Source organism: Pongo pygmaeus, chromosome 1 (genome assembly GCF_028885625.2).
Source record: "Pongo pygmaeus isolate AG05252 chromosome 1, NHGRI_mPonPyg2-v2.0_pri, whole genome shotgun sequence".
NCBI classification, from domain to species: Eukaryota; Metazoa; Chordata; class Mammalia; order Primates; family Hominidae; genus Pongo; species Pongo pygmaeus.
The window spans coordinates 83,592,093-83,736,271 of NC_072373.2; the positions used below are offsets into that span (position 1 = coordinate 83,592,093).

At 39.0% G+C, this 144,179-nt stretch overlaps 1 long non-coding RNA gene across 1 annotated transcript; it reads left to right on the forward strand.

Annotated features, from left to right (window-relative positions):
• The first annotated feature begins 20,767 nt into the window (after positions 1-20,767).
• Positions 20,768-63,960, forward strand: LOC129043774 (uncharacterized). Its single transcript, XR_008504522.1, has 3 exons — positions 20,768-21,019; positions 63,582-63,710; positions 63,929-63,960. It is a non-coding gene; the product is annotated as an uncharacterized LOC129043774 (long non-coding RNA).
• The last annotated feature ends 80,219 nt before the right edge of the window (positions 63,961-144,179 follow it).

The following is a 144,179-nucleotide window of genomic DNA, read 5'->3' on the forward strand; positions in this document are numbered from 1 at the left end:
GTGCCTGGTATAGTAGGTATACAATAGTATTTTATGATTTACTGACTGGAAGTATCAGAACTCTCTGGAGAAGCAGACAGACTGAGCACCATGAGTTACTCTTTACACCTAGGTGAAGAAGAATAGACGATACCATCCTATGTGGCCTCCGTCTCTGATAAAGCTCCAACTCTCAGCCTACCTGTGACTCTAAGCTCTAAGTGAGAGAATTTACTTGATAGCTACCAACTTTGACTTCAGATGTTCCTGACCTTGGTTTAGCAAAAACAAATTCTGATCTTTCAAGCACTTAATTTATTTTTGTGGAGCCCAACTAAACCCCAGGTTGACAACTGAACCATCATTTATGTATTCTTTTTTTAATTGATTGTTTAATTTGGCCTCTTAAACTGAATTAGCCTTATCGTAACTATTCAGCACAAGGAGCCTCTGCTTTACGTATACTATGTTGCAGGCCCTGTGTCAAGCCTAAGAGATGGGATATATAGCTCTTACCATCAAGAAACACAAGATTTACAGCAAAGGGAAATATATAAACAGGTAATTTTTAAATATTGTAAAATGTATTGTAATGGCTAAAAATAACAACAAAGTGTAATGTTGGCAAAAGCATTGAAATATACGAACTTATTACAAACACTTAGCATACAAAACAATACTTATAAAAGCTTGGCATCTGCCATTCTGTGTTTCTTGGATGGTATAACAACTCAGTGTTTGCATCCAGGAAAATGGTCCTGAGTACATATCTCAGCAAAATATGAGGAGTAGTAGTATATCATTCCTTTAAATTCCCAGTTCTTTCCCATGTCTGTTGATTTTATCTAAGGTTGAAAAGGGAAGCTGCAAATCCCAGGCTTTCCTTTCATCATATGCTTCTTGCTTGCCAGCATTTGAAGGAGCAATTCTATTATGTGATTTGACTAACCACTGAATTAGGGAGCAGCAGTCATGTTATGTGAAAGCCTACCAGTTCTGTAGAGGCTATAAAATTAATCTAAACAATAAGGTTAAGAATGGGTTGATACCACAAAAAAAGGAAATGTAACTATATGAGATGATAGATATGTTACTTTGCTTAACTATAGTAATTACTTCACTGTATATATATATATTTATCTCAAGATAAGTATATCAAAACATCATGTTGTATACCTTAAATATATACAGTTACAAAGAAAGAATCGGGTGAAAACCCACAGTTTATTGTGGTGTTTGTTATTAGAATGACAATCTCTGAGTTCACTCTAAGCTACATTTTGGAGTCAGGTTCCAGATCTAGATGACTGTTTAGGAGTTGCAACTCCTAAAGAGGAAGGTATAAGATGAGATAATTACATGTAGCAGAAGCCACAGTGGACTCATTTTGTCACTCAGTACAGGATTTCTCAACCTCAGCGATATTGGCAGTCAAGGCCAGCTGATTCTTTGTTGGTGGAGGAGAGGGCTATCCTGTGCATTGCAGGGTATCTGGCAGCATGCCTGGCCTCTACCTTCTTGATGCCAGTAGCATTTGTGAGAACCAAAAATGTCTTCAGACATTTCCAAATGTTTTCTGAGAGGTACAATTTCCCTTGTTTTATAACCGCAAACCTAATATAACATATATATTTTAGTTAAAAGTAAGACAATCTCTTCTTAAGTGACAGGTGGTTGATATCACTGCTTTTGTTTTTGGAATACTTTTGTCTGTAAAACTCTTGAAGGGGATGATATATGTCGAATATTAAGATTTTTTTTTTTTTTTTCAGAAAGCCACATGGATACAGTAGTGAAGGGAATGATTAGTTCTGCCTGGGAGTGATCTGTGAAGAACTTCACAAGAAATGATGTCACTCTTATGAAGTGATTAATACCTTTATCATGGGAGTGGAGTAGTTAGAGTTGGAGTGGGTTCCTGATAAAATAATGCATTTTTCTCCCTCCCGTTCTCTCTCTAACCTCTTGCCTTTCTGCCTTTCACTATGGGGTGACAGAACAAGAAGGCCCTTGCCAGATGTGGGCACCTCAATCTTGGACTTTCCAGCCTCCAGAGCTGAAAAAATAAATTTCTGTCCTTTATAAATTACCTAGTCTTCGGTATTCTGTTATAGCAGCACAAAACACGCTAAGACAGATGATTGCCAGGTGGACAAAGGTAAGAGAAGGAATAGCAATCTTCATAGAAGAAACAGCACAGGTAAATGAATGGCAACATAGAATAGGATATTTATGGACCTTCAAGTAGTCAATATCACTCTCAGTTTACCGAAGGTAGCTCCTTTCTGTGCCTGTTTTCTCAGTGTCTTTACTAATAGTGCCCCCTCCTGCCCCTGTTACTCTCAGAACTGTCCCATTTTAATGATAAGTGATATATGGTTATCTTAGATTTTACGAAACTGGCAAACTCTGCCTTCTTTAGGTGAAATATTTATGGTCACTTCCTTCTTTCTTTTCTTTCTTTCTCTCACTCTTTCTTCAACAAATAAGTATTGAATTCTTGACACCTACTGATCACTGTGATAGGCAGGCAGAGGGAACAAAGCAGTAGAAAAGACATAGTCCCTGTCTTCAAGGAGCTTATACTATAGTGAAAGACTTATAAATAAGCAACTATCACACTAAGATGAGCCCACTGGAATAATTACAAGTTGCTCTGAACTTACTTAGGACTTCACAGAAGGCTTTCTGAAGAGGAATGAGACAGCATTGCTGGTACCTGAAGTGCCAATGGGATACAGTCAGTGGATGAGAGGGTGGGCAGATGACCCAAGATGGAGAAACACCATGTGTAAAAACAGAATTGATAAAGGAAAGGCTCACTGAGGAAGCAACATATATCTTCATGCCCCAAAAGAGGTGAGTGAGGCTGTGAATTAAGAGAGGAGTCAGATGGCCGGGCGCGGTGGCTCACGCCTGTAATCCCAGCACTTTGGGAGGCCGAGGTGGGTGGATCACAAGGTCAGGAGATCGAGACCATCTTGGCTAACACGGTGAAACCCCGTCTCTACTAAAAATACAAAAAAATTAGCCAGGCGTGGTTGCGGGCGCCTGTAGTCCCAGCTACTTGGGAGGTTGAGGCAGGAGAATGGCGTGAACTCGGGAGGCGGAGCTTGGAGCCGAGATCGCGCCACTGCACTCCAGCCTGGGGGACAGAGAGAGACTCCGTCTCAAAAAAAAAAAAAGAAAAAAAAGAGAGGAGTCAGCAGATGGACAAACCAGGTGTGTGAAGGTGTATCCACTGCCTTTACTTTTTAAAGATATTTCAAAGAATACCACCCACCAAGGAACAGCACTATTCTACATTGCTTTTAAAAGTTAATCTCAACTTTTAGTTTTACTTGCAACATAATTTTTATTAGGTTTCTTAAAATTCTTTTTTTTTTTTTACATTTTTAAGACTTTATTTTTACAGAGCAGTTTTAGTTTCACAGCAAAATGGAGAAGTACAGTAGTTCCTCTTTATCCATGGTTTCACTTTCCAAGATTTCGATTACCCAAGAGTGAACTGCAGTCCAAAAATATTTCATGTAATAAGATATTTTGAGAGAGACTACAGTCCTTAGAAATATTAAAACAAACCTTCAATATTATAGGAAAATTCATTGCTTTTAGCAAGTAGATTTATAAATTTAACCTCATAATGATAAGGTACAGACTGAGTATATATTAAACTTAAAATTTGTCATTCTTGTATGTAAGTGTTCACTATCCTTTTCCTTAATTAAATGACAAAGTGTATTTGCTAAAACTGCCTTTTTTTTTCAAAGCACCTGTATCACTAGGCACCCATTCTTACAAGTTTCCTTATTAAATTCCAATTAAGCTTATAGAACTTCTGACTTTGATTGTAATTTCTAGTTAAGACTGAATTAATAGTGATGATAGTGATAATAATAAATGATAAACAGCAACATCTACTATAACAACTATCATTTATTGGATCTTTACTTTGTACCAGGCATTGTTCCAAGCTCTTTTATTAATCTTAACTCATTTAATCCTGACAACAAACCTATGAGGTAGGCATTATTATTATACACTTTTCACACTCATGAAATTGAGGAATAGAAGTTGGTTAAATAACTTGCCATAGGTCACACATACAACCAGCAAGTGGTAGATTGGGGATGCAGTCACAGGTAGTTTGGGTCAGGGCCAGTTCTGCTCACAACTAGTGTTAATGAAGACAGACCTTATAATTTTGTCTTTTTTTTTTTTTTCAAAAATTGGCATGCCTCCTTTCCACCTATGTTTTTATACTTTTACTATACATAGCTTTACAAGCCACAAATTATTGCTTTGTGCATTTTAAACCTATATAAATGCTATATCATAACATGTATAACTCTGCTTCTTGTTTTATTTTCTACCCAAAATGGTGCTTTCAAAATTATTATTAGGAATACCACAGAGTCTTTAAAAATACCATTTTAGCAGCTATTAATATAATACGCTTTTTTTCTTCTTTAACTTGCTGATGAAATAAAGTATATTGTTAGATTCTGTAAAGTTGAAGAATTCTTGTATTCCTGGTTCCTCTGTTGCTTGGTCATTGTATGTTTTATTCTTAATCCTCTGATGACTTCATTTGCTAATATTTTATTAAAATTTTGTGTCTATTTCTTTACATTAAATTCCTCTATAGCCTTTATACTCTATAAGTTGCCTTATCTGGTAGTAAGAATGTACTAGTATTTTTAAAAATTGGGAATTTTTCTATATTCTGAGATAAATAAGATAGAAAGCTATGGTTTTATATTTACTTAGAAGTCACATGAAAACCAATCTGGAAATGGTATCTTTTAATATTTATTTAGTTTTTTTGATTTGGTAATACAGTCACATGGCTCAATGTTTTTAAAAAATATGAATGAACTATCAATATAAAGTGAAAAGTTTCCTTTTCAGCCATCTCTTGGTGTCCCACTGCCATCATCATAGAAAGCCAATGCAGTGTGTGTGTGTCTGTGTGTGTGTGTGTACACTTCCAGAGACTTTTTTATACTTATAGGAACAAGCACACATAGATATCTTCCCATCTACTACCACTTTTACAGAAATAGTTATAGATTATATACAAATTATTCTGAATCCTGTGTTTTCATTTAAAAGTTTAAGCTGTAAAATTTTTTCAGCTGTTCAGTATTTCATCGAATCAATGTCACATTTAGCACTTTCAGGGTGTTTCCCACATTTTAATATTTTAAATATTATTTCAATGAATAACCTTAGACTTATGTAATTTCACATGTGTAAAAATATGAGCTCACGTATATGCTATATGTCTATAAGATAAGTTACAAGGTATGAAATCGCTCTGTCAGAAAGTATATGCCTGTGTAATTTAGGTAGATATTGCCAAGCTGCCTTGTACAGAGGTTGTATACAGTGCTTTTTACATGGTAGCTCTTTAATTACATTACTAATCTCTTTTGTGATTATTAATCTGTTTAGTTTTATATTTTTCTTGGGTCAATTTATTTTCATATTTAATTATTTCTAATATTTAATATAAATAAATGTTATTTATAATATTTAATATTTTTATTTGGGTTGTTATCTATTTACTTTAATTTAAATATATATATTTTGGCAGATAATTGCACTTTTTAATAATTCTTTTAGTTTTTTCAATATCTGAGATAATATACCACTTAAAAATTCCTAATATAAAGAAACAAACAACAGATACTGGGCTCTACTTGAGGGTGGAGAGTGGGATGAAGGAGAGGAGAAGAAAAGATAACTATTGAGTACTGGGCTTAATAACTGGGTGATGAAATAATCTGTACAACAAACCCATGGCATGTGTTTATCTATGTAACAAACCTTCACATGTACCCCAAAACCTAAAATAAAAGTTAAAAAAAATTTAATACTATACTTTTGCCTACTTCTTCTAACACAGGAATTATCTGTTTTACAGTTCTCTTCAAATAATCAACTTTTGGTTTTATTTACACCACAAGTAATTTTGGATTTATGTTTTATGCTAATTTCAGCTTTGTCTTTATTAATTCCCTTCTTTTTGGTTTCCTTTTGGTTTATTTATTGCTTTTGTTCTAATTTTTAAAATTGAACAATTGTTCTTTATTTTTTAAGAGATATTATAGGTATTATAGCTGAGTTTAAAGTTATATCCTGTAGGTTTGGATTTAATATGTTCTTTTTTCATTACTTTCTTTACAAATTAAATTTTTGGTTTTGATTTCTTCTTTGATCCAAGGATCTTTTAGGATTGTGCCCCTTAACTTTCAAACAGAGTAGTTGTTGATTTTTAAAAATGTGTTGAATTTCATCTATTTAACATAAAATTTTTTTAATGCAGTATCTTTTTGTAGGGTACAACTGAATATGTCTATTAAGTTGTATTAGTCAAATATTTTATAATTTTTAGCATTTATCTACTTCTTGTATCAAAATCTGTTAATATATTTACATCTCCTACATCAAATGTGTGTTTATCAATCTATTAATTGATGTATCACTACCCAGTTAGAAATCTAAAAGTTTTATTTTAGATATTTGACCAAGAAAATTTCAAACTAAAAAGGAGAAAATATGGTATTAAACAAAAATTTGTGCAAGCTTGAAAAAGAAAAAAAGATTACAAGAAAAAACAATAAAATAAAATGTATAAAATAATTGATATAAAAATAGAATCAATTTCAATGCATGTATTTGAATGAAATATATACCAACTTACCAACTTAATTCCTTTTATCAAAAGGTAGACAGTAGCCAAGTGCAGTGGCTCAGTCCTGTAATCCCAGCACTTTGGGAGCCTGAGACAGGTAGATCGCTTGAGCTCAGGAGTTTGAGACTGGCCTGGGCAACATGGCGAAACCCCAACTCTACAAAAAAATACAAAAATTTAGCTGGGCGTGGTGACGGGCTTGTAGTCTCAGCTACCAGGGAGGCCGGCGTGGGAGGATCGCTTGAGCCTGGAAGGTCAAGGCTGCAGTGAGCCGAGAGAATATTCAATTGTATGTTTTAAAGAATTCAATTACAATATAGATTTCTTGTTTAAAAAAAAAAACACTAAAAGAGAATGATTTTAATGAGACAGATTGGAAGCAGAGGTACAGGAAAAGATATATCAGGCAAATACAAGCAGATGAATTTTTTTTTTTTTTTTTTTTTTTTTGGAGACAGGGTCTCAGTCTCACTCTGTTGCCCATGCTGGAGTGCAGTGGCTCACTGTAACCTCGAACTCTGGCACTCAAAAGATCATCCCACCTCAGCCTCCTGAGTAGCAAGGACTACAGGTGCACAGTTCCACACTTCCACACCTGGCTTTTTTTTTTGTTGTTAGAGACAGAGTCCTACTATGTTGCCCAGGAAGGTCTTGAACTCCCCATCTCAAGTGATCCTCCTGCCTTGGCCTCTGAAAGTTCTGGGATTACAGGAGCAGATGCTTTTTCAATGTAGCTTATTCGACAGCCTTAGATTTCTGTGCAAAGACTGCACTAAAGAAAAGGGGATTGGGCAGCCACCGTGGCTCACACCTGTAATCCCAGCACTTTGGGAGGCCAAGATGGGAGGATTGCTTGAGCCCAGCAGTTCAAGACCAGCCTGAGCAATATAGTAAGGCCTTGTCTCTACAAAAATTTTAAAAATTAGCTAGGGTGTGGTGGTGTGTACCTGTAGTCCCAGCTACTTGGGAGATGGAGGCAGGAGGATCCCCTGAGCCCAGGAGTTCAAGGCTGCAGAGAGCTATGATCACACTACTGCACTCCAGCCTGAGAGACAGAGCAAGATTTTATCTCAAAAAAAAAAAAAATAAAATAAAACCAAATAATATAAAATAAAACAAAAAAAGAGAAGATCGCCTGGCCACTTTTTACTCAAAAACTGCTCTGAAGACAAGTAGCACCTACATCATCTTGGAGCTTCTTAGAAATTTATTAATAGATTCTCAGGCCCAGCCCGGACCTACTGAGTTAGAAACTGCATGTTTTTCTTTCATTTGTATTTTTATTGAACATGTACAATTATACATATTTCTGGGGTACAGTGTGATGTTTTGATACATGTATTATTGTGTTAATAATCAAATCAGGGTAATTAGCATATTCATCACCACAAACACATATTTTTTCTTTATAGTAGAACATTAAACATATTCTCTTCTAGTTATTTTGAGATATAGATTCCCATATTGTTACTTATAGTTACCCTTCTGTGCAAAAGAACACCAGAACCAATGCTTCCTTTCTAATTGTAACTTTGTACCCATTGACCAACCTCTTCTCATCCCTCCATCCTCCCTACCCTCACTAGTTTCTGGCAGCCACTGTCCTATTTACTACTTCTACGAGATCAACTTATTTAGGTTATACTTATGAGTGATAACATGAGGTATTTGCTTTTCTGTATCTGACCAATGTCATTTAACACAATGTCCTCCAGGGTCATCCATGTTGTTGCAAATGACAGGATTTCATTCTTTTTCGTGGCTTTTATAGGATTTCATTGTGTATATACACCACATTTTCTTTTTTTGTTTGTTTTATTTTACTTTAAGTTCTGGGATACATGTGCAGGATGCACAGGTTTGTTACATAGGTATACATGTGCCATGGTGGTTTGCTGCACCTGTCAACCCGTCATCTAGGTTTTAAGCCCCGCATGCATTAGGTATTTTTCCTAAGGCTCTCCTTCCCCTTGTCCCCAACCCCCCAACAGGCCCCAGTGTGTGATGTTCCCCTCCCTGTGTCCATGTGCTCTCATTGTTCAACTCCCACTTGTGAGTGAGAACATGCAGTGTTTGGTTTTCTGTTCCTGTGTTAGTTTCCTGAGGATGATGGTTTCCATTTTCATCCATGTCCCTGCAAAGGACATGAACTCATTCTTTTTTATGGCTGCATAGTACTCCATGGTGTACATGTGCCACATGTTCTTTATCCAGTCTATCATTGATGAGCATCTGGGTTGGTTCCAAGTCTTTGCTATGGTCAATAGTGCTGGAATAAACATATGTGTGCATGTGTCCTTCTAGTAGAATGATTTATAATCCTTTGAGTATATACCCAGTAATGGGATTGCTGGGTCAAATGGTATTTTTGGTTCTATATCCTTGAGGAATCACCACATTGTCTTCCACAATGGTTGAAGTAATTTACACTCCCAACAACAGTGTAAAAGCATTCCTATTTCTCCACATCCTCGCCAGCATCTACTGTTTCCAGACTTTTATTTTTATTTTTTTTTTATTATACTTTAAGTTTTAGGGTACATGTGCACAACATGCAGGTCTGTTACATATGTATACATGTACCATGTTGGTGTGCTGCACCCATTAACTCGTCATTTAACATTAGGTATATCTCCTAATGCTATCCCTCCCCCCTCCCCCCACCTCCCCCACCCCACACCAGGCCCCAATGTGTGATGTTCCCCTTTGTCTGTTCATGTGTTCTCATTGTTCAATTCCCACCTATGAGTAAGAACATGCGCTGTTTGGTTTTTTGTCCTTGCAAAAGTTTGCTGAGAATGATGGTTTCCAGCTCCATCCATGTCCCTACAAAGGACATGAACTCATCATTTTTTATGGCTGCATAGTATTCCATGGTGTATATGTGCCACATTTTCTTAATCCAGTCTATCACTGATGGACATTTGGGTTGGTTCCAAGTCTTTGCTATTGTGAATAGTGCCGCAATAAACATACATGTGCATGTGTCTTTATAGCAGCATGCTTTATAATCCTTTGGGTATATACCCAGTAATGGGATGGCTGGGTCAAATGGTATTTCTAATTCTAGATCCCTGAGGAATCACCACACTGACTTCCACAATGGTTGAACTAGTTTACAGTCCCACCAACAGTGTAAAAGTGTTCCTATTTCTCCACATCCTCTCCAGCACCTGTTTTTTCCTGACTTTTTAATGATAGCCATTGTAACTGGTGTGAGATGGTATCTCATTGCGGTTTTGATTTGCATTTCTCTGATGGCCAGTGAGGATGAGCATTTTTTCATGGGTCTTTTGGCTGCATAAATGTCTTCTTTTGAGAAGTGTCTGTTTATATCCTTCACCCACCTGTTGATGGGGTATTTTGTTTTTTTCTTGTAAATTTGTTTGAGTTCTTTGTAGATTCTGGATATTAGCCCTTTGTCAGATGAGTAGATTGCAAAAATGTTCCCCCATTCTGTAGGTTGCCTGTTCACTCTGATGGTAGTTTCTTTTGCTGTGCAGAAGCTCTTTAGTTTAATTAGATCCCATTTGTCTATTTTGGCTTTTGTTGCCATTGCTTTTGGTGTTTTAGACATGAAGTCCTTGCCCATGCCTGTCTCCTGAATGGTATTGCCTAGGTTTTCTTCTAGGGTTTTTATGGTTTTAGGTCTAACATGTAAGTCTTTAATCCATCTTGAATTAATTTTTGTATAAGGTGTAAGGAAGGGATCCAGTTTCAGCTTTCTACATATGGCTAGCCAGTTTTCCCAGCACCATTTATTAAACAGGGAATCCTTTCCCCATTTCTTGTTTTTCTCAGGTTTATCAAAGATCAGATAGTTGTAGATATGTGGCATTATTTCTGAGGGCTCTGTTCTGTTCCATTGGTCTATATCTCTGTTTTGGTACCAGTACCACTCTGTTTTGGTTACTGTAGCCTTGTAGAATAGTTTGAAGTCAGGTAGCATGATGCCTCCAGCTTTGTTCTTTTGGCTTAGGATTGACTTGGCAATGTGGGCTCCTTTTTGGTTCCATATGAACTTCAAATAGTTTTTTCCAATTCTGTGAAGAAAGTCATTGGTAGCTTGATGGGAATGGCATTGAATCTACAAATTACCTTGGGCAGTATGGCCATTTTCATGATATTCATTCTTCCTACCCATGAGCATGGAATGTTCTTCCATTTGTTTATATGCTCTTTTATTTCATTGAGCAGTGGTTTGTAGTTCTCCTTGAAGAGGTCTTTCACATCCCTTGTAAGTTGGATTCCTAGGTATTTTATTCTCTTTGAAGCAATTGTGAATGGGAGTTCACTCATGATTTGGCTCTCTGTTTGTCTGTTATTGGTATATAAGAATGCTTGTGACTTTTGCACATTGATTTTGTATCCTGAGACTTTACTGAAGTTGCTTATCAGCTTAAGGAGATTTTGGGCTGAGACGATGGTTTCTAGATATACAATCATGTCATCTGCAAACAGGGACAATTTGACTTCCTCTTTTCCTAATTGAATACACTTTATTTCCTTCTCCTGCTTGATTGCCCTGGCCAGAACTTCCAACACTATGTTGAATAGGAGTGGTGAGAGAGGGCATACCTGTCTTGTGCCAGTTTTCAAAGGTAATGCTTCCAGGATTTGCTCATTCAGTATGATATTGGCTGTGGGTTTGTCATAGATAGCTCTTATTATTTTGAGATACGTCCCATCAATACCTAATTTATTGAGAGTTTTTAGCATGAAGGGCTGTTGAATTTTGTCAAAGGCCTTTTCTGCATCTATTGAGATAATCATGTGGTTTTTGTCTTTGGTTCTGTTTATATGCTAGATTATGTTTATTGATTTGCATATGTTGAACCAGCCTTGCATCCCAGGAATGAAGCCCACTTGATCATGGTGGGTAAGCTTTTTGATGTGCTGCTGGATTTGATTTGCCAGTATTTTATTGAGGATTTTTGCATCGTTGTTCATCAGGGATATTGGTCTAAAATTCTCTTTTTTTTGTTGTGTCTCCAGGGATGGAGGAAGACCTACCAAGCAAATGGAAAACAAAAAAAAAAAGGCAGGGGTTGCAATCCTAGTCTCTGATAACACAGACTTTAAACCAACAAAGATCAAAAGAGACAAGGCCATTACACAATGGTAAAGGGATCAATTCAACAAGAAGAGCTAACTATCCTAAATATATATGCACCCAATACAGGAGCACCCAGATTCATAAAGCAAGTCCTTAGAGACCTACAAAGAGACTTAGATGCCCACACAATAATAATGGGAGACTTTAACACCTCATTGTCAACATTAGACAGATCAATGAGACAGAAAGTCAACAAAGATATCCAGGAATTGAACTCAACTCTGCACCAAGCAGACCTAATAGACATCTACAGGACTCTCCACCCCAAATCAACAGAACATACTTTCTTTTCAGCACCACACCACACTTATTCCAAAATTGACCACATAGTTGGAAGTAACGCACTCCTCAGCAAATATAAAGGAACAGAAATTATAACAAATTGTCTCTCAGACCACAGTGCAATCAAACTAGAACTCACGATTAAGAAACTCACTCAAAACTGCTCAACTACATGGAAACTGAACAACCTGCTCCTGAATGACTACTGGGTACATAACGAAACAAAGGCAGAAATAAAGATGTTCTTTGAAACCAACGAGAACAAAGACACAAGATACCAGAATCTCTGGGACACATTCAAAGCAGTGCATAGAGGGAAATTTATAGCACTAAATGCCCACAAGTGAAAGCAGGAAAGACCTAAAATTGACACCCTAACATCACAGTGAAAAGAACTAGAGAAGCAAAAGCAAACACATTCAAAAGCTAGCAGGAGGCAAGAAATATCTAAGATCAGAGCAGAACTGAAGGAAATAAAGACACAAAAAACCCTTCAAAAGATGAATGAATCCAGGAGCTGTTTTTTTTGAAAAGAGCAACAAAATTGATAGACCACTAGCAAGACTAATAAAGAAGAAAAGAGAGAAGAATCAAATAGACGCAATAAAAAATGATCAAGGGGATATCACCACCGATCCCACAGAAATACAAACTACCATCAGAGAATACTATAAACACCTCTATGCAAATAAACTAGAAAATCTAGAAGAAATGGATAAATTCCTGGACACATACACCCTCCCAAGACTAAACCAGGAAGAAGTTGAATCTCTGAATAGACCAATAACAGGCTCTGAAATTGAGGCAATAATTAATAGCTTACCAACCAAAAAAAGTCCAGGACCAGATGCATTCACAGCTGAATTCTACCAGAGGTACAAGGAGGAGCTGGTACCATTCCTTCTGAAACTATTCCAATCAATAGAAAAAGAGGGAATCCTCCCTAACTCATTTTATGAAGCCAGCATCATCCTGTTTCCAGACTTTTTAATGATCGCCATTCTAACTGGCGTGAGAGGGTATCTCATTGTGGTTTTGGTTTGCATTTCTCTAATGACCAGTGATGATGAGCTTTTTTTCATACGTTTGTTGGCCTCATAAATGTCTTCTTTTGAGAAGTGTCTGTTCATATACTTTGCCCACTTTTTGATGGGGTTGTTTGCTTTTTTGTTGTAAATTTGTTTAAGTTCCTTGTAGATTCTCGATATTAGCCCTTTCTCAGATGGATAGATTGCAAAAACTTTCTCCCATTCTGTAGGTTGTCTGTTCACTCTGATTGTTTCATTTGCTGAACAGAATTTCTTTAGTTTAATTAAATCCCATTTGTCAATTTTGGCTCCTGTTGCAATTGCTTTTGGTGATTCAGTCATGAAGTCTTTGCCCATGCCTATGTCCTGAATGGTATTGCCTAGGTTTTCATCTAGGCTTTTTATGGTTTTAGGTTTTACATATAAGTCTCTAATCCATCTTGAGCTAATTTTTGTATAAGGTGTAAGCAGGGGTCCAGTTTCTGCTTTCTACCTATGGCTAGACAGTTTTCCCAGCACCGTTTATTAAATAGGGACTCTTTACCCCATTGCTTGTTTTTGTCAGGTTTGTCTAAGATCAGATGTTTGTAAATGTGTGGTGTTATTTCTGAGGCTTCTGTTTTGTTCCATTAGTCTATATATCTGTTTTGGTACCAGTATCATGCTGTTTTGGTTACTGTAGCCTTGTAGTATAGTTTGAAGTCAGGTAGCGTGATGACTTTTTGCTTAGTGTTTTTGCTTAGAATGTTCTTTTTGCTTAGGATTGTCTTGGCTATACTGGCTCTTTTTTGGTTCCATATGAAATTTAAGATAGTTTTTTCTTTTTCTTTGAAGAAAGTCAGTGGTAGCTTGATGAGAATAGCATTGAATTTATAAATTACTTTGGGCAGTATGGCCATTTTCATGATATTGATTCTTCCTATCCATGAACATGGAATTTTTTTCCATTTGTTTGTGTCCTCTGTTATTTCCTTGAGCAGCGGTTTGTAGGGTTGTTCTCCATCCATTGTTGGACACTTAGTTTGATTCCATATCTTCGCTATTGTAAATAACACTGCAATAAACAGGAGTGCAGATATCTCTTTGACATACTGATTTAATTTCCTTTCTCACACTGCTAATAAAGACATACCCACAACTGGGTAATTTATAAAGAAAAAGAGGTTTAATGGACTCACAGTTCCACGTGGCTGGGGAGGCCTCATGATCATGGTAGAAGGCAAAAGGCATATCTTACATGGTGGCAGGCAAGAGAGAAATGGGAACCAAGCAAAAGGGGTTTCCCCTTATAAAACCATCAGATCTCATGAGACTTATTCACTACCACGAGAACAGTATGGGAGAAAATGCCCCCCATGACTCAATTATCTATCACCAGGTCCCTCCCACAACAAATAGGAATTATGGGAGCCACAATTCAAGATGAGATTTGGGTGGAGACACAGCCAAATCATATCAGATATATACCCAGTAAAAGGACTGCTGGATTGTATGGTCATTCTATTTTTAATTTTTTAAGGAAACTCCATACTTTTTCCCATAATGGCTGTACTAATTTATATTCACACCCTTCTCTCCACATTCTCACCAATACTTGTTATCTTTTGCTTTTTGATAATAGTCTTTCTAACTGGAGTGAGGTGATATTTCACTGGGGTTTTGATTTGCATTTCCCTGATGATTAGTGATGTTGAACATTTTTTCATATACCTGTTGGCCATTTGTATGTCTTGTTTGGTGAAATGTCTGTTCCTTGAATATTTTGCCCACTTTTTAATAAAATTTTTTGTTTTTATATTATTGAGTTATTTGAGTTCCTTATATATTCTGGATATTAACTCACTGTCAGATGTATAGTTCACAAATATTTTTCCATATGTGGAAATGTAAGATGCCTGCTCCCCATTCACCTTCTGCCATGATTTTAAGCTTCCCAAGCCCTCCCCAGAAGCAGATGCCAGTCCTATACTTCCTGTACAGCCTGCAGAACCATGAGCCGATTAAACCCCTTTTCTTATAAATTGCCCAGTCTCAGGTCTTTATAACAATGTAAGAATGCCTAATACAGGGATTTTTGTGGTTTCATACAAACTTTAGGACTTTTTTCTATTTCTGTTAAAAATATTGTTATTTTAAGAAGGATTGCATTAGTTCTATAGATCACTTTCGACAGTATGGATATTTTGAAAATATTAATTTTTCCAGTTCATGAACATGGAACATTTTTCCATGTATTTGTGTCCTCTTCAATTTCTTTCATCAGTTATTTTATAGCTTTCAGTATAGAGATTTTTACCTCCTTGTTAAATTTATTCCTAGAAAGCTTGGTGTTTTTTGTAGCTCATGTAAATACAATGCTTTTTTTGAATTCTTTTTCAGATAGTTTGCAGTGATTGCTAATGATTTTTTGTGTATTGATTTTGCATCCTAAAGCTTAGCTGAATTTTTTTTAGTTCTAACAGTTTTTTTATGGTGAAATATTTAGGATTTTCTATATAAGATGATATTGTCTGTAAACAGGGACAATTTGACTTCCTTCTCTCTAATGTAAATACTTTTTAAAAATTTATTTATTTATTTTTACCTAATTCTTTGGCTAGGACTTCCAGTTCTATGTTGACTAGAAGGGGCAAAAATTTGCAGGCATCGTTATCTCATTTCAGATATTAGAAGAAAATCTTTCAACTTTTCCCCATTTAGTATGATTTTAGTTATGGATTTGTAATATATGGCTTTCATTGTGTTGAGGTATGTACTTTATATACCTAATTTATTGAGAGTTTTCATCATACAGGGATGTTAAATTTTGTCAAATGCTTTCTCTGTGTCTATTAAAATGACCATATGGCTTTTGTCCCTCTTTGTGTTAATATGATGTATCACATTTATTGATTTGCATATATTAAAACATTCGTGCATTCCTGGGAGAAATCTCAGTTGATCATGGCCTTTTACTGTGCTGCTGAAATGAGTTTGCTATTATCTTGTTGAAAATTTTTGCATCTATGTTCATCAGATATATTGGCCTGTAGTTTTCTCTTTCTGGTTTTGTCCTTGTCTGGTTTTGGTATCAGCGTAATGCTGGCCTTATATAATAATGAATTTGGAAGTATTTTCTTTTCTTCAATTTTTTGAAATGTATGAGAAGAATTGTTATTCTTCCTTAAATATTTGGTAGAATTCAGCAGTGAAGGCATCAGGTCCTGGGATTTTCTTGGATGGGAGACTATATTACTGATTCATCTTTCTCATTATTGATCTGTTACAGATCTTCTATTTCTTCATAATTCAATTTTGGTATGTTGTATGTGTCTGAGAATTTATATGTAACAATTACAAGTACATACACCCAATGTTGGAGTACCCAAATATACAAAACAAATATTATTTTATGTAAAGGGAGAGACAGACTGTGATACAGTAATAGTAGGAGACTTTAGCACCCCACTTTCAGCAATAGACATATCATCCAGACAGAAAATTAACAAAGAATTATCAGATTTAAACTGCACTCTAGCCCAAATGGATCTAACCAACATTTATAGTACATCACATCCAACAGCTGCAAAATACACATTCTTCTCAACTGCACATGAAACTTCTCTGGGATAAATCATACATTCGGCCACAAAACAAGTCTTAACAAACTTAAGAATATAGATATATCAAGTATACTTTCTGATCGCAATAGTATAAAACTAGAAATCAGTAACAGGAGGAACTTCAGAAACGTTACTAATATGTGGAAATTGAACAACATGGTCCTGAATAACCAATGAGTCAATGAAGAAATTAAAAGGAAAATTTAAAAATTTCTTGAGACAAAATTGAAACACAATGTTCCAAAACCTATGGGATACAGCAAATGCAGTTTTAAGAGTGAAGTTTATAGAAATAAATACATACACCAAAAAAAAAAAGTCAAATAAATGACCTAATGTTGTACTTCAAGGAAGCAGAAAAACAAAACAAACTAAATCCAAAATTACTGGAAGGAAGGAAATAAGATCAGGGCAGAAATAAATGAAATAGAGATGTTAAAAAATACAAAAATCAACAAAATTAAGAGTTGATTTTTTGAAAAGATAGAAAAAAATCAACAAACTTTTAGCTACCCTAAGAAAAAGAGAGAAGACTCAAATAAATACAATTAGAGATTAAAAATAAAACAACTGATACCCCCCAGAAATACAAAGGATCATAAAGGAGTATTATGAACAATTATATGCCAACAAATTGGATAACATAGAAGAAACGGATAAATTCCAGAATCTGCATTTTTTTTGCAACAAGACAGTTGTTTTTTATTTTAATTTTCAAATTTTTATGGATACATAGTAGGTATATATATTTATGGGTTATGTGAGATTTTATGATACAGACATGTAATGCATAATAATCACATAAACATAAATGGAGTATTAATCACCTCAAGCATTTATCCTTTTTTTTTTAACTTTTACTTTAAGTTCAGGGGTACATGTGCAGGTTTGTTACATAGGTAAACTTGTGTCATGGGGGTTTGTTGTACAGATGACTTCATCACCCAGGTATTAAGCCTAGTACCCATTAGTTATTTTCCCTGACCCTCTCCCTCCTCCTATCCTCTACCCTCCAACAGGACCCGGTGTTTGTTGTTCCCTCTTATGTGCCCATATGTTCTCATTGTTCAGCTCCCACTTATAAGTGAGAATATGCAGGATTTGATTTTCTGTTCCCGTGTTAGTTTGCTAAGGATAAGGGCCTCTAGCACCATCCATGTCCCTGCAAAGGACATGATCTCATTCTTTTTTATGGCAGCATAGTATTCCATGATGCATATATAACACATTTTCTTTAATCTCTCATTGATGGGCATTTAGGTTGATCTCATGTCTTTGCTATTGTGCATAGTGCTGCAGTGAACATACATGTGCATGTGTCTTTATGGTAGTATGATTTATATTCCTTTGGGTATATACCCAGTAATGGGATTGCTGGCTTGAATGGCATTTCTTTCCTTTTTTTTTTTAATTATACTTTAAGTTCTAGGGTACATGTGCACAACGTGCAGGTTTGTTACATATGTATACATGCTGAATGGCATTTCTTTCTTTAGCTCTTTGAGGAATCACCACACTGTCTTCCACAATGGTGGAACTGATTTACACTCCTACCAACAGTGTATAAGTGTTTCTTTCTCTCTACAACCTCACCAGAATCTGTCATTTTTTGACTTTTTAGTAATAGCCACATAATCTGCATTTTAACAAGATTTCCAATATTAAAGTGTGAGGAGCACTCCCTTTATTGCATTTTTCAGCAAGAGACCTATGGAAGCCATCAGTGAACAGTCAAGGAAAGCAGTTCTGACTAATCTGGATGCCTCTTTTTGTCTCTACTTTCTGTCCTTTCCATTCCACTCAGGAGAGAAACTTGGTTGAAGGTTTTATTGGTTCTTAGGATATTGGGGCACAAAACCTCCGTGCTGCCGAGGTGCCTCAGGCATGGCAAGTAAAGAGTAGGTCCTTTATGCCAGGAAGAGAGATAAGCAAACAGGTGTGTCTGGCTGGAGTAGGTTCAGGTGCCAAACTCAGGTGTCCCAACCAGAAAAACAGTAAGAGAATTGTTGGGACAGGAGCTGGTGTGGGTTGTTTAGCTGAAACCTCTCCTTTGTAAAGTGTTAGCACTCTCAGAACTTCTTCCTCATTTCCTGGCACACAGGACAACCTTCCTCCCACCTGTGTCAATTATGATCTCGTCAGTGTCTCTTATTTTCTTCTCTCACCCAACTGGAATTCTCTTTGGCTACTTCTCTCTCTAGCCAACCCAAGGCTAATAAGAGTTGTCTGCACATATATTTTTAATCATCTTGATATGTTCCTTGGTACTGCTCTGGCTTAAAGTGCACTGGCTATTCCCTCTGTCTGGAATGCTCTTTCAATGATGTGGGCATAGCTGACTCTGACTTCTCAATAAGGCCCACACTGACCACACTATTTAAAATTGCAACTCATGCCTGGTGACCCTAATCCTCTGTAGCAGCTTGCTCTACATTTTCCTCTCCCTAGTATTTATTATCTTCTAACATGCTATGTAATGTACTTATCTGTTATGTTTGTTACTTATTATTTGACTTCCCCTGCCAGACATTGACAATGTTCTCTGCCTATGTTGTTCACAAATGTATCCATAAAGAATAGTGCTTTGTCATGGGTAAATTCTCAATAAATATTTGTTGAAATTGAATTGAAGTGAGTTGAATTGAATTGAGTTTAACTGAACTGGATTTTATTGAATGAAAAGACTGTCACTCTCACATTTTACTTACAGGCACATCCAAAAACTTCTATTTTCTACTGGATCATTTCCATCAGTAGACAAACATGCTTTTATTTCTCTCATCAAAAACAAAAAGCTAAATACATTTGTTGACCTCCATTGTTTTCTGATCAACTCACCTCCCAATTTCTCTGCTCCTGTTTTAGCTAAACTTGAAATAACTGCTGGTGCTCATAGTTGTCTCTAATTCTTCTCTCCTTCTCTCGCCATTGTATTCAGTAGGCTTTTGTTCTCCCCTCTCCACATAAATGACTTTTGTCAAGAGCATCAAGAACATCCTCACTGCTAAGTCTACACCCAGATCCCAGCCATCCTCTTTTTTTTTTTTTTTTTTTCCCACTATCAGCAGTGTTTGTCTCACACCGTTGGTCAATGGCTCCCCTTGGCATACTTTTTTGCACACTTCCAGGACACTACACTTTCCTGACTCTCTTACCTCCTTGTCTGCTTGTTCTCACTCTCCTTGGTTCTGCATTTCCCAGTCTCTAAATGTTGGAGAGCCCCACTGAGAAGCCCTTTGGCCTTCTTCTCACCCCTTGGTGATAGTAACCAGTCTTAAACCAGGCTTTAAGATCTTTCCTATGCTGACGACATCTACACTAATAACTCTCATCCAGTTCTCTGCCATGTGTATGGATTTATATACTAGACCTTTAAATCTGTTATTTCAAACTTAACATGTCAAAACAGAGCTCCTGATCTTCCCTCCCAAAGGAGGAACTGTCTCCAGTCTCAATTCATAAGAAGTCCATCCTAACAGCTGCTCAGGCCAAAGCCTTGGAATTATCCTTAATTCCTGTTTCTCTCATATCTCACATCCAGTCTATCAGCAAATCTTTCCAGCAGTTCCACAAATATGCGGCATCTGACCGCTTCTCAACCCCCACTGCCACTACCCTGCCCAAGCCCCATCTTCTCTCTCCTGAATTAGCACAACAGTCTCATTACTGGGCCTATTGCTTTCACCCTTTGTGAGGGACTAAGTGGCTAAGTTGGCTGGACTTCCTGGGTCAATAGGGACTTCCCTAAGGGGACTTTCCCCCTAAGCCAAAATGAGTCACAGCTGCAAGCTAAGGGATTGAAACTTCAACCAATCATATAGGAAGTTTAAGCTCTAGCTGCAGCCTGATGTTTTTAACCAATCAGGCCCGTCAACCCACAAGCAGATTGAAAATAAGCTAATTATATAGGACAGAAAAAGGAAAAGAGGACGGGTCATAAGGGGACATAAGCATAAGACACCGAAGCCAAAAAAGGGCAACCCTTTCAGGTCCCCTTCCACCGTGTGGAAGCTTTACTTTTGCTTTCATTTTGCTTTCTCTTTTGCTCTAATAAATCTTGCCACCTCACACTCTTTGGGTCCACGGGTTTCTCTAATCGAGCTGTAACACTCGCCACTGCGGCCCACGGCTTCATTCCTTGAAGCCCGTGAGACCACGAACCCTCTGATGGAGAAAAGACCTTCCATTGGGAGAAGACTTCTCGTCTTATTTCCACCTATAATCTCTTCAAAACATAGCAGTCAGAGTTATCTGCTGAACTCACAAGTCACTCATCTGCTCAAAGCCTCCAGGTGGCTTCTCATCTCACAGAGTAAGTCAGGCTGCTTACAGTGGCCCACAAGGAGCTTCACAGTTTAACTGGCTCTCTCACTCTCTCTTGCTCTCTCTCTCTCTCTCTCAATGACCTCACCCTTCACTTCTTCCCCTTGCACACACTGAACATGCCACACCTCAGACATGCCAGGCAAACTCCTGACTCAGGACTTTACCCTTGCTTTTCCCTGGACCTAGGCATCCTCCCCCTAAATATTGCCAATGCACCCTCTCTACCTTCAAGTCTTTGCTCTTTCTCAAATGCCACTTTCCAAGTCCCTTTCTGGCCCCCTGCTCTTTCTGTTTCTTATTACCATTTTTTCTTTCCCATGTCACAATCTCTTCTAATTACATAATTATCTATTTTACTTTATTGTAAACCTCTTTCGCCAGAATCTAGAACAGGGCCTGGCACATGACATAGGCTCAATAAATATTAGTGGTATAGATGAAATTATTAATTCTATGGACCTTCATCCTTCATTGAGAAACAGTGGTTACAGGTAGGGAAGGGGGAAAGAATTGGCTTAAGACCTAAATGATTTACATTTACTCCCTTCAAATGTAAACAACTGCTGGCCATACAAATGTTCTTGGACAAATCTCTTTATCTCTCTGGGCTTCAGTTCTCTTATGTGTATAAATAATGGGTTGAACTAAGTAATCTCCATAAACATTCTTACTTTAGCATTCTTTAATTCCCTAAACCTCTTGTCCCTGCACTGTCTCTGGGTTTTCCTCTCTATCTCTCTCCCTTTTAAATGTTATTTATCCATTCATCAATTCTATAAGCAATAATTGAACATATTCAATGGGCCAATTCCTGGCCTGAGCCCTGAGGATATATGGTTGAATAAAATAAGAATTTCCACTGGGGAGAAGGTAATTGAAGAAAGGCAGCTCATATACTTCAACAAAGTGGTCACTGTTGTCCTATGGAGGCCAGAGCCTTGAGTGTATGTTGGGTGCTCGTGGGAGATGGTGGGGAGGGTGGAAGAGGATGGGGCTGGGCTTCACTCATGGCTGCGTAATGCACAGGAAATCCAGAAGCTGACCCTCTATAATAAAGAAGGCTATTGATTTTAGCAGCTTTCTGGTATCTGAGTTCTGGTTTTGTGGCTGTAGTATTTGTAGTAGTGGCAAAACTCTAGCCCCATCTCTGCTACAAAACATACAGAGAAGATGAGGCTTCTACAAAAGGTTTAGCTCATTACAGTTGGGGTCAACCTGTCTTTCTGGCTTGATGCCTATCTGAGTGAACAAACAAAAAAGATTGCTGGCTGAAGCACTCTCTACCCTGCTCACCTAAGGGCCACCTTAGGACAGCTTCTGCCTGATGTTTGGAGAATTTCCCAGTAAGCTGACTTGAGGCAAGGGGAGGACATGAGAAATGAAAGACAACAAATTAAATGTTGCCCATCCCTTCTGAAACACACAAAGCCTTTGGAACACCCTCCATTTGCAGAAGATTTATTTCTTGAATTATGTATTTAAGGGCCTGAGTCAGTCAATTATCTGCCTTCACAGACCTATCTTGCTGCATAAACAGATTTCCATTGCCTGATGCTGTCCTTAAATGGCAAATAGTAAAACACTGGGAGAAGGTGGCTGACATTGCTCTGTAGGTGTGTCTAAAGAGTCCAGTGTGATCTGATGCATCTCCAGGGGCAAACACAGATGCATGCGAGAAGAGAAGATGCAGAAGGGCTCAGCATGTATGGGAGTGGACCATCACCTCTCACTCCAAATCCTGGAGCTGCTTTCTGCTGTCCTTTCTTTTTATGCCAATGATGTAGCCAACACTGCCTGCATTGTTGTCACATCAGATTTTGGACTCTTGTAGGGATGTTCTAACATACTCCAGTCCTTGCTTTTGTGGCTTTTCCCTCAGTCATCCAGTCAACAAACCTTTACTGTGAGCCTAGTATAGGCTGCTCTCCAGGCATTGCTAGAGGAACAAAGATTAACCTGGCACCATCCAAACCTAACAAACTCAATGCTCTAGTTGGGAGACAAGCATTAAGCAATAATTACAATGCAGTATGTTATAAGCAGTAACAGAAATACGTTTAAGAAATGGAAGTGTCACAAGAAATAAAAATGTATAACTTCAAGAGAGGCAGGAACAGAGAAGATTCTCAAAAGAGATGTTATCTGAGCTAGGTTTCTAAGAATCAATGGAAATTTATCACATGGATAAGAGTCGGAACAACTGAGGAATCTGCACATGCACAGGCACAGAAGTGAGCCGCAGTAGACCCATGTGCAGGGAACCACAGGTCCTTAAAGCATTCTCAGAGTGCAGCGCAAAAGCCAAGGTGCTGAGAGAGGACAGGTTCCCGGGGCCTGCTGGTGAAGGTGGTATTTGTCATAAGGAAGTCTTTTCTTACTGACATGAAGCATCACTGGAGGCTTTCAAACAAGACAGTGCCATGGTCAGGTTGGGGTTTTAGAAATATCACCCTATAAATAGTGGAGAAAAGATCAAGCAGTAAACGTGATCAGAATGAAAGGGGGTAAGTGACAAGTGAAGGTAAGGGCCTGCAAAGATGGAGGCAGCAGACAACACTGGCATTTAGGAGGCAGAGATACAGAGCTCAGGGACTGCTGGATTGCTTGGTTGTGGAAGAAAGGGAGAATGAAGCGACAAGCTGGGTGGCAGGCTCTGATTTGGTGGCTGGCTCAGTGGTGACCCCTCCAACCTCCAGGCCTCTGTTTGGACACATGTGACAACAATGACCACCCTGTTGGAGTGTATGAACTGCCTTTCTTCACTCACATTCGTCTCTCCAGTTCTGAGGTCAGGGGTCTTATCTTATTCAACAAGTGTCCTGCCGTGTGTTTGGCTTACAGAATATGCTCAATTATTGCTTTTAGAATTGATGAATGAATAAAGGAAGTCTAAAAGGGAGAGAGAGAGTAAAACCTGGAGACAGTGCAGGGACATGAAGTTTAGAGAATTAAAGAATGTTAAAGTAAAAACATTCATGGAAATTATTTAGTTCAACCTGGTAATTATACAGATGAAGAAACTGAGGCCCAGAGCACTAAGATATTTGTCCAACGTCACACTCCTGAGATAACAAGACAGAGTAATGGGCAAGTTGGGGATGAAGAGATGATGAATTCCGTTTGGATACCATTACATTTGTGATGCTTGTGGTGGTAAATGCAGATTATCATACCCAATGTGCTGTTGGAATGTGATATTCAAGAGAAGGGTCAAGTCTAGACATACAAATTTGGGATATAGATAATACTAAGACCATACCTCATGAGAATAGGCTGAGTCAGGAGCCAGGAGGGCCACAAGGGGAGCTCTAGTAATCTCAGAGATGGCATAACATGGTAGGAAGCAGCACGCCAAATTGATCGTCCTTCCTGTGCCTCAGTTTCCCCAATCTATTTTCTAAGGTTGTCGTGTGTTATATAAAATGAATGTATATTTATAAGACAGCAGTGCCTGGCATGAACTAAGCTCTAAGTAAGTGTGAAAATGAATATATAAACACCAATATTTGATGGTGGACAGAGGAAAAAGACTCAGAAAATCAGTAAACTAGGTATGACAAGAATGGTAGGAGGAATCAGGCAACTGTGGGAACACCAATGACCAAGGAAGAGAGAGTGTAAACAAGGCAGGAGGAATTATGTGGCAGATACTAAAGAAAGACTAAAATCAGAAAGTGCCTACTGGCTTTGGCAGTTGAAAGTTCACTGGTGATTTTAGAGCCTCCTTGGTGGGTGCTCAGGGGGAGGAGGGGTGGGCTGAAAAGTGAGTTAGGGGCAAGAAGTGGGAGGGCTGATGTGGGCAGTTGGCTCAGGGTGAGGCTGGGCAAAGTGGAGGAACTCTGAGCTGTTGAACTCCATCTAGTGAGGCTCTGCAACAAGTCTCACCTACAACACAGGCCGAGTCTCTTCCCCATCCCAAAGTCATCATCTGTAAAATGAAGGCAAACTTGACCTCCACATTCCTATCAGCTATGATGGCCGAATACTTTTCTTGTTACTAACATATGATGGTGATCAAATTCTTTTTCACTTAGAAATGTACCTGAATCAGCTAGTGGCATTCTTTTTAAAATCTTGTTTTGAGTTTATGGAAACAGATGCTATGAGGGCTGGTTTATTTTTTAATTTACGTAGCGTTTTCAATGTACAATTTTGCATTTGATCCTTAGGCATGCACGTTATTGGTATTGTCACTTTATCTGTGAAGCCGACTTCAAACAACAGGGTAATTTTTCTCAAAGTCACAAGAGAAGTAACCCAAGAATTGAAGCCAGGACTTCTGGCAGGCAAATCCTGTGCTTGAGAGCTGCTGGGAGTACCTGGGGCAGGTGGCACAAAACTACTTAAGAACTGGGCCTCTAAAGAACAATTGTTTTTGTTTATGAAAAATGCCTTTCAGCACAAAATATCATCGATATATTTATCAAAATAATAGGTTTTTCTGCCACATCCTCTTCTCCTGCAGTAGGATATAAGATTTCTCATTTGGAGAAATAGGCTTTTAAAATAAATATTTTGGCTTCTCCTGCAGTGATAGGGTGTTTAACAATATGATCATTTATATTTTATTAGACTGATGTGGCTTTGTATTCACCTAGACAATTTCAAAGCACTTTTGCATACATTATTCATCTGATTCTCCTCGCCACTCTTTGAGAACGGTAAAACAGGAATGACTAATTTCATTTTAGACATAAGAATCTGGTGTTAGAAAGATTACGTGACCAATGCAGGGTCGCTCAGAATTGCTCAGGAACACCATTTAGACACTGAGTTTCCTCATCTCGAAGGTGGAGATAATTCCAAGCTTGGGGAATCATTGTGCAGCTGCCGATCAGATAGGGTCAGTAGGTCTCTAGTCTATAATTGGCACTTGTAAATTAGTGAGCATTAGGAGAAAAAAGTGCCCCACCTCCCTATCCACTCCTCATCTTTATTGTCAGGGTGTTGGTGGTGGTGTCACTGAAACTTAAGGGAAAACTGAAAATAATGCATAAGATGGGAGAGAAAGAGAAAGGAAAGAACAGGAGAAGGAAAACAGAAGAAACCTTAGCAGTAGTTAAACATTTCACAAATCTTTGCTTTGGCTGTTTCCAATGTTTGTGTAAAGTGCTGACTTCATCATTCTGTAAGTGTTTTATGGAATAATATTTAAAAAGCCCTTTGCGTGCCTTCGAAAATAGTGTTAGATAAATATAAAATACTGGGTGCATAAAAGTGGAAGACAACCTCAGATATATAGTCTATGTGTGAAAAGAAATAAAATTACTTTATTCATCAAAAAATAATCACTGTAAAGTGAAGAAAGCAGAATTTTTTTTTTCCCCCCTTGGCAGAGTAACCAGCCTGGTTTTCGTAAGGATTAATGTGGTATAAACATGTTTATCACTAATAAAAGAGTCTATAGAAATACTGCTGCTTTTCTTCAGCATGAGGATGAAACACTGCTAATTTAATCTCAGCAAGAACAATTCATCTGTCTTTGGGGCACAAACTTGTATAGTAAGTAAAAAAATTCTATGATCAAGTAATTTATTTTATCAGGGTGTCAGGTTTAGAGTGTGACCTGATTTAATCTCAGAAAGATATCTTTTTGGATGTGGTTCCAGAATATTCTGGGTATTATCTTTTAAACTAATTAGCACCATAATTTCAAAGGATGACAAAATAAAGAGAAAAGCATGAATATCTTTTCTTAATTTCATTAGTACTAAAATTCTTGCACCAATTTCAAGAAAAGGGTAAGTTTGACTGTAAAATGCCTTACTACAAAACTGAAAGAAAAACATTTATTTATTTTATTTAGCCCAAGAAAATACTTTTGAAAAAGATAAAACGCTATATGTATAAAAAGATCAAATAATGAAAAATTAATAAGTAGTTGAATATTAATATGGTAGGCTGTTTTATAACTATTAAAATTATAAATATGCTGTCCATGAAAAAGCTGGGGAAATGTTTATAATATAATATTTTGAAAAGTGTACAACAAAGCAAAGTGTATTATATACTATTATTATGTCCATGTAAAAACTCTATGTCTATATGGACAAAGCATGGATGGGAACATGAAGAAACAGAAACCATTGGTTGTCAGTATATCAGTCAGGATAAGCTAGGTTATGCTATGGTAACAAACAATACCTATATATCAGTGACTCACAACAAAAGCTCATGCTACGCGATCAGACTCTGCTCATTGTAATCATTTTGGTACCCTGGCTGAAGAAGGTTCCATCTTTACACGTCCTTCCTCAATTGTCTCAATGTTGGCAGAGGAAAGATAAGGTTGGTACTATATCTAAAAGATTGTACATGGAAGTGAAATATGTCACTTCTACTTACATTTATTTGGCCAAAGCAAGTCACATTGGCATGTCAAATCCAAAGTGGGCAGGGAAGCTAAATCCTACTATGGGATCAGAAAGAGAACCAGATATATTTGAATGACACTAACAAGCTCAATAAGATTGATAAAATAATCACTGGCCATCAGAGAAATGCAAATCAAAACCACAATGAGATATCATCTCACACCAGTTAGAATGGCGATCATTAAAAAGTCAGGAAACAACAGGTGCTGGAGAGGATGTGGAGAAATAGGAACACTTTTACACTGTTGGCGGGACTGTAAACTAGTTCAACCATTGTGGAAGTCAGTGTGGCGATTCCTCAGGGATCTAGAACTAGAAATACCATTTGACCCAGCCATCCCATTACTGGCTATATACCCAAAGGACTATAAATCATGCTGCTATAAAGACACATGCACACGTATGTTTATTGTGGCACTATTCACAATAGCAAAGACTTGGAACCAACCCAAATGTCCAACAATGATAGACTGGATTAAGAAAATGTGGCACATATATACCATGGAATACTATGCAGCCATAAAAAATGATGAGTTCATGTCTTTTGTAGGGACATGGATGAAATTGGAAATCATCATTCTCAGTAAACTATCGCAAGGACAAAAAACCAAACACCGCATGTTCTCACTCGTAGGTGGGAATTGAACAGTGAGAACACATGGACACAGGAAGGGGAACATCACACTCTGGGGACTGTTGTGGGGTGGGGGGAGGGGGGAGGGATAGCATTAGGAGATATACCTAATGCTAAATGATGAGTTAATGGGTGCAGCACAGCAGCATGGCATATGTATACATATATAACTAACCTGCATATTGTGCACATGTACCCTAAAACTTAAAGTATAATAATAATAAAATAAAATAAAAAAAGATTGATAAAATTACAGATGCTTTTTCAAATCTTTTATAATGTTAAAATATATTTTTATTATTATTACCTCAGATTCCACTTGTGAGCCAGAAATTGGGACTTGATGATGTATATGATACTAATCTTTCAAAGAAAGGCTTTTAACTGAAAATTCTTTAACATGCATATTCTTTTATTCAAATAGTTTAAATGGATCAAGATGATAAACATTTTCACATTAGGAAATACAGTTTGATTGAAAAATATTTCTGGCTTCACTCATTGTAATATGCAATTTGTAAATTACATTAAGAAAACAACTTGCAAGAAGGCGTTCTGTTATAAATATTTATAAATGTAGTTAGAAAAATACATCTTTTGCCTATGTACAATAGAACAATTTGCTTGCTTCAGCAAGCAATCAGCAATAAAGAAAAAACATGTCACATTGGTAGGGTTTTAAATATTTCAGTTTGTAAACTCCTGAAAAACATCAGTTGAGCATTAATGGAAGACAGTATGATGTACAGCAAAGGACACTGGCTTTGGCATCTGGTAGATTCAAATGCTGAACCACATTTATTACACTACCTGGGGCAATCAGGCTAACTTCCTCCACACAGTTCCCAGCACATAGTAAGCACTCATGTTTGTTTCATAATTCTTCTTTATTTCTATCATTTCTGCATTATGAAAAAAGTTTTCTCTTGGCTTGTAAGATAGTCAAATTATACCTGAATATAAAAACCAAGGGCCGAGTAAGTGTCTGCAATAAGGAGTTTTCTATTTTTTTTTTTTTTTTTTTTTTTAGCATTCCTGAAAACTGCCTTACTGACATTAGAAATTCTATCTAAAATCTGACTTATGGATTTGACCACACACCCCTAAGCCCATAAATTCAGTAATTGCCTGTGGTGAAGGACCCTACTTTTCCCTGTGGCCTCTATTCTCTGGACCATGTCAGCCATCCTCTCCATGGAGGACCGGACTGTGTTCAGTCCTATGAAGGCAAACACAGGATAAGGAAAGGTTTAGGAAAGGCCAGGGAGTATAGTTCCAGGAAAGTAAAAGCGTAGGAGTGTGGGTTCTGAGCTTCTCCAAAGCTAATTGAAAGGACCTAAGAGAAGAGTTCTAGAAAGAAAATGAAGACCTGACTTTTTTCTTTCCCTGTTAGCAATATAAATGGGAGTTTTTATTCCTATATTTTTAAAGAGAATTGCTGAGAATGGCATGTTTTTCCTTCTCTGGCTCCTCAATTACTGTCTGTTCCACAAAATAGATAAAAAGAAAAAGAATGAAGGAGAAATCTCATCCCCAAAATAATTTTAGTACAAGTTCTAAATGGAACCCAGGGCCCTGGAGTGATGCCGATGCTAGCGGCTGATTCTGGACAATCCCGGTTTTGTGCTGTGGGAGAGCCCAGAAAGTGTGTACCAGGATGGGGGAGTCTCTCAGTTTTGTAAAAATTGTTATAAATGAGTTTCCCGCCCTTGATAACATTTTTTAGGCTTTTCGGGCCTTTCTAAATTCTCCAAAAATAATTTTAAAAAAGGAAAGTGTGTCCCTGTTATCGCCTTTAAGCTAAATAAAATTTATCTGGATAAAAAAATTATTTTAAACAAAGTTAGTGAACAGTAATTTTGGTTGTAATTGACGCATTCTTTCATTTAAACTGACTCAATTTTAATGCTCCTTTGGTTCAAGGTGGCTAGCAGTAGCAAAAAGGAAGCCACAAGAATTCATTCCTTTTAACTGTCTTACCTTTTAACACTCAGGTGACCCAGAGAGTTTGGAATTTCCTTGTTGGCATTACAGCTCCCGATGGCTGCATTAACAACAACAGCCAAAGTCACTTTTTCCACATGAAGTGGGAATACGTAATTGTATAGGAATATCTGGTTATCAGTGATATTCACAGAATCTTCAAAGAAAGGAAATGAGAAGGTATGTTATTTGGCAAAGATGACACCAACATTCTCCACAGTGTTACGGTGTTAAAAAGTGGAAGCTATTTCCATGAATTCTTTCACATTGGGTTTGATCATTATTCTGACAGAAATGGATGTTTTGGGAAGGTTGTCGCTAAACTCTCACTGTCATTGAGAGTTTAGAAATCTTCAAAACTGGGGAAGATGGCTCATATTAGTATTTGTCTCACTTCATTTACTTATCCATTTATTCGTTCTGAAAAATGTTATTGAATACTCTTTTTTCCCCTTCTGTTTCTACAGATGTGTTAAAAAATGGTCTCTAGGAAAGATTTGGACTCCAGGGTTCTCCTTTTCCTCCTCCTTTCCTCTTCCTTCACTCTCCCTATATAAGGTTGATCTCATACTAAGAAAAGTAAAAAGCAAGGAAGGCAAAGCTCTGGTCTTCCACTGGAAACGTCTTCACCTGTCTTTCCACTGTAGGGCCTTAAGCACAGCCTGCCTACACTAGCACAAGACAGAGGCACGTATAAAAGCTGGCTCTGGGGACTCATTCTCAGCTCTGATCTAGCATTTATCACAACAACCCCTGGTTCTCTTTGTTCTGAGATATTTAGCTGAATTTCACATAGTGGTGATGATTGGTACACAATCATATAGCATATAGCAAAGTCTCATTTGTCTGGCACTGTCATATTATCAGGATGCTGAGGAAACTTACATTTATACAGTTAAGAAAATACCTCTTTTACTTTTACAGTTTCTTTACTCTTTCACTTTGTTTTGATTAAACTATTTCCAAAATTGATTAAGTTCTTGTCTCGTTGCTTAAACAGTGTGCAACGAACATATCTTAACCTTTTTTATTGCTTATTCTGATCATTAAGCACCTTAATTACTGCTCAAATGCTGTAATGCAGTTTTAATGTCTCCTCCCTGTGTTGTTCATTATTATAGCTCTTGTCACTGAATCTGCAGCCAGAAGTATTTCCCTTCTTACTTGTGGTTCTGGCCTGTCAAACTAGACAACCCATGGTTAGAATTATCTGTAAAATAAGGGCCAATAAATACTGAGTGGTCCTCTTCAACATTGTCTCACTGGTGAAGTACATAAGTCATAATACATGGAAAACTGCTTTATAAGAACTTTCTAAGTTTTTATAATCACATCAACTGAGACAAAGTAGATGCATCCTAAAGGGTATCCTGAATACCTTTTCAGAGGCTTTGGAACATAGTTTGCATGACTGAATCTTTTTTAATATTGAACTTTTAAGTTAAAAAATTTTTAATTGACATGTAATAGTTACATAATTTATGGGGTACATAGTAAAGTTTGGATATATACAAGGTATAGTGATTAGATTAGGATAATTCGCATATCCATTGTCTCAAACATTTGTCATTTCTTTGTGTCAGAAATGTTCAATATACTCCTTGTAGCTATTTGAGACTATATGTTATTATTAACGATAGTCATCCAACAGTGCTATGGAACATTAGAAATGATTACCCCTACCTAGCTGTAATGTTGTATCCTTTAAGAAATTTCTCCCTATTCCCTCACCCCTCTACCCTTCCCAGCCTTTAGTAGCTTCCATTCTACTTTTTACTTGTATGAGATCATACGAGAGATGAGATTATATCTCACTCACATATGAGTGAGAACATGCAGTGTTTAACTTTCCATTCCTGGTTTATTTCATTTAATGTCCTCCAGTTTCATCCATGTTGCCATGAATGACAAGATTTCATTCTTTTTTAGGGTTGAACAGTATTCCATTGTGTATATATGCCCCATTTTCTTTCTTCATTCATCTCTTGTTAGACACTTGGGTTGATTCCGTATCTTGGCTATTGTGAATAGTGCTGCAATAAATGTGGGATGCAGATGTCTCTTTGGCATACTGATTCACATTTATTTGAATAAGTGCCAACTGGAGGGATTGATATATCATATAATAATTCTGTTTGTAGTTTTTTGAGGAACTTCCATACTGTTGTTCATAGTGGCCATACTAGTTTATATTTCCACCAATGGCATATAAGACTTCTCTTTTCTCTGCATCCTCACTAACATTTGTTAATTTGGTTTTTTTAAAAAGTAATAGCCATTTTAACTGGGGTGAGATGATATCTCACTGTGGTTTTGATTTGCATAACCCTGATGACTAGTGATGTTGAACATGTTTTCACATATTAGTTGGCCATTTGTGTGTCTTCTTTTGAGAAATGTCTGTTCAGAGCATTTGCTTATAATTGTATTATTTGCTTTTTTGCTATTGATGTTTGAATTCCTTGTAACTAATTTTAACATTAATTCTTCCAGTTCATGAACATAATATGTTTTCTATTTTTTCAAATCTTCTTCAATTTCTTTCATCAGTGTTTTATAGTGTTTTTGTAGAGCTCTTTTACTTTCTTGATTAATTTTATTCCTAAGAATTTTTTGGTAGTTATTGTAAATCCAGTTGATTTCTTCATTTACTTTTTAGCTAGTTTGTTGTTCATGTGTAGAAATGCTACTGATTTTTAATTCTGCAACCTTACTGAATTCATCTTCTAAGAGTTTTTTGGTAGAATCTTTAAGTTTTGCAGAATTTTACATCCTCCTTTCCAATTTGGATGCCCTTCCTTTCTTTTCTTTTTTTTCTTTTTGAGACAGAGTCTTGCTCTGTTGCCAGGCTGGAGTGCAGTAACGTGATCTCAGATCACTGCAACCTCTGCCTTCTGGGCTCAAGCGAGTCTCCTGCTTCAGTCTCCCAAGTAGCTGGGACTACAGGCACGTGTCACCAAGCCCAGCTAATTTTTCTATTTTTAGTAGAGACGGGGTTTCATCATGTTGGTCAGGATGATCTCAATCTCTTGACCTCAGGATCTGCCCACCTTGGCCTCCGAAAGTGCTGGGATTACAGGTGTGAGCCACCGCACCTGGCCTGATGCCCTTTCTTTCTTTCTCTTGCCTTATTGCACTAGCTAGAACTTCCAGTACTATGTTACATAGTACTGGTGAAAGTAGGCATTCTTGTCTTGACTCAGATTATAGAGGAAAAGCTTTCAGCTTTTCTTTCCACTTTTCCCCATTGAATACAATGTTAGCTGTGGGTTTGTCAGTTTGTGGCCTTTATGGTGTGAGGTACTTTCTTTCTATACCTAATTGCTGGGTTTTCATTATAAAAATATGTCGAATCTCATCAAATGCTTTTTCTGCATCTATTGAGATGATTAAATGGTGTGTCTTTCATTTTGTTAATGTGATATATTACTTTCATTGATTTGTGTATGTTGAATCAACCTCGCATCCCTGGGATAAATCCCACTTGGTCATGGTATATTATAATGTGTTGTTGGATTTGGTTTGCTAGTATTTTGCTTAGAATTTTTGCATCTATGTTTATTGGGGATATTAACCTGTAGTTTTCGTTTTGTTGTTGTTTTGTCTTTGTCTGGTTTTGGTATCAGGCTAATGGCTGATGCTGGCCTTGTAGAATGAGTTTGAAAATATACTCTTTTCTTAAATTTTCTGGAATAGTTTGAGAATTGGTCTTATTTCTTCTTTAAAATTTGGTAGAATTCAGCAGTGAAGCCATCTGGTCTTAGACTTTTTTTTTGTTGGGATACTTTTTATTACTGATTCAATCTTATTACTAATTATTATCCTGTTCAGCCTCTCTGTTTCTTCTTGGTTCAATCTTAGTAGGTTGTATCTGTCTAGGAATTTATCCATTTCCTCTGAGTTTTCAAATTTATTGGCATATAGTTGTTCATAATTGTCTCTAATAATCATTTTTATTTCTGTCATATCAGTTGGGACATTTCCTTTTTCATTTCTGATTTTGTGTCTTCTCTCTTTTTTTCTTAGTCTAACTACTGGTTTTTCAAACTTGTTTATTTTTTCAAAAAAATGACTTTTTGTTTTGTTAATTCTTTCTATTTTATTAGTCTCAATTTCAATTTGTTTACTCTGATCTTTATTATTTCTTTTCTTCTACCAATTTTGTGTTTTCTTTGTTCTTGCTTTTCAGTTCCTTCAGATGCATTGTTAGGTTGGTTGTTTGAAATAATTCTGTTTTTTTTAATGTGGGGATGTATTGCTATAAACTTGCCTTTTAATAGTACTTTTGCTGTGTTGCATAGGGTTTGGTACGTTGTGTTTCTATTTTAATTTGTTTCAAAAAAACTAATTTTTTTCTTAATTTCTTCCTTTACCCACTGGTCGTTCAAGAGGATGCTATTTACTTTCCATGTATTTATATAATTGCAAATGTTTCTCTTGTTATTGATTTCTAGTTATTCCATTATAATCAGATATATACTTGATATAATTTTAATTAAAAAATTTTTAAGATGTATTTTGTGTTTTAACATATAGTCAATCCTGAAGAATGTTCCATGTGCTGATTAAAAGAATGTGTATTCTGCAGCTGTTGGATGAAATGTTCTGTCAATATCTGTTATGCCCGTTTGGTCTATGGGGCAGTTTAAATTCAATGTTTTTATTAATTTTCTGTTTAGATGCTGTGTTCAATGCTGAGAACGGTGTTGAAATTCCCAACTATTATTGTATTAGGATCTAGCTCTCCTTTTAGATCTAACAATATTTGCTTTATATACCTGTGTGATCTGGTGTTGGGTGCAATTATATTTACAATTGTTATATCCGCTTGCTAAATTTGATCTTCTTTATTATTATATAATATCATTCTTTGTCTCTTTTTATAGCTTTTGAGTTACAGTCTGTTTTATCTGATATAAATGTAGCTTCTCCTGCTCATTTTTTTTTTCCATTTCCATAGATTATCTCCCTCCATCCCTTTACTTTTAGTCTATGTGTGTCTATAGGTGAGATAAGTTTCTTGTTAGCAGCATATAATTGGGTCTTTTAAAAAATTCATTCAGCCAGTTCATGTTTTCATTAAGAAATTTAATCTGTTTGCATTCCAGGTAATTATTGATAGGATAGAACTTACTTCTGTCTTTTTATTGATTGTTTTCTGGGTGCTTTATATATTCTTTGTTCCGTACTTTTTTAGTATTATTTATTTTTGAAGTTTGGTGGGTTTTTGTAATGACAATAATTTATTTATTTCTCTTTCTTCTTTGTGTATCAGCTCTACCACTGAGTTTTACAATTTAACATGTTTTTATGATGGGGGCTATTGTCTTTTTACTTCCAGATGTAAGATTCCACTGAACACTAGACTGGTCTAGTGGTCATAAGTGACCTTAGTTTCTTAGTTTTTGTTTGTCTGAGAAAGGCTTTATTTCTCCTCATTTCTGAGGAATAGATTTGCTGGGTATAATATTATTTGTTAACAGGTTTTTTTTGTCTTCAGTACTTTGAATATATCATCCCATTCTCTCCTGGCCTGTAAGGTTTCTGCTGAGGAATCTGCTTTTAGTCTAATGGGGATTCCCTTATATGTGACTTGACACTTTTCTCTTGCTGTTTTTTTAATTTTTTCTCTGTCTTTTGACAATTTGACTATATTTTACCTTGCATAGAACTTGTTTCAGTTGAACCTGTTCGGGATATTTGAGCTTCCTGAATCTGAATGTCCATTTCTCTCCCAAGACTCAGAAAGTTTTCATCTATTTCATTAAATATGTTTTCTAAACCTTTTCCCTTCTCTTCCCCTTCTAGAACCCTCTTAATGTGAATATTTGTTCACTTAATGGTGTTCCATAAACCCTATAGGCATTCTTCACTCTTTGTTTTTTGTCTGCCAAAGGTTATTTTTAAAAACGTATCTTAAAGTTCAGATATTCTTTCTTCTGGTTGGTCTAGTGTGTTGTTGAAACTCTGTATTTTTTACTTCATTAATTGAATTCTTCAGCTCTAAGATTTCTGTTTGATTCTTTTCTATTATATCTATCTCTTTGTTGATTGTTTTCCTGTTTTCATCCAATCGTCTATCTGTATCTCTTGTGTCTCACTGAGTTTCCTTAAGATTATTATTTTACATTATTTTTCTGGCATTTCATATTTCCTTATGATTTGGGTCTCGAGAATTTTTATGTTCCTTTGGAGGTGTTATTTTCCTTGCTTTTCCATGTTTGATGTGTTTCTAAGTCAATTTCTATGCATCTGGTGGAACAGTCACCCCTTCCAATTTTATGGCATAAATTTCATAGGGAAACACTTATTCATATGGCTGGGTCTTGGTGTATCAGTTGGGTGGAGTGTGTTGGTTTTGGTTCTAGGTGGATACAGTAATGTAGTCTCCATGCAGTTTCTTCCGTTATAATGTACACTAATGATGTTTGTGAATGTATCAGTGTCCTAGGCTGCAAAAGTCTGTGGTAGGAGTGATGTGGCTTTGCCAGGGATGGACTTGCCAAGCTGTTTCTCAGGCTAGGGATGCATGTTTGCACAAAATGGGTCAGCCAACTCTGGGTCTAGCTCACTGGGGTTGGAACTACAGGGCTGTAACTGTGGCCAAGGTTTAACTGTGGCCAGGGTTATGGGAATGTGGCTGTAGAGCTGGCTTGGAGGTGTGTTCCCCTGGAGTGGGACTACTTGGCTATTTTTGTGGCTCAGAGTATGACTGGACAGCTGCTCAGCCTGTCTAGGGTTGTGTCTGCCATGGGTAAGTCCACAAGGTTGTTTTTCAGTTCCTGAGCATGAGTGCAAGGCTACAGAGCAGGCCTGGGGTGAGAGTCTTCTAAGGGAAGGCCCACACACCTGTTTCTCAGGCCCTGGGCACTGACATGTGACTGCTTGTACAGCCCAAGGGCATGTTTACTGGCAGCAGACCTGCTGAACTATTTCTCAGGCCCTGGGCATGGGTGTTGGGCTACTGAGCAGGCCTGGAGGCCATGTCTTCTGGGAGTGAGTCCACTGGGATGTTTCTCAAGCCCTAGACATAGGTGCCTGGCTGTCTGGTCAGCCCAGGGGCATGTCAGCTGCTCAGCACCTCAGTGGCTCTTCTACTTGAGGGAGGGCATGCAGTAGTTTGGCTGGCTCAATGGAGGGTTCTCCCTAGGTGAGTCTGCCAGACAACTTCCCTGTCTGGAAGTGCAGGTGAGCAGGGCACACTCCACTAGTGACTCTGGTCTCAAGATGGCTCTATGGTTCCACAGCTTGGTTCACTGGGGGTGGGTGGAAGTGTGGAGTGACACCTTGTGCTCCTGGTCCTGGGCAATGCATCTGTGTGAATTCCTGACAGCTTCCAAAACTGGGCTCTGGGGTTGTGAGGACTGTGGGATTCTACTGTTATAAGCACTGCAGGTGTTTGTGGTGGCAATGAGGGCTGGTGGGGTTTTTCTGATTACCTTTTCTCCACAAGGGGAAGTCCCTCCTGACTCTGAGCTGGTCCAGGTCAGGAAGACAAGGCTATAGAGGCTAGGTGCCTCTACATTGTCCTCTTGGCCTTCCAATCACCACATATGCCCCTCCCCCAACCCTGCTGCACTCCATTGCTCTCCCTTTAACACTCCAGTTGAATCTTAGCTGTTTATTTGTTGCCTTGTTCTTTTTTGTGGAGGTTGTGGGGATGAGCACCAGGCATCTCTAGTCAGCCATCTTGTTGACATCAGTCTTCTCTGAATCTTGAATTTAATTTATTCTCTGCCCAGTTATTCAACATAGATGCTATCAAGGTCTTCTTGATGATATTAAAGCAAATGAAAAGGACTATGTCTATGGGATAGCCTTCATCTCACTCATGGTTCAATATCCAGGTCTCCTGTCTGGTGCTAAGAAATACCTGCAATAAAGTAAGAGTGTGTTCAAAGTGAGGTGCTGCGGGGAGCTGTAGGGCAAGAGAGAGAACTTAGAAGTTGCCCATTTGGAAAAAATAAGCATATCACTATTCAAAGATTGTACAGAACTGGAAAATATGCATGAGTCAGAATTTCTGTCCATCTCTGTATCTTCATCACCTCCTGTTGCTGGCTCTTTGCAACATGCCCTGGGCCTCATTGCTGATTTGGAAATCCTATGAAGTTATTAGCCTGTGAACTGGCAGAAGACATGAAGAAGGGGAACTTCAACTCTTCCGTAAACTTTAGTGTGTGTTCCTCTTTTTAAAAAAGACTTGGAGGCTGGGTGCGGTGGCCCACGCCTGTAATCCCAGCACTTTGGGAGGCCGAGGCGGGCAGATCACGAGGTCAGGAGATCGAGACCATCCTGGCTAACATGGTGAAACCCCATCTCTACTAAAAATACAAAAAATTAGACGGGCGTGCTGGCGGGCGCCTGTAGTCCCAGCTACTCGGGAGGCTGAGGCAGGAGAATGGCGTGAACCCGGGAGGCGGAGCTTGCAGTGAGCGGAGCTGAGATCACGCCACTGCACTCCAGCCTGGGCAACAGAGAGACTCCGTCTCAAAAAAAAAAAAAAAAAAAAAAAAAAAAAAAGACTTGGAAAACTAACACTTTACAATCTTTGGTGGTGTGACTATGTACTTTTCCTGCTAATCTATAGGCTTCACAAGATCAAGTACTTTGTCCTTTACCTGTCTAATCCCCAGCAGTGCCTGGTGCTCCTGGGCTCTCTTACCTTCTTGATCTTCTAAACTCTGCCAGTCTTCAGTCCTTAATTAGCATAACCATTTCCAGGCTGGGGATCCTAAATCTTAAATTTGCAAAGGGCTGGGATCAGCTTCCCTCACTTTTACTTCTCAATTCACTCTCTAGTATCCTCATCCAATTTCAGGCTTAAGCAATTTGCTTCTGTGTGAATGAACCCTAAATAAATATCTCTACACAAACCATTTAAATTAATTCCTTTGCATTTCCTTTGTCAAGTCAGTGATCATTGCTTACATATGTAAAAAGAAAAAAAAGTTGATTATTTCTTTTATTCTTAGGTTGAAATGTAAGCAAATCTAGGAAGGAGATGTCGATTTTAGTACTAGCCTTTTAAGTAATTTCCTGCCTTCCTTTACACTAGCTATTAATGTCTTGGACCCTCAGTTTTCTTGGCTGTAAAATATGGGGGTTGAACTAAATAATTTCTTCAGCAATGCCAAGCTTTAAGATGCTATAATATTTTATTGATTACAGGAATTTAACCTCATTTAATTGGCTCAAAGAACTACTATCAGAATTTCTTTAAAATAATATTGTTTTATTTGTCCTATTATTTTTCAGACTTTTTTTGCTCTTTACATTGGATATTTTTAGTGATAAAATATTGTACACATGCAAACAAGTAAAGAGAATCATACAACAGACACTTGTATCATGTATGATAATGTACCTGGCACACAGTAGGTGAATAATAAGTACTCTTGAAAGAATGATCTGGACCATCAGAGATTAACTACAGTTGCTATAAAATAGCTGTGATTTTCCCAGAATGGCCAGCAGAGGGCAGACTTGCACATTGACAAAACTGACCCTTGGTTTAGGTAAATTACCTTCGTGTCTTAGCTTCCCTGGTACAAATTAATTATTGTGAAATTGTTTAGCACATAGCCAACAGCTGATCTATGTACCCCTTGTTAACTATATTAAATGAACACAACTACTATTCACAAATTGTTCAGAGACTTCAAAGTCAGTGCATTGTCAAATAACAGTTTGGAAAATTTGCAGTATTTAAACCACCTATCTAGATCACTCTAAATCTCCCCAAATCTTCTTTGCCAGTTGTAGCTATATTTCTAAACCTGGTCATTAGGAGTAGCAGAGTGATGGTCTGAATTAATTATCAAAGTTGCTGAATATTTTGTTTCACTAGTTAAGTATTGTAATCTCTCTCTCTCTCTCTCTCGATCTGTTAACAAAATATATATAACCCCCCCATCCCCCCCCCACGCATATCCATTCTTTATGCCCAGAGGAAGCCACTGTTAACAGTTTTTTTAATCTTTCTTGAAATTGCACATGCACATATAACCATAAATATATAGGGTTTTTTTAACCTTAAATGGGATCACAAATGCATGCAGTCCTATAACGTAATTTTTTTTAATAACCATGTAATCATCTACAATATATCTGTGTTAACTAGTAGAGATCTTGGCAGAGAGCAAATGACCTGAATATTTCTGATCTGATTACTAGGAATCCATCTGGCCCAGCCAACACACTTAATCCTTTGTTGTCTCTTGTGTGTAGATATGTGTTTTCAGTGGGAAGCCATAAAAATAACCCCTGAATCTTGGTTATCCTATACTTTGTGCCTCTCCATGCAGGTGGAGGATTACCACAACAACAAGATGCAGCTGTAAGAAAATAGGCTTGCTTTGCAGTGTGACTGAGCACCACAGCCAGATCAGAACCAGAATTTCCAATGCCAGTCATGAGGATTCTCTTTCCCATAAATCCCTCTAAATTTTATATTTCTTGCTGTGGAAATATTTGCCTTTGAATTTCTCAATCTCTATTTAAGGAAAATAAATGGAAAATAATTGTTTAGATTCAAGAAATGCAAAGGTTACTTTAGCTTTTGCATTGCATTTGTGCAGTCTAACAGTAAACCCATTTTATAACTAGAATTTATATATAGTACCATGTTCAACTTCTTTTACTACTGGTCCTTCTGTGTCAGAGATCCATAATCCGTGGGCCATGGACTGGTACTGGTCTGTGGCCTGTTAGGAACTGGGCTGCACAGCAGGAGGTGAGTGGTGGACTAGCAAGCAAAGCTTCATCTGTATTTACAGCCACTGACCATTGCTTGCATTACTGCCTGAGTTTTGCCTCCTGTCAGATCAGTGGTGGCATTGGATTCTCATAGGAGTGCAAACACTATTGTGAACTGCACATGTGAAGGATCTAGGTTGCATGCTCCTTATGAGAATCTAATATCTAATGATCTGTTACTGTCTCCTATCCCTTGAGATGGGATGAACCATCTAGTTTCAGGAAAACAAGCTCAGGGCTCCCACTGATTCTACATGATGGTGAATTGGATAATCATTTCATTATATATTATAATGTAATAATAATAGAAATAAAGTGCACAATAAATGTAATGCATTTGAATCTTCCCAAAATCATCCCCACCCCACCCCACTCTGTGGAAAAATTGTCTTCCACGAAACTGTTCCCTGGTGCCAAAAAGTTTGGAGACCACTGCTCTATGTTACACCAATATTAACTGACACTAACAGAAGTGTTATTTACCAGAGTAAACACATGAAGTTATTTTATATACATTTTCACAGAGCAAGGTCATTTTGGTAATACCCAAATCCATACAGCATACTATGTTTTTTCTATGATTGTCATCATGGACTCTCCAAATTGGAAAATAAGTCCATCTGGTCCAATTTTACATTATATATTAGCAGAGCCTTGCTATGCAAAATTAATCTTCAGACCAGCAGTAGCAGCAGCAGCAGCACCAGGGAACTTAGGCAAAGGCATATTAAATTCAGAGGACCCGCTCCACACGTGTCGAATTGGAATTTTGGGGAGTTGGAACTAACAATCTGATTTAACAAGGACTTTGGGTGATTCTTGCCATACTAAAGTTTGAGAACCATTGATCTATAAACTCCTTATTAGTGATCATTAGTTTCTGCTTAAATATCTCCTTAATTAGGAAATCTACTACTTCACAAAGCAGACCGTTTCATTTTAGAACATCACTTCTTGTTGGAAAATCCCTTCTTATTTAGATCCAAGTCTACCTTCCTGGAGCCTCTATATACTAATTGTTTTGCTCAACAAAGAACACACACAGTGTTGACTCCATCTTTTATATGATGGTGAGTTGTGGTCAAACCCAGCTATCCTGCTCCTCTTCCTCCCTCCATGAGTGTCCTCCTTCCCCAACAAATGTCCCTCTCAGGTTAAAAAACTTTAGTGGTTTTTAAATGTTCACCACGCTGCATTTATCTCTTTAATATTCTTATTGTTCTCCTTTAATGATGTTCCCTTTGTCACCATTCCTTCGAAGTGAAACACTTCAAAGAGCACAATAAAAAATAAATAAATAAAAATTTTTAAAATAAATTTAAAATGAGAACAGAACATAATCCTTTAAGTGTGGTCTGACAACACTTAGAGGGTAAAACAGATAGATACCTCTGTTGAAAAGTAAGTGCCATTATTGGTTTGGGCTTGGACATTCTGTTTATAAGAGGCTTTTTCCTTTATAAAACTGCAATCTCTACAGAAGTCAGGTTTTCTTCTAAAAGGAGTTATTTATTTGGGTTAGTGACTTATTGTTTGACATTGTCAAGATAATTTTAAATTCGTTTTACTTAACCACAGACCATTATAAAGGAGAGGCATTTCCTTTGCTTTGCATAAATCATCCCTCCACCATTAGGATTCCCCAAGATAGGAAAGTTACATACCTGGGAAAAACCACGGTGGTAAATGAGGGTCAGTCTGATGACCACTGCAGCCCATGACTGTGCTGAAGACAGATGACCTTTGCTTCCCCTCAGCCTCACCACAATGTTTCATTGGCCAGTGCAAAAGAAACCGGGACGCTTCCTCATACTGCACATCTTTATCTGAGAACCAAAGGACAAATATGGGTGTCACATGCCAGCTCCTTCTACCTCCTTCTGAAACCAGAGGGCTGGATTGGGACCGTGCTGTTTAGTTCACAGATTTCAGGGAAAGTGAATTCTGAATAATCATTTTTATTAGATCTTCCTATGTGTAAAAATCTTTGGTGAGATTTACAATCTCATTTAAAGTTCTTTCACAATTTTCATGAAAATTGAGTGATGTGTAATAAATAAGTTATTTTTTTCCTTTATAGCTAATGCTTGACTTTTTTTCCTTTGATAATATAGCTTATGAAGCAGATAAATATGCCAATACCCTTGATTTTAAGTCTTTCAAATAAAAGACCACAGGGATAAACTGACACATGAGAGATGGATAAATGTATGGACACATACATGTTCAACAGTTGTTGTTTTGGAGATTATGGCACAGAGTCATCAAATGCTGGCTAACACTAAATTAGATTTCCCTGTGAGGTGGTAAGCAACCTGTTGTGGGAAGTAATCAAGCAGGGACTAGATATCCATCTATCAGAAAAAATGACTTGCTAGAGAGATATGGCATATCCTTTCCAAATTTAAGGTTCCATGACTGTAGAGAAATGAGGATAATGGCTGTTAATGGTTAATGTTTACTTTAGGAAAGCCACCAAACTAAGTATTCTATATGCATTAACTCATTTAATCCAGAAAGAGATGCCTCTGAAAATGGAATTTTAACAATAGAAATTTTAACTTTGCCTTTCTGCAAAGAAAATGCCAAATGAGAAAGTTGTATTGTTGATATACGCACATATTCACAAAAGACCGCTATGTAGGGAATAAGCTTTTGAAAATAAACACACTATTGCCTCTAAATCAGTGAGCAGTATTTCTAAACCAGGAGATTTAATCCTCTGAAATTACATGAAAAATATTGTATTTATGTGCCCATTTCTGGAGAAAGGTGACAATTGCCCTCATCAGCTTTGCCCTCAAAGGTCAAAATAATAATTATAAAAAACTTTAAAGCTTACCCAGAAACAGATGTATTTCACAAGGTCAGTGTATTATATATTTCAAAATAACTAAAGAAGATGATTTTAAATGTTCTCACCACAAAGAAATGATAAATATTTGAGGTGATAGATACGCTAATTAGCCTGATTTGATCATTCCACAACATATGCATGTATTGAAACATCACATTGTGACCCAAATACGTATAGAATAATTGTTTATCAATTCAAAATAAAACTGTTTTTAAAAGTGCTTGACATATATCCTCAAATGCTGCAGGAGCTATGGGTTTTACATGTTATTTGGAACGTGATGGAGTATGAGAAGTCACTGAAGCAGGTCATTTACTTCTAAGTGTTGATGGTCAAAGATTGGTAGATGCTAGGCTTTCCTTCTTCTGTCTGCTCCTTTAGAAAGCAAAGGAAAACATTCCCAATGAGTTCCTCATGAATAATGTGGTAGAGAAAGACTGTGCTTTAAGAAGCATGTGCAAGTCTACTCTGCTGCTAGACTTCTCCAATATCTGCAACACAGAGAGCACTGGAACACTTTGTGAGAGGATGCCCTTTGTTGTATACTATTCTTTTTCAAAACTTCTGTAGCAGGCTATGACAGGCTGAAGGGGGACAGATGATATTCCCTTGGCCCATTGTAATAGCTCATTACAGCCCGAGGCAGGCAGATCACCTGAGGTCGGGAGTTCAAGACTAGCCTGACCAACATGGAGAAACCCCGTCTCTACTAAAAATACAAAATTAGCTGGGCGTGGTGGCACGTGCCTGTAATCCCAACTACTCGGGAGGCTGAGGCAGGAGAATCACTTGAACCCAGGAGGTGGAGGTTGTAGTGAGCCGAGATTGTGCCATTGCACTCCAGCCTGGGCAACAAGAATGAAACTCCATCTCAAAAAAAACAAAAACAAACAAACAAACAAACAAAACAGCTCATTACAGACTCACTAGGGGCATTGGGCTAGATCAGCACACTCCCAGGCCTTCCTACTCTATCTCCTACTACCATTAGGCAAAAATTCTCTTTTTGACTTATTGTTAAACTTCCCAATTTCTTTCACCCTTAGCACTTTGCCTTCTAACTCCTACCTCTCATGCCTTCATTTAGTTGCCCAGTAGGAAGGTTGGACCAAAGTGTTTTCTTAGACCTCCAAACTAAAAGCCCTTTGCAGCCAAGGGTGGAGGAAAAGAAGTACATTTAGAAGGCAATTAAATCAATGCCAGCCTAGGAGGGTCAGCAGACCTGACAAAAGGCTTCCTTTTAGCTTACTTTTAAATATGACCTGCTCAGGAGGCTAGAGACTTGTGAGGGTTTAGGTGTTTAGTAATTTATATTGGCTTGTTCCCAAGCTCTGCCTTCCCTTAGTGATGTCCTAGACAGAGCCCTCTGCAAATTCCTCACACGGTCCTCGCTTTCTCTATGTAAAGTAGACTTTATCTGATCTGGAGTTCACTTATATCAAATGCATTTTGCCATTTCTGAAGGATTTAATGGCACCAAAATTATTCCCAAAACATGTTGATCCCTTACTCCATTGCTACTTCCTCCAGGAAGCAAGGGAAAGAGAGATTTGTTGAATATCAACTCTGTCACTGATGACTAGGTTAGGTGTTCTCACATAGATCAAACCTATGAAGAACTGATGACTAATCTCTTTTTATAGATTAGGAAGCTGAGGCTCTGAGAGATTAGAGAGTAGTCCAAAGGGAGGATTCCAGCTGCAACTGTAGCCTTCTGATCCAGGGCCCTCTCCCTGCCTCAGGGCGCCCCATTGACACCTAGCCCATGCCCACAGCATGTCCAAAACACCTGGCTCAGCATTCAGCACCCTCTGCCTTGTACTGTAATAATCTGTGCCCACATCTTCTCTCCTTTACTGTCTTCTCTCCGAGGACCAGGAGTGGGTCGTGTTTATCCTTCTAGCCCCCATAAGGAGCACAGTTTCTGGCTCACAGTGGGTTCTTGTTTTACATTTGTTGAATTGCAGGTTCAGTGTGCACTGCATTCCATCAAAAGAACATTAGGACTTACTTGGAATCTCCAGAGACGCTCAATGTGGTCACATTGTTCTAAGCAGGTGGGCTCCAGCCAGCCCTTCATCCTGGCAGCACTTAATGACCTCAGACCACAGACCCCAGTAGCAATCATTGCTACTGTCTCTTCCACATTCCCCTTCATTATCTGGAGGAACAAAGACCATCATAAGTGCTGAAAATCCAAGTAAATGAGGATGAATGACCACTCAATTAAAAAACCTGTATGTCAGCAAAGATTTCTAACATTTTTTTTTCAGAAATAATTCAATGTCCTAAAATTTAGGTTGGCTCCTGACTTTCACAATCTTTCCTTGGTGGAAAAAGTGATGATCCAGCCCCACTTGATTCTGAAGTCATCACTAACCCGGGAAGGGAGAATGTGTGCTGGAATAAATTTTAGGACATTAATTTTTTAAATCTCTCCTTTACCATTGTTCATGTGGGTTATAGGCTCTCTAAGTATTGCATCAGGGAAGGATAAGATGGGACAGGAGAGCAGGAGCCCACACAAGTTCCCATCTTTCAGTTGTTCTTATTCCCAGAAGTCTCTAGGTCAGATGGAAGAAAGGGATTACAGGAAGAAACAGAGTAGTTGCAAATAAGCAGCAGGAAGAGAGGGGTTTCCTTTACATACACACCACCTACCTGCCTCTGGAGCCAAGCCCGTGTCTTTAGGCTCTGCTCTGCCCAGTCTTGCCTTCCTCTTCCACCACCATTTTTAAGGAAAGCTATTCTGTTCTTTGCCTCTGAACTTGCTCATATTGCCTCTATTTTTGAAAATGTACATAGATAAATCCCCAAAGGAATCATATTTGTTCAATGCTTAGCTGTCTTCCTAGCATTTTACTAAGCCTTTTACTTTCAATGTTGTCCTTAGAAAAAGTAGATAGAGCCAGTATTACTGCAATCCCAATTTCCTGACAGCTCACTGAAGAACAGTCACTTGTTCAGAGAATGCAAGTACCAAATAGTGAAGCTAGGCCAAGTACAAGGGCTGTTTGCACTTCCTGCAACCTGCTGCCATATTTCAAGGTGCCTACCCACCCATGCTTCCTTCTGGGGAATTCCAGATCCCCTAGTGTCCTAAGCAGCTGTGCTCTGGCCAGTGTGTTTTTTTTCCCAGCTCTTGTCTCAGCTGAGTACTGCTGGTGAGCTCCTGATATGGTTTGGCTGTGTCCCCACCCAAATCTCATCGTGAATTCCCACATGTTGTGGGAGGGACTCGGTGGGAGGTAATTGAATCATGGGGGCAGACCTTTCCCATACTGTTCTTTTGATAGTGAATAAATCTCATGAGATTTTTCCCTGCACAAGCTCTCTCTTTGTCTGCTGCCAACCATGTGAAATATGCCTTTCACCTTCCACCATGATTGTGAGGCCTCCGCAGCCATGTGGAACTGTAAGCCCAATAAACCTCTTTCTTTTGTAAATTGCCCAGTCTTGGGTATGTATTTATTAGCAGTGTGAAAATGGACTAATACAGTAAATTGGTACCAGTAGAGTGGGGTGCTGCTGAAAAGATACCCAAAAATGTGGAAGCAACTTTGGAACTAAGTAACAGGCAGAGGTTGGAACAGTTTGGAGGGCTCAGAAGAAGGCAAAAAATGTAGGAAAGTTTCGAACTCCCTAGAGACTTGTTGAATGGCTTTGACCAAAATACTGATAATGATACAGACAATGAAATCCAGGCTGAGGTGGTCTCAGATGGAGATGAAGAACTTGTCGGGAACTGGAGTAAAGGTGACTCTTGCTATGTTTTAGCAAAGAGACTAGCAGCATTTTGTCTCTGCCCTAGAGATTTGTGGAACTTGGAACTTGAGAGAGATGATTTAGGATATCTGGCAGAAGAAATTTCTAAGCAGCAAAGCATTCAAGAGGTGACTTGGGTGTTGTTAAAAGCACTAAGTTTTAAAAGAGAAACAGAGCATGAAAGTTGGGAAAATTTGCAGCCTGACACTGCCGTAGAAAAAATATCCCATTTTCTGAGGAGAAATTCAAGCCAGCTGCAGAAATTTGCATAAGTAACAAGGAGCTGAATGTTAATCACCAAGTTAATGAGGAAAATGTCCCCAGCGTGTGTCAGAGGTCTTCATGGCAGCCCCTCCCATCACAGGCTCAGAGGCCTAAGGGGAAAATATGGTTTCGTCCGCAGCCTGGCCCAGGGTCCCCATGCTGTGTGCAGCCTAGGGACTTGGTGCCCTGCTTCCCAGCCACTCCATCCATGGATGAAAGGGGACAACATGGAGCTCAAGCCGTGACTTCAGAGGGGTCAAGCCCCAAACCTTGGCAGCTTCCACATGGTATTGAGCCTGCGGGTGCACAGAAGTCAAGAATTGAGGTTTGGGAACCCCAATGTATGGAAATGCCTGGATGCCCAGGCAGAATTTTGATGCAGAGGCAGGCCCCTCATGGAGGATCTCTGCTAGAGCAGTGCAGAAGGGAAGTGTGGAGTTGGAGCATCCACACAGAGTCCCTCCTGGGGCACTGCCTAGTGCAACTGTGAGAAGAGGGCCACTGTCCTCCCGACTCCAGAATGGTAGATCCACCAACAGCTTGTACCGTGCACCTGGAAAAGCCACAGATACTCAATGCTAGCCCATGAAAGCAGCCAGGAAGGAAGCTGTACCCTGCAAAGCCACAGGGACAGAGCTGCCCAAGACTATGGGAACCCATTTCTTACATAAGCATGACCTGGATGTGAGACATGGAATCAAAAAAGATCATTTTGAAGCCTTAAGATTTGAGTGCCCCACTGGATTTCAGACTTGCCCAGGGCCCGTAGCCCCTTTGTTTTGGCCAATTTCTCCCATTTGGAATGGCTGTATTTACCCAATGCCTGTACCTCCATTGTATCTAGGAAGTAACTAACTTGCTTTTGATTTTACAGGCTCATAGGCAAAAGGGACTTGCCTTATCTTGGATGAGACTTTGGACTATGGACTTTTGAGTTAATGCTGAAATGACTTAAAACTTTGGGGGATAGTTGGGAACTGTAAGACCAATAAGTTTGTTTTGTAAATTGCCCAGTTTTGGGTATGTCTTTATCAGCAGTGTGAAAACAGACAAATATAGCTCCTAACACTTTAAGAGTTAGCAATGAGTGGGAGAGGCCAAAAGGAGAGTTACAAAGCTAGAGAGGAGGCAAGGGCAGCCTTTATGTGCCATGTGTAAGGTAAAATGAGAATTTCATCCAGCAGCAAGAGAGCAGAGTGGTGCAGTCAAAGAAAAACAGAAAGGTAATTGTCCTAGTCCATGAGAAGGAAATACAGCATCCTTAGCTTTTCAGAACTGCTGTATTAAAGCCCTCTGTCTCTTCAAAATAACCCTAATTTTTTGAGCTAACGAGTCGGAACTCTGTGCCATGATTTAGGTATAACCTGAGTGCCAGTGAGCTCAGAGTACAGAGCAGTGAACACTGCTATAGAGCTCCTCCTACAAAGGGTGCTGACTAAATAACTCAGAAGCCACTATCAGTGGGGCTTTACTGAGGTAGGAGCAGGGAATTTGTGCAGGGCATACAATTAGTCTCAAATATTGGGTCCTTTCTTCATCACGCCCCTCTTGGGATACTCCTTTAAATTATTACTTACTGTTAAGCTCATCTGTATAAGAGACCACCTGAGCAGGCTTAGTGTGAGCAACAAGGCTGTTTATTCACTTGAGTGCAAGTGGGCTGAGTCCGAGAAAGGAGTCAGCAAAGGGTGGTGGGAGTGGAACTGGTTTCATAGGTTTGGGGTAGGTAGTGGAAAGTTACAGTTAGGGGCAGTTTTTTCGGGCAGGGAAAGAATGTCACAAGGTGCATAGTCACGAGGTGGGGGGAGGTCACAAGGCACGATATCACAAGGTCGATCGATTAGTTAGGGTAGGGCAGGAGCATATCACAATGGTGGAATGCTGCAAGGTTGGTTAATCAGTTAAGACAGGAACCAGCTGCTTCTTCTTCTTCAGTGGATCTCCCGTTGCTCCAGGCTTTGTGACTCCAGGAGGCCTGTACGTGTGGGTCACAGGCGTCACAATGGCTCCACCATGGTGTAGCCTGTTCAGAGGACCTTACACTTAGTCCCTCGATGTTTTTAGGAAGTAGCATATTAAATATCTCAACCTGTTGTTCAGCTCTATTGCTAACATAAAATTGTGTTTACATCTGTACTAAAATATTAATTGGCGTGTTAAATTGTGATTTGTGTATGTATTTATCTCTCCACTAGACTGTGACCTCCAGAACGTAAGGCTAGTTTACTTGTCTTTAAATATACTATGCCTAATACTACCTCTTGCCTGCCATAGGGACCCAGTAAATATGGGAGGAATGAGTGAATGAATAAATGAGTGTATTACCAAAGACAGTGTAGCTCAGTAAATGGCACTAAAATGTACTATTAAAGCAAGAATAATGTGAAAATTTCTTCTTACTGATCTAAAGTCACATTCTGTACCTATACCCCCATGAAGAGAATAGGATAAATAAATAGCATATCGTACAATGAATACATATCACATCCTCTTTAAGTTGAATTTTGGGGCTGACTTATTGAACCTGTATTGTATAATTTACATGTCTTCTCACGGTGCGACATCACTGCTTGCTGGGCCATTGCCATGGAAGCTAATGTGGGTGGTGAGACCTGCCCAAAACCTCCCCAACACTTTGCCCAGGTGGTCTGCCCTTTGAATCATGACTGCCTCTACTGACTTTGCTTATTGAGTGCCTCCAGTAAATGAAAGCAGCTTTCCAGAAACTGGATGCAGGGATTTTTTCCCCTAAGAGTCAGAAGCATTGTGAAAGTAGTCATTTACACAGGAGAACGGTCACTTAGATCAGAAAAAGCCTGCTGGGATTGGTTGGTCAGACCCAATTGTTAAGTTTCCAAGAATTTGTCAAGGCAGTTGCTCAATTCTTAAATGATATAAACTTACGAGCCAATTCTATGAAAACCAAAGATAAGAAAAACTCAAAACCATTACTTCCTAATTACTACATTTTACAATTATTAACACTTATAAAGTTACTTCTATGTATTTTATTTGCACGATGAAACTACTGCATAATGATGTGCTACTGTGCATCTCTTCCTAACTCTGTGTCCAATGAGTCATTTGGTAGCTTGAAATTGGCCTTGGTGGGAGTATTTACACCTTAGAACTCAGCAAACACTACAAATCAGGGCTATCCTCTGCCCCCAGAGCCTGCTGTTCATCATTTGCCAGCACACCACAGATGTGCCCTTGAATAAACTCAGCAATATGAGCCATGCCTTTCAATGAGAACTAAACATTCAAATGAGGACAATGCTTTAGAATGCACAGTGGAGGATGCAGTAAACATCTGCTCAACACTCTCTAATCCTTGAGAAAAAAATTTCATAAAACTGCTGGAGTGGAAGCTCCCCTTCTTTGTATTATGAAAGCCAGCATGTGTAGACCCTTAATGCCAGCGACCCTCTCTCTCCCTGGGAAGCACTTTATAGGAACAAAGCTCAAAAGAGATTATGTCTCAACTGCATTTTAATACTCTGGCTACAAACCTTTAATGAAAAAGGCAGAAAAAGTACATTAAAAGCCTCATATTGATCCGTCAGGCTTTTTATGATCATAGACAACAAAAATGAAGTGGTAAAGCAAAGGCTTTTAACTTACTCTGATAACAGCAGGACAAATAAACAGAAAAATGTTTTTAAAAAAAAGTGTAGGTATGAGCTTACGTAAGCAGATTGCAAGAAAGTCATCACCCTTAAAAGGCCATCATTTATCAAAGCAATAAAAAAGTCACAATGATTTCAACCAGTATCTAGTGGTTGTAAAAGATACAGCCTTACAAATCAGATACTTCATACCCAATACAATTGCTAACATCGAATTCTCTTGAGACAGTTTGCATGTTTTGAACTTAAATTAAACCAAGAAATCATTGCCAGAATTGTATGAGGTAATAAGATTTGTTTTTTGCCCAAAATTAGGTCACAGTCCAACATATTAAGCCACAGATTACTTTTCTTCAGTCTGGGAGACTATATTGTAAAGAGCCACATTAAAATAAGACAGTAAATGCTTGCTTTTAAAAAAGTACATTTGCCAATAGCTACAATAATGAAATAAATGCTCACTCAGGTACTATATTAAGTTCAGTCGCAGCCATCGGGTCAAACAGATACACACCTTAGCAGGTAATTCTTTCCTCTGGCCAACAACTTTCTCAGTTTTAATGATGCTCTGGGCTCTGAAACTCAGCATCCTTACTTCTATGGATGCTCAAAAAAGTTGTTTTAGGTATTTCTTTGCAGACAGCAAGTCTTGTTTCCTTGAATCAGTTTCTTCTATTTTTGCTAAAGCAATTTTCTTATGAGTTACTGTTAAGTTGCCTATAAAACATTTACGAGGAAATAACCTCACTAATTCACATTAAAAAGAAAAACAATTTGCTAAGAGAACAGCTGTGGTAAAACAAACAAACACACAAATTTTTTCAATCTCAAAAGAAAGTGTGCTGGTCACTTTGCTCTTCTCTGTTTTTATCTCCCTTTAGTAGCAGCCTGGGAGAAAAATGTTGTATGGTTGAGTGTTGCTTCTGGGTCAACCTGATTATTCAAAAAAAAACAAAGGAAGGTTGTTTCCCCTTTGCTCATGTTGATACTATTCCTGCCCTCATTTCTTAAAAAGAGAGTAAACTCTTTCCTTACCTCCACTTTGGAAAAATATTTGCACAGAAATTTATCTTACCTGATGAGCCTTTAGTCTTAGCTAGTGTGACATTTCTACATTATATGAATTTCCACTGCTGAACAATTTTAGGAAAAATTAAAATATTTTCCTCAGTAAATACATCTAGTCATAGCCTCTTTGCAACATGCTAAATCAGCCTTTGATTCATTTTGATTTAAATTATAACATCTGTGAATGAATGAAAGTATAAGGTACATTCACAGGCTCTCAGAAAAATTTACATGCACCTTAGTAAGGAAATTTGACAATCTTCTAGCTGGTCAATTGCTCCCTATCTTTCTACATATAACATCTTTGGAGGTATTTCTCTTGTTACTGCCTGTTCAGTAACCCTTTGATGGGTCCCTGTGGCCTGCAGAACAAAGTTGAAAATCTTCAATATGGCATTCAAGACCTTCCAAGACTTGCTTCCAACTTTCTGGCTTTCTTTCCCATACATTTATCCACAGGTGACCTATGGTACTTTCCGTAAGCTAAGAACTGTGTTCAGCACTTCAAATTCATTAACTCATTTATATCTCATAAGAGCCCTAGGAAGTAGATGCTATTATCACCATTTTGCAGAATAAGAAACTGAGCCCAGCAAGAGTAAATAACTTGCCCAAGTCACACAAGAGGTCAATGGTAGAGCCTAAAACTGCAGTATTCTTGTGGCAGTGTTCATGCTCTAACCACTACTCCTTACCTCTCCTGTGTTCCAGATACCTGCAGATCCCTCTTTGCTCTCGCTCAAGCTATCGCTTTGGTTTGAAATGCCACTTCTCCTGCAACTACCACCCTGCCTTCAGGAGACAGTTCAAATGCTACTGCCTCCCACAAGTCTTCTCCAATCCCTGCCAGCCCTACCTCCTATCAGAATTTTCCTCCCTCCTCTGCCTCTTAAAGCATTTTACTCCTCTGCTCAGAAAATTTTTTTAAAGAGTCATTCACTTCCACATCCACTGTCTTGAGGTCAGTGCCTATTTCCTCTTTGTAAATATTCCCCACAAAGACCTTCCACAGAATCAACGTAATCAGTGGATTACATTGTGTCCAATAGATTTTGTTGAGTTTAATTGAATATGGTAGCATCCTGAATAGTAATCCCTTTCTTAACTACATTGAGAAAAATCCAGGAAAAATATGTACACAGGATGAAGGCCTTGGGGAAAAACTGGTTCATGCTGGGAGTCTGTATGGTTAATGATAGAAGGTCTTTTTAGTTGGACAATCTGCATTCTGATCCAGGCTCCTTCTCTTCTTAGCTGAATGGTTTTGGGCACATTCTTTAATGTCTCTTAGCCTCACTAAGGTCATTAATAAAATGTGGGTACTCATACACGACCCCATTCTAGGAAAATAGCAACCATTGTCATTATGTACACATTCAGTCTCTGGTGACATCTACCATCTTCTCCACTTCACCGAATAGCACTATCATCCCCCCAAGTGCTTCACCCAAAACTAGAAGCCTTCCAGGATTCCTTTGACTCCTTCACCCCTCATAACCAATATGACAGGAAATCATATCTGCCTCCAGAAAATATCTAACATTTTTCCATTTCTCTGTATCAGATGCTGCCATCACCCTAGTCTAAACCACCACTATCATCTTCTTGCCTGGGTTTCTGTGATGACTTCTAAACAGTTCTTCCTGATCCACTTTATTTCCTTCAGTCTATTCTTCACACAGTATCTAGTCATCTTTTAAAAATGTAAATTAGATCACATCACTTCCTGCTTGAAACCACCCAATGGCTTCACATCATCCACAGAATAAAATCCAGCCCCTACATGATCTGGCCCCTGCTATCACTCTGACCCCTCATGCCACTCTTCTCATCCTTCTTTCTAGCCTACTTGCTTTCTTACTGTTCCTCAAACATACTGGGCTTATTTCCATTTTCAAAAGCCTACTGGCTTTCTTACTGTTCCTCAAGCACACCTTCATACAATCTTGCCCAGAAAGCTTTTCCTTCTGGATTTGACATAGACATCTCCTATTTATTCAGCCTTCAACTTAAATGTCTATCTTCTAATCTATCTCTATATATGTATATATTTGTGGATATAACACACAGGGACACATGCACACACACACATGCACACACACAGTTTTTTTTTTATCTGCCCACTAAAATTTAAGTTCTATAAGAGCAGGAACTTGGTTTTCCTCCTTAAAAACTATAATTCTACAAGGTAAGCTATTACGTGGCACATAGCATATGCTAAATACCTGCTGAATAAATGAATATTTGTTTACCTGAATAATAAGAAACCACATTAATATATAACAACTATAAAATGTCATATTCATATATTAAACAAACATTTATAAAGCACCTATGATATACCAGATATTGTGTTAAGTAATGAGGAATCAAAAGTAAAGCACAATTTCATCCCTTCATGGGGTGAGCTTACAGTCTGATATTAAGTTTTATTATGGATATTGGGACCTTTGTATAAAAAGGAAAAAATATCTTCATATTACTTTCATGTTTCTTCATCTTTCCAGTTCTTATTGTCCACATGGCCTAGTGAGAAGGTGGGTACTTTAACAGGATACATGCTGTCTTTAGACTTTTATGGGCCTGGGTTCAAATCTCAATCTTCCCCCAACCAGCTATATGTATATTAAAAACTCATATAACCTCTTTGGGTCTCTTCACTTCATCTACAAGAAAAGAAATGGAGATTTCAGCAAGATGGAAGAATAGAAAGCCCTTGACTCTTCTTCCTCCCACAGATACACCAATTCAACAGCAACACCAGGATCAATTCCCTTTAAGGAAATCTAAAAACTAGTTGAGAGGCTCCTGCACTCTGGGCAAGTGAAAAAATCAGTCACAATAAAACTGATAGGAAAAGTGGAGACATCTTGTTGCCATATCCCTATCCCCATCACAGTTCCATATGATCTGGAGGGAACCTCTAGCTCCCAGCTCTTCCCTGAGCAGCAAAGGAGATGCCCCACATATTTAGCATCCCATTTTTTTCTGGTGCTACCAAAGGAATTGGATTTTATCTTGCCTGTTTCAGAATGCTGATGAGTCCTAGCATATGCTAGACTCTTGGGCACTATGAGGAACAAAGTGGAGGTTTGAACAAGTGTGTAGGCATTCACTGCAGCTCCTCCTCACAGCACAGAGAAAGCAAATTAGAACACAACCTCACATCTTCTTCCTGGGGAGAGAAAGAGTTAGACTATGCATCCAGCACTCCAACTTTTTAAGGGCCTAGGCAAAGGATTGGTTTTGTCCCACCTGTCTCAGAGTGCTGATGGGACTTGGAACTCTGTACACACCTGGCCACTGCTAAGAAAAAAGATGTCAGTTTGGACTAGCATGAAAATTTGAGAGGCCCATAGAAGCTCTGGCTAGGTTGACTGGTGAACGTGTTCTCCAAATAAGGTCAATTTGTAAAGACTGTAAGAGGTGGCAGGTTTTTTTTTTCTTTAACGTGTAGATTTCAACACAAAAAGTTAAGAAAAATAAAGAAACAAAAAAACACAATCCAAACAAATGAGCAAGATAAAACTCCAAAACCTAATGAAATGGAGTTATATAAATTACCTGACAGAGAATTCAAAATAACCATAATAAAAATGCTCAATGAGCTCAGGAGAACAATACACAAAGACAGTGAGAATTTAAAATAAAGTGATGGAAAAAATTTAAAATAATCAGGCAGAAATATTGGAGCTGAATAACATAATAACTGAACTGAAACATTCAAAAGAGGGACTCAACAGCAGACAAGAGCAAGCAGAAAAAGGAATCAGCAAACAGGTCAGTTGAAATTATCTTATTGTCCACATGGCCTAGTGAGAAGGTGGGTACTTTAACAGGATACATGCAGTCTTTAGACTTTTATGGGCCTGGGTTCAAATCTCAATCTTCCCCCAACCAGCTATATGTATATTAAAAACTCATATAACCTCTTTGGGTCTCTTCACTTCATCTACAAGAAAAGTGTCCCCCCCACTCAGAGGGACAAAAAGAAAAAAAGAATCAAAACAGTGAAGATAACTTAAGAGATTTATGGGGCACCATCAAGCAGACCAAATACACATTATGGGAATCTCAGAGGAAAAGAAAGAGAGAAAACACCCAAGAATTTATTCAAAGAAATAGTAGCTGAAAACATTCCAAATCTGAGGAAGGAAATGAATATCCAGATCAAGGAACCCAAAGAAATCCACACTGATACATTTTGATTACACATAAGGAAAAATTAAAAAGAAAAAAAAATCCACACTGAGACATTCAAATTGACATAAATCAAAGACTAAGAAAGAATTTTGAAAGCAGCAGGAGAAAAGTGATTTGTCACATACAAGGGAACCCTTACAAGACTATCAGTAAATTTTTGCAGCAGAAACCTTGTAGGTCAGAAGGGCATGAAATGACACTGAAAATGCTGAAAGATTAAAAGTCCTATCAAAAAATACTATAATGGCAAAACTATCCTTCAAAAATGAAGACTAGGTAAAGACTTTCCCAGATAAACAAAGGTTGAGGGAATTTGTTATTACTAGATTTGCCTTATAAGAAATGCTAGATGGAGTTCTTTGACTTGAAAGAATGCTAAACAGAAACACAATAACATAAGAAAGTGTAAAACTCATTGGTAAAGGCAAATACACAGACAAATAAAATACTACATTACTGTAATAGTGGTGGGTAAATCACTTATAATTCTAATATATAATTTAAAAGAAAAATATATACTATATTATATAATATAAACTATATTATGTATACTATATATAATATACTATATTATATACATTATATAATATATACTATAATATATAGTGTATAATATATACTATACTATAATATAACTTAAAAATATGTGAATAGATACACAATATAAGTAGCTATAAATGACCGCATCAGTAACATAAAGCATAGAGAGGGAATAAAAGTGTCAAGTGTTTGTATGTAATTGAAGTTTACATGTTATAAACTTCAAATAGACTATTATAAGATATTTTAGGTAAGTCCCATAGTAACCACAAAGAAAATATCTGTAGAAGTTACAGAAAAGTAAATGATAAAAGAATCAAAGAATATCAATACAAAAATATCAATAAAACACAAAGAAAAATGGCAAGAAGAAAAGAGAGGCAAAAGAACTACAAGACAAATAGAAAATAATAAGCAAAACAGCAATCGTAAAACTAACCATATCAATAATTGCTTTAGATGTAGATGGATTAAACTCCCCAACCAAAAGACAGAGAGTGGCTAAATAGGTTAGAAAAAAAACAATCAACTATGTGTTGTCTATAAGAGACTCACTTTAGATTTAAGGACACACATACACTGAAAGTAACGGGATGGAAAAAGTTATTCCAATGTGAATGATAACCAAAAAAGAACAAGGATGGACTTACTTATTTAAGAAAAGGCATACTTTAAGTAAAAAACTGTCACAAGAGAAAAAGAGAATATTATATAGTAATAAAAGAATTAATCCACCAGAAAGGTATAACAATTATAAATATATATGCTACAAAATCAGAGCATCTAAATAGATAAAGCAAACACTGACAGACCTGAAGGATAAACAGACAGCAATACAATGATATTAAGAGACTTTAATACCCCACTTTCAATAATGAATAGAACAAGCAGACAGAAAAGCAACAAAGGAACAATGAACTTGAACAACACAGCAGACAAAAGTGGACCTAATAGATATTTATGGACCATTTAACCCAACAACGTAGAATATACATTTTTCTAAAGTGCACACAGAAAATTCTCCAAGATGAATCAAGCTAGATCATAAAACAAGTCTTAACAAATTTAAGAAAGTTCAAATCACACAAAGTATATTTTCCAACCACAATGAAATGAAACTAGAAATCAATAGCTGAAGAAAAATTGAAAAAAAAATCACAAAAATGTGGAAATGAAACAACAGTTTTTAAAATAACCAATATGTCAAAGAAGAAATCAAAGGGAAATCAGAAAATATCTTGAGACAAATGAAAATAAGCATACAATATACAATAACTTATGGGATACAGAAAAAGCAGTACTACGAGGAAATTTTACAGTGATAAATGCCTACATTAAAAAAGAAGGATCTCCAAAAAACAACTTAACTTTATACCTCAAGGAATTAGAAAAAGAACAAACTAAACCAAAAGTTAGCAGAAAGAAGTAAATAATAAAGATTAGAATAGAAGTAAACAAAATAGAAAACAGAAAAACAACAGAAAAACAATGAAACAAACAGATTTTTGAAAAGGTGAAAACATTAACAAACCTATAGCTAGACTAACTAAGAAAAAGTGAGGTGACTCAATAAATAAAATAAGTAATGAAAGGGAAGACATTACAATGAAAGCCACAGAAATAAAAAGGATAATAATATTCTACTATGAGCAATTATATATAAATGAACTTGTTAACCTAAAAGAAATGGATAAATTCCTAGAATCATACAACCTACTAAGACTTAATCATGAAGAAATAGAAAGTCTGAATAGAGTTTGAATCATTAATAAAAAACCTCCCAAGATGGAAAAGCCTAAGACCAAATGACTTCTTTGGCAAGTTCTATCAAACATTTGAAGAATTAAAGCCAATTCATCTCAAACTCTTCCAAAAGACCAAAGAGAAAGGAATATTTATTACTACAGTTTTATGAAGTCAGCATTACTCCAATACCAAAGCCAGGCAAAGACACTATGAGGTAAGAAGAGTACAGTCCAATATCTCTGATTAATATGCATGCAAAAATCCTCAACAAATTACTAGCAAGCTGAGTTCAACAACATATTAAGAGGACCATTCACCATAATCAAGTGGGATTCAAGGATGGATGGTTCAACATATGCAAATCAATTAATATAATATACCACATAAAGAGAATGAAGAATAAGAGCCATATGATCACACAATGAGGAAAAGTCTGTCTCTTCAATAAATGGTATTGGGAAAACTGGAAATCCACATGTAGAAGAATGAAAATGGACCCTTATCTCACCCTTTATACAAGAAACAACTCAACATGGATTAAAGAGTTAAATGTAAGACCTGAAATTAAACTACTAGGAGAAAACATAAGGGAAAAGCTCCATGACATTGGTCTAGATAGTGATTTTTTGGATAAAACCCTGAAGTACAGACAATAAAAGCAAAAACAGACAATTGGGATTATATCAAACTATTAAACTTCTGCACAGCAGAAGAAAGAATTAATAGAGTGAAGAGACAACCCACAGATTGGGAGAAGATATCTGCAAATCATACATCAGATAAAGGGCTAATATCCAAAATATACGAGGAACTCAAACTATTCAATAACAGGAAAACAACCCTATTTTAAAAGAGGCAAAGGACCTGAATAGTAATTTCTCAAAAGAAGACATACGAATGGACAACAGATATATGAAAAAATACTTAACAACTCAAATTATCAGAGAAATGCAAATTAAAACCGCAATGAGAGATCACCTCACACCTGTTTGATTGGCTATGAGTATCATTAAAAAGATAAAAGATAAGTAGTATTGGCAAGGATGTGAAGAAAAGAGAATCCTTGTACACTGTTGGTGGAAATGTAAATTAGTGCAGCCATTTTGGAAAACAGTATGGAGGTTCCTCAAAAAGCTAAAAATAGAATTACCCAATGATCCAGCAATTTCACTTCTAGGGCATATACCCAAAGGAACTGAAATCGGTATGTTGAAGAGATGCCTGCACTCTCATGTTTATTGCAGCATTACTCACAATAGCCAAGATACAGGAACAACAAAAGTGCCCACAACAGATGAATGGATTTAAAAAGTGTGCTATACGGCCAGGCACGGTGGCTCATGCCTGTAATTCCTGTACTCTGGGAGGCCGAGGCAGGTGGATCACTTGAGGTCAGGAGTTAGAGACTGGCCTGGCCAACATGGTAAAACCCCGTCTCTACTAAAACTACAAAAATTAGCCGGCTGTGGTGGCATGTGCCTATAGTCTCAGCTACCAGGGAGGCTGAGGCAGGAGGATCACCCGAACCTGGAAGGCAGAGATTGTAGTGAGCTGAAATCATACCACTGCACTCCAGCCTAGGTGACATGAGCAAAATTTCATCTTAAAAAAAAATGTGTGCTATAAATACATAATGAAATACTATTGGGCTTTAAGAAACAGGAAATCCTGTCATTTGCATTTGCAACAACACGGATGAACCTAGAAGACATTATGCTAAGTGAAATAAACCAGGCACAGACCGACAAATATTGCATGATCTCACTTACATGTGGAATCTAAAAAGGCTGAATACATAGAAGTAGAGAGTAAAATGCTGGTAACCAGAGCCTGTTAGGAGTGTGGGAGTAGACAGGGAAAGGGGAAATGTGGGTCAATGAGTACAAAATTTCAGCTACGTAGGAGGAATAAGTTCTGGTGATCTATTGGTGATGATAATTATAATTAATAGTGTATATTTCAATAAATAAATATAATTATTAGTCAATTAAAAATAAAAAAATTAAAAATGTATCTTCTCAAAAGTCTTATTTTCGAGTAGCATTATAGCATACTGGTTAAGTATGCAGGACCCCAAGGCCAGACTACCTCTGTTGGATTACCAAATGTGTAAATATGAATAAGCTATTTAACTTCCCAGTGCCTCAGTTTCCCCTCAGCAAATGATGAGACCAATAGTATCTCATAAAATTGTTCTGAACGTTAAATGAGCATGCTGACATAGTTTGCATGTTTCTAAATTATGTCATGTTGAAATGTGACCCACATTGTTGAAGGCGAGGCCTAGTGGGAGGTGTTTTGGTCATGGGGTTGGGTTCCTCATGAATGGCTTGGTGCCACCCACTTGGTGATGAGTGAGTTCTCGATCTGTGAGTTCACACAAGAACCAGTTGTTTAAAAGAGGCTGGTATCTCTCTTGCTCCCCTTCTCACCATGTGACACACCTTCTCCCCCTTCACCTTCCTCTATGATTGGAAGCCTCCTTCGGCCGGCATCAGAAGCAGATGCTAGTGCCATGCTTCTTGTACAGCCTGCAGAACCATGAGTCAAATAGGCCTCTTTTTAAAATAAATTACCCTGCCTCAGACATTCCTTTATAGCAACAAAAAAGGACATATACATGTGAATCATTTAGAACAGTATTAAGCACACAGTAAGCACTCAATAAAGGTTAGCTATTCCTCCTGTTACTCTTTGCTCTCCTAACAAATCACTCAAACTTAATAACATAAGGCAGTAATCATTCCGTTATGCTTCCAGGTCTATGGATCAGGGACTTGCAAAGTGAATAACAGGGAAGGCTGATCTCTGTTCCACAATGTCTGAAGGCTCAGCTGGGAAGGCCTAGGCTTAGAGCCTAGGAGTGACTCTACGGCTGTGTGCTCGGATCCTCTGAGGGCTTCTTTCACAGTTCTGGGGGTTGAAGATGGCTGTTGACCGGGAACTCCACAGAGGCTATTGACCCGAATACCTATATGGAGCCTCTCCATATGGATTCATGGCTTTCTCCCAGCATGGGAGAAAGTTGCCACAAGTCAGTGTCCCAAAAGTCAGGAATCAGAGGCTGTGAGTTTCCTAAGGCCTGGGCCCAGAATTTGGCCCAGGGTCACTTACTGTGTATTCTTCTGGTCAAAGGAGTCACAAAGTCCTCCCAAGTTCAAGGGGAAGGAACACAGATCTCATTACCTAATGGAAGGAATGTCAATGCCATGCTGTATAAGAGCATATGGGTTGGGTATATTGTTATGGCCATCTCTGGAAAATACAATCTGTCACAGCTATTACTGTTAATGTGATGCCCTACTAGTCATGAAAAATATTTTAGCTCTAAGGGATGCCCTCTCCAGTGCCTAAAAATTGAGATAAAATATAGGAGAAGAAGGCAAGAGAGGAGAGGCATTAGCCATTTATATATCATCACAACTTAGAAATTATTCAGTCAAATGCTCTTGTTTAACAATTCACAAAATAAGGTTAAGAGAAGTGAAGTGAGTTGCCCAAAATCATCCTGCTGGCAGAAGCACTGGGATATTTTGTTTCTGATACACCACAATACCTAGAAGAGCAAAAAAATTTAGTTGGAAGGGGAATACACAGGGAGATGATGAGAGAAAAGGTGAACTAGAGAAGGAAATGAGCAGGAAGACAGAAAGAATTGCCAACAACTTCCCCTGAGACTCCAGTAGTCTTTGGATGCATTCCCATACTTGATTTTAAACTGCAGAGCTGCTGGGAAACCTTAAGGCCTTGAATAATATTGGCAAAACCCCTTGGATCTTTTGGATGATTTCTGCTCCTCCCTATCCCTGAGGATAAACTCTGGGCTGCAGAATAAGAGGTGACTGAAAATCTACCAAGTCCTAACTACAGCAGACACCTCTTTCTCCCTGTTTTCTTGTTTACCTGGTTGCTTGGGACCAAACTTCCACTTCTCATGTCATTTAAACTCTCCTCTAAATTCAGTCCCCACTTCACCCTCCTCCAAGTGGATTTCTTCCCATGCCTCTCAGTGTGGCTCTGGTCATGTAGTATGACATTGCTTTGAGGTCCCATTTAACCTGGTGTTTGGTCTCAGATTAGAACTCTAGGAACAGAGAGCTCATTTTGAAATTTGGTGTTTTTCAAAGACCCTGCATGTGGTGGAAACAACACCCACTGGAATCTCAAGGCTGGAGGGCCCTCCACCAGTCTGGCTCCCCTGCCTTGATATAGTTCTGCCCAACCACATAGAACAGCACCACTTTAAAGGCAGCCTCGGGAAATTCACCTTTCTTTTACAGCCACTTAATGTGAAACCCCTAACCTTCCTACTGGGAAGGACTTCTTTGTATCTAGCTCAATTATGTCCAGTTACTAAGTAATCTTATTTCTCCTTTTGGTATACTCAATGGTGCCCGAGACCAGCAGCCATAAGAGCTAAATGCAATAGACATTCTTGTAATGAATAGAGCAGGTCTTTCCTCATTTTTCTTGAAAATATAATAATTGTTCAAATTTCTTATTTTTATTAGTTCATCAAGCATTTACCAAGCATTGCCATGTTCATTGGGAATACAAATATATATAAGGTACAATCTCTGCCCTCACAGAGTTTACAGTCTAGTACAGAGATTATAAGCTTAGAATCCATGGACTGGACTGAAGGAGTCTATAAACCCCCAAAATTATATGCAAAGCTTTGAGGGGTATGTGCATTTTTCTGATATAAAATAAATCTCTTTTACCAGATTCTGTTCAGGAACCATGACACAAAAGATGAAAAACTACTGAGATGCAGACATTCAAGCAAATGTCACATTCCTGATCACAGACAAAGGGAGATGAGGAGAGGGCTACTGTGTATCATCTCAATAGAGGTGAGGTTAGTATCCAGTCCAGGTGGGACTGTAGAGGGGAGGGATTATTGTTCACAACCAGCTGGTGAGTGCCTGGTCATGGCTACTGGGATAGGGAGGGAGGTCAGACAGGAAGGTGCTATGTTGAAGGCCCTGCTGCAAAGGAAACCCTCTCACTGTTATGAATATTTATATTTCTATGTATAATAATAATATATTTATATCTTTTCTCATTCAAGCAAGCTTTCTTATAACTAGAAGTGGAAAATGGAAAGAAAGAAGAAAATCTGGAGGAAGGCAAAGGGTGAATATTGAATCAATTGAATGGATTTTTCATTATTCTCAGAACATATTTCAAGTTCTTTATATGCCTGCTTATCCATAAGCCCAGGAACAGTCAGGGTTTTCTGGTGATTTACATAACACAAGGAAATTGCAGGTACAGAAGGACCTATAAGAAGAGAGTTCTTGGCTCAGTCTGGCACAATTTGGCCAAAGGACTGTAGGTTGATTTTATAAATTATTTGCATATCACTTACACATTCACTTTAAGATCACTATCCACTTAAAATGGTATTACTAGCTTCCAAAGATTGCCATTCTTTGGAGATTTTTTCCCACTGCTGATACATATATATGTATGATATATAGGTAATGATAAATATATATTATATACCACTATATATGTGTGTGTATATATATATATATTCCATGCCTCCTGTAAAGTCTGCAGAACCATGAGCCAATTAAGCCTCTTTTCTTTATGTGTGTATGTGTGTGTATATATATATATAGTGGTATATAACATATATCTATCATTACATATATATCATTTTATATAATATATAATATACAATAATATATACCTATAATATATACCTATCATTATACCACTATATATAGTAGTATATAATATATATCATATGATATATGTATATATGTTATATGAAACATTAATATTTATATTTCTATGTATAATAATAATATATTTATATCTTTTCTCATTCAAGCAAGCTTTCTTATAACTAGAAGTAGAAAATGGAAAGAAAGAAGAAAATCTGGAGGAAGGCAAAGGGTGAATATTTAATCAATTGAATGGATTCAACTCAAGGGGGAATCAATTTTGTGAAATGAATTTTATCTTAGTGACACTTTAGAGAACAACTCAGTATCTACAAGCCAAAAGATCATAACAAAGCATTAGAATGGACTTTATTCAGGTTATTTAAGGCAAGTTAATTTGCTTTTATTCAAAGGCTGCTGAAATACTTATCAAGCAAGCAGACAAAGTGTGATATCTAGAATAAGGAGAAGATTGCTGTGAATTCCTTTGCATGAGCTATTTGGTGTTTCAGAAGAAATTACATTAAAGAAAGCATCTGATCATACATACAATTCTGTCAGTACAACAGAAGAATCTAAAAATAATTTTGCTCTTACTTCTTAAACAGCCAGTTTTAATGATTTTATAACCTTTGTCACACAGTCAGAAACTAACTTTATTGGAATATATTTAAGTTGTCAAACATTTACTGAATACCTATTATTAGCAAGGTGCTGTACTAAGCTTTGCAGGGGATACAACTATGAATAAGAAATAATCCTTCCTTTAAAGAAGTCACAGAATGGTGAGACTGACTCATATTTATAAACAACTATAAGTCAAGACAGAAACTATTAAATACTATAATAGTAAAAGAAAAAAATCCAGAATGCTATGGAAATAGAGATGAAGACACCATGTGGACTTGTAAAGCCTGAGAAAGATCTCATGAAGGAGGCAGAATCTGAGCTCAGTTACAAAGAAGGTATAGATGTTACCAGGTACAGAGACAGGACAAGGTCATTAGAGACCCAGCATATGGCAAGAGGGTGAGAGAAGGGAATTATAAAATATGTCCTGGGAACAGCAGGGACTAGTTTGGTTACAACAAATATCTTGAGATGTAGAAGGCAATACATCCAGAAAATTATATTAGTGTAAGAATCTCGTGAGTTTGCAATAGATAGTAAGAAATTTAGACTATTCCATAGGCATAGTCTATGGGGGAAGGGATTCTATTATTAAAAGTAATAGCACAAAAGGATAGAAATTGGAGGCACAGAGGCCACTTATGAAGTTACAATAGTCCAAGTAGGTAGAAATCTGGCACTGCGTGAAGATAAACAGCATGAGACTGAACTAGGAAGAATATCTATAAAGGCCAGGTATCAGCATTATTGGCAAGGTAATGGTCTCCAAAGAAAGCTAGTTAGCACCATCCTCAAAGGTCTTCTTGGCACAAATCCCAATATACAAAGTAGAAAAAAAATACAAGATAGATGATCCTGTAGATGAGGAGCTCAGCAATATGGACTGTAAACCAGAGCAGCCCAGTGGTGTTGCACTTAATCATGGGGGTCAGTTTGATGTACAGAGTGTTACACAAAAGCTTATCTGAAACTGGAAAGGATAAGATTAATCAGGTAGATTATCCACTGATTATATCTGATTAGTCTAACCTTCATAGAGAATAATTGTTTTTTCAAAAAAGTTATTTAATTGAAGAGCATTTAAAGTAAAACCAATTGCAGTTTGAAACTTCCTTGAACAATTACTTGTGAATTCAAGAGATTGCTATAATGAAGGTTGATATAGTTTGGAAATTTGCCCCGCCCCAATCTCGTTGAATTGTAATCCCCAGTGTTGGAGTTGGGGCCTGGTGGGAGGTGTTTGGATCATGGGGGCAGACCTCTCATGGCTTTGGTCTGTCTTCTTGATACTGACTTCTTAGGAGATCTGGTCATTTAAAAGTGTGTGGCAGCTCCTCCCCACCTCTCGCTCCCCCTTCACCTTTTGACATGATTGTAAGCTTCCTGAGTCCTCCCTAGAAGCTGAGCAGACGCCAGTACCATGCTTTTTGTAAAGCCTGCAGAACTGTGAGCCAATTAAACCTCTTTTCTTTATAAATTACCCAGTCTCTGGTAATTCTTTATAGCAATGTGAGAACAGCCTAATACGAAGGTCAAAAACCCAGGTACAAATCTTGCCTGTCATCAGCTAACAGTGGAACCCTGAACAGCTACTTAAACTTGATAATAGTTACTTTTCTTATCTGTAAAACATTGATAATAATACCTAACTAATTTGATCATTAGGAGGATAGAAGAGACAATGTATATAGAAATGCCCAGAACAAAGAAGTATAGTCATATAGGATTGGTATTCTGATTTTGTGTTTCTTTTCTCTTTAATGCATTTGCATTGGAGTGGCCTAAGCCAATTGTAAATCCAATCCATTCAATTCTATGCTTAGGCATTGTGCAGTTTTGCTGGATTCTGAGATGGTGGCCATATGATTGTGCTTTCCAAGTGAGGGATTCTCACTACTACTCCATTCAAAGTTGTCAAATTAGAAGAGGAAAGATTTAGAATATGATTTAAAATCTATTTGACCCACAGTTTTATCTACCTCTTACTGGTCTATTCTGAATATCAGGAATTTTCTGCACCAGTGGGCTTGGCTATGCATCCTGAGATCTTAAAGATGGAGAGGCGGCCTGGTGTGGTGGCTCACGCCTGTAATCCCAGTACTTTGGGAGACTGAGGCAGGTGGATCACGAGGTCAGGAGATCGAGACCATCCTGGCTAACACGGTGAAACTCTGTCTCTACTAAAAATACAAAAAATTAGCCAGGCATGGTGGCAGATGCCTGTGGTCCCAGCTACTCGGGAGGCTGAGGCAGGAGACTCACTTGAACCCAGGAGGTGGAGGTTGCAGTGAGCCCAGATTGCACCACTGCACTCCAGCCTAGGTGACAGAGGGAGACTCTGTCTCAAAAACAAAACAAAACAAAACAAAACAAAACAAAACAAAACAAAACGAAACAAAACGATGGAGAGGCCAGAGCTGCCTGGTGGGGAGTTTCTTTGAGCAGGGGTCTGCTGTCAACCACAGTGAAGCAGAGAGAAGTATTCCAAACAGAATAAGAGCCACCCTGGCCAGAAAGGGCAAGAACCTCACTTCTCACTTGCAAAGGCTGACTTGATTCCAATAAAAAGAGAGACTGGGAAAAGAAGGGGCTTACTAGCAATTCGTCAATGGTGAAGGAAAGCATGCAGCAGGTTTGAACATAATTGGATCTACATCTTTTTTTCCTTCCTGAAAATAAATCCAGAACCACAGAATTGAGATACTTAGTCATATGTCTCTCTGTCTGTGGCTGCTGGCATTATACTAAGTACAATCAACTATTCTGCCAGATCAGCTAACCAAGGGAAGGGTTTCACACCTCGTAGTAGATTTATTTGGATATGCATTTACAATGCTATAATCAAACTCTCATTGCAGCTTGCCTAACTCAGAGGAGAAGAGTGAGGACTATTACAAAGAGAAGTCATAAATGGCTATGGTTTTAGGGGTGTGTATAAATATGAGATAGAACCAAACTTTTCATCATCTCTCAAAAAGGCGGCATGTCATAGAAGTTAAAAGCAAAGGTTCTAGAACTAGTCTACCTGTATTCAAATTCCAATTCTATCACTAGCTATGTGACCACTGAAAAGTTGTTTAATCTCTCTGTGCCTGGGTTTCTGCATTTGTAAAACAGAGGTGATAATAATAGTATGTATACATAATCAAGTTTTTATGACAAATAAAAGAATTAACATGCATAAATTGCTTAGTAAGTGGTAACTACTATTGAGGTAGGATAAAGAAGTATGTGTAATGAGCATCTCCAAACTAATTGTGGTACAACCCCTTCTTCCCACACAGAATTTTAAGCAGAGCTTCAAGAAAGTAGTTGATACCTCTGTCTCTGAAGACAGTTGCTGAGCAAAAAGAAGGGAAAAAATAAGACTTGGAGTGGAGGGATTGGAGGTAAAAGAACCTGAATAACTGCCCTCTGGAAAATCCCAGATGGCCTTGTCACCCTCCTGTGGTTCTGTGGATGACACCAGAAGTGTTGAGAAGGACAAAAGCGGGTTCAAAGAATAGACACCAGAGCTCCTTGATTCACATCATCTGCAGGGGCACTTCCACAGGTATCAGTACATGAGTACAGAACAGCAGACTTAGAGGAGTGAGCACCAATCCCAGCTCACTTGCTGTTGGTAACCATTGGATTCAAAGCAAAGCACTGTCTTTCTTGACAGGATGTTTTTGCATGGGCTTTGTCTTAACTAGATGAGCACTTGTAAACTTGATAAAAAATAAATAAAAGGCAACTGGAAAACTAGCACATTCTGTATCATAAGAAACAGAAACTGTCCACTGAGCTGCCTGTGATCCTGGCTATGGCCTGTGTGAAGAAGTGAAGAAGTATACGCAACTTTGTATAGTCATGCATTATTCTTTCATTTTCTCAACACACAGTTTTGAGTTTCCACTATGCCCTGCACATATTAGGTTCTTATATTGATAATACTTGGCTAAGAATTATGTAGCTCAGTGGTCTGCTGAGCAAAGCAAATACTGCATTCTGTGAGCAAACATGAAGATGGCACCTGGAGTAGCAACTCTTCTAGAATTCAAGATAAATGATCAGAATAGATGTATATGTCTATAAAATGAGAAAATAGCAGTAGTCATTCATTCTCCCTAGGCTTCCAGGAAGAATAATTTTCATTATCATTAAAAATATTTATAAGTCAATAAATACTCACAGATAAATATTCTTAATAACTTTTCTAAAGACTTTATATGTAGGCAGTACTTTTCCAGCCACATCTAAGACATTTTTACCCACTAAAGTCACATGCTGAGGCCTTGTAGCCTAATTCTGGAGCCATGTTTACATTTGCTATTTAATTTAAACTAAGCTTCTTTCTATGGAGAACTCTTTGTGGTTGCTAAAGTCCTGCCTACCCTTGTAGAGCTCTGTCAGCGATATCAGGGACTTTGATGTGATCAGTGTCTAAACTCAGATCACAAGGAAGCTGAATGATAACTTAAGAATGTCACCAGGCTTGCTGTCCCAGCACAAAGAGAGACAGAGAGAGAGACAGACAGAAAGAGAAAAAGAGAGAGGGGAAGAGGGGGGGAAAGAGTAAGGGATGAGGAGGCCAAGACAATAGGGGAGGAGAGAAGTACAGTTTGGTAAGTAGGGAAGGGATTGATAACTAAAAAGAAGGAAGCTGATAGGTTATCGACTAAAACCAGTAGCTCCCTACTCGAAAGCCGATATTGTGCAGCATGAGCATCCACCTTTAGTGAACTGGAATACAATTCATCTTTCAAAGTAAAAAATGAAGCACAGACTGTAAGGTATTCTAATTCAGTTTAAAAATATGCCATTTTAATCTCAAGCATTGTATTTTGTTTATTGCCATGGACAAACAGCAGGTTTTGGTCAAAGATGGGCTACCTCAGGAAGTAGAGAATGTCCTCTCATTGGAGAGTACTGATTAGAAAGAACAGTCATCCAGCAGGTTCCATAGCATGAGGTGAGAAACCAAATTAGACCCCCTTGACATTTCCTCTCAACCCTGGGATCCTGCCTGTTCTTCCATTAGTAGAGTTGCTTTCATTATCAGATACATCTTTTGCTTGTTTGTTTGTTTTTCAAAAACAGTTCTGGAGGCAGTGTGGAGGATAGATGGGAGGACAGTGTGACCATTTTCTTGGATACCAGTAAGAGGCTCTTTTGATAATCCAGATACAAGCATAAAGACCTAGTTTATACAGTACTATAGGGATTTAGCCACCCTAAGGTAAATTAGTAGGTAGTGGAATGGATTTTCAGCTAATATTCTTCTCAGGAATGCAATGCATTTAGTAGGAAGATTTCTTCTTTTATAAAAGCAATGCTGCAAGCCCATCATCTGTGGCATATGCATTTGGGCATATCATTTTCCTGTCTGAACCTCTTGTAATAGGGTTCTCCATTTACAAGGTAAGCTGGCTATGGCTGGCGGTTCAGTTTCTGGCTATGGAACAGAGCCAGGCCAAGTGCTCTTACTGAACCAGTTTCATGAATTTGTCTTTATTAGCATTATTCTTTGTGTCGTTTAGCTAAATAAATGCTTGCTGAACTAAAGGATCCTGAGAGGAGGAGATGTGAATTGGAAGCTAAAGTACACACAAGAAGTTCAGCTTCTGTTTGCCAGTGGGGGACTCCAGGCAACTTTCTTGTCACTTGTGTGATTCATTATCTATTTATCAGCACAGAATATTTGCCGAGCTCTTCCTGTGCTAGAACCATGCTAGACATTCTCAGATGTCAGGTTGGCAAACAGATCAAAGATGCTGCTGATAGGTACAATAAAAATTCATGTAGAAATAGTACAGAGTTCTTCAGGTTCTACTTCTAAGAAGCCAGAAAAGAGAAAATGAGAGTGGGAATTTATTTTAATGCAACAAATGTTTATCAAACACCTACCACAGTCAATGAGCAAGGCACCATTGATGGTGGTAAGGAGGGTGTATTAATAAGCATTTTCCAGAGAAACAGAACCAGTAGGATATAGATAGTTAGATATATGAGAGGGGGTTTATTAAGGGTATTGGCTCCCATGATTATGGATGCTGAGAAGTCCCACAAGAGGCCATATGCAAGCTGAAGTTTCTGGAAGGCATTGCTCAGTCCAAGTCCTTAGGCCTCAGAACCAAGGAAGCCAATTGTGTAACTCTCAGTTCAAGGCCAAAGCCCTGAGTGTCTTAAAGGATACTGGTGCAAGTACCAGAATCCAAAGGCCAAAGAACCTGGAGTTCTGATGTCCAAGGGCAGGAGGACAAGGGTATCCTACCCCAAGAGTGGGAGAGAATTCCCCCTTCTTCTGCCTGTTTGTTCCATCTGTCCTTAGCCAATTGGATGGTGCCTGCCCACATTGAAAGCAGATCTTCCTCACTCAGTCCATCAACTCACATGCCAATCTCCTCTGGAAACACCCGCACAGACACACTCAGAAACAATGCTTTACTAGCTATTGAGGCATCCCTCAATCCAGTCAAGTTGACACCTAAAATTAACCATTACAGTGGGGGAGGGATATACAGAGTGAATAATACAGGGATCTGCCCTCTGTGACTAGTTGAGGAAACAGTCATAGAAACAATTAGGTCGAGGTAGAATGAGATAAGTGTTGTCACACTAGTTGTTTTGCATTTTTCATTCTAACTGAGGAGATCATGGAAGAACTACCGCTTGAGCCAGGCTTGGAAGGAAAAGTCTAAAAGATGCACTGGAGAGGAGAGAGAAGGATGGAGGTCAAGAACGGCTGCCTGGCATAGACCCAACTCCATTCTGAAGGGAAAGTATAGCTCTCCTTTTTTGTACTAGGCAACATGCTAGTCACTAGGGATGTAATATGAGGAAAACAGACTCAATCATTCTCCTCATGTACCTCATTACCTAGTGGTGAATATAACATTAATAAAATAATTACACATATAAACACATAGTGGAAACATGGATAAGGTATTTCTGTTTTCCCTTATCAAAAGCCAGTTTTTCTCCCTGTGCTCACCCTTATGGCCCAGGGGAAGAGAACAAAACAAAAGTCTCCTTAGAAAAAACAAGAATGTAACATAGGGAAATCTGCTACACAGGAAGACAAGGTGGAAACTCTTTTTTTATATCCTGGTTGGTATAAAGAGAAGGAGACAAAGATAGTGTGAAAAGGTTAGACATTCATGTCCTAGCTTTTCCTCCACTCAGAGTAGAACTCAGATGAAAGATGAGGAAGTGTGATAGACTCATACAGAGAGTGGGGCATTTGGACATTAGAAACCATACGAGATAGTTACTGACATGTTTCTCTGGCTATAATGCTAGAAGTCCCATTGAAGTCATTTTCCAGCATAGCAAAGAAGACAGGGCAACATTTGCAGAGATAAAATTGGTGTCGAAATTTGTATAAACTGCAAAGACATGGAATCAACCTAAATGTCCATCAATGGCAGACTGGATAAAGAAAATGTGGTATAGTCAAGCCAAGAGCCAAATCAGGAACACAATCCCATTCACAACTGCCACAAAAAGAACAAAATACCTAGCCATACAGCTAACCAGGGATATGATAGATCTCTACAATGAGAATTACAAAACACTGCTCAAAAATCAAAGATGACACAAATAGAAAAACATTTCATGCTTATGAGTAGGAAGAATCGATATCATTAAAATGGCCATATTGCCCAAAGCAATTTATAGATTCACTGTTATTCCTATCAAGCTGTCAATGATATTCTTCACAGAACTAGAAAAAAATATTTTAAAATTTATGTGGAATCCAAAAAGAGCCCAAATAGCCAAGGCAATCCTAAGCAAAAAGAATAAAGCTGGAGGCATCATGCCACCCGACTTCAAACTATACCATGGGGATATAGTAACCAAAAAAGCATGATACTGGTACAAAAATAGACATGTAGACCAATGAAACAGAATAGAGAGCCAAGAAATAAGTCCGCATACCTACAACTGTTTGATCTTTGACAAAGTCGACAAGAACAAGCAATGGGGAAAGGACTCCCTGTTCAAAAAATTGTACTGGGATAAGTGGCTAGCCATATACAGAAGATAGAAACTGGACCCCTTCCTTATACTACTTACAAAAGTAGATTAAAGACTTAAATGTAAAATCCAAAACTATAAAAACCCTGGAAGACAACTTAGACAATGCCCTTCTAGACATAGGAACAAGCAAAATTTCATGACCAACATGCCAAAAGCAATGACAACAAAAGCAAAAATAGACGAATGGGATCTAATTAAACTAAAGAGTTTCTGCAAAGCAAAAGAAACTATCAAGACAGTGAATAGGAAGCCTACAGAATGGAAGAAAATTTTTGCAAACTATGCATCTGGCAAAGGTCTAATATCCAGTAAACGAAACAAATTTACAAGAAAAACAAACAACCCTATTAAAAAGTGGTCAAAGGACAGAAACAGACACTTTCCAAAAGAAGTTATACATGTGGCCAACAAGCATATGAAGAAAAGCTCAGTATAATTGATCATCAGAGAAATGCAAATTAAAACCACAATGTGATACCATCTCACACCAGTCAGAATGGCTATTATTAAAAAGTAAAAAAATAACAGATGCTGATGAGGTTGTGGAGAAAAAAGAACATTTACATACTGTTGGTGGGAGTGTATAAGGGAATGCTCATACACTGTTGATGAGAATTCAACTATTCTGGAAAGCCGTATGGCTATTTCTCAAAAAGCTAAAAACAGAACTACCATTTGACCCAGCAATTCCATTACTGAGTATATACCCAGAAGAATATAAATCATTGTATCATAAAGACACATGCACACATATATTCATTGCAGCACTGTTCACAATAGCAAGACACGGAATCACTCTAAATGCCCATCAATGGTAGACTGAATAAAGAAAATGTGACACACATACACATAGGGTACTACACAGCCATAAAAAAAAATGAGTTAATGTCCTTTGCAGCAACATAGTTGGAGCTGGAGGCCATTATCCTAAGCTAACACAGGAACAGAAAATCAAATACTGCATGTTCTCATTTACAAGTGAGAGCTAAACATTGAATACACATGGACACAAAGAAGGGAATAATAAACACTGGGACCTATTTGAGGGTGGAGGGTAGGAGGAGGGTGAGGACTGAAAAACTACCTGTTGGGTACTATGACTATTACCTGTGTGAAAAAAAATAATCTGTACACCAAACCTCCATGACATGCAATTTACCTATATAACAGGCCTGAACATGTACCCCTGAACCCAAAAGTTAAAAAAGAGTATGAATCCTTGTAAGGGGGTATGAAGATACTAAAACATCCCTTAATCATTACTTAATTAACCAGGATAGGCAAGTTATTGCCATGTACTGAATTGTGTTCCCACCACCCCTTCCCTTCTGCCTCAAGAATCATGTTTTGAAGCCCTAACCCCGAATGTGATGATATTTAGTTACGGGGCTTTTGGGAGATATTGGGATAAGATGATTGGGTTCAGATGAGGGTGGGATCCTGATTATAGGATTAATGCTCTTATAGGAAGAGGACCAGACACCAGACTTCTCCGTTTGCCAAGTGAAAACAGAGGGAGAAGGTGACCACCTAACAGGAACCGAATTAGGCAGTAGTTTGATCTTGGACTTCCTGGCACACAGAATTGTGGGAAAATAAACTTCTGTTGTTTTAGCCACTCAGTCTATGATATTTTGCTATGTCAGCTGAGCTGACTAATGTGGTTATGGTGCTATAACAAACAACCTCTCAAAACTCAGATGCTAACACAGAAATATGTCTGCTGCTTGTGCAAAGGTAAGCTGCAGTACTAGGCAACTCTACAGAACAACTGCCTTCCATAGGAAGACTCAGTGATCTAGGGTGCCTTTATGTGGTTGCTCCACCGTCTCAGCATGGGAAGCTACTGAGAGGTTTAATCATCTCTGAAGGCAGCTCCTATCAGAATCTATTCTGGGAAGACTTCAGTTGATTTAAGTTTTAGGAAGGCCAAGTGTAGTCTACAATAGTCATAAGTTGCAATGACCAAAGTGAACCTCCACCTCCCCAGTGAACTTTTATTCATAGAAGGAATATGTGGTAGAATCTCTTTTTTCACTTTTACTCTCATGAATTCCTCTGCCACTTTCCTGTCAAAATAACCAAATTGGAAACAGTCAGATAAATATTCCTCCTTCCTTCTTCTTCTTCTAGTGACCACATGGGTATAGTGGATATTCTAAAAAATACCATATCTCTTATTAAGATTTATTTGTTATCTACATAGCAATAATGCTCCAACTCTGCAAATCAGATTACAAAATAATTATCAACACCAAATGTGGTTCAAATTGCCTCTTACAGTTTCAGGCAAGCAGGATGATGGTATTAATTTGCTGCACTATTGCACAGTGTATTTCTGGGGCCATTAAAATAAATGTTACATCACAGCAGCACACAGCATCCTAAAACATAAGGAATTCATGGCCCTGAAAGTTTCAAATAATATAATTTACCAGTCACATCACATAAACCTCATTTTGAGTCTCTCCTACTATGGATACCAGGAAGCCTGTGTTAATGAGTGTTTCGGCTGTCAAGGGAAGGATATGACAGTAAGGATATGGGTTCCTACATTCCTATTACTATGGGGTAACTAAGTCTCTGCTCTCTAACAAGCAAAATTAAATACAAAATAGAACTTCCCTTTTTTCCTTTCCCCAGGACTATGCTGTTTAAAATTAAAATTCAAACTTTAATATAATGAATAGCCTTGATTGGAAATAAAACAGATTAAGATTAGAATTCCTAGTGTTCCCTTTTCCTCTCAGCTATAATCACTCTTTTTCCCAGCAAGTGATGAAGACAGAAGTGATAGTGAAGGACCTAGGGAATGGTGGGAAAAACATGCACATACCTCATGAATTTCTTAAAAAAAAATTAGGTAATATAGATAGAGTTTTCTCTGTTTTTCAAATGGGGAAACTAAAGTCCAATGGAAAGAAGTGACTTACCCAAGATCATATCACTAATGAGAAGAAGAGCTGAGACTAGACTCAAGCTTCATGATGCCTAAGCCAGTGCTGTTGCCACTGTGTTACCCTCCCATGTCTGTTCCAGATTCTAGTAAAGGATTCTGTTTCCAATACTGGTTTCCAAAATATCAAATGAGAGACCAAAAAAATTTCACTCATTGAATTAAATTCATTAAAAGAACAAGCATGTTTTTTTAAAAAAAAATCCCCAGCTTTCTTGACTGTGCATGGAAGAGAAACATAAAAGATATGATGGATATCATAGAAAATCAGTGGTGGGACTGGGAGGTTAGATTGATGAGTAAGTAATAAGAATGCTTAGGAAGGAATATTGCAGGTATGATGGTACCTATGTGATTTTTTTTCAAGTCAGGTGCATTTGAGAACATCCTTTCATATAAAAAATTCTAATCATCTTCTCCTTCTTCTTCCTTTCTTCTTCTCCTCCTTCTGCTTTTCCTTCTCCTCTTCCTCCTCCTTCTTTTTTCCTCCTCCTCCTTCTTCTTCTCCTTTCTACTTCTCCTTCTCTCTCCTTCACCTTCTCCTTCTTCTTTCTACTTCTCCTTCTCTCTCCTTCTCCTTCTCCTTCTTCTCTTCATTAGGAATATGCTCTAGTGGATAACCTTTTAAGATGGTTGCTCTTGTGAAATCCAGTAGGGTCATGGAGCCACTAATGTATCATTGGTCACATCCATGAAGATAGTATAAATAAATGTATGGGTGATGTCCACATCAGCTGTGGCAGCAGAAAGTACACTGTAGCTATTTGAAAATACAGTCAGAAGAGACAAAAGAAAAAAGAGTAAAGAATAAAGCATGCCTGACCAATTTAGAAAATAGCCTCAAAAGGGCAAATCTAAGAGTTAGTGGCCTTAAAGAGGAGGCAGAGAAAAATATAGGGGTAGAAAGTTTATTAAATGAGATAATAACTTCCTAAACCTAGATAAAGATATCAATGTTCATATACAAGAAGGTTATAGAACACCAAGCAGATTAAATCCAAAGAAGACTCCCTCAAGACATTTAATAATCAAACTCCCTAAGGTCAAGAATAAAGAAAGAATCCTAAAAGCAGCAAGAGATAGAAAAGAAATACAATGGAACTCCAATACATCCTGCAACAGATTTTTTTAGTGGAAACCTAACAGGCCAGGAGAGAGTGGCATGACATATTTAAAGGGCTGAAAGAAAAATACTTTTATCCCAGAATAGTACATCTGGCAAAAAATCCCTCTGACCTGAAAGAGAAATAAAGACTTTCCCAGACAAACAAAAGCGAGGGACTTTATCAACACCAGACCTGTCCTCCAAGAAATGCTAAGGAGAGTTCTTCTATCTGAAAGAAAAGGACATTAATACACAATAAAAAATCATCTGAAGGCACAAAACTCACTGGTAGTAGTAAGTACACAGAAAAACACAGAATATTATAACACTGTAACTGTGGTGTGTAAACTATATATCTTAAGTAGAAAGATGAAAAGATGAACCAATAAAAAATAAGAACTACAACAACTTTTCCAGATATAGTACAATAAGATATAAATAGAAACAAACAAAAAGTTTAAAAATGGGGGCACAAAGTTTTTTTGTTTGTTTGTTTGTTTGTTTTTTTCTGCAGTGTTTAATTAGTTTTCTTTTTGCTTGTTTGTTTATTTATGCAATCAGTGTTAAGTTGTCATCAGTTCAAAAGAAGTTGTTATAAGATAGTACTTGCAAGTCTCATGGTAATCTCAAACAAAAAATATAAAATGGATACAAAAAATATAAAAAGTAAGAAACTAAATCATAAGACCAGAGAAAATCACCTTGACTAAAGGAAGACAGGAAGGAAAGAAAGAAGTAAGAGAAGGCTACAAAACAACCAGAAAACAAATAACAAAATGGCAGGAGTAAGTCTTCACTTATCAATAACATTGACTGTAACTGCATTAAACTCCCCAGTCAAAAGACATAGGGTGGCTGAATAAATAAAAAAACAAAACCCAAAAATCTGTTGCCTCCAAGAAACACACTTCACCTATAAGGACACACATAGACTAAAAATAAATGAATGTAAAAAGATATTCCAAGTGAATAAAAAGAAAAAAGAACAGGAGTATCTATACTTGTATCAGACAAAATATATTTCAAGACAAAAACTATAAATAGAGACAAAGAATGTCATTATATAATAATAAAGGGATCAATTAGCAAGAGGGTATAACAATTGTAAATATATATGCACCCAACACTGGAGCACCCAGATATGTAAAGCAAATATTATTAGAACTGAAGAAAGAAATAGACCCCAATACAATAATAGCTGGAGACTTCAGCATCCCACTCTCAGCATTGAATAGATCATTCAGGCAGAAAATCAACAAAGAAACGTTGGACTTAACCTGCGCTATAGACCAGATGGACCTAATAGATATTTATGGAACACTTCATCCAATGGCTGTAGAATACACATTTTTTTCCTTAGCACATGGATCATTCTCAAGGACAGACCATATGTTAGGTCACAAAATAAGTCTTAAAACATTCAAAAATTGAAATCATATTACATATCTTCTCTGACCACAATGGAATAAAGCTAGAAATCAAAGAACAAGAGGGATTTTGGAAACAATACAAACACATGGAAATTAAACAATGTGCTTCCAAATGACCAGTGGGTCAATTAAGAGATTAAGAAGAAAATTGAAAAACTTATTGAAACAAATGATAATGGAAGCACAACATACCAAAACCTATGGGATACAGCAAAAGCAGTACTAAGAAGGAAATTTATAGCTATAAGTGCCTACATCAAAAAATTTAAAAATTTCAAACAAACAACTAACAATGCATCTTAAAGAACTAGAAAAGCAAAAGCAAACCAAACCCAAAATTAGTAGAAGAAAAGAAATAATAATAATCAGAACATAAATAAATGAAACTGAAATGAAGAAAATACAAAAGATCAATGAAACAAAATGTTGGTTTTTTGAAAAATTAAACACAATTGACAAACCTTTAGCCTAAGACAAAAAGAGAGAAGACCCAAATAAATAAAATCAGGATGAAAAGGGAGACATTACAACCAATACCACAGAAATTCAAAGGGTTATTAGAGGCTATTATAAGCAACTATATGCCAATGAGTTAGAAAACTTAGAAGAAAATGGATAAATTCCTAGACATATACAACCTAACAAGATTGAACCAAGAAGAAATCCAAAACCTGAACAGGCCAATAACAAATAATGAGATCAAAGCCATCATAAAATGTCTCCCAGCAAAGAAAAGCCCAGGACCCAGTGGCTTCACTGCTGAATTCTACCAAACATTTGAAGAACTAATATTCCAACTATTCCAAAAAACAGAGACAGGAATGCTTCCAAATTCATTCTATGAGCCCAGTATTATCCTACTACCAAAATCAGAGCAAGACAGATCAAAAAAAGAAAACCACAGGTCAATATTCCTGATGAACATTCATGCAAAAATTCACAACAAAATACTAGCAAACTAAATTCAGTAATACATTAAAAATATTCATCATGACCAACTGGGATTTATCCCAGGGATGCAAAGATGGTTCAACATACATAAATCAATCAATATAATACATCATATCAACAGAATGAAGGACAAAGCTATATGACCATTTCAACCGATGTTGAAAAAGCATTGTATAAAATTCAGCATCCCAGGCAACAGAGCGAGACTCTGTCTCAAAAAAAAAAAAAATCAGCATCCCTTCATGATAAAAACCCTAAAAAACACTGGGTCTAGAAGGAACATACTTCAGCATTAAAAAAAGTCATGTGCAACAGACCCACCGCTAGCATCATACTAAATCGGGAAAAACTGAAAGCCTTTCCTCTAAGATCTGGAACACAACAAGGATGCCAACTTTCACCACTGTTATTCAACATGGTACTGGAAGTCCTAGCTAGAGCAGTAAGACAAGCAAAAGAAATAACAGACATCAAAAGTGGAAAGCAAGAAAAGAAATTATCCTTGTTTGCAGATGATATGATCTCATATTTGGAAAAACCTAAAGACTCCACCAAAAAACTATTAGAACTGATAAACAATTCAGTACAATTGCAAGATACAAAATCAACATACAAAAATCAGTAGCATTTGTACATGTCAACAGTGAACAATCTGAAAGAGAAATCAAGAAAGTAATCCGATTTACAATAGCTACAAATAAAATATCTAGGAATTAACAAAAAGGTGGGAATTGAACAATGAGAACACATGGACACAGGAAGGGGAACATCACACTTCGGGGACTGTTGTGGGGTGGGGGGAGGGGGGAGGGATAGCATTGGGAGATATACCTAATGCTAGATGACAAGTTGGTGGGTGCAGCGCACCAGCATGGCACATGTATACATATGTAACTTACCTGCACATTGCGCACATGTACCATAAAACCTAAAGTATAATAATGATAATAATAATAATAATAATAAAAGAAAGAAAGAAAAAAAAAAAGTGACATCTCTACAATGAAAACTATAAAACATTGATGCAAGAAATTGAAGAGGACACACAAAAAATGGAAATATATTCCGTGTTCATGGATTGGAAGAATCAATGTTGTTAAAATGATCACACTACCCAAAGCAATCTACAGATTCAATGCAGTCCCTATCAAAATACTAATGACAATCTTCACAGAAATAGAAAAAAAAATCTTAAAATTTAAATAGAACCGCAAAAGACCCAGAATAGCCAAAGCAATTCTGAGCAAGAACAACAAAACTGGAGAAATCATATTACCTGACATTAAGTGATACTACAGAGCTACAGTAACCAAAACAGCATGGTACTGGCATAATTGACACATAGACCAATGGATCAGAATAGAGAACCCAGAAATAAATCCATACAGCCATAGTGAACTCATTTTTGAGAAAGGTTCCAAGAACATATATTGGGAAAGGGCAACCTGTTCAATAAATGGTGCTGGGAAAACTGGATACCCATATGCAGAAGAATGAAGTTAGACCCCCTGCTATCTCTCACCATATACAAAAATCAAATTACAATGCATCAAATACTTAAATTGAATACCTCAAACTATGAAACTACTACAAGAAAACACTGAGGAAACTCTCTAGGACATTGGACTGAGCAAATATTTCTTGAATAAACCCCAGAAGCATAGACAACCAAAGCAAAAATGGACAAATGGGATCACATTAAGTTAAAAAGCTTCTTCACAGCAAAGAAAACAATCAACAAAGTGAAGAAACAACCCACAAATGGGAGAAAATATTTTCAAATGACTTCATATGACAAGGGATTAATAACTAGCATACATAAGGAGCTCAAACAACTCTATGGGAAAAAACCCAATAATCCAATCCAAAATGGGCAAAAGATCTGAATAGACATTTATCAAAAGAAGATATAGAAGTGATAAATAGGTATATGAAAAGGTGCCCAATATTGTTGATCATCAGAGAAATGCAAATCAAAACTACAATGAGCTATCATCTTACCCCAATTAAAATGGCTTTTATCCAAAAGACAGGCAATAACGAATGCTGGTGAGGATGTTGAGAAAAGGGAATACTGTTGGTGGGAATGTAAATTAGTACAACCGTTATGGAGAACAGTTTGGAGGTTCCCCCAAAAATTCAAAATACAGCTATTATATAATCTAGCAAACCCACTGCTGGGTATATACCCAAAAGAAAGGAAATCAGTATGTTGATGAGATTATCTGCACTGCTATTGCAGTGAAGAGATTATTGCAATACTATTCACAATAGCCAAATTTTGGAACAACCTAAATGTCCATCAACAGATGAATGGATAAAGAAATGTGGTACATTTACATAGTTGGGTACTCTTCAGCCATAAAAAACAATGAGATTCTGTCATTTGCAACAACATGGATGGAACTGGAGGTTATTATGTTAAGTGAAATAAGTCAGGCACAGAAAGGCAAACTTTGCATGTTCTCACTTATTTGTGGGAGCTAAAAATTAAAACAATTGAACTCACAGAGATAGAGAGTAGAAGGATGGTTACCAGAGGCTGGGAAGGACAGTAGGGAATTGGGAGGAAGTAGGGATGGTTAATGGGTACCTATTATGTACCTACTATATATACCTACTACCTACTATGTACCCACAGAAATTAAAAAGAAATTATTTAAACAAAAAAGAAACTGGAGTTAGAGAAAGCAGAAATCTTCAGATAGGGAGTAAAAATAGTAGTAGCCAGTTCTTGGTGGGACAATAACTACAAATGTCTGACATAGGCTCCTGACAAGTAAAAACGGTAAAAAAGAGACAGTAAAAAGGGGAGAGGGGGTCTACCACAGTAGCAGTCATCTCCAAGGGACACCTTCTCTAGGTATTTCTCCCTTCCCCAACTCACATTCAAGCCTAGTCTATAATTTGCCTCGTCAACATGCTGTCGTTGTCAACATCGTCCACACTCTCAGGCTTCAAATGTCGATAAAAATAAATTGCTGCTCATAATTCAGCTTTGTTAACACATTTGGGAAACTGGGGAAAAGTTTTTAGCCTATTTGCGTATGTCAATGACATCAGCCAAAATAAGTCTTGACTTGGTGCTCCAGGGCCTAGAGAAGGCCTAACAAATGTGAACAAATCACTGGGTTCAAGCAAAATTCTAAATCTTCCCTTCAACTCTCTATTTCTTTTATCTGATTCTCCCTTCACCCCCACCAACCTCTTTGGCCTCTTCCTTTGGCAATGGTGATGATGATGATGATGATGATGACACTTAAGATAATTCAGCTCCTCCTTGCTTCTGCAAGGTATGAGCCTCCTAGAAGCCAAAGGAAATATAGTCTGCTAGTTATGTATGTATAAGTGATATATTTTTAACTATTTATTAAAGCCTAAATATATGCATAAAAGTACACAGAGGTATAAAATTCAATGAATTTTTATAAAATAATCATATCCATGTAACCAACACCCAGAACAAAAAGTAGAACGTTACTAGCACACAGAAGTCAATACTTTGCCCAAAGGTTGTCAGTATCGCACTTCTAATAGCATAGATTAATTTTGTCAGATATGTCCTTTATAAAAATTAAATCCTACAGTATGTATGTTTTGTCTTATTTTTTTCTCTCAATATTAAGTTTATGAGATTCATTGCTTTACGTAGTTATTGGTTATTCATTCTCATTACTGTATATTATTTATTGTGTAATTATACCACAATGTGTTTACTCATTCCAACATCGATGGATAGTTGGCCAATTTTCATTTTTTTACATTGTCTATTATACATAGTGCTGCTATGGCTATTCTTAAATATTTTGAGTGAAAATATGTATGCAATTCTTTGGGTATATTCCTAAGGGTAGAACTGCTGGGTGTCTGGGGATGCACATGCCCAGCTTAAGTAGAATCCACCAGTTTTCCAAAATAAATACGCTATATATACTGTTTCAAAATATATATTTTTTGAAACAGGGCCCTGCTGTCACCCAGGCTGGAGTGCAGTGGCGTGATCATGGCTCAGTGCAGCCTTGAACTCCTGAGCTCTGGTGATCCTCCTGCCTCAGCCTCCCAAGTAGCTGGGACTACAGGCACACACCACCTGACTATTAATTTTTTTTTTTTTTTTTTTTTTTGTAGAGCTAGGTCTGCTTATATTACCTAGGCTGATTTCAGACTCCTGGCCTCAAACAATCTTCTTGCCTCAGCCTCCCAAAGTATTGGGATTACGGGCGTGAGCCACTGCACCTGGTCAAAATGAATATATTATTTTATGTTAACACCAGCAGTATAGAGAGTTCCAGTTCCTCTGCATCCTCCCAACACTTGGCCTCTCCCCTTTTAGTCTTTCCAGCAGGTATGTTTGGTTCAGGACTTTTGCCCACTTTTCTGTTGAGTTGACTGGGGTTTTTAATTATTAATGTGTAAGAGTTTTTTATATATTGTGATATGAGATCTTTGTCAAGTGCAAGTACTGTAAATATTTTCTCTCACCCTGTAGACTGACTTTTCACTATCTTACTGGAGTCTTTTGACAAAATTAGAATTTTAAAAATACATTTAGAATACTTTCCTGCAACCTCACTAATGAGAGGATTAAGAAACCTCAATCTATTCTGCAGGGAAATACATTGGACTCTGCCTGGCTCGGCTGGTAGAAGTAAGGAGGTAATTTTGTGCCCTAGAATTAACAAAGAATAGCTGATAATAATATCAACCATAGATGGATTGCCTACTATATGTCTAGAGATTATTATATATATTATATAATATCAAAGTTAAAACTTACAACCTTCCTATGACATAAAAACATTATTATCAACCTCATTTTCAGATGAAGAAACTCTAGCATAGACAAGTAAAGCAGCCATTTCTAAATTTCTACTCTTGACCTTTACTATATACTTTCTTTTTGCCACCTCATACTAAAGCCAAAAATTCACAATATCTCCTGTTTAATAGGAACTTAGTCTAGCTAAATATGGCCCCCAGAGATTCCATGCAATGAGCAGTCATTGCAGGCAGACTGACCTTAAGAGGCAAGGAGGCTTCTGTCTCCACCTGAGGACAACGCCTCAAGAGGAGCTCAGGTGAAAACTATTGGCCACTCTCATTCCAAGCAGCTGGGAGAATGCATGCTTTAGTCCTATAGGAAAGAGCTGGGAAGTAAAGCATGGCATCCATTATAGTCTATTCCTTGTACTGTCTGTATCTGCTTGCTCCATGTAATAAGTTCTGATAAAAACTCCTCCAGGATTTTGTTGGGCCTCTTTTCCTGGTAGGAACATATAATGGGAAGGTTAGTGGCATAAACTACAGTCCTTGCCATTGCAGTTGTGCTTCAGGCAACAATTGATATTATCTCCCTCTTCCATGCCTCCTAACCTCCATTCTAGAGTCCCTTCACTATTTGTACCTCTGCTAGTGAAGAAGCTTACATGGTATAGTGACCCAGACCTTCATCCTATTGCTGGTCCACCAGTAGGTGATGAAGCTCCAAAACCCCATATTAGAGTTTCTTGGGATGCTCCTGGTACCAGTTGCTTCAGGTTAACTTGCCCAAGAAGCAGGCTCTAGGATGGAGCTGTGTGTGCAGGAAAAGTAAATGAAGCATAATTGGCAAAGGGAGAAGTTGAAATAAAAATCAGTGTCACAAAGGCCTCAGCCAATCCTACCGGAAGCTCTGGAATTGGATGGCCTTCTATAGTTATCCCAAATGGGGAAAGGAGGCAAGCCTTCACATCTCCACATCAACCAATCATTGGATGTGGCCTGACCCCAAGATGGTGATGAGGTTTGGGGGAGGGGCAGTTCTCTTCATCTGAAAGCTATTGACCAACAACAATTCCAGTCCTAGGTGGGGGTGATCTGGGAAGATCACCATGGCATCCGCTGCAAATATTTATGCCTTAGATCTGAGTTGCAATAATTCAGAAGAATAAATTTTGCATTTGAAATATTTGGGGTATTATTGGGTAAGGCAGACTTCTGGAAGGGATTTAGGTTTATAGAGGTGAAAACATGCTTCATACTACCAGATTTCATCAGTTATAATCATCAAGATAGATATCAACAATTTGGAAGATGAATTCCAATTTTATTATTACTTTATATATTATGAAAAAATAAAAATTGCCACCAATTAAATTATGATGCACAATATTATATGTAAGAGGTATCTCAATTTCAGAGATAGGAAAGTGTGAATAAAACCCCCCTGGATCTTAGAATTGATGATATGTAGTAAGTTTTAACACCCCTCCTTGCCATACACACACACACAAACACACACACACACACACAAACACAAGAAAATGGTGTTTTTCATGATGTTAGTGAATGTTGCCAAAATGGAAGTAAAGTAGAGTAGATTTATTGGCAAGATCATCCTCAGTCCAGGTGTCCAGATAAAGTAACAGTTGTTCACTGCTTTACTTCCCTACATCGTACCTATGTTATGGTATATGTAGGGTAGGGAGCACATCCCAGTGGATAAATGGCATTTGGCATTCACAGAAAAGAGGACTCAGGGAAGACGTCCAGACCAGAAGGGACTTTACTAACTCACTCACTTAGGAGTCGTTCTCAGCTCAGGACACATGTGCCTGGGGTTGGCCATTCTGTCTCTCTCATCCTTTAATCCTAAGACTATAATAAAGGGAATGGGGCCCTCACTCTTTCCCTAACCCACCCCAACTTTTCCTTTGACAAGGAAGATGTAGAAACAGTGTTCAGGAGTGAGGATACTCACCACTATGCAAGGCACAGTTCATTCTCTCTCAGTCCACGCACACCTCAGGCTCTGCCTTCTCTACCCCACCTACTCTATGGCAAACAATTCTTCTCTCTTCAGTCATAGCAAAAACTCTTGACATGTTCCCTCCTTCGTGTAATGTTTTATGATGACCTGAACGAGAATCAATCTCCTTGGTCTCTTCCTTTCTAAACTCCCACAGAGGCCTCTTCACTCATGTTTCCCACTTTAAATGTACTTACATCTTTGCTTGAACAGCATTCAGACTTGGTTTAATTGCAGCATTTTTCTGGGATGTGGCTGTCAGCATATCCTTCACAGGCTGACACATGACCGCAATGTCTCTCCCACATTTTCAGCAACACAGATAATGGACTCGGCGGTGAATGCTGATTAAAGTCATGGAGGCTCTTGCTAGCTTCTGTTGCTGCTGCTGATGCAGAGTCAGGATCTTAAATGTACATCGAGATCTCCCAGTTGATCCTACAAGGTCTATCCTGGACAAGGGTGCAGGGTTTTCCCAGCAGCCCTCTACAATGGGATGATTTGCTGCTCGGGGTTGCTCTGATTTTCTAAGATGCTGGGGGGAACTGGAAAGCATCAACATTTATCATGCACTAGAGGGTGCCAAAGTCCTGGGTAACTGAGTCCATCTAGGAAGAGTGTCTCACCTTGAAGCCCCAGGAAAGAGAAGCAGCGTCCAAATTTCTAAAGTTCTTAAAAAATGATGAGTTCATGTCATTTGTAGGGACATGGATGAAGCTGGAAACCATCATTCTCAGCAAACTATCGCAAGGACAAAAAACCAAACACTGCATGTTCTCACTCATAGGTGGGAATTGAGCAATGAGAACACATGGACACAGGAAGGGGAACATCACACACCAGGGACAGTTGTGGGGTGGGGGGTGGGGGGAGGGATAGCATGAGGAGATATACCTAATGCTAAATGACGAGTTAATGGGTGCAGCACACCAACATGGCAGATGTATACATATGTAACAAACCTGCACATTGTGCCCATGTATCCTAAAACTTAAAGTATAATAATAATAAAATAAAAGAAGAAATTCAAATAACCAAAAAATAAAAAATAAATTAAAAAATAAAGTTCTGCAGCTGGACTGGGCATGAGGACGTCTGCTGGAACACATGCCTGCACTATCAGAGAGACTATTCTAAAACCTTCAGTAGATCAGGATCTATACCACTGCTGAAGGTTTTTCAAAGGCAACACCACTGTGATTTAAAAAATATATATTTTAACAGTAGTAATAGCTACCTATTTGCATGCTATTTATTATATGCCATACACTGTTGTAAGTACCTTATATGTATTAACATATTAAATCCTGTCAACAATGCTAAAACATTATCTTCAAGTTATAGATGAGAAAACTAAGGCAGAGTGCTTAAGAAATTTGCCCAAGATCACGTAGCTTGTAAGTGGCAGGACTAGGATTCAAATCCAGGAGTCCAGATACAAGGTCTTCAACACTCTGCTTCACTCACATGTTAACACAAGTATCCGGCACTCTATAGCCACATTTCTTGTCAAAAGTAAACATAAATTTCCTCCAGCTTCCCTGGTTAGGCAACTACCACGTTCACTACCCTTACTAGTAGAAAGTTCTTTTTTGACAGTCCCGTGAATCCAGTTCCTCTTTTTTACTTCCTCCCTAGATTTTTTTTTAAATCTATCTATATATATTTTTGCACTCTAGACTTTTTGACCATATTACGGAGTATTTACTGACTGCCCAGCCTCAACAAATGGGGATTTTTTTTTTTTTTTTTTTTTTTAAGATGAGGTTTCACTGTGGTGCTTAGGCTGGTCTCAAACTCCTTGGCTCAAGGGATCCTCCCACCTCAGCCTTCCAAAGTACTAGAATTACAGATGTGAGCCACCATGCCCAACCAATAAATGGCTTCTGACTGCCATGCTTCTAAACGCAACTGACAAAATCTTTCTTGGATTCCAACAAGCTGTTGGCCACATTTGTTTAACTCCTATTCCAAAACAGTGCTGAAAGTACCCAAGTGAAACGTGGCAAACTAGGTCCAATGACTTGGCATTGCATTTGAACTAATTAATTTCACAAAACTCTCAGCTAACCTACATGTAATATTTTAAAAGGAAGAATTTTTTTTCTGTTTTTTTTTTATACTTTAAGTTCTAGGGTACATGTGCACAACATGCAGGTTTGTTACATATGTATACATGTGCCATGTTGGTGTGCTGCACCTGTTAACTCATCACTTACATTAGGTATATCTCCTAATGCTATCCCTCCCCCTTCCCCCCACCACACAACAGGCCCTGGTGTGTGATGTTCCCCACCCTGTGTCCAAGTGTTCTCATTGTTGAGTTCCCACCTATGAGTGAGAACATGCGGTGTTTGGTTTTCTGTCCTTGCGATAGTTTGCTCAGAATGATGGTTTCTAGCTTCATCCATGTCCCTACAAAGGACATGAACTTATCCTTTTTTATGGCTGCATAGTATTCCATGGTGTATATGTGCCACATTTTCTTAATCCAGTCTATCATTGTTGGACATTTGGCTTGGTTCCAAGTCTTTGCTATTGTGAATAGTGCCGCAATAAACATACGTGTGCATGTGTCTTTATAGCAGCATGCTTTATAATCCTTTAGGTATATACCCAGTAATGGGATGGCTGGGTCAAATGGTATTTCTAGTTCTAGATCCCTGAGAAGTCGCCACACTGACTTCCACAATGGTTGAACTAGTTTACAGTCCCACCAACAGTGTAAAAGTGTTCCTATTTCTCCACATCCTCTCCAGCACCTGTTGTTTCCTGACTTTTTAATGATCACCATTGTAACTGGTGTGAGATGGTATCTCATTGCGGTTTTGATTTGCATTTCTCTGATCACCAGTGATGATGAGCATTTTTTCATGTGTCTTTTGGCTGCATAAATGTCTTTTTTGAGAAATGTCTGTTCATATCCTTTGCCCACTTGTTGATGGGGTTGTGTTTTTCTTGTAAATTTGTTTAAGTTCTTTGTAGATTCTGGATATTAGCCCTTTGTCAGATGGGTAGATTGTAAAAATTTTCTCCCATTCTGTAGGTTGCCTGTTCACTCTGATGGTAGTTTCTTTTGCTGTGCAGAAGCTCTTTAGTTTAATCAGATCCCATTTGTCAATTTTGGCTTTTGTTGCCGTTGCATTTGGTGTTTTAGTCATGAGTCCTTGCCCATGCCTATGTCCTGAATGGTATTGCCTAGGTTTTCTTCTAGAGTTTTTATGGCTTTAGGTCTAACATTTAAGTCTTTAATCCATCTGGAATTAATTTTTGTATAAGGTGTAAGGAAGGGATCCAGTTTCAGCTTTCTACATGTGGCTAGCCAGTTTTCCCAGCACCATTTATTAAATAGGGAATCCTTTCCCCATTTCTTGTTTTTGTCAGGTTTGTCAAAGATCAGATGGTTGTAGACATGTGGTATTATTTCTGAGGGCTCTGCTCTGTTCCATTGATCTATATATCTGTTTTGGTACCAGTACCATGCTGTTTGGTTACTGTAGCCTTGTAGTATAGTTTGAAGTCAGGTAGCACGATGCCTCCACCTTCGTTCTTTTGGCTTATGGTTGTCTTGGTAATGCGGGCTCTTTTTTGGTTCCATATGGGCTTTAAAGTAGTTTTTTCCAATTCTGTGAAGAAAGTCATTGGTAGCTTGATGGAGATGGCATTGAATCTATAAATTACCTTGAGCAGTATGGCCGTTTTCATGATATTGATTCTTCCTATCCATGAGCATGGAATGTTCTTTAAAAGGAAGAATTTTAGAAGAACTGGACGACACAATGTTCTGAACAAAAAAAAAAATTTTGAGATGGAGTTTCACTCTTGTTTCCCAGGCTGGAGTACAATGACACAATCTCGGTTCACTGCAACCTCCACCTCCCAGGTTCAAGTGATTCTCCAGCCTCAGCCTCCTGAGAAGCAGGAATTACAGGTGCCCACCAGCACACCTGGCACCCTGCTAATTTTTATATTTTTAGTAGAGATGGGGTTTCATCATGTTGGTCAGGCTGGCCCCGAACTCCTGACCTCAGGTTATCCACTTGCCTCGGCCTTCCAAAGTGCCGGGATTACAGGCATGAGCCACGGCCAACCTGAAATTTTTTTCTTTACCAAAACATTAAACATATTCTCTCCTGTCTTACATGATTGACAGAAATGTCTTAAATGAACCCACAATTAATTGAACTTGGATTGTCTCTAAACTTTATTCCTCTCTTGTTCCAATAGCAACTTGCTATGGGACCTTACCCCAGAGTTTTCTCATTCTGTGGAAAGAGACAGAACTTCTGTCTAAGAGACCGTTCCTGGAAAAGTTGTGGGCCAATAAGATTATGGTGAATTAAATCACATTTTCAGTGCATTTGGAGGAATTTTTTTTATATCATACAAACACTATGATTATAAAATGAGGAAGACTTGTTTTATTCTTACTGATAAATTTCAGTTTGTCCATATGGGCTTTTTGAAGATATTTAGGCCAAGCAGATTATCTTGTAGACACCCTAGCTTTAAAAAAAAAAGGCCAGTTAGGAGGTGGATGGCAAGATGGCCAAATAGGAACAGCTCCAGTCTGCAGCTCCCAGCAAGATCATCGCAGAAGGCGGGTGATTTCTGCATTTCCAACTGAGGTATCCGGGTCCTCTCATTGGGAGTGATTAGACAGTAGGTGCAGCCCACAGAGGGCAAGCAGAAGCAGGGTGGGGTGTCACCTCATCAGGGAAGTACAAGGCATTAGGGAACTCCCTCTCCTAGGCGATGGAAGCCTGGAGGGATGGTTCCATGAGGAACAGTGCATTCTGGCCCAGATACTATGCTTTCCCCACAGTCTTCGCAACCCACAGACCAGGAGATTCCCTTGGGTGCCTACACCACGAGGGCCCTGGGTTTCAAGTGCAAAACTGAGGGGCAATTTGGGAAGACATCGAGCTCACTGCAGGAGTTATTTTTCATACCCCAGTGGCTCCTGGAACCCTAGCGAGACAGAACCATTCACTCCCTTGGAAAGGGGGCTGAAGCCAGGGACCCAAGTGGTCTAGCCCAGTGGATGCCACCCCCCAGAGCTCAGCAAGCTAATATCCACTGGCTTGAAATTCTCACTGCCAGCACAGCAGTCTGAAGTTGACCTGGGACACTTGAACTCAGTGTGGGGAGGGATGTCCACCATTACTGAGGCTTGAGTAGGCAGTTTTCCCCTCACAGGAAAAAAAAGCCACCAGGAAGCTCAAACTGGGCAGAGCCCACCACAGCTCTGCAAAGCCACGTATACCCAGACTGCCTCTCTAGATTCCTCCTCTCTGGGCAGGGCATCTCTGAAAAAAGGCAGCAGTCAGGGGCTTATAGATAAAATCCCATCTCCCTGGGACATAGCACCTGGGGGAAGAAGTGGAGGTGGGCAAAGCTTCAGCAGACTTAAACATTCCTGTCTGCCAGCTCTGAAGAGAGCAGCGGATCTCTCAGCACAGTGCTTGAGCTCTGCTAAGGGACAGACTGCCTCCTCAAGTGGGTCCCTGGCCCCCGTGCCTCCTGACTGGGAGACATCTCCCAGTAGGGGTCGACAGACACTTCATACAGGAGAGCTCTGGTTGGCATCTGGTGGGTGTCCCTCTGGAATGAAGCTTCCAGGCAAAAGAACAGGCAGCAGTCTTTGCTCTTCTGCAGCCTCTGCTGGTGATACCCAGGCAAACAGGGTCTGCAGTGGACCTCCAGCAAACTCCAGCAGACCTGCAGCAGAGGGGCCTGTTAGAAGGAAAACTAACAAACAGAAAGGAACACACATAGGCTCAAAATAAATGGATGGAGGAGTATTTACTAAGCAAATGGAAAGAAAAAAAAGAAGAAAGCAGGGATCACAATCCTAGTCTCTGATAAAACAGACTTAAACCAACAAAGATAAAAAAAGACAAAGAATGACATTACATAATGGCAAAGGGATCAACGCAACAAGAAGAGCTAACTATCTTAAATATATATGCACCCAAGACGGGAGCACCCAGATTCATACAGCAAGTTCTTAGAGACCTACAAACAGACTTATTTTCCCACACAATAATAATGGGAGGCTTTCACAGCCCCCTGTCAATATTAGACAGACCAATGAGACAGAAAATTAACAAGGATATTCAGGACTTGAACTCAGCTCTGTACCAAGCGACCTAATAGACATCTACAGAATTCTCTACCTCAAATCAACAGAATATACATTTTTCTCAACACCACATTGCACTTATGCTAAAATTGACCACATAATTGGAGGTAAAACACTCCTCAGCAAATGCACAAGAACAGAAATCATAACGAACAGTCTCTCAGACCACAGAGCAATCAAATTAGAACTGAGGGTTAAGAAACTCACTCCAAACTGCACAACTAAATGGAAACTGAACAATCTGCTCCTAAACGACTACTGAGTAAATAACGAAATTAAGGCAGAAATAAATAAGCTCTTTGAAACCAACAAGAACAAAGACACAACAAACTAGAATCTCTGGGACACAGCAAAAGCAGTGTTTAGAGGGAAATTTATAGCACTAAATGCACACATGAGAAAGCAGGAAAGACGTAAAATTGACACCCTAATATCACAATTAAAAGAACTAGAGAAGCAAGAGCAAACAAACTTAAAAGCTAGCAAAAGAGAAGAAATAACTAAGATCAGAGCAGCACTGAAGGAGAAAGAGACATGAAAAACCCTTCAAAAATCAATGAATCCAGGAGCTGATTTTTTGAAAATATTAACAAAATAGACCACTAGCCAGACTAATAAAGAAGAAAAGACAGAAGAATCAAATGGACACAATTACAAATGATAAAGGGGATATCACTACTGATCCTACAGAAATACAAACTACCATCAGAGAATACTATAAATACCTCTAGCAAATAAACTAGAAAATCTAGAAGAAATGGATAAATTCCTGGACACATACACCCTCCCAAGAATAAACCAGGAAGAAGTCGAATCCCTGAATAGACCAATAACAAGTTCTGAAATTGACACTGTAATTAATAGCCTACCAACCAAAAAAAAAACTCAGGGCCAGGTGGATTCACAGCCGAATTCTACCAGAGGTACAAAAAGGAGCTGGTACCATTCTTTCTGAATCTATTCCAAACAATACAAAAAGAGGGACTCCTCCCTAACTCATTTTATGAGGCCAGCATCATCCTGATACCAAAACCTGGCAGAGACAAAACAAAAAAGAAAATTTCAGGCCAATATCCCTGATGAACATCGATGCAAAGATCCTCAATAAAATACTGACAAACCAAATCCAGCAGCACATCAAAAAGCTTATGCACCATGATCAAGTCAGCTTCATCCCTGGGATGTGAGGCTGGTTTAACATATGCAAATCAATAAACGTAATCCTTCACATAAATAGAACAAATGACAAAAACCACTTGATTATCTCAATACATGCAGAAAAGGTCTTTGATATAATTCAACACCCCTTCATGTTAAAAACTCTCAATAAACTAAGTATTCATGGAACATATCTCAAAATAATAAGAGCTATTTATGACAAACCCACAGCCAATATCATACTGAATGTGCAAAAGCTGGAAGCATTCCTTTTGAAAACCAGCACAAGACAAGGATGCCCTCTCTTATCACTCCTATTCAACATAGCATTGGAAGTTCTGTCTAGGGCAATCAGGCAAGAGAAAGAAATAAAATGTATTCAAATAGGAAGACAGAAAGTCAAATTATCTCTATTTGCAGATGACATGATTGTATGTTTAGAAAACCCCATCATCTCAGCCCAAAGTCTCCTTAAGCTGATAAGCAACTTCAGCAAAATCTCAGGATACAAAATCAATGCGCAAAAATCACAGGCATTCCCATATACCCATAATAGATAAACAGAGACCCAAATCATGAGTGAACTCCCATTCACATTTGCTACAAAGAGAATAAAGTACCTAGGAATAAAACTTCCAAGGGATGTGAAAGATCTCTTCAAGGAGAACTACAAACCACTGCTCAAGGAAATAAGGGAGGACATAAACAAATGGAAAAACATTCCATGCTCATGGATAGGAAGAATCAATATCATGACAATCGCCATAGTGCCCAAGGTAATTTATAGACTCAGTGCTACTCCCATCAAGCTACCATTGACTTTCTTCACTGAATTAGAAAAAAACTACTTTAAATTTCATATGGAACCAGAAAAGATCCTGGATAGCCAAGACAATCCTAAGCAAAAAGAACAAAGCTGGAGGCATCGGGCTATCTGACTTCAAACTATACTACAAGGCTACTGTAACTAAAACAGCATGGTACTGGTACCAAAACAGATATATAGACCAATGGAGCAGAACAGAGGCCTCAGAAATAATGCCACACATCTACCACCATCTGATCTTTGACAAACCTGACAAAAACAAGAAATGGGGAAAGGATTCCCTATTTAATAAATGGTGTTGGGAAAACTGGCTAGCCATATGCAGAAAACTGAAACTGGACCCCTTCCTTACACCTTATACAAATTAACTCAAGAAAGATTAAAGACTTAAATGTAAGACCTAAAGCCATAAAAACTCTAGAAGAAAACAGAGGTAATAACATTCAGGACATAGGCATGGGCAAGGACTTCATGACTAAAACACCAAAAGCAATTGCAACAAAAGCCAAAATTGACAAATGGGATCTAATTAAACTAAAGAGCTTCTGCACAACAAAAGAAACTATCATCAGAGGGAACAGGCAACCTACAGAATGGGAGAAAATTTTTGCAATCTATTCATCTGACAAAGGGCTAATATCCAGAATCTACAAGGAACTTAAACAAATTTACAAGAAAGAAATGAACAACCCCATCAAAAAGTGGGCCAAGTATATGAACAGACACTTCTCAAAAGAAGATATTTATGTGGCCAGCAAACATGAAAAAAAAGCTCATTATCACTGGTCATTAGAGAAACGCAAATCAAAACCACAATGAAATACCATCTCATGCCAGTTAGAATGGCGATCACTAAAAAGTTAGGAAACAACAGATGCTGGAGAGGATATGGAGAAATAGGAATGCTTTTACACTGTTGGTGGGAAGATAAATTAGTTCAACCATTGTGGGAGGCAGTGTGGTGATTCATCTAGGATGTAGAACCAGAAATACCATTTGACCCAGCAATCCCATTACTGGGTATATACCCAAAGGATTATAAATCATTCTGCTATAAAGATACATGCACACTTATGTTTATTAAAGTGCTATTCACAATAGCAAAGACCTGGAGCCAACCCAAAAGGCCATAAATGATAGACTGGATAAAGAAAATGTGGCACATATACACCATGGAATAATATGCCCCCATAAAAAAGGATGAGTTCATATCCTTTGCAGGAACATGGATGGATCCGGAAACCATCGTTCTCAGCAAACTAACACAGCAACAGAAAACCAAGCACCGCATGTTCTCACTCATAAATGGGAGTTGAACAATGAGAACATATGGAACATCACACATTGGGACCTGTCAGGGGGTGGGGGGCTAGAGGAGGGAGAGCATTAGGAGAAATACTTAATGTGGATGATGGGTTGATGGGTGCAGCAAACCACCATGGCATGTGTATACCTATGTAACAAACCTGCACATTCTGCTCATGTATCCCAGAACTTAAAGTATCATTTTTTTTAAAAAAGGCCAATTATGTCTGAAACTTGGTTATAGTATATTGACAAGGTAGGCAGACTGCTGGATGTAGGTGATACAGTAGAGTCAGCGTGCTTGGATTCCAGTTCTGGCTTTTCCACTTACCAGCTGTGAGAACTCAGCAAAATTACTCTCTCTGTGCCTCAGTTTCTTCATCCACAAAACAAGAATAATAACAGTGAATCCGGAAAAGTTCCCTTATCTCCCTCACAGGGCATCCAACGGGAGTGTAGCTCACTTCTTCGGTGCCCCGCTGCTCATATCCCTAGAGGGAGCATGCAGACTGGCAGGCTGTGGGGTTCCAACTCCATGGCAGTGTCTAGGGGTGAATGTTTATAGCTCCTGAAGCCCCCAGTGCATGTGTGTTACAGGGCACTCATTCAGTTTAGCCGTACATAGGCGGCTTGTGTTAGTCAGCTCTATTACACTCCCTGCCTTATTGCTAGGACAGAGGGCTTTCTGTATCCCGGGGTTTCTTGCCTTGGTGTACTGGAAGAATCAGATCACACATGGGCTTGGAGAATGAGTGCAAGGTTTTATTGAGTGGAAATAGCTCTCAGCAGATGGGGGAGCCAGAAGGGGATGGAGTGGGAAGGTGGTTTTCCTCTGGAGTCAGGCTGCTGAGAGGCCAGGCTCTCTTCTGACTGGCCCGGCCAAACTCTACACTATTTCATCGGTCCATGGCCTGCCAGCTTGCTGGCATCTGTCAGCATGCTCTTATGCTGGTGCATTCCTCTAGACATCCAGCCACTTGTGTCTTCTTCTGCTGGTGTGTTCCTCTCAATGTCCAGCCCTGTGTGTGTGTGTGTGTGTGTATGCCTGCTAGGGTCTTGGGGTTTTTATAGGCACAGGATGGGGTCATGGTGGTTTAGTGTGGTCTTGGGAAATGCAACATTTGGTCAGGGAAAACAGAAATGCCTGTCCTCACCTAGGACCGTGGGCACAGGTCTGGGAGTGGAGCCCCAGCCAGGGACCTGCCCTTCTCTGCTCAGCTCTTCCATGCTCACCTCCCATATCAATAGTACCTACCTCACGGAGTGGTTGTGAGAACTGAATGAGTTAACACATACAAAGCACTTATAACACTAGCACTAAGTGCTCAATAAATATATTTGTTATTAGTTGCTGTTTTCATTCCCAGTAATACCTAATTGTCTTGGAGGGAGAGAAGGGTGGGAAGCATACTAAAGTCATTGCCCTTAGAAGGTACAAACAGAATCTGAAATAAAAAGAAAGCAGCTTTCTCAGAATCCCTGTGCATAACATCATCACACAGGTATCCTGCTGTCACTCTGAACTCAGGTGAGGACTGGTAAAAACAACAGAATGTTGTTTAGAAACAACAGCAGGTTTAAACTGTTTCTTCTGAGCGGTAGGCAATTCCAGGAATGCTTCACAAAGAAGTCTTGCTGTTTGTACCTGAGTATATCTGGTAAGCAAATCTCCTTTCAGAGTTCAAACAGCAGATGTGGCCATCCATGAGCCCCCAAAGCCTGTGTGGTCTAATTAGGTGGTCAGTGATATCTATGATTTTATTTAACAGAAACACTCTAGGTTTTCAAGAAACAAATCAGCAGTCCTTAGAAAGATCAGAATTGGACCTCACATGTCATCTCATTGTCCTGCCTATAATACTGATTGGAGATAAGAGCTGAGGATGTGAACTCAGTTATAGGATACTAATGGGGATGTTTCATGCTGCTCAAGGAATTGGCAACCAGATCTCGAGAGTGTAGACAAAAAAAGGTGCATTGTAAAATGGCCTCCAGCAATGGCTAGATACCTTTCTCAGACTAAGAGAGAGCCAAAACTGTTTGCTAACACAAACCAACAACTTAGCACCCAACCCACCCACTCTAGTTATTTTGAAACCTGGAGGATTATAGACAGGGATTGAGGGAATCATTGAAGCCACAAGTCATAAGCTTGTGAGACATTTTCCCTATCACCAACCTAAATTAAGAAGCCCCAAGAAAATCACTTGTTGAAATCTCAGGTAACTGTGGGAAGGTTGGAGTGATATCTCATTCCCAAATTGTATGTCTGCTCAAGTGGAAGACTTGCTGGTGTACCCCTTCTATCTGAGCAGAAGAGACAAATGAAGATGAAGGTAGGGCAAGATGGTGGTGGAACACTTTGTGCTCCCACCATTGGTCACAGCAAGGGTGCATGAATTTCCTGTGGGCTATACAGACACTACAGAAGGAGCAAAATGGGAGGCACCTTGCTTTCACCCCAACTGAGAGGGCTGGGCTGCAGGGGAAGCAACCCCAACTACCAGAAGTTGCAGGAAGTTTTTGCAAGAGATCAAGTCAGAGGTGGCTGTCCTATGTTGGAGAGCAAAGGAGTGGGGAGCCCCTTCATCTATCCCTACTCCCACCCAGGGTCCCCAAAGTACTACATTCAGAGGCCTGCCATACAGAGGACTTTTGGAGCTGTGAGTGTAAGCTAAGGAGGAGCAGCAGCCAAAAGAGAACCCTAACAGGTGGCTGTCAAAGGCAGATTGGGTGCACAGAAAGGATTATTCAGAGATTACCTTGATTTTGAAATTAATATTCCATTTATTCAAAAATCTTGTTCTTTCTGAAGCTTTTAAATTCAGCCTACAGATCTTATTATGCCATTTATAGTTCTAGCAATCATTAAAAATTGCCTTTTATGAGGTCGTTGATTAACATTTAGTCTAATTTACAAATTTAGTTCAACTCCTTTAAATATTTTGTTGCATTAAATTATGAATATATTTAATTTCCCTTTTAAGTTCCCCAGTTGTCTGACTTAGCAAAAAGGCCTTCCTAAATGCTTGAATAACTCTTATAAATCTAATAAATTAAACTTATAAATAAGGTAAAACTTAAGACTTCTTAAGTGTGCTAATGCAAATATATACATTTAGTAAGCGTTCTACTTAAAGTCAAAAGCTCAAACCAAATACTCAATAATTTTGAATTAGAGTCACAAGATTTACCTGCTACTCTAATATGCCCAATTCTCCTAAACAATGCAAACACCTAAGATAACAATTTGAAGAGATTCCTTATTAAAAAAATTATACTATGAGTTTAATGTTCATAAATATCTGTATACCTAATTCTAAATCATATTTGGGCTAAAAAGTACTTACTCACTAATAAAACAACTAGGTCATCCAATAGCTTTGAAGGATATCTTCTCAATTGTTGAATTTGAATCATGATCAGAGAGAAGCAAGGACATGTAGCCCACCAAGCCCATGCCATTCAGGTCCCAGTCCACTCATGGAAGTCCAAATGCCTGACCTAGCCACTTCTTCACATGACTGGATTTTGCATTTATTTGGCATCCTACAACTGGGTTAAATTATTTATATACACTCCTGCCTCATTCCTCCTATCTCTTAGGCCACAAAACTCTTACATCTGTAAGAGCCAGTCAAATTAGTTAATTAATTGATATCCAATTAAATTGTGAATATCTCTTGTGGCTCAGGCTGTCCATAAACTTACCACCTTCAAGGTTATTCCATGTACAGGGGCCACTAACTATGATGACCCCTGCCCTCTCTCCCATTTCTACTTCTTAATCCCCAATCCCAAGTAAGCTAGAACTAGGAAGGTAGGAAAAAGAGAAAAAGGTTGTTCCCTCTATAGGTTATTGAGGCCATTATTCAGGCCTGAGATGGGAATAGGGAAGGAAATGAGATGGACATCTTAAATTGTGCTGGCTTGGACTTTTTAATAACTAGAAATGAGTGGAAAACTGTGGAATTTGCCTGAGATGTCAACAAAGAGAAGGAAAGGGAGATTAACAGAGAACATATTTCTTTGATGTTTATATGTCATTGAATTCAAACTGTTCAATAAACAGGTAACGTTTGAGCAAGGATATTTTACCTCTTATTAAGCCCTAAGAGGTGTCTGGTTCTAATTTTTTTGCTCCTTTTAGAACATGCGACACTAGATCTCTCATATCATCTTCTTTGAATCCCAGTTGCTAATTCTAGAATGAAAAGGAAAAATATCTTTCAGCATCCTGTTATGCTTATCTCCCAAGTGACACTTGACCCCCTTTATAAAAACCTGTAAGTCTCTATCCAGACTTCTGTATTTCTCATGTCATCCCCAAACCATTCTTACCTCTTCATGGTCATTTTCATGTTGACAATCCCTCATGAGACCAGCATCATTCTTAACTGGTGAACAAAAATTCAGAAAATGTCCTGGATATGGGCCCCTTGCTAAGGCTACCAGAAAGATCGTAGCTACCATCCTGTACTCCCCTTTCTAAGAGCTTTCTTCTTTGTTTTGAATTTAGCCCCCCTTGGGGAGAACAGGTGCTATACTGGGAAAACCAACTGGCCAAAATCTGGGCAAACCACACAGGCCTAGAGTTGAAGGCTCCTTCAATGAACTATGCCCCAGGATCCAGAGCTTGAATAGGCCCTCTCAGGGCTGTAGGCTCAAGCGTGGTCCCACCCACCCCGCACCACAGCTGTGCATCAAAAATAAGAGGGAAACTCAGGCAGGAACCAGAGTGAGGAGACCAGGAGAGGAAATTAAAATCCTTTAGTTGTAGTGTATTAAGTCATTGCAACACTCAAAGGCGGCCATTCATATCATTCAGGAAGCTCTGAATAAATGTTTCAGTAATGAGACGTGCAGAAAGGAGCTTGTCACCCTGTGATAGTCTCTTTGCAAAGAATTTGATTTAAGGTTGGTATCAGAGCATGAACCATGCTGAAATACAATTACAAAAGAAACAGGAATTTCATTAGTGGATTGCAAGGAACAGCTTGGAACTGAGGAGGCTGGTGAGAGCTGATAGGTGTTGGCAGGAAGAAAGAGGGGAAAAGATGATGTAGTGTGTGATGGGAGAAGCCACCCATCCCTCTAGTGCCACACAGGGAAGGAAGATGGCAATGTCAGTTTCAGGAAAAGGAAAGGAGAAGATGACTTCCTCTTTTGGGTTGAGAAATGACAACTCTCTTGATATGTACTTTTTACCTAAAAAAAAAAAAAGAAAATTAAGCTTTATTCATATTTGTTTGGTAGATTTACAGCAGCTAATTAAGTAAACTGCTTAGAAAAGTGACTAGCACATAAGTAAGTATTATAGATGGGTTTGCTATGACTTTATAAATCACATGTGTGTGTTTATGTATGTATGAGATGATGGCTCAAAATTATTTTTAATTATAGATAACATACAATTAAAAATGTTGACACTCTTGTTAAGCAATTAGTGATTTAGAGGGACAAGGGGAGAGAAAGAGGGAAAGAAGAATGAAAGAATGAATAAAAAGAAGAGCTCTCATTGGGAATAGGATATCTATAGGTGCACAGTGTTTGCTCAGAAGAACTTCTTACTCTTCTGTCTTCACCTGGCAAACCTTCTCAAATGTGATCTCTACAGAGCAGAATTCAGCTTTTGATTATTCTAATCTAAAGTGGTCAGGGAATTTCTATTCCCTTGGAAAGCATGAGTGGCAGGTGCTTTCCTTTAGGAACAGAAGGCATAATCTGAGTCTCATTTTTGTCCCTTATCTCAGGTGATGGCTATAGGGACAGGTAAACCAAAGCTTTAACTGTTTAACTCATCAGGATGAGTGCCATCTTTCAACACACAACTCCTCAGTAGGTCTCTGATGGAATCTCAGAACTAAATAGGATTTCAGGTGCTGGCCAAGATGGAGTAAGCCTACCACTGTTCATCTCTTCCAGTGATTACAATAAAAAAAACTCTAGAACACAATAGAAAAACAACCACACAAGGGCTCTGAAAAGTAGACATTAGCATCCAGATTGGGTTGGGAAGTCAAAACTTTATGAACAACCAGTAGATGATTGGGGAAGCTTTTTGGATATTTGCCCTTTATTGTCATTCAGCTTTGACTTGAGTGTACTGCCCCCTTTACCCAGCAATTGTGTAGCTGGGTAGCAATGATGAAAAGCAAAAACAGTAAGAGAAAACACCACATCACAATGTGTGGGATGTGTCTAGAGAAGTGCTCAAAGTGAAATTTAAGGCATTAAATATTTATGGGGGGCAGTTCCAAGATGGCCGAATAGGAACAGCTCCAGTCTACAGCTCCCAGCATGAGCGACACAGAAGAGGGATGATTTCTGCATTTCCAACTGAGGTACTGGGTTCATCTCACTGGGGATTGTTGGACAGTGGGTGCAGGACAGTGGGAGCAGCCCACCAAGTGTGAGCCGAAGCAGGGCAAGGCATCGTCTCACTCAGGAAGTGCAAGGGGTCAGGGAATTCCCTTTCCTAGCCAAGGAAAGGTGTGACAGATGGCACCTGGAAAATTAGGTCACTCCCACCATAATACTGCACTTTTCCAACAGTCTTAGCAAACAGCACACCAGAACAGTATATCCTGTGCCTGGCTCCCAAAGGTCCTATGCCCACAGAGCCTCGCTCATTGCTAGCACAGCAGTCTGAGATCAAACTGCAAGGTGGCAGTGAGGCTTGGGGAGGGGCGCCCACCATTGCTGAGGCTTAAGCAGGTAAACAAAGCGGCCAGAAAGCTTGAACTGGGTGGAGCCCACCACAGCTCAAGGAGGCCTGCCTGTCTCTGTAGACTCCACCTATGGGGGTAGGGCATAGCCAAACAAAAGGCAGCAGAAACCTCTGAAGACTTAAATGTCCATGTCTGACAGCTTGGAAGACAGTAGTGGTTCTCCTAGCACTCAGCTTGAGATCTGAGAATGGACAGACTGCCTCCTCAAGTGGGTCCCTGACCCCCGAGTGCATAACTGGGAGGCACCCCCCAGTAGGGGCAGACTGACGCCTAACATGGCTGTGTACCCCTCTGAGACAAAACTTCCAGAGGAACGCTCAGGCAGCAACATTTGCTGTTCACCAATATTCGCTGTTCTACAGACTCCGCTGCTGATACCCAGGCAAACAGGGTCTGGAGTGGACTTCCTGCAAACTCCAACAGACCTGCAGCTGAAGGTCCTGACTGTAAGAAGGAAAACTAACAAACAGAAAGGACATCCACACCAAAACCCCATCTGTACGTCACCATCATCAAAGACCAAAGGTAGATAAAACCACAAAATGGGGAAAAAACAGAGCAGAAAAACTGAAAATTCTAAAAATTAGAGCACCTCTCCTCCTCCAAAGGAATGCAGCTCCTCACCAGCAATGGAACAAAGCTGGATGGAGAATGACTTTGACGAATTGAGAGAAGAAGGCTTCAGACGATCAAACTTCTCTGAGCTAAAGGAGGAAGTTCAAACCCATGGCAAAGAAGTTAAAAACCTTGAAAAAAGATTAGACGAATGGCTAACTAGGATAACCAATGCAGAGAAGTCCTTAAAGGACCTGATGGAGCAGAAAACCATGGCATGAGAACTACATGATGAGTGCACAAGCATCAGTAGCCGATTTGATCAACTGGAAGAAAGGGTATCAGTGATGGAAGATCAAATGAATGAAATGAAGTGAGAAGAGAAGATTAGAGAAAAAAGAATAAAAAGAAACGAACAAAGCCTCCAAGAAGTATGGGACTATGTGAAAAGACCAAATCTACATCTGATTGGTGTACCTGAAAGTGACGGGGAGAATGGAACCAAGTTGGAAAACACTCTGCTGGATATTATCCAGGAGAACTTCCCCAATCTAGCAAGGGAGGCCAACATTCAAATTCAGGAAATACAGAAAACGCCACAAAGATACTCCTCGAGAAGAGCAACTCCAAGACACATAATTATCAGATTCAACAAAGTTGAAATGAAGGAAAAAATGTTAAGGGCAGCCAGAGAGAAAGGTCGGGTTACCCACAAGGGGAAGCCCATCAGACTAACAGCTGATCTCTCGGCAGAAACTCTACAAGCCAGAAGAGATTGGGGGCCAATAGTCAACATTCTTAAAGAAAAGAATTTTCAACCCAGAATTTCATATCCAGGCAAACTAAGCTTCATAAGTGAAGGAGAAATAAAATACTTTACAGACAAGCTAATGCTGAGAGATTTTGTCACCACCAGGCCTGCCCTACAAGAGCTCCTGAAGGAAGCGCTAAACATGGAAAGGAACAACCGGTACCAGCCACTGCAAAATCATGCCAAATTGTAAAGACCATCGAGGTAGGAAGAAACTGCATCAACTAATGAGCAAAATAACCAGCTAACATCATCATAACAGGATCAAATTCACACATAACAATATTAACCTTAAATGTAAATGGGCTAAATGCTCCAATTAAAAGACACAGACTGGCAAATTGGATAAAGAGTCAAGACCTATCAGTGTGCTGTATTTAGGAAACCCATCTCACATGCAGAGACACATATAGGCTCAAAATAAAGGGATGGAGGAAGATCTACCAAGCAAACAGAAAACAAAAAAAGGCAGGGGTTGCAATCCTAGTCTCTGATAAAACAGGCTTTAAACCAACAAAGATCAAAAGAGACAAGGCCATTACAAAATGGTAAAGGGATCAATTCAACAAGAAGAGCTAACTGTCCTAAATATATATGCACCAAATACAGGAGCACCCAGATTCATAAAGCAAGTCCTTAGAGACCTACAAAGAGACTTAGACTCCCACACAATAATAATGGGAGACTTTAACACTCCACTGTCAACATTGGACAGATCAATGAGACAGAAAGTTTACAAGGATATCCAGGAATTGAACTCAGCTCTGCACCAAGTGGACCAAATAGACATCTACAGAACTCTCCACCCCAAATCAACAGAATATACATTCTTCTCAGCACCACACCACACCTATTCCAAAATTGACCACATACGTGGAAGTAAAGCACTCCTCAGCAAATGTAAAAGAACAGAAATTATAACAAACTGTCTCTGAGACCACAGTGCTATCAAACTAGAACTCAGGATTAAGAAAATCACTCACAACTGCTCAACCACATGAAAACTGAACAACCTGCTCCTGAATGACTACTGGGTACATAATGAAACAAAGGCAGAAATAAAGATGTTCTTTGAAACCAACGAGAACAAAGACACAACATACCAGAATCTCTGGGACACATTTAAAGCAGTGCGTGATGGAAATTTATAGCACTAAATGCCCACAAGAGAAAGCAGGAAATATCTAAAATTGACACCCTAACATCACAATGAAAAGAACTAGAGAAGCAAGAGCAAACACATTCAAAAGCTAGCAGAAGGCAAGAAATAACTAAGATCAGAGTAGAACTGAAGGAGATAGACACGGAAAAAACCCTTCAAAAACTCAGTGAATCCAGGAGCTGGTTTTCTAAAAAGATCAACAAATTTGATAGACTGTTGCAAGACTAATAAAGAAGAAATGAGAGAAGAATCAAATAGACGCAATAAAAAATGATAAAGGGGATATCACCACTGATCCCACAGAAATACAAACTACCATCAGAGAATACTACAAACAACTCTACACAAATAAACTAGAAAATATAGAAGAAATGGATAAATTCCTCAAAACATACACCCTCCCAAGACTAAACCAGGAAGAAGTTGAATCTCTGAATAGACCAATAACAGGCTCTGAAATTGAGGCAATAAATAACAGCTTACCGGCCAAAAAAATCCAGGACCAGATGGGTTCACAGCCAAATTCTACCAGAGGTACAAGGAGGAACTGGTACCATTCCTTCTGAAACTATTCCAATCAATAGAAAAACAGGAAGTCCTCCCTAACTCATTTGATGAGGCCAGCATCATCCTGATACCAAAGCCTGGCAGAGACACAACAAAAAAAGAGAATTTTAAGCCAATATCACTGATGAACATCGATGCAAAAATCCTCAATAAAATACTGGCAAACTGAATCCAGCAACACATCAAAAAGCTTATCCACCATGATCAAGTGGGCTTCATCCCTGGGATGCAAGGCTGGTTCAACATATGCAAATCAATAAATGTAATCCAGCATATAAACAGAACCAATGACAAAAACCACATGATTATCTCAATAGATGTAGAAAAGGCCTTTGACAAAATTCAACAGCGCTTCATGCTAAAAACTCTCAATAAATTAGGTATTGATGGGATGTATCTCAAAATAACAAGAGCTACTTATGACAAACCCACAGCCAATATCATACTGAATGAGGAAAAGCTGGAAGCATTCCCTTTGAAAACTGGCACAAGACAGGGATGCCCTCGCTCACCACTCCTATTCAACATAGTGTTGGAAGTTCTGGCCAGGGCAATCAGGCAGGAGAAGGAAACAAAGGGTATTCGATTAGGAAAAGAGGAAGTCAAATTGTCCCTGTTTGCAGATGACATGGTTGTATACCTAGAAAACCCTATCGTCTCAGCCCAAAATATCCTTAAGCTGATAAGCAACTTCAGCAAATTCTCATGATACAAAATCAATGTGCAAAAGTCACAAGCATTCTTATACACCAATAACAGACAAACAGAGAGCCAAATCATGAGTGAACTCCCATTCACAATTGCTTCAAAGAGAATAAAATACCTAGGTATCCAACTTACAAGGGATGTGAAGGACCTCTTCAAGAACTACAAACCACTGCTCAACGAAATAAAAGAGGATACAAACAAACGGAAGAACATTACCTTGGGCAGTATGGTAATTTTAACGATATTGATTCTTCCTACCCATGAGCATGGAATGTTCTTCCATTTGTTTGTATCCTCTTTTATTTCTTTTATTTCATTGAGCAGTGGTTTGTAGTTCTCCTTGAAGAGATCCTTCATGTCCCTTGTAAGTTGGATTCCTAAGTATTTTATTCTCTTTGAAGAAATTGTGAATGGGAGTTCACTCATGATTTGGCTCTCTGTTTGTCTGTTATTGGTGTATAAGAATGCTTGTGACTTTTGTATATTGATTTTGTATCCTGAGACTTTGCTGAAGTTGCTTATCAGCTTAAGGAGATTTTGAGCTGAGACAATGGGGTTTTCTAGATATACAATCATGTCATCTGCAAACAGGGGCAATTTGACTTCCTCTTTTCCTAATTGAATACCCTTTATTTCCTTCTCCTGCCTAATTGCCCTGGCCAGAACTTCCAACACTATGTTAAATAGGAGTGGTGAGAGAGGGCATCCCTGTCTTGTGCCAGTTTTCAAAGGGAATGCTTCCAGTTTTTGCCCATTCAGTATGATATTGGCTGTGGGTTTGTCATAGATAGCTCTTATTATTTTGAGATACGTCCCATGAATACCTAATTTATTGAGAATTTTTAGCATGAAGAGCTGTTGAATTTTGTCAAAGGCCTTTTCTACATCTATTGAGATAATCATGTGGTTTTTGTCTTTGGTTCTGTTTATATGCTGGATTACATTTATTGATTTGTGTATATTGAACCAGTCTTGCATCCGAGGGATGAAGACCACTTGATCATGGTGGATAAGCTTTTTGATGTGTGCTGCTGGATTCGGTTTGCCAGTATTTTATTGAGGATTTTTGCATCAATGTTCATCAAGGATATTGGTCTAAAATTCTCTTTTTTCATTGTGTCTCTGCCCGGCTTTGGTATCAGGATGATACTGGTCTCATAAAATGAGTTAGGGAGGATTCCCTCTTTTTCTATTGATTGGAATAGTTTCAGAAGGAATGGTACCAGTTCCTCCTTGTACCTCTGGTAGAATTTGGCTGTGAATCCATCTGGTCCTGGACTCTTTTTGGTTGGTAAGCTATTGATTATTCCCACAATTTCAGATCCTGTTATTGGTCTATTGAGAGATTCAACTTCTTCCTGGCTTAGTCTTGGGAGAGTGTATGTGTCAAGGAATTTATCCATTTCTTCTAGATTTTCTAGTTTATTTGCGTAGAGTTGTTTGTAGTATTTTCTGATGGTAGTTTGTATTTCTGTGGGATTGGTGGTGATATCCCCTTTATCATTTTTTATTGCATCTATTTGATTCTTCTCTCTTTTTTTCATTATTAGTCTTGCTGGTGGTCTATCAATTTTGTTGATCCTTTCAAAAAACCAGTTCCTGGATTCATTAATTTTTTGAAGGGTTTTTTTGTCTCTATTTCCTTCAGTTCTGCTCTGATTTTAGTTATTTCTTGCCTTCTGCTAGCTTTTGAATGTGTTTGCTCTTGCTTTTCTAGTTCTTTTACTTGTGACGTTAGGGTGTCAATTCAATGCCACCCCCATCAAGCTACCAATGACTTTCTTTACAGAATTGGAAAAAACTACTTTAAAGTTCATATGGAACCAAAAAAGAGCCCGCATCGCCAAGTCAATCCTAAGCCAAAAGAACAAAGCTGGAGGCATCATGCTACCTGACTTCAAACTATACTATAAGGCTACAGTAACCAAAGCAGCATGGTACTGGTACCTAAACAGAGATATAGATCAATGGAACAGAACAGAGCCTTCAGAAATAATGCTGCATATCTACAACTACCTGATCTTTGACAAACCTGACAAAAACAAGAAATGGGGAAAGGATTCTCTATTTAATAAATGGTGCTGGGAAAACTGGCTAGCCATAGGTAGAAAGCTGAAACTGGATCCCTTCATTACACCTTATACAAAAATTAATTCAAGATGGATTAAAGACTTAAATGTTAGATCTAACACCATAAAAACTCTAGAAGAAAACCTAGGCATTACCATTCAGGACATAGGCATGGGCAAGGACTTCATGTCTAAAACACCAAAAGCAATGGCAACAAAAGCCAAAATTGACACATGGGATCTAATTAAACTAAAGAGCTTCTGCACAGCAAAAGAAACTACCATCAGAGTGAACAGGCGACATACAAAATGGGAGAAAATTTTTGCAACCTACTCATCTGACAAAGGGCTAATATCCAGAATCTACAATGAACTCCAACAAATTTACAAGAAAAAAACAAACAACCCCATCAAAAAGTGGGTGAAGGATATGAACAGACATTTCTCAAAAGAAGACATTTATGCAGCCAAAAGACATGTGAAAAAATGCTCATCATCACTGGCCATCAGAGAAATGCAAATTAAAACTACAATGAGATACCATCTCACATCAGTTACAATGGCGATCATTAAAAAGTCATGAAACAACAGGTGCTGGAGAGGATGTGGAGAAATAGGAACACTTTGACACTGTTGGTGGGACTGTAAACTAGTTCAACCATTGTGGAAGTCAGTGTGGTGATTCCTCAGGGATCTAGAACTAGAAATGCCATTTGACCCAGCCATCTCACTACTGGGTATATACCCAAAGGACTATAAATCATGCTGCTATAAAGACACATGCACACATATGTTTACTGCGGCACTATTCACAATAGCAAAGACTTGGAACCAAGCCAAATGTCCAACAATGATAGACTGGATTAAGAAAATGTGGCACATATACACCATGGAATACTATGCAGCCATAAAAAATGATGAGTTCATGTCCTTTGTAGGGACATGGATGAAATTGGAAATCATCATTCTCAGTAAACTATCACAAGGACAAAAAACCAAACACCGCATGTTCTCACTCATAGATGGGAATTGAACAATGAGAACACATGGACACAGGAAGGGGAACATCACACTCTGGGGACTGTTGTGGGGTGGGGGGAGGGAGGAGGGATAGCATTAGGAGATATACCTAATGCTAAATGATGAGTTAATGTGTGCAGCACACCAGCATGGCACATGTATACATATGTAACAAACCTGCACATTGTGTACATGTACCCTAAAACGTAAAGTATAATAATAATTAAAAAAAAACAAAAAACAGAAAAACATTCCATGCTCATGGGTAGGAAGAATCAATATTGTGAAAATGGCCATACTGCCCAAGGTAATTTACAGATTCAATGCAATCCCCATCAAGCTACCAATGACTTTCTTCACAGAATTGGAAAAAACTACTTTAAAGTTCATATGGAACCAAAAAAGAGCCCGCAATGCCAAGTCAATCCTTAGCCAAAAGAACAAAGCTGGAGGCATCATGCTACCTGACTTCAAACTATACTACAAGGCTACAGTAACCAAAGCAGCATGGTACTGGTACCAAAACAGACATAGACCAATGGAACAGAACAGAGCCCTCAGAAATAATACCACACATCTTCAACTATCTGATCTTTGACAAACCTGACAAAAACAAGAAATGGTGAAAGGATTCCCCATTTAATAAATGGTGCTGGGAAAACTGGCTAGCCATATGTAGAAAGCTGAAACTGGATCCCTTCCTTATGCCTTATACAAAAATTAATTCCAGATGGATTAAAGACTTACATGTTAGACCTAAAACCATAAAAACCCTAGAAGAAAACCTAGGCAATACCATTCAGGACATAGGCATGGGCAAGGACTTCATGTCTAAAACACCAAAAGCAATGGCAACAAAACCAACATAGAAAAATGGGATCTGATTAAACTAAAGAGCTTCTGCACAGCAAAAGAAACTACCATCAGAGTGAACAGGCAACCACAAAATGGGAGAAAATCCTTGCAATCTACTCATCTGACAAAGGGCTAAGAATCAGAATCTACAAAGAACTCAAACAAATTTACAAGAAAAAAACAAACAACCCCAACAAAAAGTGGGCAAAGGATATGAACAGATACTTCTCAAAAGAAGACATTTATGCAGCCAAAAGACATGTGAAAAAATGCTCATCATCACTGGCCATCAGAGAAATGCAAATCAAAACCACAATGAGATAACATCTCACACCAGTTACAATGGTGATCATTAAAATGTCAGGAAACAACAGGTGCTGGAGAGGATGTGGAGAGATAGGAACACTTTTACACTGTTGGTGGGACTGTAAACTAGTTCAACCATTGTGGAAGTTAGTGTGGTGACTTCTCAGGGATCTAGAACTAGAAATACCATTTGACCCAGCCATCCCATTACTGGGTATATACCCAAAGGATTATAAAGCATGCTGCTATAAAGACACATGCACACGTATGTTTATTGTGGCACTATTCACAATAGCAAAGACTTGGAACCAAGCCAAATGTCCAACAATGATAGACTGGATTAAGAAAATGTGGCACATATACACCATGGAATACTATGCAGCTATAAAAAATGATGAGTTCATGTCCTTTGTAGGGACATGGATGAAGCTGGAAACCATCATTCTCAGCAAAGTATTGCAAGGACAAAAAACCAAACAGTGCATGTTCTCACTCATAGGTGGGAATTGAACAATGAGAACACATGGACACAGGAAGGGGAACATCACATTCTGGGGACTGTTGTGGGGTGGGGGGAGGGGGGAGGGATAGCATTAGGAGATATACCTAATGTTAAATGATGAGTTAATGGGTGTAGCACACCAACATGGCAAATGTATACATGTGTAACAAACCTGCATATTGGGCACATGTACCCTAAAACTTAAAGTATAATAATTAAAAAAAACATTAAATATTTATATAGAAAAAGGTCTTAAATGATATAAGTATCTACTTTAAGAAACCACAGGCCAGGTGCGGTCGCTCATGCCTGTAATCCCAGCACTTTGGGAGGCCAAGGCGGGAGGATCACAAGGTCAGGAGATCGAGACCATTCTGGCTAACATGTGAAACCCCATCTGTACTAGAAAATACAAAAATTAGTCAGGCATGGTGGCAGGTGCCTGTATTCCCAGCTACTCAAGAGGCTGAGGCAAGAGAATGGTGTGAACTCAGGAGGCAGAGCTTGCAGTGAGCTGAGATCATGCCACTGCACTCCAGCCTGAGCGACAGAGCATGACTCCGTCTCAAAAAAAAAAAAAAAAAAAAAAAACGAAACCACAAAAAAGAACATTTTGAACACAAAGCAAGTAACAGAAAGAAAATCATCATAAAGATAAAAGCAGATATCAGGCTGGACATGGTGGCTCAGGCCTGTAATCCCAGCAATTTTGGAGGCTATGGCAGGTAGATTCACCTGAGGTCAGGAGTTTAAGACTAGCCTGGCCAACATGGTGAAACTCCCTCTCTACAAAAATACAAAAATTAGCTGGGTATGGTGGCGGGTGCCTGTAATCCCAGCTACTCAGGAGGCTTAAGCAGGAGAATTGCTTGAACCCAGGAGGCAGAAGTTTCAGTGAGCTGCGATCCTACCATTGCACTCCAGCCTGGGTGACAAGAGTGAAACTCCATCTAAAAAAAATTAAAAAGGCAGAATTAAATGAGAGAAACTTGAATCAATGAAACCAAATACTAGTTTTCTAAAAAGATCAATAAAATGAGTACTCTTTTAGCCACATTGACCGAGAAAAAAGAGAAAACACAAATTACCAATATCAGGAGTGAAAGTGGGGAGGACATCACTACAGATCCCACATACACCAAAAAGGTAATAAGACCATAGGGGGATTTTGTCAAGATGATCAAATAGGAACAGCTCCGGTCTGCAGCTTCCAGCAAGACCAATGCAGAAAGTGGGTGATTTCTGCATTTCCAACTAAAGTATTCAGTTCATCTCACTGGGACTGGTTAGACAGTGGGTGCAGCCCATGGAGGGCAAGCAGAAGCAGGGTGGGGCTTTGCCTCACCCGAGAAGTGCAAGGGGTTGTGAAACTCCCTCTACTGGCCAAGGGAAGCCATGGGGGACTGTGTCGTGAGGGACGGTGCTATCTGGCCCAGACACTACGCTTTTCCCACAGTTTTTGCAACCCACAGACCAGGAGATTCACTCGGGTGCCTACATCACCAGGGCCCTGGGTTTCAAGCACAAAACTGGGTGGCCGTTTGAGCAGACACCAAGCTAGCTGCAGGAGTTTTTTTTTTTTTCCGTACCCCCAGTGGTGCCTGGAACCCCAATGAGACAGAACCATTCACTCCCCTGGAAAGGAGGCTGAAGCCAGGGAGCCAAGTGGTCTTGCTCAGCGGGTTCCACCCCCACAGAGCCCAGCGAGCTAAGATCCACTGGCTTGAAATTCTAACTGCCAGCTCAGCAGTCTGAAGTTGACCTGAGACACTCTAGCTTGGTGGGGGAAGAAGCCATTGCTGACATTTGAGTGGCTGTTTTCCCCTCACAGTGTAAACAAAGCCATCAGAAAGTTCACACTGGGTGGAGCCCACCACAGCTCTGCAAAGCCACTGTAGCCAGACTGCCTCTCTAGATTCCTCCTCTCTGGGCAGGGCATTTCTGAAAGAAAGGCAGAAACCCCAGTCAGGGGCTTATAGATAAAACTCTCATCTCCCTGGGACAGAGCACCTGGGGGAAGAGGCAGCTGTGTGCACAGCTTCAGCAGATTTAAATGTTCCTGCCTGCCAGCTCTGAAGAGAACAGTGATCGAGCTCTGCTAACAGACAGACTGCCTCCTCAAGTGAGTCCCTGACCCCCATGCCTCCTGACTGGGAGATACCTCCCAGCAGGGGTCAAGAGACACATCATACAGGAGAGCTCCGGCTGGCATCTGGCAAGTGCTGCTCTGGGATGAATCTTCCAGAGGAAAGAGCAGGCAGCAATCTTTGCTGTTCTGCAGCCTCTGCTGGTGATAACCAGGCAAACTGGGTCTGGAGTCCACCTCCAACAAACTCCAGCAGACCTTTTGAAGAGGGGCCTGACTGTTAGAAGGAAAACTAACAGAAAGCAATAGCATAAACATCAACAAAAAGGACACCCATGCAAAAACCCCATCCAAAGGTCCTCAGCATCAAAGACCAAAGGTAGATAAATCCATGATGATGAGGAAAAACCAGCCCAAAAAGGCTGAAAATTCCAACCAGGATGCCTCTTCTCCCCCAAAGGATCACAACTCTTCACCAGCAAAAGAATAAAACTGGACTAAGAATGAGTTTGACGAATTGACAGAAGTAGGCTTTAGAAGGTGGGTAATTACTCCTCTGAGCTAAAGGAGCATGATCTAACCCAATTAAAGGAAGTTAAGTTAAAAGGATAAAGGAATTGTTAACTAGAATAACCAGTTTAGAGAAGTACATAAATGACTTGATGGAGCTGAAAAACACAGCAGGGAACTTAGTGAAGCATATAAAAGTATCAATAGCCGAATCAATCAAACAGAAGAAAGGATATCAGAGATTGAAGATCAACTTAATGAAATAAAGCATGAAGACAAGATTAGAGAAAAAAGAATGAAAAAGAACGAACAAAGCCTTCAAGACAGATAAGACTATGTGAAAAGACCAAATCTATGGTTGATTGGCATACCTGAAAGTGACAGGGAGAATGGAACCAAGTTGGAAAACACACTTCAGGATATCATCCAGGAGAACTTCCCAATCTAGCAAGAAAGGCTAACATTCAAATTCAGGAAATACAGAGACCACCACCAAGATACTCCTCGAGAAGAGCGACCCCAAGACACACAATCATCAAAATCACCAAAGTTGAAGAAAAAATATTAAGGACAGCCAGAGAGAAAGTTCAGGTTACCCACAAAAAGAAGCCCATCAGACTAACAGCGGATCTATTTGCAGAAACCCTAAAAGCCAGAAGAGAGTGGGGCCAATATTCAACATTCTTAAAGAAAAGAATTTTCAGCCCAAAATTTCATATCCAGCCAAACTAAGTTTCATAAGTAAAGGAGAAATAAAATCCTTTTCAGACAAGCAAATGCTGAGAGATTTTGTCACCACCAGGTCTGCTTTATAAGAGCTACTAAAGGAAGCACTAAATATGGAAAGGAAAACCCAGTACCAGCCACTGCAAAAACATACCAAATTGTAAAGACCATCGACACTATGAAGAAACTGCATCAACTAATGGGCAAAATAACCAGCTAGCATCATAATAACAAGATCAAATTCACACAGAACAATATTAACGTTAAATGTAAACGGGCTAAATGCCCCTAATTAAAAGACACAGACTGGCAAATTTGATAAAGAGTCAAGACTCATTGGTGTGCTGTATTCAGGAGACCCATCTCACATAAAAAGACACATATAGGCTCAAAATAAAGGGATGGAGGAATATTTACCAAGCAAATGGAAAGCAAAAAAAGCAGGGGTTGCAATCCTAGTCTCTGATAAAACAAACTTTAAACCAACAAAGATCAAAAAAGACAAAGAAGGGCATTACATAATGGTAAAGGGATCAATGCAACAAAAATAGTTAACTATTCTCAATATATATGCACCCAATACAGGAGCACCCAGATTCATAAAGCAAGTTCTTAGGGACCTACAAAGAGACTTAGACTCCCACACAATAATAGTGGGAGACTTTAACACCCCACTGTTAATATTAAACAGATCAATGAGACAGAAAATTAACAAGTATATTCAGGACTTGAACTCAACTCTGGACCAAGAAGATCTAATAGACATCTACAGAACTCTCCACCCCAAGTCAACAGAATATACATTCTTCTCAGCACCACATCACACTTATTCTAAAATTGACCACATAATTGGAAGTAAAACACTCCCCAGCAAATGCAAAATCATGGATATCATAACAAACAGTGTATCAGAGCACAGTGCAATCAAATTCAAACTCACTCAAAACTGCAAAACTACATGGAAACTGAAGAGTCTGCTCCTGAATGACTACTGGGTAAACAACAAAATTAAGGCAGAAATAAATAAGTTCTTTGGAACCAATAAGTACAAAGACACAACATACCAGAATCTCTGGGACACAGCTAAAGCAGTGTTTAGAGGGAAATTTATAGCACTAAATGCCCACATGGGAAACCAGGAAAGATGTAAAATTGACACCCTAACATCACAATTAGAAAAACTAGAGAAGCAAGAAAAAAGAAATTCAAAAACTAGCAGAAGAGAAGAAATAACTAGGATCAGAGCGGAACTGAAGGAGATAAGACACAAAAACCCTCCAAAAATCAATGAATCCAGGAGGTGTTTTTTTGAAAACATTAATAAAATAGATAGACCACTAGCCAGACTAACAAAGGAGAAAAGAGAGAAGAATCAAATAGACACAATAAAAAATGATGGCCAGGCTCAGTGATTCACGTCTGTAATCCCAGCACTTTAGGAGGCTGAGGCGGGTGAATCATGAGGTTGGGAGTTTGAGACCAGCCTGGCTAACATGGTGAAACCTCATTCCACTAAAAGTACAAGAAATTAGCTGGGCGTGGTGGCAGGCGCCTGTAATACTAGCTACTCAGGAGGGTGAGGCAGGAGAATTTCTTGAACTGGGGAGGCAGAGGTAGCAGTGAACCCAGATCATGCCACTGCACTTCAGCCCATGCAAAAGTGCAAGAATCCATCTCAAAAAGAAAAAAAAAATGATAAAGGGGATATCACCACTCTTCCCACAGAAATACAAACTACCATCAGAGAATACTGTAAAAACCTTTACACAAATAAACTAGAAAATCTAGAAGAAATGAATAAATTCCTGGACACATACACACTCCCAAGACTAAACCAGGAAGAAGTTGAATCCCTGAGTATACCAACAACAAGTTCTGAAATTGAAGCAGTAATTAATAGCCTACGAACTAAAAAAAAGCCCAAGACAAGATGGACTCACAGCCAAATTCTACCAGAGGTACAAAGAGGAGCTGGTACCATTCCTTCTGAAACTATTCCAAACAATAGAAAAAGAGGAACTCCTCCCTAACTCATTTTATGAGGCCAGCATCATCCTGATACCAAAACCTGGCAGAGATACAACAACAACAAAAAAAGAAAATTTCAGGCCAATATCCCTGACGAACATCAATGCAAAGATCCTCAATAAAATACTAGGAAACCAAATCCAGCAGCACATCAAAAAGCTTATCCACCACAATCAAGTCAGCTTCATCCCTGGGATGCAAGACTGGTTCAACAAATGCAAATCAATAAATGTAATCCATCACATAAACAGAACCAAGAACAAAAACCACATGATTATCTCAATACCTGCAAAAAAGGTCTTTGATATAATTCAACATCCCTTCATACTAAAAACTCTCAATAAACTCTAGGTATTGATGGAACATATCTCAAAATAATAAGAGCTATTTATGACAAACCCAGAGCCAATATCATATTGAATATGCAAAAACTGGAAGTATTCTCTTTGAAAACCGGCACATGACAAGGATGCCCTCTTTCACCACTCCTATTCTACATAGTATTGGAAGTTCTGTCTGGAGCAATCAGTCAAGAGAAAGAAATAAAGCGTATTCAGATAGGAAGAGAGGAAGTCAAATTGTCTCTCTTTGCAGATGACATCATTGTATATTTAGAAAACCCCATTTTCTCAGCCCCAAATCTCCTTAAGCTGATAAGCAACTTCAGCAAATTCTCATGATACAAAATCGATGTGCACTACTGGTGCCGAAACAGAGATACAGACCAATGGAACGGAACAGAGCCCTCAGAAATAATACCACACATCTACAACTATCTGATCTTTGACAAACCTGACAAAAACAAGAAATGGGGAAAAGATTTCCTATTTAATGAATGGTGCTGGGAAAACTGGCTAGCCATATGTAGAAAGCTGAAACTGGATCCCTTCATTACACCTTATACAAAAATTGATTCAAGATGGATTAAAGACTTACATGTTAGACCTAACACCATAAAAACCCTACAAGAAAACCTAGGTAATACCATTCAGGACATAGGCATGGGCAAGGACTTCATGTCTAAAACACCAAAAGCAATGGCAACAAAAGCCAAAATTGACAAATGGGATCTAATTAAACTAAAGAGCTTCTGCACAGCAAAAGAAACTACCATCAGAGTGAACAGGCAACCTACAGAATGGGAGAAAATTTTTGCAATCTACTCATCTGACAAAGGGCTAATATCCAGAATCTACAAAGAACTCCAACAAATTTAGAAGAAAAAAACAAACAACCCCATCAAAAAGTGGGCAAAGGATATGAACAGACACTTCTCAAAAGAAGACATTTATGCAGCCAAAAGACACGTGAAAAAATGCTCATCATCACTGGCCATCAGAGAAATGCAAATCAAAACCACAATGAGATACCATCTCACACCAGTTACAATGGCGATCATTAAAAAGTCATGAAACAATAGGAGAGGATGTGTTGAAATAGGAACACTTTTACACCATTGATGGGACTGTAAACTAGTTCAACCATTGTGGAAGTCAGTGTGGCGATTCCTCAGGGATCTAGAACTAGAAATACCATTTGACCCAGCCATCCCATTACTGGGTATATACCCAAAGGATTATAAATGATGCTGCTATAAAGACACATGCACACGTATGTTTATTGTGGCACTATTCACAATAGCAAAGACTTGGAACCAAGCCAAATGTCCAACAATGATAGACTGGATTAAGAAAATGTGGCACATATACACCATGGAATACTATGCAACCATAAAAAATGATGAGTTCCTGTCCTTTGTAGGGACATGGATGAAGCTGGAAACCATCATTCTCAGCAAACTGTTGCAAGGGCAAAAAACCAAACAGCACATGTTCTCACTCATAGGTGGGAATTGAACAATGAGAACACATGGACACAGGAAGGGGAACATCACACACTGGGGACTGTTGTGGGGTGGGGGGAGGGGGGAGGGATAGCATTAGGAGATATACCTAATGTTAAATGACGAGTTAATGGGTGCAGCACACCAACATGGCACATGTATACATATGTAACAAACCTGCATGTTGTGCACACATACCCTAAAACTTAAAGTATAATAAAAAAAAATCAATGTGCAAAAATCACAAGCATTCCTATACACCAATAATAGACAAACAGAGAGCCAAATCATGAGTGATCTCCCATTCACAATTGGAATGTGAAGGGCCTCTTCAAGGAGAACTACAAACCACTGCTCGACAAAATAATGGAGGACACAAACAAATGGAAAAACATTCCATGATCATGGATAGGAAGAATCAATATCATGAAAATGCCATACTGCCCAAAGTAATTTATAGACTCAATGCTATCCCCATCAAGCTACCATTGACTTTCTTCACAGAATAAGAAAAAAACTACTTTAAATTTAATATGGGAGCAAAAAAGAGCCCAGATAGGCAGGACAATCTAAGCAAAAAGAACAAAGCTGGAGACATCAAGCTACCTGACTTCAAACTATACTATAAGGCTACGGTAACCAAAACAGCATGGTACTGGTACCAAAACAGATATATAGACCAATGGAACAAAACATAGACTTCAGAAATACCACCACATATCCACAATTATCTGATATTCAACAAACCTAACAAAAACAAGCAACAGGGAAACGATTCCTATTTAATAATTGTTGTTGAGAAAACTGGCTAGCCATATGCAGAAAACTGAAGCTGGACCCCTTCCTTACACCTTATGCAAAAATTAACTCAAGATGGATTAAAGACTTAAATGTAAGATCTAAAATTATAAAAACCCTAGAAGAAAACCTAGGCAATACCATTGAGGACATAGGCATGGACAAAGACTTCACGACTAAAACACCAAAAGCGATGGCAACAAAAGCCAAAATTGACAAATGGGATCTAATTAAACTAAAGAGCTTCTGCAAAGAAAAAGAAACTGTCATCAGAGTGAACAAGCAACCTACAGGATGGAAGAAAATTTTTGCAATCTACTCATCTGACAAAGGGCTAATATTCAGAATCTACAAGAAACTTAAGTAAATTTACAAGAAAAAAAACAAACAGCCCCATCAAAAAGTGGGCGAAGGATATGAACAGACACTTCTCAAAGGAAGACATTTATGCAGCCAAGAAACATATGAAAAATAGCTCATCATCACTGGTCATTAGAGAACTGCAAATCGAATCACAATGAGATACCATCTCACGCCAGTTAGAATGGCGATCATTAAAAAGTTAGGAAACAACAGATGCTGGAGAGGATGTGGAGAAATAGGAATGCTTTTACATTGTTGGTGGGAGTGTAAATTATTTCAACTGTTGTGGAAGGCAGTGTGGCGATTCCTTAAGGATGTAGAACCAGAAATACCATTTGACCCAGCAATCCCATTACTGGGTATATACCCAAAGGATTATAAATCATTCTATTATAAAGACGCATGCACATGTATGTTTATTGCTGCACTATTCGCAATAGCAAAGACTTGGAACCAACCCAAATGCCCCTCAGTGATAGACTGGATAAAGAATATGTGGCATATATACACCATGGAATGCTATGCAGCCATAAAAAAGATAAGTTCCTGTCTTTTGCAGGGACATGGATGAAGCTGGAAACCATCATTCTCAGCAAACTAACACAGCAACAGAAAACCAAACACCACATGTTCTCACCCATAAGTGGGAGCTGAACAATGAGAACATAAGAACACAGGGAGGGGAACATCATACATTGGTACCTGTTGGGGGTGGGGCCAAGGGGAGGGATGGCATTAGGAGAAATACCTAATGTAGATGACAGGTTGATGGGTGCAACAAAACACCATTGCACATGTATACCTATGTAACAATCCTGCATATTCTGCACATGTATCCCAGAACTCAAAGTATAATAATGAATGAATTAATTAATTTTAAGAAAGAAAAGACCATAACAACTTTATACCCATAATTTTCATACCTTGAATGAAATGAAATGAATGAAGGTTGTATTTTACACAAAATACATAAAATGAATTGGGAAGTGTTCCCACCTCTTTGCAATTCTGAGACTATATAGAATTGATGTCTTATTTCTTTTGTAAATACATAAATGTATTTTTGTATTTTTTTTACAAAATACCTGTGTATTTTACCCCAAAAAATGTAAAATACATTTATGTATTTTAAGATTAAGTCAAAATAGACCATAGACCTGAATGTGAAATGTAAAATACTCCAATACTTCACTGATTTTATTTGTTTTTCTCATTTCAGTTTTACGGATTTCTGCTTTTATCTTTCTTATTTTCTTTCTGTCACTTGCTTTGGGTTCAAGTTGCTCTTTTTCTGGTTTCTTAAAGTAGATACTTATATAATTTAAGACCCTTCTTTTATATCAGCATTATACGGACTTCAAAACTAGGCAAAATATTGAAAGAAAAAACCACCTGAAATAACCTACAAAAGAATCATGAAAGTAATAAGTGGGTTTACCAATGTCACAGGACATAAGGCCACTATATAAAAATCAATTGATAAAAATGTTACCAATATTTTTATTTTCTAGGAATGAGTAATTAGAAATCTAATTTTTTAAAGTAAAAGAGTCATGTTTGCAACAGTGCCAAAATAAATGAAATGCGTAAGTACGAGTCGAACAAAATATGTTCAGGGAAACTGCACAGGAAATATATGTGAAAACTATAAAATACTGATGAAAGAAATTGAAGAAAGACCTAAATAAATAGAAAAATAAAAGGCAGGAAGTAATAAGTGACTATTTTCATGAACAAGGAAACAATATTGTTGAGATGTTTTATTGAATCTATAGATCAAAATTCATCTATGGATTCAATAAAATCCTAATTAAAGTCTCAGTAGATGTTTATAAAAATCAACAAGGTGATTCCAAAATTTATAGGGAAAGGCAAAGTAACTAGAAGAGCCAAAACAATTTTAGGGGTTGGGGGAAGAACAAAGTTGGAGTACTCACATTACTTTACTTCAAGATTTATTATAAAGCAAAAATAACCAAACAATGTCCTAATGACTGAAGGATATATAAACAAATCAGTGAAACAGAATAGAAAGTCCAAAAATGAAAACACACAAATATGGTCAATTGAATTTTGACAAAAGTGTGTGGACAAATCATTGGAGAAAGCATAATATTTTCAATAAATAGTTCTGCAACTTATGCAAAGGAGGAGGAAGAGGAGGAAGGGGAAGAAGAAGAGGAGGAGGAAGAAGAGGGGCTGCTGGTCACACATTGCAGAAAGATTAAGTCAAAATAGATCACAGACCTGAATGTGAAATATAAAGCTATAAGACTTTTAAAAGAAAACATGAAAAAATATCTCTGTGATCTTAGATTAATTAGGCAAAGAATCCTTAGATATGACAAAAAAGCATGATCCATAAAACAAAAAAATGATAAATTGGACTTTCTCAAAATTTTAAAAACCTTTGCTCTGTAAAGGATAAAAAATGATTAAAAAACATACGCCACAGAATAGGAGAAAATATTTGCAAATCACATATCTGACAAAGAACTTGTGTCCAATATATATGTGCAGCTCTCAAACTAAATAGCAAGAAAACAAGCAACCCAGTTGGAAAAAATAAGGAGCAAAATATCTAAACAGGCACATCACAAAAGAAAATATATGTATGGCAAATAAGCACAAGAAAAGATATTGAGCATCATTAATCATTAGAGAAATGCAAATAGAAACCACACTAAGATACCAGTGCATATCTGTTGAACAAGTAAAATAAAATAAACTGAAAATGCCAAGTGCTAGCAAGGATGTGGAGCAATTGAAACTCTCAAATGTTGCTGTTGGGAGTGAAAAATGATACAGCCATATTGAAAAAGAGTTTTTGTTTATTATAAAATTCAACACGTATTTACCATAAGACCCAGGCGTTCTGCTGCTACTCCAGGAAAAATAAAACCTTGTATTCACAAAAAAATCTGTGTGTGAATATTTTTAGCAGCTTTATTCATAATTGACAAAAACTGGAATCAGCCTAATCTTTAACAGGCAAATACATAAACAATTGGTTTATGTACTCTATGTATACATAGCCTAATCTTTAACACGCAAATACATAAACAATTGGTTTATGTATTCTATGTATACATAGAATACTACTCAGCAATAGAAAGGAATGTAGTACTGTGACATGTAATAACATGGATAAATCCCAAATGCATTATGCTAAGTGAAACAAACCAGACCCAGAAGGCTATGTACTGGAGGTTCAATTCATGACATTCTGGGAGAGACAAGACAATAGGACTCTGACGGAGGGGTTCACGGTAGAAGAACAGCATGAAAGAATTTTGGGAAAAGCTACACAACTGTATGCATTTGTCAAAACTCATAGAGAACTATACAACAAAAAGTGAATTTTACTTTGTGTAAATTTAAAAATAAATTGGAGAAAAAAGAAACTATCTTGTGGACTAGCCCAGCTTGTTCATCCTCTCACACAGCAGATGAGGAAGCTGAGGCCACCAAGGGCACAAGACTTACTCAAGGTCACAGGAAAGCCAGACTGTAATCTCAGACTCCCAAAATGCTTCTTGTTTGTTTGCTTTGTTTTTCTTTGCTTCCGTCTTTTGGCTATAGGAGCCACCATCATAACACTTCATGAAATCCCATCTCATTTAGAATGGATTTCTCCCTCCCTTACACCTCCTATAGCCTTTGCTCCGCCACTTCTTCCACTTATTATCTCTTCCTGCCTTTTATCAGGGATTTTTTTCTCAGTTTGCCTCCCTTCCTCCACGGGGTGCATTAAAGAGGAAGAAGGCACAAAGGGGAGACATGGTGCGGGGTTGGGGGCAGGGGGTGGGTGGCAGTACCCAGCAATGCCATGTTTCTATTTCCACCAGTAACAATTTACGCTAGATTCCACTGATCCCATTCTTTCCACTCTAACCTAGAAATGACCTGGAGAGAGCCCAGTGGTGAGCTCAAAGATGGTACTACTGAGAGCCTTTTCCAGTTGCTTCTGGAATTCATCAATTCCAACAAATACTTATTGGGCACCCACTGGGCAGTGTGCTCAATGCTGTGGGGATAATGGTAGACAGAAAGACAGGCACAATGCCTCCCACACCCTACTGGGGAATATTAATCTCATGCCCTCAAAAGAGATCAATAGAATAAACTCCAGCTTACAAAAGTACAGGTGAAAAAGAATATTTTCTTTAAAAATTAGCCAACATCACGGCTCTCTTTGGAGGTTAATTAGCAAAAATATTACACATGAACGTAGCTGTTTCATGACTCTTTTCTTTCTAAATTGACTCTGAGAACTAGGAAAGTGCTGTTCCTTCCTTAACTGGTCTCCTAAGGGTGCTCCAGAACTAGATGGGTCTGCCTCAACCATTCTGAGTCCCCACACAGAGACAGGGACAGGCCAGCTAAACCACATGCTGACTCAGTTTCATTCTTTATCACCCAACCAAGTGATACTCTAAGGATATAGTGGGGGCTGCAGCTACCTTAGAGAAAAGCTCTGAGCCAGGATGCCACTCAGACTCAAGTCAGGATCTGTGGGAGGTGGGATAGGAGGGTCAGCCAGACCTTGATTCAAATCCTTCCCACCACTGATCTCCTCAGTGCCTGGGTCCGCTTCCTTAAACTCCCTGCAACTTTAAATTTCGTTCTCTAAGATAGAGATTTAAAAGCAGCAGCGGGGAAACCCTTCTTTCATGGGAATGTGGGACAATTAATTGAGCTTAACATCAATCAGAATTGCAGAATATGTAATATGTACTTGATAAATGTTAGATTTCTCCCTTATACTCCCTGCTTTTTAGATATGGAAGAGCTATCCTTCTCCAAGGTCAAATGGGTCCTAGCCTTCCTTGAGGGGAGGTAGGCCTTGCAGCTCCAAAATTTCTCTTCAATCGAACCAGTTTAGACGTAAACCTACAAATCTCATTTTAACCACTGCAAACCCCATTCCTCCCCCAATCCCTTTTCATCCCAGGTCAAGCCTCAGTGTCCTGCCCTCCTAGGATGCCTAACTATTGCAGCCAGTTATTCACCCATGACCCCATGGGCCAGCATGGGTGTTGTGTGCATGCTGAGGCTTTCCACCCACCTGGAGACAGCTCCAGGCCTGGGGGTAGGCATCACCTTCCAAATTGCATCAAGTTGTATGGTCTCCAGTAGAATAGTTTGCCCACTGGTTCAGTGAGCCTCCAAGTAAATGGAAGTCCAGGCCATCAAAACTCTTAGAACTACATGTGTGATGCTATATTCACTGATCCTTGAATAAATAAGAAAGGCATAGGCCCTGAAGAGTTGTCTCCATCCTGTACCCCAGCCTTAATTGGATCTGATTACACCTTCTTTATCTTCCTACAGGCTTCCTCTGGGCATATCTCTATCAGTGCACTTAATTCTCTAGACCTGGGTCTGTTTACCCATCAGTATCTCATCCAGCAGAATGTGAACCCTTTCATGGCTGGGATGGCATCTTACTCATCCTTATATGCCTAGTTGCCAGCACAGTGCATCTCACAGATACTCAATAAATGTTCATTGAATAAATGGAAAAAGTTCCCTTAAAGGAATGAAAAGAGCCTCCTATAAGCATGCCATCTGAACATTTTCCCTCTGAGCATGCAGGCCTAGCATTTCCTCATGGCATCATAAATGGATGAGGTTCCTGAATATTTCTACAGGATAAACTGGCTGCCTTCTGGGCCTTTTTCTTAAATGCAGACTGCTATCAAGACTGCTAATACCGTTTCCCTGGGTGTACCACAGAGGATGCCAAGCTTTATTAGTTTAAGGTGTTTGCTTCATGTAACAACTTGCTTTTTAATGAGCTTGTTTATCTCACCATCTTGGATGTTAATATTGTTGAGAGGAAAACGTGCTGATTGACTGTTACCAAGCAAAGACCAAAATCTCCAGGGAGAGCATTAAATGCATGCTACGTGCTAACAATTATTCAATAACTGTGCTCTTTTCAAAAGACAAAAGAAAAGAGAGGAAAAGAAGAAAGGGAAAGAATGGTTTTCAGGTGAGCGATAGAAAAATAGTAAGTAGGAAAGTTGCTCACATTTCCTTCTCTGAGCTCCTAGCATGGTCCACGAACTAAATCAATTATTTCAAATTCTGCATTGCAGGTTGAGCCCAGGGGCCTACTGGGCTGCAAGCTCACCTCTGAGCCACCCACTTTACAGGGAAAAAATAAATTCTGAATATATAGGCAAGGAGGAAGGTTGAACAGTCCATCCTATCAATGTTTCCATTTTTAATTTCAGTTTTCACTATTGCAGTCTCCTAATTGAAATACTGTATAGCACTTCCCTCAGAGAATGGTTTCTGTGCTGATAATTCTCTATTTGCTAACTTCCCCTTCCCCATTCCCCACCCTTCTCTGGCCCTGCTTTGTGACCCAGAGGTTGACTCTGTGGACCACAGGCCTAGGCTGCCTTCCTTCTGGCTTTTATTGGAATTGGCCAACAGTCAGCAGCAGGTCAGAGGGTACAGGAGAGAGGTATTCCTCTCCTGTCCCATCCTGCTTCACCATCAAGTCCCCAGGCAGGAGCTGCACGCTTCCAGAGCTACTGCTCCCCTGAGGCCGTTCCACTCCCAGCAAACTCTGACTGAGTTCTAGTAATACTACATCTTCCCCTTGCCCCTGGGGTCTTGGGGAAGTAACTGGCTCCCACTGTGGCTAATGGTGCCTCAGTGGTCTCTTTTATGTTACTTTAACCCTGTCTACATCTCTGTAACCAGTCCTTTCATTCAAGTTTCTTAATTTGAGCCATTTGAAATGAATATCTATATGGCCTACTATTTAATATCTCAAATCAAAAGATGTGGCCCCCTAGTTATTCTGTCGTATCATGTCCCTCTGTAGTGTTTTCATGCTTTGCAAAGTGCTTCCAATTCTACCAACACATTTGATCCCCTCAATAATTCTGTGAGGTAGGCCAGGGAGGTTGTTGTCCCCATTGTACATATAAGAAAATTGAGACTCAAAAGCTAAGGCACTTCTCCAAAGTCAGACAGGAAGCTACTTCTTCCTAGAAAAAAAATGTATTGGAAAAATAACATATCAATGTACTTACCAAAGGAGAGTATACTTTGGAAGGCAAAGTATATGCCTACAGATGCAGTGGCTTGTAAGAATGTCTAAAATAAAGACCTAATTTTTTTTCCAGCTGTGTCTTCAAAGCAAGACCATCAGCTGTGGGATGGTGGCAGAGATTAGAGAGAAAGGAAAAAAGTGTAAAGTAGTCATCTCAGAGAGTGGAAAAGTGAATTTTTTCATTTAGAAAGATGTAGTTGGGTTGTCTGGCCAATGTAAAGTATTCTTTTGAGATTTGTGGTAAAAAATTTAAAGCTATCCAGCAAGCAACAAGTTGTGTATTTTCTTTCCCTTTCTTCCTTTTTTCATTTCTTCCTTATTTTCTTTCTTACTCCTTTCTTTTCCTCCCTTCCCTCCCTCCCTTCCTTCCTTCCTTCTTTCCTCTCTCTTTCTTTTCCAGTGTAGGCATCAAGCAAATGGACTATTGAAACTTTGCCAGCTGTTTACTATAGAGGGTGGAGAGAAAAGTTAAGAATTTTTATGAAGGAGCGGCTATGATACTAGAATATGGAATCCAGGTGAAAAGGAACTGATGGATGATAAGATGAGGGGAAGGATGGTGGAAAAACTAATAGGGCCTATGGGTTAGTGATCTTAATGGGATAAGAGGTAACACTTGAGTAAATTAGTTGAAAGGACTGACTTTGTGCTTGAAATCAAGATTCTGAATGGCCTTGTTAATCTCAATGTCTCATTCTTGTTTTTACTCTGAGCATCCAGCCAGTGCTTAGCATATAGCCAGCAGCACCAGAATGAAGTTTGCAAAAGTAGATGAATTGTCAGAGTCTCAGGAGAAACTGAGACGTGAAAGGCAAAAGACATTTTGTCTCTACTGCTTATTTATTTAATAAGCACATCACCAACCTGCCCTTCTTTCCTCCATGCCTCTCTTTTCTCCCTCCCCCACCCCTCTCTCTCACATGTACTATACTCAGGCAACACTGATTTGTTCCCTATTTCCAGTGCCTTGTCTGAACCCTCCTCCTTCCCCTTTCCCCCAGCTCTGCCTCCTGCAATGTCCCCTATCATCTCCTCAGCAAAACTTTTCTGAAGTGCTTTAGCCAAAATACCACTCATTTACTCTCATACCCACTGCATATCATTGATGCATTTTATGGCACTTTCTTCATTTTACCTTAATGACTGACATTAGTTGTCTTTGCCACTTGACCATAAGCTCCTTGGAGTGTGTTTTCTAGTCTGATTCAGTTTTGTGTGGCCCACTGTCTAGCACATTGCCAAAACTCCATAAACCTTTGTTGACTAAATAAATGAATAGAATTCTACAAATGGAAGGTATTGTGTAATCAAATGTTAAATCAATCAGGTTCAGACTCAGGGGGAAGGAAACGATAAAACTAATAAGTAGTGAGCTTTTCTTGAACTCAGAGAAAGTAAATTTCTGTATTCATCAGCAGAGCTAAAAATTAAAAATACTGACTCAGAGAATAAGTCTATTAGGTGAGTATTTCCACAGTGACACAACAGAAGAAATCCTGGCACTCTGCTCCTGAGTATTTCTCCAGCTACTTCTGGATTTCCTGCTACAACAAATCTAGTAAAGTTTGCCCAATGTATTAAAATGGAAAAGAATAATAGTAATCCCAGCTAACATGTGTATAATGTTATTATGTGTTGCCCCCCTTAATTCTCACAATGCTGTAAAATTTTATTTGTAATATCCATTTTTATAAGAAACAAACTGAGGCACAAAGAGATTATATATTTGTCTAAATAGCCAAACTATAATCTCAGTTCCAAATCTCATATCCTTTTGATTTTTGATTATTTCTTAATAATCCCCCCTGACTTTCCAGAAGAGTGGATATTATTCTGAATCTCTCACCAGAGCATAGGGAAATGGAGGCCCTAAGGAAATTGCCAGACATAAACCAATGGAATTCGTGTCTCATAACTCTTGCCTCTTGTCTCATAACCCAGAGCATCCTCAGCTAAGACACATCACTCCTCTGTGTAGTAAGAACATGGAGAGCCCCTCTGTCTTTTTGTTCTGAATCCTCTACTCTTCATTAATAAAAGGACCCATATCTTAGGTTATAGGATGATCCATTAATAATGGACCCATTTGGGGGAACCATCACCTCCAAGAAGAAAGTGGCTACCTCTCTAAGAAAGATGGCCACATAAAAAAGGGCCCTAGAAAAGAGTCATCCTAAGGTCAGATGTGAGGAGGATATCCCAGCTTCTAAGTCTGGAGAGCCATGGGGGTGAGAGCTTTACTAATGGGCCTAACATGGATCAGGAGCAGAGACTTAGAAATAAAAAGATGGAGAGTGGAAGTAGAGTCTTAAAAAGTGCTGGAGTGATTTAAAAAGAAAAGGTACATGATGAATGGCTGGTGAGAAGAAACAAAAGAAAGGAGAAAGATGTAAAAAATTAATGTGCAGGAGGCAGACACCTGAATATGAAGAAATGAGACCAAGAAATTTACCCAACATCTGTTTCAATTCTCACATTGACAAAATCAGATGAGACTATCTTTCTCTGCCTGAGGGGTTATTTTCAGGATCCCACAAAATCACATGGTGATCTTGATGTACCAGGCAGCCAACAATGGGCTTGAGGCCACTAGTAGCCATCTGTGCCTGCCACTGATTGATCTAGGGCACTCGCTCTCAAATCAAGAACCCAGAAATATTCTTGGGAGTCTGAGTGGTTCTACAAGAAATTTAAAATTTTGTGTTTACGTTTTGATGGCAATCTTTAAAATATCAATCCAAGCATTTTTCTAAATGATCTGATGAAAACTTCATGACCTGGTCTTGCCACTTGGTCTCTGGCCCACATGTAGTTTTCTGTGTACTGGCTTTGCTGCTTCCTCTTCTTTTCCCTGACCTCTCAACAGGAAAGTGAGCCCACCCTTACTCTGTTGGTAGCTCTGACTGCTCCTTGGTCTTCTCCTCTCCATTTATACTCATTTATTAGTGATCTCATCCAATCTCATGGCTTTAAAGCTTGTATAATCTGACATCTCCCAAACACTTAACCATGGCCCACACTGCTCACCTGAATGTCAGCCTAACTGCCTGTTCCTCACCTGCACCTATGTCTTGGTTGGACTGGGATGGTCCTAGATGACTCCTGTTGTTCCAGCATGATTATTAGTGTTTCTCTTTTCTGATCTACAGTAACAAGTGTCCTAGTTTGTACAATAAATTATATGATCACCCTACCAATAAGCTTCCCAAATTTAACATGTCCAAAACTGAACACCTAACCTCTACAATCTTACCTGCCCACTTGTCTTCCCTATTTCAATTCATGGCAGCTCCTTTCATCTAGTTGCTCAAGCCAAGACCCTTAGAGTCATGCTTAGCTCCTTTCCTCCTCTCACACTCCACATTCAAGACAAAGAGAAATCCTGTTGGATCTACCTTCATAACATATGAGAAACTGACCATTAGCTCTAATTCTGTTGCTACCATTTTGGTTGGAACTGCTATCGTCTTTCCCCTGCATCATCGTCTCCCCCATGATCTTTAATCCAGCCTCCCCATTCCATAGCTTGAGCTCAATGCAAAAACCAGAATGATACTACTACAATGTAAGTCCCACCATGCTATGCCTTGACTCAAGTCCTCCAGTGAGGTCTCATTTATCTCAGAGTAAAAGCCAGAGATTTTACAATAGCCCATGTGGGCTTATGAGATCAGGCTCCCTGTGACCTCACTTGATTACTCTCTCCATCACCTACTGCCATCCAGCCCACCGGCCTCTCCCATGCACTCACAGTCTTGGCACTGGCTCTTCCCTCTCTCTGCAGCTTATTCCTTACCTCTTTCAGGTCTTTGCCCAAATGTAACTTTCTCAGTGAGGCCTAATTGCACCACAGTCTAAAATTGCAGTACCCACCCATACCCCAACCCCTGACTCCCAAATCTCCCTATCTTGTCTATTTTTTCTTCATAACACTTAGTAACTTATAACACACTATATTAATTTTATTGTTGATTGACTGTCTCCCATATTACAATGTAAGCTCCACAAAGGCAGGGGTATTTTTGTCTGTTTTGTTCAGTAATGCAGCCCAGGCACCTAGAACAGTATCTGGAATATAGTAGATGCCCAGTAAATAATTTTTTTAATGAATTCATTTTAGTGTCAATAATACTGCTTTATTTGTCCCTGACTAAGAAGAAAATAACTCAGGAGGATGTACTATATAAATGGTGTCTTTTTATTGAGTGAAAAGCAATGATGTCATAGGGTAAATATTTCACACTGATGTGAATTTTAAAAAGTGGTGATAGACATGAGTCATCGCATGGCCACTCAAAATAATCTTCCTCTTAGTACTCAGTACCTTATTCACATTTAGAGGCTCAATTTAATTTCACAAACCAGCATCATCCATCACATTACATTAATGCACATTTGAATTTCATTGTATTTTAGCTTCATTTAGATTTAATGTATAAATTTGTTCTAGTTTTATAATTGTATGGGAATTCATAAGCATAATGAATTTATAGATGGTTTCATTAAGTTAAAACACACACACCAAACAATTTCAATGAGTCCTGTGGATCCACATAAACTTTTTATCTTTACAAAAGATGCATGCAGTACTAAAGTTTATAAAACAGTGCATATTTGGACTTCTTTTGGCTGCATGTATCAGAGTGACCTCAACCTCCCATCTGTCCAGATGTGAAGCAGATTGGAGTCATTGGTAATTCTATCTTCCAGGTCAGCCAAGCTCGTTACCACTCTAATCTCCTGCAGTTCAATGATTTGCATCATTAGTCCCTCAAACATAATTAAGTGCCCACCCTGTGCTAGGCAGTGACCTAGGTATTGAGTATGCAACCAGAAAGATGGCAGGTGTCTGCTACTTTGGGCAGTTTTAACACCATCCACACCACAGTCTAGTACCTTATGTGGGAATAGCATTCTGTAGTTCACAAAGTGCTCCAAGGTACACTCACCCTCTGAGGCAGGAGTATCAGATGTGAAAGCTGACACTCCCAAAGATTAACTGACTTTTTCAAGATCACACGGCTAATAATGTCAGAACCCAGAGCTCAAGTCCCAATTTTTAACCCTTTGCTCTTTGAATTATAGCTTTTGCCTTCTACAACCACACCATCTTTGTCTTCATTTTGTTTCCTTATTCACTTCCCTGCTTTCCACCAAGTTTTCCCAGGATTTCTGATGCCCTCCTGCTTCTGAGTGGGAGGATCACAAAACAAGAATAATGTTTCTTATCTTTTGTGGTCCCCTTCCTTTCTCTGAGGTCTGAGTGTGCAAGGGCAAACATCAAGTCTGCAGTGTGTCATGCAGCCAGGATCATCAGTAATAATGTGCTGCCAAGTCCAGAGGGCTCGGTGCTCCCAGGTCATGCAAATACAGTCATGCTTTAATGGATCAGGGGGAATAAATTCTGTGTTCCTTTAGTTTCTCATAGCATCACCTGGCAGATGGGACCAAGACTGCATTCTTGGTGCATTACTCAATCTGTGGTACAAGGTCTGCTATAAATGCCTGTCTGCCATCTGGACAGAATGTCACACAGCGCCCTCAGGGCATCCCACCAGATATGTTTCTTCCCAGCTTTGGCTAGTGCCAGCACTGAACCCCAGCAAAGCTTTGCAAGGGCCAGGGAACCTGATTTCACTTGGACTTACTGCTGCAATGTCTGCAGTTGTAGCAGGCATGCTTTCAAGCAGGCAGCTAAACCGTTTCCTGTTTCTACAACTCAGGCTGTTCAAAATGTCTCGATGGATTGTCTCCCCCTTCTATCAGTGTATCTGTTAAAAACAGCTAAAATTTGACACTTCACACACATCATCTTTGGATGGGTTTTTTTTCCTGAATAATACTTTGCATCCAGATAGCAATTTTCTCCCAGAGCTTTCACAGACAAGTTGTTACACTCATCCCAATTTACTAGATGAGAAAATGGATGAGGAGGGAAGAGCTAGCTTTGCCTGATAATAATACACTGAGTTGGGGTGGAATTTCCTAAGAACTGTGGTGTGAGCAGAACACTTCCATAAGAAATCCAACCCTTAGGGCAGAGGGCACAGGCTGTGGGGATATGCACCATTAGGTTTATAAGAATTACTAGAAATAACATTCAATTTATTGGCAGCATTGGTTGGCACATAGCAAATGCTCAGTAAAAATGCCATAACACTCACTATCTCACTTTAACCTCATAAACATTCTGTGTGGAAAGTGGAACAGGTATGGTTATTCCCAATTTGTAGAGAAAACCTTGAGAGGCCAATGATGTGTCAACATTATACAACTCGGGCCAGAACAAAGGTTTCTAACTACACACCAAGGTCCTTAGAATTTGGAACCAGCTTAGAATCCTAACTCCATCACTTACCAGCTGTTTCATTTGGTCAAGGGTTTCCATGATAGTAAATGATAATAATAATACTGTTTGGGGAGGTTTAGCAATTATTAGAGATAATTTATGTGAAAGATTTAGCATAATGCCTGGCTCAAAATAGAGGACTAATACAACTCGTATTTTATGCTAAACCACCTACAGATATAATCTTTCTTATTAAAAAGCCCCTTATTTTCTTTTTCTTTTTCTTTTTCTTTTTTTTCTTTTGAGACAGAGTCTCGCTCTGTCACCCAGGCTGGAGTGCAGTGGCGCGATCTCAGCTCACTGCAAGCTCCACCTCCCGGGTTCACGCTGTTCTCCAAAAGCCCCTTATTTTCAGGCAGGGGAAATGAAGTGTGCAGAGACTTGTAAATAGAAAACATCAAATGGAACTCACAAACAACATCAGCACCCTATGATTGGGGAGGCTAGGGGCAATGGAAAGGTGGGCAGGGGATGCAGGCACAGCCAGGCTTTGGCCAAATGGGACATCCTTGGGCAACTCACCTTTGGTGCCCCTTCCAGCCGCCATATATCCATACTGCAATCTCTCTGTGACCACGGGCCTTTCAGTAGCCCACACTGCACCTGGGTTTTACTTTAGTTTCTCTTGCATCTTCTTCACACCTTACTTAACTATCAACAGGTGACTCCTTTGCTCAGTCTGATTATCCTTAGGCTGACATCCCAGTGAGCTGATGAAATTAATGAAACTGGTGATCCCTAAGATTCACTCTAGAGGGAAGGGATTCAGTAGGTGTTGCGCTGGTGTTGGGACTATAGAGATAGTGGAGATACTGTTGTTGGCCTTGAAAAGCTCATATTTCAGATAGGAGAAAGTCAATATTCCAGAATAACTTCTTACTGCAGGTAATTGGGATTGATAAATCTTTACAAAAGAGACTATTTGCAGCCACTTTTAATGGCCGCTGTTAATGAGTTCAGATTCTGTTCTATATGTTCCACAAAAAATAACTAATTTGATCCTGACAACAACCCTGGAATTATTACTCCTATTTTATAGTTGAGGAAATAGAAGATTGGAGAGGCTAAATAGCTTCTCCAAGGTCAGACAGCTGACTAGCAGCAAAAAGAGAGTTGAATCCACATCTATCCCATCTTTCTATTATGCTATTCCTGGAAAGATGAGAACTGGCAGAGAAGAAAGATAGGTTCTAGGTCCAAGAGCATAGTTTGGGAGGAGGGAGTCAATAATCTTAATGATGAATGCGGGGACATTTCTGTACATTTTCATCTTCTTTTTTCTTTCTTTCTTCCTTTCTTTCTTTCCTTCCTTCCTTCCTTTCTTTCTTTCTTTCTTTCTTTTCCTTTTTTCCTTCTTTCCTTTCTTCTTTTCTTTTCCCTTCCCTCCCCTCTCCTCCCTTCCCTTCCTTCTTCCTTCTTTTCTTTTTTCTTTTTTTTTTTTTCCAGAGATGGGATCTTGCTCTGTCACCTAGACTGGAGTGCAGCAGTACAGTCATAGCTTACTGCAGCCTCAAACTCTTGGGCTCAAGTGATCCTCCTGCCTGAGCACCCCCAGTCTCTGCGATTACAGGCATCAACTTTCATCCTTTCAAATTTCTCAGAATTTTTCAGCAACATAGGCTCAGGGAGGAGCTCAGTCAAGGCAAGGAGCAGCTGGTTGGAGCATCATCTGCAACAAACTTTAAAGCATCAGAAGAATAAAGCTGAAAGCTGGACCTCATGTACCCCTTCCTGAACAGAAGGACCCAGGCCGTGACCCCTCTCACCAAAGGAAATGATGCTTTCTAATGGAAAGAATAGCATTCTTAGTATCAACCTATGTCCACTGAGAAGTTTCTTATACCAACATGAAAATTGGTACCAGGCCAAGCCACCCATCCCAAAGATAGTCAGTGATGGCATCTGAAGCAGACCCCACTCTGCTGGAACTCTGAGAACTAATGATTGACATGCGCTGAAGTGCTGCTTACCAGGAAAGACCGATTGACTCCATTAAGTCAGCCCCAAACCCTTTAATATGCCACCCAAAAGTTGTCTGATTGAGAACATGACAAAAGAACATGAAGAGATAAATAAGAAAGCAAGAAATGTTTTCCCTTCATGAAAGCAAGGACTGAGAAACACATATTAAACGTTAATAGGATAAGTTTTTCAAGCAAAATCTTTCTATGTCAGGTAAATTAACTCTGTCCTTAATGAGTAGTATGTATTAATGAATCCAGTCATAAATAACAGAAAAACTATAACACAAAATTAGTTTAAAGTCTATGTTATATTTATGAAAAATTTAAAAAACTACTTTGAACACAAAGAAAATCTGTACTAGTTCTATTGTGACAAGAGCAATAGCTAATAATGAGAACTCACTATGTGTCAGGCCCTCTTCTAAGCATCTTACATATATGGACTCTTTTTTTTTTTTTTTTTTTTTTTTGAGACAGGGTCTCACTCTATTGTCCAGGCTGTAGTACAGTGGTGAGATCATGGCTCACTGTAGCCTCAACCCCAAGGCTCAGGTGGTCCTCCCATCTCAGCCTCCTGGGTACCTGGGACTACAGGCACATGCCACCATGCCCAGCTAATTTATTGTATTTTTATTTTAGAGACAGGGTTCCACTATGTTGCCCAGGCTGGTCTCAAACTCCTGGGCTCAAGTTAACGGCCTACCTCTGCCTTGCAAAGTGCTGGAGTTTCGGTGTAAGCCACCACATCCGGCCAACTATCTGGACTCCTAATCTTCACCACAATAATAAGAGGTGCTTATTACTATTATCCTCATTTTAGAGATGTGGAAACTGAAATACCAGGAGGTTAATATGCCCAAAATAACACAGCCAGAAATGGTAGAGGTGAGATTTGAACTTGAGTGATCTGGCTCCAGGGTCCATGCAAATCCTTTCCTACCTCCACCAAATACATGGTGAGCAGATATGTGAACTTGCTTGCTTTGAAAGGGCATCAAGGTATTAATGCCTGTCTGGCCAGTTTTTGCTTAAGGCACCCCCTTCCTACACCCCTGCTCTAATTGCCCGGGATATTTGGATTCTCAAATAGAGCCAGGAAATCAGGCAGGGAGTTTCCACCAACTCCCTAATCCACCCCAGGAAATGTGGGAAATGATAGACAGCAAAAGCCAAGTAAGCCACAAGTCTTTGAAGGATAGATAATGTATAAATTCTAACAAAATGCCACCCACCAGGAAACTAACCACCTGGGAGGTGTGGAGGCCCTAGCAGCTTCCTGGAGGGGAGCCCAAGGAATCTCTAATTGAGTCTGAGAAGAGACTGCAAGCAAGGGATCAGGATCATGGGTCCGGGCCAACACAAGTTCCCAAAGAGCCTCAGAGGTTGCCCGCTTTAGGGAGCGACAGCAAGGATTTCCATTGTTGAAAGTGTTTACAGGTCTTTCATTCAGAAAGGATTGATCAGACTGCTTCCCTCACGTTCTTTCTCCCAGTGACACAAGATCCCATCACCCTTGAGAAAAACAGTGTGTTATTATTGCCAGGGTGTGAGAGGAAACCCTTGAAATGCGAATGTAAGGCTCAGACTGAATCTTAAATCCATTGGAATTGCCACAATCACATGATCTTTGGCCACATATATGTTTCTTTCGAATGTGTGTATCTATTTTGCACTTGTTACAAATCAAGCACTGTACTAAACTCTAGGGTAGACAAGGGGAAGAGAAGAGAATGCTACTCAATAGATGCATATAATCTAATGGAAAAAAATAGATGTGTGCACAAATAATATCAGGGGAAATGAACAGAGAAGGAAATGGGAAATGTACGGGTATGTAACTAGCCAAACTCAAGGTTCTAATTAGACACCAATGTTCAATGTGAAGGGGACTACTTTTCAAAAACTCTTGCCCACTCACCTAAGTCAACATTATCCTATCCAGTCTGAGAGCAGGTTCTGGGCAGGGAGACGAAACTGGGAATTGCATAGAAGCCATTAAATTCCTGGCGGGAGGCCTCTACAATCCCTGTCTCTTGGCTTGCTTAGGGGAGTTCCATACTGGCATTGGAACCCATTGAAGACACATGCCATTTTTGTTTCAGGGGCAAATGCGCCTCTGATGGCTAGAAGTGAGAGGGGAAGCCCATACAGCATTTTCTTTGTCTTTACTCCTGTCCTAGGGAGAGGGCATTGGAAAGGGAACACACTGCTGGGATTGTTTCCCTTGTAAAATACCCAGCAGGGTAGGCCTTAGCAGAGAATATGGTTTCAGAAAGCACTGGCCTACATTCCAACTTGTAGGTCCTGTGCTTCCTGAGATAACTGCTTTTGCTTGTTCCATTAATGATGTCTACTTACATCCCTCCTACACCAGGGTAAATGCCTGCCTACTCCCCAAGGTGCATCTGTCAGAAATCATGACAACTAGAAAGTGGGTTCAAGGGAGAGGGGAAGATAAAATGGGCCATCTACTGCCAGAACTGGAGGGGAGAAAGGAAGACACAGCACTGGACAGCCTCTGTGCTTTTGGAGTATGAAGAATTTTCTGGCAGCTTCTAACTGATCAAAGGCATCCCCAGAGACTCCAGCCATAACTGGAACTTGCTGTGCTAAAAGTATTTAAGAATGTTCAGTGGAGCCACTGTGTTCCACGGGCCATGATTTCTGCTTGGTGCAAGTCTATTACAAAAGCACCTAAGTATATCATTCTGCTAAACATGGGCATGATTACAAGAGGCACTGGCTAATGTGCTGATACATACCAGCTCCATGGGCTATAAAATGTGCTGCTGTTCGACTGCACGGTTATTGCTCCAGGATCGATTTTGTGGGCAAAGGGAATAGTATTCCCTCTAGCAATTCCATCCAGCTTGCAGGTAGGAAAACTTTTAAGAGATAAACAAGGTTATCTGTAACTGTTATAAAGTGCTAGTGACAGTCTGCCCAGGAGGTAAAGCTCACATTTAAACACTTAGGAATTCCTTTACCCCATTTGAGGAAGTCTGGATCACTCACAGGGCTGGACTGGAGAAAAGGAGAACTAGAGCATGATTTTCTTTTCATTTGTTCGTTCATTTGTTTTTTCCATTCAACCAACAGTTACTGAGTACCTTATACATTATGGACTGTTCTAGACATTGAGGACACAAAGATAAATATGATCTGGTCTCTTCTAACTTAGGGCTTCACTATTTTTGCAGGGGGAAGATGAAACAGCACATAAACAATTACAACAACAAATTTAGAAGCTCACATTTATGTAGCATTCTCCATGCTTTATTTCATGTGATATTCATAACAACTCTATGGGACAGCAGAAAAATATTATTGGATCGGTGCCCATCAGCCAAAGACCACTGGGAACATATCCACAGGAATAAAGTTAGGTTCTTACTTGCTGCAGCAAGGGAGACCATATAGCATGGGGAGCTGTGGGGCATCTCCAAAGTGGGGGAGTCAGAAAAAGGTCCATATAGGGCTTGGGAGCTGGAGTTAGTCCTAGGGTGGGCTTAGCAGGAATAAACTCGGGAGTTTCTGGAACAGTCTGTGGCTTTGTATTTAGAATGATTTGGTCGTACAGAGTTACTGTTAGATCAGTTGTCTGTGGTCTTATCTTGGAGCTCACGGATCTGAACAGACTGGTGTTAAAAGACAAAGTTTCTCTAGCTGCAGATGAACACTATGGTTTTGATTTGATACAGTTTATCTGTTTTGCACAACCTGCTTTGAAAAACTGTGGTTTCTATTTTCAATTCTCAGTACCCTCCCTTTAGTCTAGCTGCCAGTGTCTTTTCTCTTTATCAATTGTTGTTAAGATTACTTCAGTTTTACCAGTGGAGATACTAAGCAAGACTCACCGAAGTCTTCCTCATCAGAAGCCGCTGCAGAGGCCCAGCCAAACCCAGGTCTCCAGTGGGGAACACAAATAGACTCCCTTGACCTAGACACGATGTTCGGGCTATGAGTTCTGTCTTGCCTCATACCTATTTGCCTGCCTTTCCTTCTTACCTCCCTAACTGTATGAACGGCGACCACAACTTACAAAGCTCCAGCCTAGTGAACGAGAACATGGTCTTTGGGAGTGAACTGCCCAGCTTCAGAGCCCGGATCTGTCTTGTACTGGATTACCAACCTCTCTATACTCTGGCATTTCCTCAGCTTTAAAACAGCAATAATATTAGTATCTCCCTCAGGGGGTTATTGTGAAGATTAAAAGAGATAATATGCCTAACGTGCTTAGAGGGGTGCCTGCCATATAGAAAGTGCCCGATTAAAGGGTTATTATGATTATTCTCTCCTGTCTCTGTAGCACCCAGTACAGTGCCCTGCAAACTGACAGCTGTGGTGTACAGCAGCGCTTCTCAAATTTTAATTTGCATATAAATAATCCAGAGATCTTGTTAAAATTCAGAATCTAATTCTGTGGGTCTGAGAATCTGCCTTTCTAAGGAGCTCTTGGGTGATGCCTGCTGGGACCACACTTTGAACAACAAGTAGTTCTCAGCTTGTGGTCTGGAGACCAGCAGCTTCAGTATTACCTGGAAACTCGTTGAAATGCAAATTCCCCCCTTCCCATCAAACATGCTGGAATACAGCCAGCAATCTATGTTTTAATAAACCCACTGGTGTGTAGGAAAGAATAATTGACTGGAGTCAAAAGTCTTGGATGGCATTCTGGATTTGCCAGTTAATAGTTGTGTGGCCTTGGGCAAGTCACTTAATCTCTGTTAGCCTAGCACTGAAGTCCCTAAATAGTTTATTCTTTTAAACCCAGAATGTGGCCACAAAAGACCCTAAGCTAAAATAGGGCCATGTTTCACCTCCTTGGAATCCCAAATTCACTGCTTCTCTATTGCTTCTGTAAAATTGGACACATTTTATTTACCCTGCTCAGAAGGCTGTTGTAAGGTTCTAATGAGACAATGTAAAAGCATGTGAAGCTATAGGATAATACATAATTATTAAGTACATGAAATATATTTGATAAATGGTTAAATGATGAATGAAATATCATATATAAACTAAAACACCTTTGTAAAGCCCAGATCATTTCTTTATTAAAAGTCATTTTTTTAGGAGAGATGCATCCAGGGTTTCTTAGGAGCTGCAGACTTCTGTCAGAAGTGGGTGTCTGATCATGAATGCTTAATGAAGAGCTAGGATATTTTATTTTAGCACTATTAATAGATCAATGAAGAAAACAACCAGGCAGGTAAAATAGCTCATTTATTCCAAGGTCTAAATACCTTTTATATGAGTATGTTCACATTTTTAAAGCTCCGTTAGATGGTTGGGAATTTGCTGAGACACCCAAGGCTGACAGAGGCAGCCATTCCTACCTTAATATCTGGCCTGTCCACCTACACTGGATATTTATGTGTGAAGCTTTTTATCTGACTCTATCAAAACACTCACCAGCTGGTACTGTCTATAATTAGGCAAACTTACTTATGAATATGACTCAGTTACTTCTACCTCAATCAAGAAATATTAATTCAGGCTGGGCGTGGTAGCTCATGCCTGTAATCTCAGCACTTTGGGAGGCCAAGGCAGGAGGATTGCTTGAGCCCAGGAGAGCAAGACCAGCCTGGGCAACAAAACGAGGTCCCCTCTCTACTATAAATAATTTTTTAAAAATTAACCTGGCGTGGTGGTGTGTGCCTGTAGTTCCAGCTACTTGGGAGGCTAAGGTGAGAGGATCCCTTAAGCCCAGGGATTCAAGGCTGCCAGTGAGCTATAATCCTGCCACTGCACTCCAGCCTGGGCAACAGAGTGAGATTTTGTCTCTTAAAAAAAAGAAAAAGGAAACAAACATTAATTGAGACACATGATGAGAGTTTTATTTTATGTATTTAGTAAATCCCAAAATTTTAAAATAACTATTACTGAATGCCTACTAAGTTCAAAATACAATGTTAGTAACCAAGACTTTCTATAGACCCTCCTGTTGTCACAAAACTACCTAGACAAATCTAAAATATGTGCCTCCTAGACAAACCACACATCTTGCACTTGAGAATAATTTCCTGATACAGACATCCCATGTAACCTTAATTAACAAACCCAAATCTAATAATCTCAGCAGAAGTAAAATATTGCGATGGGAATGACCCTGAGCTGATCAGAAGGATGAAAACCCAGGTCTGCTATTAACCAGCTCCCAGACCTTCTTTCTGCCATTTGCCCTCTACACCTCATTTTAATTGTCTGCGAAGTGTGAATTTTGAAATGATCTTATAAAGTCTCCTCCAGTTCTAATATCCTATTTGGTGCTCAGGTGAACATAGATGTGAATTGTTCCTATGTCACTTTTCTGTGTATTTGCTTACCCTTTTTCCTTTTCCTGTCAGTTACTCTAGATGTAGCCAGCTTGAAGGTAGACACTACAGCCCATGCTGATTTTGAAACATCCTCCGCAGGACACAGCCTCAGGGAGCTCTCACTTGATATTGCTAGCAAATGGCAAACTATCTCTTTCCATCTCTAGCAAACCCAGGAACCCCACATTTATTCCTGCTAAGCATTTTCTCTGTGTTGCCTTATAGCTGATCCCACTATAGTCTAGTGGGTCTATGTTACAGACCCATCATGAGGTGAGAGACTCAGAGTTGTCCTGCCACCATTTTCAGAAAAAAAAGCTGCAATCCCACTGACAGACCTGCCTTTAAGAAGAGAGAGAGATGTGCTGAGCCCTATCTCATAAGAGCAGCTCACTCCTCATTGGCAGAACTGGTTGTTGGTGATATCACTAATGTCAAAAGTAGTGGCCACATGTAGAATCACAACATATCTGTATTGGAAGTGCTCACATAGTCCCTTTTCCCCTTAGGAGGAAACCGAGGCCTTGAGGTGGGAAGTGACATGCTTAAGTTCATCTATTTATCCCTCCCTCGACTTTCCGTTACTCTAGGAGTTTGAATGCAAGTAGAGAGAAAATGTGGAAGTATCAGACACTGCAGGCAAGGACAGCTATTTGAAGAGCCTTACTCCAAGGTATCTTTGTTAGGATGCTGAGGCATTATATTACAAGATTGACAGCACAGAAAAATTATCAGACACAAACTGAGTGAACTTCGATGGGACAAGTGCCATGAAGAACATCAGGGAAAACTGCCCAAATGTAATATGCTATAGAAATATTATACACAATAGAATATTCTCACTGGTTATATGCAGATATAGCAGAGAAATATTACAGTCTCAAGGGTCTGGAAGCTGAACATGAGTCAGCAGCCCTGCGATATTGTTTAATAAAGCAGAAATGGAATTCGGAAGCAGACAGGGATGGAACATTCTACTCAGCACATTTGAGTGCCCTCGCTCTTTTTTATTATTCTCTAATTGTATCTTTTGTCTAAGTCTTGTCTCCCCAAAGAGATTAAAGACTCCCGAAGGACACAGGCCTTGACTCTTCCTTTGTATCTTTTTATAGGATTTGATTCGTCCTTTGTATCTTTTTACCACCAACAAGAAAATATATGTTAGGGAAAGAGAGAGAACTTGGAATCTAAGAGGAGGCTGATGGTGTTTTGAAATTCTATAATTTCAGAGGGAATTTGCTTAAAAGATATGAGCAAAGAGAAATGAAACTAAAATTAAGAGGTGTCTTGATGTCAGCCTAGAAAAGAGATGACTGAAAGAACACACAATGACAGTAATGCTACCATTTATTGAGTGCCTGTTAAGCTACAGTCAATGAATATCCATTATCTCTCATTTTTACAATGACCCTGCAGGGTAGCTTTTAGTAGCCCCATGTCACAGTCAAGAAAACTAAGAGAACTTAAATAATGCTGCTCATGATTATAAAACTACCAAGTGACTGAGTTAGAGTTAGGGCCAGGGCTGCCCGGTTGTGAACTCCAAGTCCTTTCCACAGGCCCATTTGCCATCCTGAGAACACAGAACAGGTTCTATCTCTGCTGGAGCCAAGAAATAGACCTTACATAGCAAGAGGAACTTCAGCCCTATGGAAGAAATAGCTTTCAGGCCAGGACGATGGTCACTGAGAGCTCCACATCTCAGCCTCGCAGCTGTGAGGCCGGCATGTGGGCATATGGAGTCCAGCGTAGAGGGATCCACAGGACCTTCTGGGGCTCAGGCAACTCTTCCTGAAGTCCTAGAGTCATAGGAACATGCAAGCCCCAGCTGCCCTGAAGGTGGTCCAGTTCTGTTTCTATTTGTGTCCTTTCCATGTCTCTTTGCCTGACTCATCCTCCTCCTCTCCACAAGGGAGCTCAATCACTGTCCTTCTTGTCATAATGAAACAAGAGATCTTAAAACAAGCTTTCCTCACTAGAAGTTGCAGGAAAAAGATCCCTGTTACAGCAAAAAAGAGTAAAAAGAGACAGAACAAAATGTTAAGTATTGAATTTAGAGGGTTTGGTTTTTTAATGTCCCCTTAGACTTCTCTGAATTTTCCACAGTCTCAAAATCAAAATGGTTTTCTTTCAAACTAGACAAAATATTACATATATTTAAAATAATATAAAAATTTAGGAATAAAATACCTACACAAGTTTTAAGGAAAATACTGAAAATTATTATGTTCAATTACACCCTTTTCTGGTACTTCCCACTGGTGAATAATCTTAAACATGTTCCTCCCATGCCATAAATTAAAACCAATGAGCAAACATATAAAGGCATTTTTTTAAATGTCAACAAAGTGCACATGCTATAAAGTTGACTAATATCCATAGCATTTGAAATAAACAGTTAACAAACTGGCGGTCACAGAGATAACATGTCAGGCAAAGGTGATTCCTCCCCCAAGGAATTTGAGCCAGGCTAGCCAGAAACCTCAGCACACTCAGGAAAGCAGTCTGGGGTTCTATTTGACTGTGGTGCTGGGAACTCCCAGGGCAGAAATACCCCACTCTGTACTGTCACTGCTAGGCAGAGAGCAACTCTCCAGGCAACTCGAGATGCATTGACAGCCAAATGGGGACGTTTAGACTTCTTTCTTTCTCTCACTTTGCAGGTATTCATAGCCGGTCTCAAAAGGATCTTTTCAGATAGAAGCAACTTCTCATTCCACTATACCAAAATATCCTGGAAGATGTTTTCAAGAAAGGAAATAGGTGCTCCTCAGAGCCAGCAGACCTGAGGGGAGAGTGATAAATAACTCATTGGTTGGTTCGCCTAGACAGAGATCATAGGTCATAAAATCATAGAGAATTGTCACTGAACAGGGTCTTAGACCAGAAATTCTCAAATGTGAATGTTATAGGAATCATCTGTGGATCTTCCAATGCAGATTCTGACTCGGTACCTTGGAGATGAGACCTGAGATGCTGTG